At 34.9% G+C, this 139,492-nt stretch overlaps 15 protein-coding genes, 4 long non-coding RNA genes and 1 other non-coding gene across 43 annotated transcripts; 8 read left to right on the top strand and 12 right to left on the bottom strand.

Moving 5' to 3' along the window:
• Positions 1 to 5,905: 5,905 nt before the first annotated feature.
• LOC7469643 (magnesium transporter MRS2-3) lies at positions 5,906 to 9,883 on the bottom strand. The gene is given in 6 exon segments (XM_052455772.1): positions 5,906 to 6,368; positions 7,577 to 7,811; positions 7,913 to 8,076; positions 8,255 to 8,383; positions 8,524 to 8,672; positions 9,398 to 9,883. Coding segments are annotated over 6 exon segments (1,350 nt in total). The 5' UTR covers positions 9,780 to 9,883; the 3' UTR covers positions 5,906 to 6,077.
• A 3,392-nt stretch (positions 9,884 to 13,275) lies between these two features.
• Positions 13,276 to 13,378, top strand: LOC112328704 (U6 spliceosomal RNA). Its single transcript, XR_002983893.2, has one exon. It is a non-coding gene; the product is annotated as a U6 spliceosomal RNA (small nuclear RNA).
• A 549-nt stretch (positions 13,379 to 13,927) lies between these two features.
• Positions 13,928 to 18,014, bottom strand: LOC7469644 (senescence-associated carboxylesterase 101). 6 transcript variants are annotated; one of them, XM_024608179.2, is made up of 5 exons: positions 17,815 to 18,014; positions 17,640 to 17,736; positions 16,276 to 16,645; positions 15,138 to 15,704; positions 13,928 to 14,875 (listed from the first exon to the last, which is right to left on the bottom strand). In XM_024608179.2, exons 2-5 carry the CDS (start codon positions 17,669 to 17,671, stop codon positions 14,054 to 14,056), a joined length of 1,791 nt encoding a protein of 596 aa, XP_024463947.2. In that variant the 5' UTR covers positions 17,672 to 17,736; positions 17,815 to 18,014; the 3' UTR covers positions 13,928 to 14,053. The 6 variants fall into 6 exon arrangements, with proteins under 6 accessions (XP_024463947.2, XP_052311539.1, XP_052311538.1 ...); XM_052455579.1 differs by having other exon boundaries at positions 16,276 to 16,636; XM_052455578.1 differs by having other exon boundaries at positions 16,276 to 16,636; positions 17,640 to 17,710.
• Positions 18,015 to 24,432: 6,418 nt separating this feature from the next.
• Positions 24,433 to 25,418, top strand: LOC127905748 (uncharacterized). Its single transcript, XM_052455630.1, has 2 exons — positions 24,433 to 24,935; positions 24,969 to 25,418. Exons 1-2 carry the CDS (start codon positions 24,647 to 24,649, stop codon positions 25,241 to 25,243), a joined length of 564 nt encoding a protein of 187 aa, XP_052311590.1. The 5' UTR covers positions 24,433 to 24,646; the 3' UTR covers positions 25,244 to 25,418.
• A 228-nt stretch (positions 25,419 to 25,646) lies between these two features.
• On the bottom strand, positions 25,647 to 27,402 carry LOC112328629 (uncharacterized). The gene is made up of 2 exons (XR_002983676.2): positions 26,726 to 27,402; positions 25,647 to 25,998 (listed from the first exon to the last, which is right to left on the bottom strand). It is a non-coding gene; the product is annotated as an uncharacterized LOC112328629 (long non-coding RNA).
• A 1,638-nt stretch (positions 27,403 to 29,040) lies between these two features.
• LOC7478753 (uncharacterized) lies at positions 29,041 to 29,670 on the bottom strand. The gene has a single exon (XM_002313884.4). It carries the CDS (start codon positions 29,475 to 29,477, stop codon positions 29,280 to 29,282), a length of 198 nt encoding a protein of 65 aa, XP_002313920.1. The 5' UTR covers positions 29,478 to 29,670; the 3' UTR covers positions 29,041 to 29,279.
• Positions 29,671 to 34,091: 4,421 nt separating this feature from the next.
• Positions 34,092 to 36,307, bottom strand: LOC112328662 (uncharacterized). Its single transcript, XR_002983752.2, has 4 exons — positions 35,876 to 36,307; positions 35,738 to 35,784; positions 35,522 to 35,633; positions 34,092 to 35,392 (listed from the first exon to the last, which is right to left on the bottom strand). It is a non-coding gene; the product is annotated as an uncharacterized LOC112328662 (long non-coding RNA).
• Positions 36,308 to 37,170: 863 nt separating this feature from the next.
• LOC127905745 (uncharacterized) lies at positions 37,171 to 40,704 on the top strand. Its single transcript, XR_008060054.1, has 2 exons — positions 37,171 to 37,379; positions 39,760 to 40,704. It is a non-coding gene; the product is annotated as an uncharacterized LOC127905745 (long non-coding RNA).
• On the bottom strand, positions 37,523 to 38,390 carry LOC7469646 (uncharacterized). Its single transcript, XM_002313885.4, has one exon. The coding sequence runs from the start codon at positions 38,241 to 38,243 to the stop codon at positions 37,788 to 37,790; it is 456 nt and encodes a 151-aa protein (XP_002313921.1). The 5' UTR covers positions 38,244 to 38,390; the 3' UTR covers positions 37,523 to 37,787.
• A 4,926-nt stretch (positions 40,705 to 45,630) lies between the features above and the next one.
• LOC7478754 (pre-mRNA-processing protein 40A) lies at positions 45,631 to 61,427 on the bottom strand. 11 transcript variants are annotated; one of them, XM_052455734.1, is made up of 33 exons: positions 59,701 to 61,427; positions 59,469 to 59,600; positions 58,763 to 58,824; positions 57,415 to 57,489; positions 56,980 to 57,321; positions 56,694 to 56,891; positions 56,492 to 56,568; positions 56,189 to 56,258; positions 54,179 to 54,231; positions 53,985 to 54,042; positions 53,525 to 53,877; positions 53,384 to 53,450; positions 53,199 to 53,297; positions 53,043 to 53,111; positions 52,890 to 52,967; positions 52,663 to 52,749; positions 52,516 to 52,550; positions 52,296 to 52,401; positions 52,051 to 52,131; positions 51,872 to 51,964; positions 51,749 to 51,802; positions 51,549 to 51,665; positions 51,273 to 51,371; positions 50,655 to 50,702; positions 50,492 to 50,584; positions 49,818 to 49,925; positions 49,675 to 49,739; positions 49,221 to 49,323; positions 48,731 to 49,030; positions 48,509 to 48,623; positions 46,844 to 46,926; positions 46,724 to 46,743; positions 45,631 to 46,279 (listed from the first exon to the last, which is right to left on the bottom strand). In XM_052455734.1, the coding sequence occupies exons 3-31, from the start codon at positions 58,793 to 58,795 to the stop codon at positions 46,847 to 46,849; spliced, it is 3,156 nt and encodes a 1,051-aa protein (XP_052311694.1). In that variant the 5' UTR covers positions 58,796 to 58,824; positions 59,469 to 59,600; positions 59,701 to 61,427; the 3' UTR covers positions 45,631 to 46,279; positions 46,724 to 46,743; positions 46,844 to 46,846. The 11 variants fall into 11 exon arrangements, 7 of the variants coding, with proteins under 7 accessions (XP_052311694.1, XP_052311693.1, XP_024464325.2 ...); XR_008060085.1 differs by lacking the exon at positions 45,631 to 46,279 and adding an exon at positions 47,990 to 48,150 and having other exon boundaries at positions 46,630 to 46,743; XR_008060084.1 differs by lacking the exon at positions 45,631 to 46,279 and adding an exon at positions 47,990 to 48,150 and having other exon boundaries at positions 46,630 to 46,926.
• Positions 45,976 to 47,229, top strand: LOC7469648 (uncharacterized). Of its 2 annotated transcripts, none has more exons than XM_024608562.2 (2): positions 45,976 to 46,413; positions 46,542 to 47,229. In XM_024608562.2, exons 1-2 carry the CDS (start codon positions 45,976 to 45,978, stop codon positions 46,665 to 46,667), a joined length of 564 nt encoding a protein of 187 aa, XP_024464330.1. In that variant the 3' UTR covers positions 46,668 to 47,229. The 2 variants fall into 2 exon arrangements, with proteins under 2 accessions (XP_024464330.1, XP_052311698.1); XM_052455738.1 differs by having other exon boundaries at positions 46,519 to 47,229.
• A 2,711-nt stretch (positions 61,428 to 64,138) lies between the features above and the next one.
• LOC7469650 (putative UPF0481 protein At3g02645) lies at positions 64,139 to 66,177 on the bottom strand. Its single transcript, XM_002313889.4, has one exon. The coding sequence runs from the start codon at positions 66,121 to 66,123 to the stop codon at positions 64,444 to 64,446; it is 1,680 nt and encodes a 559-aa protein (XP_002313925.2). The 5' UTR covers positions 66,124 to 66,177; the 3' UTR covers positions 64,139 to 64,443.
• Positions 66,178 to 67,126: 949 nt separating this feature from the next.
• Positions 67,127 to 68,708, top strand: LOC7469651 (protein SHORT HYPOCOTYL IN WHITE LIGHT 1; the record flags this gene model as incomplete). Its single annotated transcript, XM_052455674.1, has 3 exons — positions 67,127 to 67,261; positions 67,345 to 67,424; positions 68,125 to 68,708. Coding segments are annotated over 3 exons (369 nt in total), but the record flags the coding sequence as incomplete, so codon positions are not given.
• A 607-nt stretch (positions 68,709 to 69,315) lies between these two features.
• LOC7478755 (tubulin alpha chain) lies at positions 69,316 to 71,820 on the top strand. Its single transcript, XM_002313158.4, has 4 exons — positions 69,316 to 69,596; positions 70,126 to 70,360; positions 70,447 to 70,817; positions 70,964 to 71,820. Exons 1-4 carry the CDS (start codon positions 69,504 to 69,506, stop codon positions 71,618 to 71,620), a joined length of 1,356 nt encoding a protein of 451 aa, XP_002313194.1. The 5' UTR covers positions 69,316 to 69,503; the 3' UTR covers positions 71,621 to 71,820.
• Positions 71,821 to 74,846: 3,026 nt separating this feature from the next.
• On the bottom strand, positions 74,847 to 80,173 carry LOC7478756 (amino acid permease 6). 2 transcript variants are annotated; one of them, XM_002313890.4, is made up of 8 exons: positions 79,983 to 80,173; positions 77,485 to 77,595; positions 77,109 to 77,342; positions 76,776 to 76,869; positions 76,329 to 76,543; positions 76,046 to 76,188; positions 75,648 to 75,875; positions 74,847 to 75,460 (listed from the first exon to the last, which is right to left on the bottom strand). In XM_002313890.4, exons 2-8 carry the CDS (start codon positions 77,564 to 77,566, stop codon positions 75,035 to 75,037), a joined length of 1,422 nt encoding a protein of 473 aa, XP_002313926.2. In that variant the 5' UTR covers positions 77,567 to 77,595; positions 79,983 to 80,173; the 3' UTR covers positions 74,847 to 75,034. The 2 variants fall into 2 exon arrangements, with proteins under 2 accessions (XP_002313926.2, XP_024464323.1); XM_024608555.2 differs by having other exon boundaries at positions 77,485 to 77,658; positions 79,983 to 80,172.
• A 1,706-nt stretch (positions 80,174 to 81,879) lies between these two features.
• LOC7469652 (uncharacterized) lies at positions 81,880 to 84,560 on the bottom strand. Its single transcript, XM_006379097.3, has 4 exons — positions 84,072 to 84,560; positions 83,696 to 83,925; positions 83,137 to 83,244; positions 81,880 to 82,220 (listed from the first exon to the last, which is right to left on the bottom strand). Exons 1-4 carry the CDS (start codon positions 84,271 to 84,273, stop codon positions 82,098 to 82,100), a joined length of 663 nt encoding a protein of 220 aa, XP_006379159.1. The 5' UTR covers positions 84,274 to 84,560; the 3' UTR covers positions 81,880 to 82,097.
• Positions 84,561 to 86,152: 1,592 nt separating this feature from the next.
• Positions 86,153 to 90,974, bottom strand: LOC7469653 (pyruvate kinase isozyme A, chloroplastic). The gene is made up of 7 exons (XM_052455981.1): positions 90,165 to 90,974; positions 89,810 to 89,897; positions 89,507 to 89,691; positions 88,830 to 88,948; positions 88,240 to 88,483; positions 87,434 to 87,668; positions 86,153 to 86,777 (listed from the first exon to the last, which is right to left on the bottom strand). The coding sequence occupies exons 1-7, from the start codon at positions 90,687 to 90,689 to the stop codon at positions 86,449 to 86,451; spliced, it is 1,725 nt and encodes a 574-aa protein (XP_052311941.1). The 5' UTR covers positions 90,690 to 90,974; the 3' UTR covers positions 86,153 to 86,448.
• A 3,817-nt stretch (positions 90,975 to 94,791) lies between these two features.
• On the top strand, positions 94,792 to 99,542 carry LOC112328651 (uncharacterized). The gene is made up of 4 exons (XR_002983733.2): positions 94,792 to 95,536; positions 95,943 to 98,622; positions 98,723 to 98,781; positions 98,878 to 99,542. It is a non-coding gene; the product is annotated as an uncharacterized LOC112328651 (long non-coding RNA).
• A 1,933-nt stretch (positions 99,543 to 101,475) lies between these two features.
• Positions 101,476 to 107,806, top strand: LOC7469654 (inositol-tetrakisphosphate 1-kinase 3). Of its 6 annotated transcripts, XR_002983775.2 has the most exons (11): positions 101,588 to 102,252; positions 104,076 to 104,157; positions 104,393 to 104,425; positions 105,475 to 105,595; positions 105,723 to 105,815; positions 106,039 to 106,158; positions 106,252 to 106,428; positions 106,782 to 106,837; positions 106,941 to 107,025; positions 107,255 to 107,451; positions 107,548 to 107,806. XR_002983775.2 is itself a non-coding variant. In XM_052455896.1 (10 exons), the coding sequence occupies exons 1-10, from the start codon at positions 102,089 to 102,091 to the stop codon at positions 107,344 to 107,346; spliced, it is 1,023 nt and encodes a 340-aa protein (XP_052311856.1). In that variant the 5' UTR covers positions 101,589 to 102,088; the 3' UTR covers positions 107,347 to 107,806. The 6 variants fall into 6 exon arrangements, 4 of the variants coding, with proteins under 4 accessions (XP_052311857.1, XP_024464466.1, XP_052311858.1 ...); XR_008060130.1 differs by having other exon boundaries at positions 101,496 to 102,252; positions 106,739 to 106,837; positions 107,255 to 107,806; XM_052455896.1 differs by having other exon boundaries at positions 101,589 to 102,252; positions 107,255 to 107,806.
• Positions 107,807 to 109,441: 1,635 nt separating this feature from the next.
• On the bottom strand, positions 109,442 to 138,570 carry LOC7478757 (serine/threonine-protein kinase TOR). Of its 2 annotated transcripts, none has more exons than XM_024608695.2 (57): positions 138,253 to 138,570; positions 137,412 to 137,750; positions 137,267 to 137,341; positions 136,876 to 137,048; positions 135,815 to 135,913; positions 132,238 to 132,397; positions 131,972 to 132,115; positions 131,677 to 131,846; positions 131,368 to 131,572; positions 131,100 to 131,294; positions 130,587 to 130,739; positions 129,327 to 129,448; positions 129,083 to 129,185; positions 128,904 to 128,999; positions 128,136 to 128,266; positions 127,253 to 127,355; positions 126,994 to 127,176; positions 126,830 to 126,922; positions 126,672 to 126,707; positions 126,119 to 126,217; positions 125,925 to 126,023; positions 125,642 to 125,804; positions 125,070 to 125,194; positions 124,728 to 124,780; positions 123,599 to 123,722; positions 123,277 to 123,462; positions 122,472 to 122,624; positions 122,252 to 122,404; positions 120,765 to 120,836; positions 120,516 to 120,650; positions 120,331 to 120,392; positions 120,117 to 120,214; positions 118,711 to 118,820; positions 118,460 to 118,633; positions 118,296 to 118,361; positions 118,090 to 118,158; positions 117,872 to 117,982; positions 117,449 to 117,589; positions 117,221 to 117,349; positions 116,940 to 117,105; positions 116,639 to 116,853; positions 115,972 to 116,178; positions 115,233 to 115,346; positions 114,946 to 115,149; positions 114,632 to 114,712; positions 113,327 to 113,401; positions 113,180 to 113,246; positions 112,934 to 113,094; positions 112,649 to 112,822; positions 112,368 to 112,496; positions 112,197 to 112,280; positions 111,614 to 111,675; positions 111,463 to 111,535; positions 111,224 to 111,358; positions 110,630 to 110,803; positions 110,285 to 110,547; positions 109,442 to 109,901 (listed from the first exon to the last, which is right to left on the bottom strand). In XM_024608695.2, the coding sequence occupies exons 1-57, from the start codon at positions 138,373 to 138,375 to the stop codon at positions 109,883 to 109,885; spliced, it is 7,428 nt and encodes a 2,475-aa protein (XP_024464463.1). In that variant the 5' UTR covers positions 138,376 to 138,570; the 3' UTR covers positions 109,442 to 109,882. The 2 variants fall into 2 exon arrangements, with proteins under 2 accessions (XP_024464463.1, XP_024464464.1); XM_024608696.2 differs by having other exon boundaries at positions 129,083 to 129,182.
• Positions 138,571 to 139,492: the final 922 nt, after the last annotated feature.

Here is a 139,492-nt window from a genome sequence, read left to right as displayed (position 1 = left end):
TGGGTAATCAATCACATACATAGCAGTGCTAGAATATTTTGTAATTTTTCCTGCCTTTGAAATTTAGTTTATGATAAATAAACTTGCTGAAAGGTATAAAAACTTTAATTAGAAATGAATGCTTTTTATTTAAAGATAAAGGATCTCTCACCTCTTCCTCTCGGTTTTGATGTTTAGGAGTAGTATTTTATTTTGGCCATCCTTGTTGGTTGGTTCCAAATTCAATTCGTGTTTCATGCTTGTCGGACTTAATTAATGATGCCAATTAGCGGTCAATTTTAATTTCCCTTTCGTCTTCCCTATCATGCACGCTCCCCATATCTGTAGCACTCAATTCATGGAAAATGAGCTTCATGAAGGACACACATACATAAAGTCTCAAATTCTCCAACTACTCCCAATAAATTCAAGAATTGAGGTCCTTACATGCCAAGAAGAAAGCAAGAATGAAGAAACCTAGAACGATATCATAGAGAGAGGTAAAAAAAAAAGGATCATTGACTGACTGAATCATTCACATGTAATTAATCATCTACTACACGAAATAATTCTATAATTGAGACACCCAGATTGTTTTTATAATATTTTAGCATACCTATACTCTGTTTCAACAAACAGTACAAGAAAGTACCACAACCTAACTTTGGTGGCCGCTATCTAGATATGATCCAAATAAAGATCAAATAATCAGATTTGTTTAGGTGGGATTCCTCCAAATCGACCAGAGAAAAAACTTGAGCAGAAGAAAGGACAAAGCCTCCACTATGTCCCCTAAGTGTTCAGACAAGGCTCCATTCATCGTAGCAGTGCTTCTGGCTAGTTTTCAGACCAACACAAAATCTTGGTTTAATGTGGACATGAAAGGATGATGGAAGGAGTATGGGGTGATGGGTGGTCAGATAAGTTCGAAGATGACAGGGGAAATGTCAAAGTTGATGTCGGTATATTTCATATGCGTCTCCGTGACCCTTTTTGAAGCCCTGGAGATCCTGCCTCAGATCTTCCTGACCCAATGGAACATGCCTCACTTTGTTTATTATGTGTTTTTTATCTCATTTGTAAGGATCTTATTTTAAAAGCAATTTATAAAAAAGAAAAAAAGTGTTCATGTTTTATGGCAAATTTTGCTCTCTCCTTCACCCTGTCTGCTTTGCAGCTGTCATTGGACTTGATGTCATGAACAATTATATGCCCCCTTGCATTTCTTTATTCATTCAACTATACCCAGTCAGTTCCTAATTTTGACACACATGCTCATTTCCCACATGTATAACCATCGATCTTAGCTAGGTTCTGTAATGGGAGTCTTCTATGTAGTAAAATAAAAATAAAAATAGTACAAAACCCTAAACAAAGAGGAAAGAGAAGCTAAAGATCAGCTAAACAAAATTAATGAATGCATATATACTAGATAATAACATAATTAATTAGGAGTGGTCAGTGCTGTCCATCGTTTTGGATAAGGATCTAAGTGAGTATGGGAAGAACATCCGTTGCCCTTCCAACCACTACCAAAACAAAACCTTCAATCCCCCGTAACATACAGCGGGGAAACGGGGTTGCTTTGTCGTTTTATATACATGTAGCTAATTTCTATTACCGTCTCCATTTCCGTTTTAACTACAAGCTAGTGTTCCCATTTCTCGTGACAGTGGTCTCCTCTTGTTCCTTATCTTTGCCGCCACCCCTATAGCTGCATGTGTTACGAATCAGAAACCATGCATGATTGATCTAGATTTCTAAAATAAAAGATCGACCCATCATACCAGCACTCTCTCCCTTTCTTCATAGTTGATGGAGGCCATGTTTATTATTGAATATTTTATATCAAATCCCAATTGGCACCATGTTAAAAGATCTAGTCACAAACTAAATACATAAAGAGGTGATTAATTAAGCAAGATTTTCGACCTGAAACTCGATGAAAAATTTATTTCTGCTTTTATGAAAAACATGTTTCTTCTTTTAGGAGGTATGTAATTCCTGGTAGAGCTTAATTTAGACTACAATCACTAGTAATGGTGTGACGAGCCACATGTATAATTAATGCAACGCGTTCATGATTAGCTAGATACAAATTAATAATTATGTGTTTAAAAGACTCACGTATTAATTAATGTTGCAATCAATTGAGAAACACCTACTAATGAAATGGTGAATTGCTAGCACCTGATCCTCTGTGAGATCCTTAGATGAATTCACACCTCCCTAGTCCCTATATATAGATACGCGGCAGAAATGCAAGCAAAACACAAGCTAGCGGCATCAAATATGCAAGGCTATCGGCATTTTCTACACCAGCATCTCATCTCCCTCTAGTAATCGAATGATTTCATCATTAACCAAAAAAAAAAAAAAAAAAAACATTGACGATGATTCTGTTGCTATCCTTACATGGAAAATATGAGTTTAAATGACATTTCTATTTCCATATCGTAAAACAAACCTGACCTGAAAGGTCTCGAGAAAAAGGTGGTCGTGCTCTAAAGGCCCGTACTTCGACAATGTCGACGACATTGATTTTGTGGAATGGAAAGCTAGAGATATGCAGGCCGAGTTAAAGGCTTAACATGTGACACGACAATGCCTAGCTTTAAAAATTATGTCGTGTTCAACATTTTTATGGACATAAACGAGACACAATTTTCTTCGGCTAAACAGAACAGCCTATGATCCAGACCATTGCTTTATTTTGTGTTCGAGCCCCAAAATTTCGACATCATATCATGATATCATGGCAAGACATTTCATATATCACATGCATGTTCTTCCTGAATTCAACTTCCTTGTATACTTTACATTTCAAATAAAAAATCGGAGAAGTTATCACGTCTATTCCTTTGTTAAGAATAATACTGATATATTCAAACAAATAAAATGGATTCAAAAAATATTTTTAAAATAGACCCAACAAATGTCGTATAACATGTGGCCTAAAGGATTTTTTAATAAATGTTGTTTAACATGTGGATGACTCGAGAAATTACTATACATAAATGTTTTAAACAACATTTATTATTTTCATTAATACTATTTGATAAATCCAAATTTCTGGCCAAAGGATGTTTATTCTTCGTTTGTTAAAGATAATAATAATGAGGAGGAGGAGGAGGAGAAAGGGCTGCGTTCGGCAGGGTGCAAATTGGGCCATTAAAAGAGAGGAACTACTCAGTCCATTCACGAGCCCATCTTACTATGTTCTTTCAAAAAGGCCATTACATTTCTTGTGCTGAAAGTATAAAAAACTCTCCCAGATGTCGTTCTGGACCGGTCAGACTAGGGGGGACCCAAAAGATAATTGGATAAAAACATGCGCAGTCCCTCGAGTTCTATATCTTTTTCAAATTGATCACTCGAAGTTTTGGTCAATTGAATCGCCTACATCCAATTTACAAATAATTGAGTCCCTTCATTCAGTTTATGTTCCTCTATAGGATTTCCATGAGCTTCTACGGGCACACACTTAAGTGGGAAAAAGGGATTTGATCACTGATATTGATAAACCCCAGCATAGGATTCGAGTTGGAGAAAAATAAACTAAAAGATTTGATTTTAATACTTGAGGGACCACATGTGATTTTAGCCACCAGATATTTGTCCAAAGCAATGTAGTACGGAAATAAATGTGAAAAATCCACTAGATCCATGCATTTGATACACGAAGATTTCATATCGTAGTTTTCCAATACGAATAATTTAGATTTAAATCTTAAAACTTGAGGCTCGAATTTCAGCAAATTGAAAGGGTATTTCTTTTTATATATATATATTTGGCCAATCAAGAATACCCTTCCCTCCATTCATTTCTTCAAATATAAGTCATTGTAATTCAATTCGACAAGAACCACCCACCCATAAAAAAGAAAGAGAGGAGAATTTAGCAGTAGGAGGTAGTACCGTGGCAACTAATGCTATACCTCCTTGTCATTTTTTGGCCTTGTTTTCCTCTGATCTCTTCAAATATCCTGTCATCCAAACATTAATGGTTCAGTCAGCTAAGGCTCCATAGAAGCACAAAAAAGAAAGGAAATAAAAAACAAGAAGCTCAGTGATGGGTATTGAGTACTTTTAAGAAGCTCAGTGCTAATTGAGTCATTGACTGAAAACACATCAACCATGGTAGATAAAAGGACTCCTCTTCTTCCAATGTCAGCTGCCCTTGTTGCTGCTTTGGGTGGTCTCTTACCTTCTTTTTTATTCACTGCATGAACATTTGATGAAGCAAACTTGTTGACTGTAACTGTCAGTGCCATCAACACGCTTTGGGATATTGAAGTCATCTGTTGAAAACCATTCGATAAACACCCGAACACAGCCACTCTCTCTGTAGCAGCTGTAGCGCAGCAGCCACCAGTTTTTGCTTCTCTGTTTCTTTCTTTTGGGGGGGGGGCTTATAGATGATGATGAGGTTTCACGGGTCTTATCTTCTTCCAACTCCAGTCCAAATACTTTGTTTTCTATCATCATAATATACAGAATTATCGCATTCAAAAGCTGTAAAAAAAACACACGCAAGGTGTTGGCACGTGCGAATCAGTCCTTTCTTTCTAATAACCGACATGTCAATCCTTCTCTAGAGAAATAACATGTCGGGGTTTTCTTTTTGTAAAAATTACTTTCCTTTCCATAGCTAGGAGTTTTTTTTTTATTTTCTAAAAAATTATTGTTTGCATTTTAAATCAAAATAATTTGAGAGCAGTTTTCAGCCTTGAAATGATGAAGCTTCTTATTGTCTCCCACAATAATCTCTCGGTTCTCAATTTTGGAGAGGATCTCCACCCTGCTATCTACTTTTCTTACAACTCTGATAATTCATCAAAGTTGGCTGCCACTCATAAATATCAGCGCACACACTGTCTACTTCTCTTCTAACCAAAGAAATCCCATTTGGATCTCCACCTAATTCTTCAAACACAACCAGCATGTTCCCTGTTGGCTTCAACCATGATCGAGGGACATGATACCTAAAAAATTACAAATCATTTGTCAGTTACATGAATGACTCTGAGAATCCAACAAGAAAAGTCTCTTTTCTTTTCTTTTCCTTCTCACCATCTCTAGGAAGCCTCGCCACAACCCAGCTTTGGAAAAGTAATACCTCATCTGACATGAAAAAGATTGCAATTTGGAACGTAAAGCTGATTTTACACTATGCAGCAAGTTCTAGTACAATACATCCTTACTATTTAAGAGGCATGGAGCTTGATTGTGCCACCTGAGAGAGTCTATTATTATAAGGCCTGAAGCAAGATTCTAAGAACACAAGTACATGCAAGAATGGGAAGATCGCAGGGAAGCAGAGGGCTCATGTCTGAAGAGAGAATCTAGTTGCAGAATGTCTACCACATATATGATAAAAATCCTAAACAAAAGGCAATCTTATATAGTTATGGCAGTTTTGTAATTTGAACTCTAAAAATAATAAAAAGGTAATTTTCAACCATATAACAATTTTATCATTTCACATCATTAATTGAAGTATAATAAAAATCTTATAAATAATTTTATTTTTTTATTGATTTATAAACTATAATTTTAAAAAAAATTAAAAACAAAGTAATTTTTTTTAAAAAAATAAAAGAGTAATTTTTCTTTTTCTTTTTTAATTGCCTTTTAATTTTAAACGTTGGAACACCTAATGCAGTAATCAAAACCAACAAATGGCGCCAAAGAGGAGCCAAAATCAAGCTACAAAAAGTGTTAATCAAGAGAAACCCACAAACCAGCGACATGGTGACAATGAAGGGTTATTAGCCTACCTCACCACGAAGGTAGAGGGAGTGAAATACTCAACCGCTTAGGGAGGAGCAGCAGCACGGAAAACTCCGGAAAGTGAAATTGTGCGAAGACAGTCTTGCATACTTTTTTCCGGGAGGAAAGATGGAGATGGAAAAAGGCACGAGCATTGCCGAGAGAAGTAAAGTGATATGTCGTATCATTCAACCTTTAAATTTCCATGAAGAGCTAGGCCAACCTTGACAAGCAAAGTGGTTTGACAACTGCGTGGTAAAAATACTACATTAACGTATTCAGAGTAAATAACTATATATTATACAACAGCCGCTCGTAGTTTTGCTTTATTCTAACAGCCGCTTGTGCTTGCACCAGGCAATGGCAATCACGTACAAAAATATGACCCCACTAGTGCCACCAGCAAGAGTCCATAGAAACTTTGGCATTCCTGTTTGTACGTCTTCTTTGAAAAGTGCGATTTTGATATTCATGCCGAAGATACCAACGACGACAACAAAGCAGCTCACCACTAAGGTTGCTGTTGTCAACATAACCCCCATTTGCAGGAGATGATTCTGTTTGTCATCCAGCATAATGTTGATGTAGTCCTCTGTGTCATCAACATACTCCCTCAGCTTCATGACCATCAAATGACATGGAAAAGAAGAGGTTAAATAGCACCCACAGAGAAAATTAATTATAACCTTAGAAACCATACAAAGCTCAATATTACAAGTTTCTATCATACTTTTGCTAATGACATGTAATGGGAAAGGATGTAAAGCATTTTTGATGGTTTAGTCATGTGCAACATTGCTTCGTTATGGAAACATCACAGGCAAGGACGTGCATCAATGCACGGCAACACAAATAGAATGCACATACTCTACTCTGTCAATGGCCCTGACTTTTCAAATCAAAGTTGGGGCTGTTTGACATGTCCCAGCAACCCAGCCGTTATACCTTAATGAAGGTCATGCACAATACCCCTCAGCAAAATACACTGTTCAATTCACTCTTGAGAGTGGCATCATACGAATTATATTGAGAGTGGTATAGCAAACCTAAACTGGCAACTCACACTCAAGATCCATAAGGACAGACTTCATAAGAATCTTTCAATTTACTGGACATCTAGGAAATCTAGTTCGTTAAGATCTTGCATCAACCTTCATCAAGAAGGTATAAGTGGTTGTATGCATATCTTGCACTCATCAAATTCTGCTCTGGTCATTCTGAGATATGGATTCTTGCTAAGGCAAGCTGCTGATAGAAAAAAGTTAAGAGCATTCAAGCCATCAGCCTCAAGATCTCTTAACAATCTTTGTTCCATTTCCTCTTGTGCCCTAAGTCAGGTAAACACTTCACTTCTACTATGCTATATGTAACAACTGAAGATAGTTCTACATTTAATGTGTCCTCTCTACAGTGTGGGCCCTACCGGTTCAGTTTCAAAACTGTGGGAAATAGTTAAACTTGTAGCATCACATCTAGTAGCATCATTTGCTTTTGTGTTTCATTGGATGGGAGACCTAGACACAGATTGGCACAGTGAGCACTAACAAGTTACAATGACAGCAAATGAGTAAAGAGCTTCATGTACTGGAAGCATCAAAGGTATTTGGGGTGCTTTATGCTTGTTTACAAAAGAATACACTGCAGTTACACCATTAAAATTTCAACTAGGAGGACTCAACATAATCATTTGAGCTCATAAACATCTGGATATGAGAGCACGTCATATGGAGTGTGGACCTTGTCCACAAAAAAATTCAGAAAGATAAGAACAAATGGTGCCAATGGACTGTGTAGAAGAATCAAGTGGAAAAATTAAGTGGCATACCGTGGATAATTTGTTCAATGTGCCATCAATTTGTACAAAGTACGCCTCCAGGAGCATTTCTAGCTCCTCTACATTGAGATGCTTGCTTATAGCACTTCGAGTTGTACTAGTATGGGTATGGCTGTATCTGCCAAGTCCATTAGGTGCAGTAAACAGATGATCATGTTCATTATCAATGTTGTTAAAATCATCCTTGTGGCTAGCAAGGGCTCCCAATGACACCTCAGCAGGGATGCTGATGCAAAATAATGAGAAATTTTCAACAAAAAGATAGCTTAGCAAACAAGAGGGAAAAAATTGAGAACGTTTATGATGAGTGATTAAATTATTAGGTACCTGTCATCTGAGTCTGCTTGAAGCTCATCATCATCCATGTCATTTCCCTCATTTAAAGAGGAAGTTGAAGAATCTTCAAGCTGTTGCTGAACCAGCTTTTCTGTCAGATACAACTCCACCATGTCTTCGTCATCATCCAGCAAGTGTTCTAATTCATCCCTAACCTGGACATTACATGCCTGGTCAATTACAGTAACATAAGAGAGCTTTATGTAAATCTTTTGGAGCACAGAACTTTTAAAACTTCTTAAACTTGCAAACCAGGTAGCAATTCATATCAGCCTATTACCCCATGCTATAATAAAATAAATGTATTGACAAAAAACTTAAGCATCATCAAACCTTTTGAACTCGGCCAGTTATTGCAACCAAACGACTTTTAATCTGGCGGACACGTTCTAAATTGAGAGTACTGATCTTTGAAGTCAGCTTATCCAACGCTGGATGCGCCTCTTGCTCCAGTGTTTTTGCCTGCATATGAAATGGAAAGGGGGAAGGAAATAATTAGAGCGGGGATTTTAATGCTACCAGAAAGTTATCAGCCTTGAGATTAAGGTTATTAGCTTCATTTTGTAAGAAAACCTATCCAACAAGTAGTTGCGTATGCTCACTTCACTTTCTAAGCAACTGCACGCTGCCTCAAGGCATGCTTCCAATGCAACAAACTCAAATGGAAGAACCTTTGATCCATCTCGATTCTCGAAACCCTGTTTCCCTTCGTCCTTAATTCCCTCATTGCAATCCTCAAAATGTGAAAAGCCTACTGGACTTTTTTCAGGACTTGAACCCTGGAAATCAGGCTCTTCCACACGACAAGGAGTTGCCTTTGAATGATCACCATTTCCCTCCTAAACAAGAGCCGAAAAAATTTATGAAAAAGAAAGAATATGACAGTTCAAAATATATTCAAAAGAAAGTACACAATAGGAAACCATAGGAACATATGATTTTAATACTAGTAATAAAGAAACAAATCAAATATATCTCTTGAATTGAAGCTCCAAAAATCTTATTTACTATCGAATCATGCTTCAATTTTAGATCTTTGATTGGCAAAAAGAAATTTATCAACTAAATTTTTACTTGTAGATACTCGACCTGTTCCAAATTGTTTTGCAAGGAATTTAATTGAAAAACAAACAGTTACTCGACACATCACACTTCCAATGTATTTCATGCAGAAGTCAAAATAACTCCAGGATAAGACTCTCCAGTTAATTGCCTCATTCTCACTCACCACTCAATATTAACCCATCTTTCAAATTCAATTACCTACAAATCTTACTTGCAATGTCAGTTTTATTCAGCTATGCTGACATTTCCAAATCCAACTTTAAGTGTGACCATTCTAAATGCCCTCATTATTTCCTAATTAAGAGGGGAAAATCCCTGTAAATTTGCACATCAACTTAATAAACACAAGCAAAATAGCATGGCATTCCTTTTATGCTCTTGTTTGAAATCCAATGAAACTAGCAGCAACACAAACTCACATAAGAAATCCAACAAATGGAGTAACAGAAGGGTCTCTAGAATTCAACAACAAAACCTCTTGTGCTGTAATAATCGCCTTAATATGCTCCAAATTAATAACAATCGCTCTCTCTCGACCCAAAACAGTAGATGGGTAAGAAAGTAACGGGTCAAGGATCCGAAGGTCACGAGCAGGAAGGCCAGTTCGGCGCATGATGGCGTGCTTACCAACTTCCACTACCTGGGCCTGGCCTGTTGAGTCTAATAAGAGCCAGGGTCGGACCCCTGTTCCTTTTTTGCGAGAGGATGGGAGAGGGACGGTGAGAGAGGTTGTGGTTGGTGCGGGACGGGCCATCGGGTCCTGGTGTGGTGGTGTTTGTGGGCGAGATGTCATGGTTGTGGTGAACTGGTGGGTGGAAGGTAGTGGAGGGGGGGGGTGTGTTATACTTTGAGTTTAACTGGTCTGAGACAAGATGGATGGTTTGGGGAGAGGAGTATCCCTCCTTACTTTAATGTCACCTTATTATTAATAAATAATTAGTCAACCAATTTTACATTATCTTTTTTTCTCTGTTGGAGTATTATCATTATTTTTTTAATGGATTGGTATTTTGGACAAGGTTGGAGAATGATCTCTCTTGTCTTTAAATAAGAAAATCAATAATTAAACCTGCTGCAATCTAGTTAAATCTTAAATTTTTTTTTTAATAATTAATCACATATTTTAGCTAGCAGAATTGCTTAATTATATATTATATTTAAGTCTAAAAAATTAAAAGAGTTGGTGTGTGTTCTTGCCTTTACTGTTGCAAATGTCAGATCGTATGTTATGTAATCTTGCGTATTGTATGCGTACAGCATGGTGTATCTGAAGAGGAAGGGGGTCTTGTGGGATAATGGTGAATTTGAAATAAAATAGAACTCGAAATGTGAAAAGGAGAATTAAAGGGTTTAATGGTATGTTTGGTATCATGTTTTTAAAAATTTTAAATTTTTTTTTATTTAAAATAATTTTTTTATATTTTCAGATTATTTTAATATGCTGATGTTAAAAAAATAAAAAAATTATTTTAATACATTTTTAAACGAAAAACATTTTAAACTATAACCGCTGCCACAATCCTAAACAACCTTTAAAAAAAAAAGATACTAACCCAGAGACTTGACCATAAACAAAACCATAGTTCAATCATAAATGTTTGAAAATATTATAGTGTTAGTTTTTTAAAGTATTTTTATTTAAAAATATATTAAAATAATATTTTTTATTTTTAAAAAATTATTTTTAAAATCAACACATTAAAATAAAAAATATTAATTTGAAATAAAAATAATTTTTCAAAAACTACCTATACCCCGTTTAAATTACAATACCAAACGAAAGCTACTAATCGTCAAATTCAGAGATTCTATCCAATCATGATTACCGACATATGGGATAAGCATGTCATGATCGCCATTGATTTTCATGTTGAAATAATGGTCTAGACTCCAACAAAATGGGAAACTTCAAAATAATTTGGGTTTGGGCTTAGCATTCATTACCTGTAAACTAGAGCGCGATACGCTTTCTTGGTCAAGTTCCGATGGCCGTCAACAGTACTTTTGACGTTTTCCGAATAGGCTGAGGTCTTGTTGCATCTTTTCCAATCCTTTTTAGTCCCCTGGTTATGATTTTCATTTTTTTTTTGTTTTTTGAGCAGAATTATTTTTGGAGTCTGGCTGCTAATATATACTTTATAGAGCTAGCGTACCTTATGAAGAACATCTTGAACAGTTCTATCATTAGCCCACGTATAGATGTATACATAATCATAATTCTACAAATCCAATAAGCTGGTTGGTGACCAACCTCTGAATAGCTTGCAATGGTTTTTATGCGTAAGAGAGCAAAAACAGGAGGAAAAAAAAGACATCGAGAAAGAGTTCAATTTACCCGGCACCATGATCCAGGATTAGGGTGGCTTGATAGCAGAGTATCAGTGTCATCGTCTCTGAGAAGCTTACAGCTAGGTTCCAGTATTTGTGCAGTCCAAACTTTTCCAATGCACGATAAATTCAAAAGAGAGGTCATTTTCCATGCTGACAAACTTTATGCATGATGCAGAATATTTATGTCAAGCTTTGATTTTATGAATTAATTACCCACCTCCTTGATGCATTGCTTCGGTCTGGATTCAAGTACCCACCCTTGCAATTTTTCTTGAAGGACTAGAGCAGGCGTAAGAGTACTCATCCTTGCTTCGGGACTGTTTGTTTATGCATTTTAAAAATGTTTTTAAATAAATTTAATTTTTTTTTATTTTTCTATTAACTTCAAATTAATATGTTTTTAGTGCTTTTAAATTATTTTGATGTGCAGATGTCCAAAATAATTTTTAAAAAATAAAAAAAACATCATTGACATGCATTTTGACACGAAAAATTATTTAAAAAGCAATCACCACAATAATTATTTATCATATAGAAGTGCTTTTAGGGGAACAAATGGAACTACTGAATCGGTGTCGATCTCATCATCTGCAACTGGGTTTCCGAGCACATATCCCTGAGTCCCAACATTTCTTGTCAAATAAATAAGTAAAATAAAACAAATTAAGGCAATTGTGGACTTAATTATTATTTTTGGCTTGGGGCAATTCTCAGTCGTAGGTTAAATAATTTTTTCTTGTTCTAACAAGGATGGATAGGTAAGTTGCAGATGTATAATTATCCCATTTTCGACATAACGAGGCCCAAAACACCTAATTGAGGTTATGCCCCTGAAGCCAATTATGGTGTTGCAAAATGGATACTAAAGTTATATTGTTTTTGCGGTTTAACAAGAATTTTAAAGTTTTTTTTATTTGAAAAAATATTAAATTAATATTTTATAAGTTTTTTTTATAAGTTTTGATATTTTATAAAAAAAATATCATGTATTGTATTACAAAATACACTAAAAACATAAAACATACATGTTTTGTGTTGAATGCATAGCTCAAGTGATAAGTGATCTTTTTGATATTTGCTAACAATAGATAAATGGTAATTAAATGGGATGTGTGAGATTGTAATAATGATTGTTTTTTAAAGAGTTTTTTATTTGAAAATGTATTAAAATAATATAAAAAAAAATCAATTTTGATATAGAACATCAAAAAATTAATTTGAAAATATAAAAAAATAATTTTAAACAAAAAACACTTAAAAAAATCATGAAACACAAGTTGCACCGCAACTCCAAGTAACCTCTATCTATATATTTCAATGTGCAAATTATATAATATTAAATGCTTGTGAGTTGCAAAATTTATGTTAACAAACTATCAGTGAGTGAGTGAGTAAGATAGTAAAGTGAAAGGAGGCCAGGATTTATGCTCTTTATGTAGTTTTCAGTTTGACTTTCTTTGTCCACTAATATTGATGGTTATAGACCGCAGAGTGGAAGTTTTATTTTATAGATATGAGGTATAAAGATCTAATTCAGCATGTATAAGCTAGCTTGAGATAAACTATATATAAAATAAAATTAAAAAATTTCTGTTTGCATTTCAGGTTATTACTCATAGGTTATTACTCTTGATGAGTATTGAATCATCTTTAACATGAACAATTAATCCATCTTATTCAACCTTTTGGTTACATGACTGTTTACAAGTTTTTTTAAAAAATAAAAATAAAAAAGCGCGTGGATTCCAAATTTGGGCGAGTACAAAGCCCATCTAATATAAAAATAGCGCACACGAATTGATTTTGTATCACGTGAAAGAGACGGCACCACAAGTGAGGAGGATGACGTGTGTAAGCCAAAGGAATGACGTTTATTAGTTGGGATCGAACTACATCCCACATCGACTAGCTACACGGAAACACGAGTTGTTATGAACACAGAGAAGCGATGGCAGTCTGTCTCTTCGGAGACATCTGATAAAATTGGAACGATACAGAGAAGATTAGCATGGCCCCTGCGCAAGGATGACACGCACAAATCGAGAAATGGTCCAAATTTTTTTATCATTTTTTCCCTTCCTCCTCCTTCCATGTTTAGGAATTCGCAATCAACAGGTCAGCTGGCATCTTCCTTTGTTTCTGTTCTGTTGCGAAACATTCACCATTTCTTGCTATGAATTAGACTGTGTGTTTGTGGATCTGTATTTCTCGCATATATCTGTTTCTGTTGAATTCATCCAATTATTCACGTATGGGACCGCTATCAACGATGGATGACAACAATACATGATTTTAATTGTTTAATTCTGTGACTTCCACTCCCTCTGTGTGTGTGAATAGATTAGTATTCTGGATTGCAGACATTTCGGAGCGCTTCCTGTTTCATCTAATAATCTAAAGGTTAGAAGAACATACAGTCTTTTTCGATGCTACCCTTACCTTTTTTGGTGAATGGTAAAAACTAATCACCTTTTTGCACTTTCTCTAGAACTTAAATCGTCTTGTGTTTGTTGTTTGAGCTCTGCACCAACTCAATAATCCTGTCCTTCCCTCGTTCTTACCAGTAATGTCATGGAGTAGAACATTAATGAATTGTTTGAACACAAAAGATTAAAATAAAGAAACAAGTACGATTGTACCATTTGTTATTTGGCCTAATAGCGATTACAAATTCTTGTGGAGTAATACAATGCATAAGAACGTAAAACAATTTATTCAATCTTGAATACTGAAAGTCTAAAACTGCCCCCTTTCATATTGGCGATATGTGCGATTCTTCATGAAGTCAGTGAGAGGAGAATTATGGGATGTTTCAATGATTTCCTGAAAATCTTTCCACCATTTCGTAAAACTGCTTTTTTCCAAGAAAATCTCAGGAGACACCGCATAGTTATTAATTTGGTCCATCACATATTGCTCGAAAGTATTCAGAGACTCTCTCGCTGACTGTTTCTCTGAAGTACTGGAGGTTTCATCCTTCAACAATTTGCATGAAATGAGAGCCTCCTCCACGTTCATCCAAAAGCAAGAATCCTCTGTAAGAATACCAGCCACACTTTGTTTCTTCTTATCATTTGGTGGGCCTGCAAGTTTTTCTGTTTGCTCCTTTTGCCATTGCTCCAGCAGAATATAATGTCTGGATCTTCCATAAGTTAGATAGTCTCGTTTCCCAGTCTGTCTATAGTATTGAGCAATGTCAAGTGGTTCAACCATTCTTCTATAATTTGTTCCAGCGAAAAGCCATGTCTCCCGCATAAATGCTCCTTCTTTTTGGGGTTTTCGCTCAAGGTCCTCCACGAATTTTTTCCAGTAATCGAAGAGAACTTTCTTGTGCTTGGTAACCTCTCCATCTCTTGTGAAGTACAGGTTCTTGTAACTATCATAGTAGCCTACCCCCTTAGCCTTGCAGTCTTTCTTGTACCATTCTAAGTTGGCCATTCTTATCTTAACTATGTTTAGTTTTTCGTTCGGGTCAATAGCCTTCATTTGTTGTGCCTTTCGATTTTCGTGTCTTTCCCATTCTGAAATAAGATCATTGATGATGTTGTTCTGCTGCTGCTGAATTTAAAACGGAATTGCCATTAGTTATTTGAAAAACTAGAAGAAGGTAGCTAAAAAACTAACTGAACCTGGGTTATTAAAGGGAAAAAATAATTGCCAATTTATATAATGATCACTCTAGTTATGCCTTGGCCTGAAGTTTTGAAGGACCATAGCATCATCAAAATAGTGAGATTGAGTTGTTTATGAAGATCATCAATCAATGCTGTGAAGAAACTTTGTGCAATTATATTTTACTGGGAAAAACGGTGCTAGTTACCTGAGCAGTTATTTCAAATCCAATGGCTTTCAGTTGTAAAATCATCTCCGGCCGAAGTGAAGGCGTAACTGGTTGGCCAAGTTGTGAATTATCCTTCATGATAAGCCTCGACTTCAGATGCTTCACTATTCCACTATAATCATCAATCCCCATTTCTTCAGCGGAAACTGGAGTTATTGTGCTTTTCAATAACCATGAAACCACTTCAGGGTCTTCAACACAGTTGCATCCCAGCTCAGAACAGAAGAAATATGTACCAAAAGGCATGTACTGAGGATTAGGCTGTGAAGTTATGAAAATTCCTGGGGATAGGTCCTTGAAGGCAGCAACGTGTAGAAAACAAGAATTCCGTTGTGAATGTTCTGAGATGGCTCGTTGGAAGCCTTGGTCGCCTATAAGGGGTGAACCAAAAGTGATGCAGAAGGGGAGTTGATTTCTTCTGGTTGTCTTTTTTATGTTGTCTAACAACCATAGAGTAAAGAGAGAAGCAATTGTTCCTCCAAGAGAATGTCCAGTAACAATCAACCGAGAGTTCACTAGTAATTCTTCAGTCGTCGAATCATGGATCTGACATGATACAGTACGTTATTGAATCGAAGTCTTAGTTATAAATACTTGAAAAAATTACTGCATTTCTTCAGATTAATTATTTAAAGATACTTAAGTGCACTGTGATATAAAAGTTGGATTGTGTTATATTTTACCCTCGGTGTTTCTCAATTAAGTTTTTTTTTTTTTTTTTTTAGGAATGCTAATTTGCCTATACCCATTAAGTAACTGATATGTAATAGATGAAATGTTTTTAAATAATTGATCTATTTGTAAATTATCATTTCATTATTCATAAACTATTTGCAAATTATAAAAAAATATATACAATGGTGAGATCACACGAGAAGAGAGTTGTTGTGAGATGGGCGTACTAAATATTAACTCGTTACTAAAAGCAAGGAGCTGGTATTCTTGGCTTCCACCAACTTAAAATGCGATCATGCTACAAAGAAGCAAGAATAAATTATCCCACATCTCTAAAAAAGAGATCTGATGGCTAGATATTCTTCATTAATGATAAAAAAAAAAAGACCCAGATAAAGGCAGGTGGAAAAAAAATTCAAAAGATAGCAGGGAAGAAGAGTACTTGATCTTTGAGTTGAGAGAGCTCCTGAAAGTAGGCCTCAAAAAGGTTTATTGCAACTCTAAGAATGGAGAAGGACGGATTGCCTTTGGAGCGTAGGAAGTCAAAGAGAGGAAACTTCTGCTCCTCGAGAGTTGATGATGAAACCAAATCTCCTCCTTGTAAAATATGGTCTTTTGTACAGAGAGGTGAAGTGGCAAAAGCTATGATGGTACAATTCGATTGTTGAACAAGTTTGTGTCTTACAGACAGAGTGCTGGACAGTTGTTGATGTGGATTGGTTTCTGCGTGCAGGTCCTCTATGGCATCACATGAAAGCTGGAGCAGGTCGGCGTTGACCACCAAGTCTGCCAAATCTAGCCCACTGATAAATCTGCAAACAAGAACAAAACCACACAGGAACAAGATGATAGCATAAGCTGTTAGAAATGAGGATGTAAATTTTGCAGAATTAAACGTTATTGGGCAAGAAGAATTCTTTTGCTCACGGAGGAAATTGACTCATTCTTGGTCACGCTAGAAACGAAGCTGGAAGAGTATAATTTTCACAAATGAAGAGATGGAAATAATTTATAGGACAGTGGGAATCTAGAGAAGTCGCCAAAGGTGCATAAAGAAATTCTTCTGATGCTGCTTGATTTATGCGATTTTTACATACAAAATAAATTTAATTTCTTTCATAAATTCCTTTTAATCAGAAAAATATTCTCTTTTTTTGTTGCGATTTTATGTAATCTCAATTACTAATTTGAGTTTGAAACAGTCCATCGCATTCAAATTATATGCTAAAATCTTTTTTTTATAGTTTAATATGGGTGTCCGGGCCAGCTTGCGCGTACCTCGACTAATCCTACGAGCCCTGAAGTTAACGACCATGTAAGCCTCCAGTGGCCATCATATGAGCAATCACAGGGCTCGAACATGAGACCACAGAGAGAACAAACCTCTTAATTCCAAACTTTTATCACTGGATCACCATCTAAATGGTTATATACTAAAATCTTGATATATCACACGAATCCCCTTAATTTAGTAAAGAATATATTAATAAATAAGAAATATGTCCTTACAGAGGGAATGAATAATGTTTTTTAAAGGTTTTTGCTGAAAAACAAACTTACTTTTAAAAAGTGAATGATTAGTTGATTGTTTTAATGCTGTTATAGGAACATAGAGGATTCAATCAATCAAGTCATCCGTGTTAACTTGATTGAAAAAGTCTTCTTCTTCTTCTTCTTCTTTTTTACCAGTTAAACTTCCTTCAAAAACAGTTAATGGAGTTCCTCTGCGGCCTATTCCGTTAACAATTCGGACCCTACAACCAATAAGCTGTTCAAGAAAATCCTTAAATCATGAAGATTCCTTACCTGGAAAAGGTGTCACAAACAGAGATGGACATGGTTTGGGGATTTTTCCTACAAGAAGTAACTGGATACCCCTGAAATTCTCAGAACAAACACACGACTAAGGAAGCTTTGTACAATGGTCAGTCCGAATAAATAAAGCATTGAACACCTTGTAAGCAAGGAACACAATTCTCACCTTCAGAAAAATGTTAACTATGTGAACCGTGCTTCTTGCAAAAGGCAAAAGGCAGCTTCTAATCTATACCTTGTCCCTGTCCCTAGAATTCCTCGCTTACAAAATCTGTATAAACTGGTGCTGCTAAATTCACCATTCTGGGAAATTAATGAGCATATCGTAATATAAGGGATGTTGCAAGTTGCCACCGGTTTCCATCCAGCTTCCTAGAAAGAAACAGAGGCATTGGTTTTGTTTTCTTGGTGTCCTATCATCATGAACAAGAAGGTTCCAAGAAATGGACGAGCAACTCCAGTCAACTTAATTTCCCATTTACGAAGACTCGACAACGGTCTAATAAAGTCTTCCCTGGATAGGGAGTAAATAAATTCCCAGGATAAAGAAATATGACCCATGTTCTTTCATGCATGGTTATAGGGCCAGGTTCAAGATCAAGTTGTGTGGGTTGGTGAAGCTAATTCTGCATCCATGTTCTTTCATGCTTGTTTGATAAATTAACTTAAATTGATTTATTAATAAAATAATATTAATTATATTATATTGAACAAAAAAAATTAAAATTAATTTTTTTAAGTTTAACAATTTAGATTTTATTTGAGTTTAATCAGGTTAATTTTTAATTTAATTTCAAAATAAACCTGGCTCAAATCTAAACCTGCATTATTGGATATCGAATCAATCTGGTTATTTTTTAAAGTGTTTTTAATTTGGAAATATATCATAATATTAATTTTTTATTTTTTAAAATTTATTTTTGATATCAATACATCAAAACAATCCAATAGCACAAAAAAATTAATTTTAAATAAAAAATTTTAAAATTTAAAAAAACTCCATTTGAAACACCTCAAACACCCTTGAAATAAGAAATTCGGGTGTGCACATACCTGTTGACTTTGTTCACCGATAAAAAATTATGTTTTGCTGCGAGTTTATTTTAGTGTTATTATCATCTCGATGTTTTTGTCATACTTTTTTTTAATTATAGATATATTAAAATAATATATTTTTTATTTTTTAATATCAGTAAATTAAAAAATAATTTGAAGAATAATTTTAAAAATCCAGATTATAACACAAAAACAATAACTCATTTTTTTCACTCACTTCACAGGGTTTTACTTTTTATATTGAGCGCGTGTACGTGTACGTGTACAGGCATTGTACTAGTTTTATTTATAGTTCAATTGACTGCATTGGGATTTACAAAACTGAGTCACCATTGATGTTGTTTTTGAGGATCTATCTTTAATTTTATTCCCCCTGTGTTCCTTGCTTTTTTATGTTTTGTCCCCCCCCCCCCCCCCCCCCCCTCTTCGGACAAATGTGCCTAAACTGGCATGAATGTAATTAATCAAATATAAATGTCACTGCTTTAAAATGTTAATGACAGAAAGTTAAAAAGAGAGGTTTTACTCCTAATAATATTTTTTGAATTGAATAATAAAGTTGTGTGGAAGAATCCTCCCAATGTTAAGCTTTCCTTCAATCCCATCGGGGCCATGTTAGATATCGGGTAGAGTAGGAATAGTTTCCATTTTCTGTGCCAAGCTATTTGATGTTTTGATTCATCGAGGAAAAAAGAGACGATGAACGTTGATGGGATTAAAGTTTTTTTTTTTTTTATCATCTTTGTAAGAAGTACGTTTGATTTTAACTAATGAAACTCATATTTCCAGCCTAAAGAACACAGTCTTCATCAAAAAAACAAGGCCCATCTTCCTCAATCATCCATATCTTTCCTCCCCCAACATCAAAATTCCTTCGCATCTCATAATTACATATTTTACTAGCTCGCCTTCTTAGTGGCATATTTGACTCCTCATAACTCGCACTTGTTCCTGTTCCCTTAGACACTGGAATCAAACGTTCTCTAGCTTCCTCTTCATCTACTGCCCTGAAAAAACTGACACCGAAGCTCATCGGGATGCTTTAACATGTGGAATATGACTGTATCCCACCCTGCCGTTACAGTTAATTTTTTGTTATGATTTTTATTTATAATTTTTTTATAAATAAAATAGGTAATAATTTGAATATTATCATATACTAAGATCCTGAATGATTTTTAACCATATAAATATTAAAAACATGATAAATTATCATGTTTTTTCATTTATAATAATTACTCGTATTAAAGTAATAATTTTTTTATAATTACACATGTATACAAAGTTTCTTAAAAAACCTATTATATTTATTATTTTAATAATATATTAAAAAAATTTATTTTTTATTAATATCTCCGAAAGCAAACCACTCACCATGAAATGTAATTGATTTACTAAAGACAGCAGCCCTATAAAATTTCAGGGAATAGTATGAGTTCTCTTCAAAAGCAATCCCCGAAGCAGTTTCCTCAAGGATAATAATCTCAATTCTCAACTACCTCCTTATGTATAACGCTCCCAACTACAACGAATATCTCGTTATCTAATGTCTTGGGTTACCTATTTTGAATTTTAAAACATCATCACCTACCCTACCAGAGCAATCCCCAATGCAAGTCATGTAATAATCATTAATCTTGTTTGGAATCCTTATAGGTGCTACCATAGTCTTCCAAAATTTGCTTTTCTTCTTTGCTTTCCGTCTTATGTTAAGAGTTGTCCATAATAATAATCGATGAAAATTAGAAACTAATGGCATTGTATAATAACTGGGAAGAAAAGGATGAGATGTTATATAAAGGTGGTGTGGTCACGGGATCTTGACGTGGGTTGGAATTGTTTTTTGGAAGCATACAGAGCAAAGATGCGTGCACAAGGATTTAGCTCTAGGGTCTAATGCGAAGAGAGTGAAAATTCTTGGAGCTAGTTTGTTCAACGTACTGGAATTGACCCACTGCTTGTCCCATGCTCAGATTTCCATTCCTGAAAACCAAAATATCACTTAGTTTTTGACGTTTTGTTGGTTAATATGCCAGAGTATTATTTCTTGAAGAAACAAAATACGGGCTCCTTAATCCAGTGAGATGAAGGCGAGAATATCGAGATTCTTATTTCTTGGTTTCATGTATGCACAAATTGAAAGCCTTAAACGTTAATACTACAGAGATCATTCTACTACATACGAAATTGTGCAATAAACTAAGCAGAGGTCTAATTCATTAAAAAACAGAGAGAGAGGGAAGAGAAAAAGTTTTAGTCACTGATGTTGTTCATTATGATGTCTTTTCTGGGCATATAGTGCATTCGAACCGAACCTAACAAAACAAAGACGCAACAAAACCAAGTTGTGTAGGAATCGAATTTAATTTGGTTCCTGAGATTCCCACAAGATAGCTATGATACTCTCTCTGAGTGCACCAAGTCTTCCAATGGGATTCGATGCACTTTACTCTCTTATCAATATGGTTCCTGCTTCATTTCTATACATATGCTTCTACAACTCTGCTTACACTTGCTAATTTCAAAGCCAGTTCTTTTCCTTGTGACATGAATTCTAGGGAAATAACCGTAAGGACTACAGGCATGAAGATTCAATGGCGAGTTACAGGCATAAGCAGAGTCCATAGATCACAATTATTTTGGTAGAACGTCTTATAGTTTTCAGAGTAAATGGGTGATTGATATGAATCTTCATGTATTAAATTTACCCCAAAACAAGAGTGATTCATAACCTTTTCATTTCAATCGATTCAGTGTATCCCTCTGGATATGAATTAGACAAAATAATGGCAACTACTTGACCACGACAATAGGGTCAGCATCAGGTTAAAAGGGCTCCAAATACAGTCCAATAATTAACCTTCCTGTTTGTTTTAGTCCTATTTTATTCCTTTTCACATTGTTAAAAATGATGACCTTACCATATTAATTTTTACAGATTATGTCGTTTTTTTGTTTTGACAATATTCCACACTCTTTGCAACTCTTGCCGATCCTTCAAATTAACCCTGCCTGATGTTACCTCCAAGGAACAAGTCTAACATAATTTTAAAATCTCAAAATTATTACCCTGGATATACACACACACTCACACTTCTGTTCATCTCAAGATTCTAAGTTCTTCTTGATTACAATCTACCTAGGCGTTCCATTTCCTTGTTGGAGCAAAAATGAGGAGCACAGCAAACAAGCAAAGCAACAAGCTCGTCCGAATTTTATTTGCACCTTTCAGAATCATTAGCAAGGCTAGGTACTTCTACATGAAGAGCATGTGGAATTGTGCTGGAAAAGTTGGCAGTGGAAGTTTTGTAGGTGGCCCAACTCCTCAAGCTGTGACCTTGCCTAAGAGTTTCAGTGTTAAACCTGATCCGAACACGTACAGAGATGAGGTGCTCAAGGGGATTTTAGAGTCTTTGGCTAAGAAGAGAGATGATGATCACCAGATCATAGATTCAAATATGGATGGGAATGGAGAGGTGAAACAAACTACTTTGGGGTCTAGTGGCCGTGTGGGGAGGAGTTACAGCGTTGGGGTAGGCAAGATCGGGAGAATTGATGAGGATAAGCCTTGTTCATTCAGGGAGGATAATAATCTGAAGGCAGATTCGTATACTAGGAGTAAAAGCCATGCTGTTAGTAGGAAGAGTATTGAGTATCGGCACTCCTAGGGAAAGATTTTCCCAAAACCTGCAAGAACTCAATGGGGGCACGGCCAAATCAATGGGCTAACGAGTGGGAGAGTCTTGAAACTTAGCTTTTTCTTCTATGATTGTTACCAGACATTTGCAATTTTAATATAAATGATGAGCAATTATGCTTTTTATAATAGTTGGTTGTTTTACTCTTTCTTAGCCCTTTGAAAATTATCTTGTGGATGTCTTGATGCACGGGTTCATAACTTTCTTTGTCATGAGTTCATAACCAGTGAACATTATCTGTCTGTTTAGGGCTTCATCGTTGCTTCAGGGTAGGATAGACCACACCCTATCTAACGTACACCCGTGTCTTCCTCAGCTCCCATATGACTAATTCAAACAAAATATCGATTTGGGACCCCACAATTACAAAACATTAATTATTTAACCAAGAAAACTCATATACCGTTTTTATGTTTTTTATTTATTTATTTTTAAAACTGGATTAATTTGAAATCTAGTTTTATAATTTATTTTTTATTAAATTATTCTGGATTCATAATCCAGATAGCAGATTTAACATATTAACCTGGGTTGACTCATGTTATTTTTTTAATCTTTTTTATTTAATTTATTTTTAAATTTCACAATTCAACATTAAATTTATTAGAAATTGAGCTTTATAATTTATTTTAATATACTTTCTGTGTAGCTATTATGGTCTCATGACCTGACATGTGAATTAATAGGTTAACCCAAGTTGATCCAAATCAATCAAATATATTTTCGTCAAAAATATTTATATAAAAAAGATCTCATCTTAAATATTTATTTTGAGTAAAATTATGTTTTTACTGATCATCCAAGTTGTTTTTGAATCTATCAAATTAAATAAATCATATCAAATCAATTATAACATAAATATTTCTTTTTACATTGAAAAAAATCATAGCATACCCAAGGATAAAAATCGACTAGTGCTAGCTAGTATTATTTCAACCGTATTGACTTCAACTATGGCAATAAACAACTTGATCCAGGGCATATTAATAATGACGTGGACTTTAGTGAGGCGGCTATTAATCAAGGTTTTGTTGATTATTTCTTTGGAACTGAGTGAGAAGCTTACCACGGGTATTTAGGCATTCACTACTTTTAAAATAAGGTTCACATTATTTTATCACATCAGCTGGCGTGGCAGGTAGATTATCAAATCTTTTCTCACCTTATAAAACAAATTTAATATGTGATCTTGAAAAAAGAAAAAATTGATCTATCAGTTTTATCCCTGTTTATTTTTACTTTTTTAAAAGCGCTTTTGAAAAAATTTAAATTTTTTTTATTTGTTTTAAATTAATATTTTTTTGTGTTTTTAGATCATTTTGATCTATTAATTTAAAAAATTATTTTAAAAAAATTATTTTAATATATTTTTAAGTAAAAAATACTTTAAAAAGCAACCGCAACCGCGCTTTTCTCCCATTTCTCATTATTTGTAACTCGGGGATCAAATTGCTGCAACTGAGAAACTTTATGGGTAGCATTGAAACTAATTTTGTGAAATTAGTTGTAAGACGTATGGATAAAGTTGTCCAAATAATGTTTACGGCTGCGATGACCTCATCAACGGCTTAGCATTCTGCATTCGGGACCCCGTCAAATGGAGAACATTTATCTTGACTTTTTTCGAGCTGCTTGACTTCTTTAAAAAAAAAAAAAAAAGAAGCTTACGACAGCACTGTCGTATTTTCATATTTCCTTTCTATAATTTCCTTGCAAACGAGAATTTCAAAAATCTCACAAAAAAATCTTGGTGCTGAGATTATAATAAAAAGGCCAGCACAAATATAATCACATTAAAAATATATATATAAATCACATTCTCATTCTTTATAATGTATATGAGTATAATAAATATATGATTTATTAGCAGTAATCTTTGTATTCTTATTGAAAACAATGAGTGGTCAAATTTGAAATATGATCATTCATGAGGTGGGATTGTGAGCCCATTGAGCATTTTCCATCTTGGCCTACTCGATGAACTGCTATAATACTCCTATTCACTCCTGAAACCTTCAGATGCCTGCCCTTTATGGTTGGAAAGCGTCCACACGTTTTTCCTTCTCCATTCAACAAACTCAACGTAGAAAAGTCATCAAAATCCAAATTCAACCATCACGCACCTATATATTCACTCTTTCTCCATGATGGCCATAAAAGTTCCAAGATTTCAATTGCAACAAGATATCCCACCTGCTTAATTCTCAATAGTTGCACTTCATTTTTTCGCAAATTAGTAATAACATGGGTGGGACAGGTACGAGAAGCGAAGCAAAAAAGCGAAGCAAGCTCGTGGTAATTTTGTTAGCGCCCTTCACAGTTCTTAGGAAGGCTGGGAACTTTTACATGAAGTTCGTGGCAGATTGCTCTGATATGGTTGGGAATGATTATAATGGTATGGTAGGTGGACCGACAGCTCAAATGTCAACCTTGCCTAAGAGTTTCAGCAGTAATTCCATGAGAGAAAGCAGTATAGGATACTCAGCTTCAGGGAGGAGAAGTGGGCCGTTACAATCAGCTTCAGGGAGGAGAAGTGGACCGTTGCAATCAGCTTCAGGGAGAAGAGGTGGTGTGATTTCAGAATCGGCTTCAGGGAGGAGAAGTCACGAGATGCAGCCAGATATGCATTACAGGGAAGCAGGAGTCATGAGAAGGGAGAGCACCATGAGATATTCTAATGGAATGGCAATGAGGAGCTATAGTGTTGGGATAGGAAAGATTGGCAAAATCGAAGAGGAGAAACCTTGTTCATTTAGAGAGGATGATGAAGATGACAAGGTAGATGTGTTTCCTAGAAGTAGAAGCCATGCGGTTACAAGGAATAAAGGTGCCTATTACTAGTGAAATTAAGAGCGTTGGAGGGTATTCACTCAGGTTTAATTACATGAACTTGATTAATCATTGTGGTTAATTAATTTCTTCTTCTTTTTTGCTTCCTTGTTTCCACTTGTAAAATATGTAATACGATGCGACCACAAGAAAATGGTCAAGGTGTGAGAGATACTTCTTCGTACAATTGATTGCTTCATTTTTCCCTTTTCCTTTTCAAATTGATCAGAAAGTAGCACAGAAATCTACGATCAGCTTCAAAAGTCAAATAATAAAATGCCATCTTAAATCTTTTGTGCCGGCACCGTTCACGGAAAACGACGCGTGGATAAGCAACTTGTACTTGCAGGTTAAGACTCAGTAGCAGTTCGCTAGCTATATTTGACTCCTTGCAGCTAAGATCAATTGCTAATAATTCGAGAAATTATGATGCAAACCCAATTCATATAAACCAAACCAGTCGTTTTACAGGAATTCAAGAATATTCAGTAAAGAAGCATTGCTTCGTGATTTGTTGAGCTTGCGCATCTGTCCCCGTTGTTTTTGTTGCATTCCAAGACGTCAAACTCGGCTTCGATTCCATTTCTTTCATTAAGTAATAACCAGTCATTCATCTGCATTCTAATAGCTGCATCAATGCTTTTGCGTTGTCTATGATAGACAAATGTCCAGCAGAATAGCACCAGAAGAAGTAGATGCCAATTTTTCTGCCGCTACTTATGCCTCGTCTCAACAACCATTAACTTGGGCAAGTTCTCTTAATTTTGCTGCACAAAACTTTAACCATCAACTTCAAATATAATGGAATTGCAAACCAGAATGAAATCAATGATCAACTTCGTATATTATCTTTGTGCCTGCGTTTCGCAAGGAAATTGGTTGACATGGCAAAGTAGCAATACCCAGCAGATAAAGCATTCACTACTCATAAATAATGATAAAATAATTGTAATCCACCTCTTTCTCAAAATAATTGTAATAATACCCAGCACATAAAATATACAAAACAATTGTAGAGATACAAAATATACCCAGCACATAGTGGAAAATAATTGTAATAATTGTAAGCCACCTTTTCAATTTTCACCGAGCAAAATATACAGAAGAAGAAGAAGAAGAAGAGGAAGAAGGGAAAAAAATGATATTGCGATTCATGTCATTCGTGAATTAATCAAAACAACCCATTACAAATCATGCCCATCTTGCAAAATTATTTGAGAAATCAAATACCATTTCAAGGCAAACTTGATCTTCAATAATCTTTCACGGGCAAACCCCAGTCTATCTTTCATGCCCATTTCAATTATCCAAAAAACAAGTTATAAGACAGATAGTATTACTAAAAAAAAAAACAGAGAGAGTAAAAAGAACGATAGAGATTGAGATCTAGAAATGAAGGGAACAAAAGGAATGGTGAAGCACTACGTATTGCTGGCAAAGTTTAAAGAAGGTCCCATCTGATGAAACTGAGAAACTGATCAAACTGTTTAATACCTTGAATCTTGCTATTTGTATTTAAGGGTCAGGATTGCAATATACAAGAAAGAGGACATGGACGCTTTACACCAAATATGTTGTGATGTTCATTGACAACATATTGTCAACCGATCTTTTCCTTGCACTACATGATTGACGATTTAAGCCGCCAACTTTCTTGGGTCTCTCGTTTTCAGTTCGCGCTTCTTGAATCGGGATGGGTCCAATTAAAAACAGCTGAACCCTTAATCCCTTATTTCGTGCGCGTCTTGTTTCTTATGGTCAAGTGGGTTTGTGAAACCTGAGGATGGCAATGGCTGGGCCAAGTCAGGTTTATCCCTTCCTCCTCTACTCCGTCGAGTTTCGGATCGAGTGATCGGTTTTTTATGGCTTTATTCCTGTTGATGATTTTTATTTATTTATTTTTTAAGTTTTGCTTTAATATCTAGTGTTTCTCATTACATGACTCCTTACTAAGATAAAATAAATAAATAAACCAAAACAAACATAAAATTGCTAAAAGAAGCTATAAACTAAATTTATCAGGTCTTCATAGATGACCAAAATCATACCCTTTAAAAAAAGAAGAATCTAGGTTCAGTTTTCTGGAAGAGAGATGCAAATAATATCTTCAGTTATTACGATATTATGAAGTGATAATAATACTATAGATAATGTATTGTACATGGTTATCAGTATAAACTATAAACAGTGAAAAATATATATTATTGAAGCAGCTAAGTCATTTGGAATCAATAAGGTATAACATTTCTCGTTAGCATTTTAATTCCTGAGTTTGTCCTGTGTTTCAAGTGTCACCCAGACGACCAGTTTAAGTTGTCATTCTAAATTGGTCGACTGGTTCATCATTTTTAATAATACTAGAATTTAATTAATATTACAATTGTGAACTAAGATATCAATTAAAAATTTATTATGATTATAAACTGTAATATTTAATTGATATCATAAATAAATATCATAATTTTAAACCGTTACATCTGAAAATATACTATTTCATTTTCACAATTTCTTTTTAATTTGTATGTTAGTAGCCCAATTTGTCCTAAATTTAACCAAGATTTTCTTATTTGTTCCAACTACACGCAAATATTCAACTCAATAGCCGAAATTACAAGCAAAAGTGTAATTAAGGTTCAATTAGAATTTAATTCAACACCGATATTTTCATTGAATTTATTTCAATTATTGATATTTCTGCTTGCTGAAGTATAATCTTAGCTCATCCGCGGTAGTGAAGTCAACTATAAAGGTCCCTTATTACGCATTGGAAAACAAATTAATAAATACCCTCTGAACGAAGCATATACAAGTCATTGACAGAAATGTATTGCTTGCTTTACATGAGTTTCTTGTCAAAATCACAAAAATCATATACCAAGTGAATTATAATAAGCCAGAAGAAAATGCATGATGGTCAACAAACCAATAAAATAAACGCCAGAAGAAAATGTTAAAGCATTTACTGCATATGAAATGGAAGTCTTGAATATTGATCAAAAGCCAGAGTAGACTTTTGTTAAAATATAATCCCGTAATCTGAATCATGAACTGAAGAATTGGACCTTGATTTCACGCCACCTTTTTAATATAATTAGAAGAGGTTCTAATTCTGCTTGTAATTCTGATAAAATGCCCAAGCTTTTAGACCAATTCCAATTAGGAAATGAATTTAATTCTTGAAAACAAAGAAAAAGAAAAACCCTATAAAATTGTTTTAAAGAAAGAAGAAGAAAGATGGTGTTTGAGAGTGAGCTTTGGTGCAATTTCCACTGTGATCCGGTTTCAACATAATCAAACAAAGCTTCTCCCTCTCCTTTGCAAAAGCACAGGGAAGACATGATCCTTTAGATCCATGCAATGGGAGGAGTCTCCTACACTAAAAACGCCCTTTTTATTGCTGATGCTGATGAGCCAAATGGCCCAAAATCCCAACTTTCCATTTCCCATGAAACTCTCTAATTTGACCTTTTCAAAGGCAAACTCGGCTACTCAAATTAACAGAAATATCCTTCTTCCTCTTCTCACTCGCATACTAATCGCTTTAACTTTATTCAGTCCTTGACAATTGCAAGAAACAATTGCTCGTGGCAAACAGGTAGCATCGGAGAACTGACCCATTAATGTTATATGGGCAGATAACATTGAAAAATGCTGTTATTGTATATCAGATAACATTGATTGTCAATATATATATGAACTATTGTTTCGTGTAGATTATAGATGAACTATTCATCAAGTTTCTTCTTTGTTGATTCATATCCCGAACAACCATTGGAATCTCATTCGAATCCATACCAAAAGGAAGTAAATAGCAACAAATTAAATATGTAAGCTTTTCATTGATCCTTACATAGAAAAAAACATTCTGACGTCAGGCCAAACCCGAAACGGTTCCCCGCCTTAAAAGTTCTTAACTTCTGGAGAAACACAGAATCGGAAGGCACACAGAAGAAACAACCCCTCCCCCCCCCAAAAAAAAAAAGTCTAAAATTTACCTATACAATGATTAGAGAACATTTATTGGAGACGAGAAAATTGCTAAAGAGAATCAAGAAATGGTGCGCTTCCCAGGACGATCAGCAACTTGAAGAGTCTTGTCAATAAGTTTTCTTGCTTTTCTGCTACGGATCTCAACCTTAACACTTGCACTCTTGTCCATCTTGATGTATGGTTTCTTGGACTTCTTCTTCAAGGCTCTAACTTTTGATTTGATTGACTGCACCAGATTCTCTAGCTGAATTGCCATCTGGGTTAACTCTCAAAAACAAACCAAGAAAAATCACTGAGTTTAATTTGTATGAAAAAAACGAAAGACGAAATTTGGGTTCTCTTCTCTAAAAATCCAGTGCCTTTGACATTTGCTTCTCTGGCTTTCCTAAGTTTTTTTTTTTTTTTAATGTGGTTTGTGACAAAGTGACTTTGTGTTCAGGTTTGGTTTCGCTTCATGTTTATATTGACAGGTTGGCCAGATATGGGGCATGGTTTTGTACATTATTACGGGTTTACAACATGCTCTGTTTTTTATTTTTTGTTTCCTAACTTTTGTGCTGAAGTGGAGATGAGAACAGTAAAATTGAAAATATTTTTTTAAAATTTTATTTTGGGTTAAAAAATATATTAAAATAATTTATTATTTTTTAAAATTAATTTTTAATATTAATACATTAAAATAATTTAAAAACATTAAAAATATAATTTAAAATAAAAAAATCAAAATATTTCAGAAAAATATATCCATGATAATGACGTGTCTTTTGATTTTGTTACCATCAGAGCATTGAAAAATATAATGGTGAGGTGCAAGACCTAGAAGATTTTTCAAATATGAAAAACATAATGGATACATCAGTACTTTATATTTAAAAAGTTTTGCATGATTTGTTTGTTTTCATAGGATTTTTAATAAATACATGAAAAATTCTCTAAATATCTACTTGCATGAAAAATGTTGATTTAATTAGTGAAAAATTCAAGCTGGAACTTTTCATTCCTCGTCAAGACGAAGATAAGCAAGTCGAAACGCAATTCTGAGTAGTCTCACCGTATCAGAATGAACAAGGCAGTAGTGTTTTCATTGGACATTTTGGTAAACAGCAAAATATTTGTTATTATCTATGGTCTACGTTTAATTTCTCACCAAAATACTCTTCTTCTTTTTTGCTGGAAATAAATCAATAACCAGAAGAAGAACCTCCTCGGAAGCTGCTAAAAAAAACAAAAATCACAGCATCAGCACGCAGCAAAGACCTGAAGTAGGAGCCAAAAACAAAACAGTTGAAATCGATTTTGTTGCCCCCTTTTCCAGTGAAAAATACTTGATGATACGCCATGTTTGTTTTCTGAAGAAAATTATTTTTTAAATTTTTTTATGTTTATTTTTTATTGGAAAAATTAGTCAACGAAAAACACTTTTTAGTCAAAGAAAAATTTGGCTTGATTTTCAGGAAAGTGTTTTCCTGAAAAATTTGGGCGGAAAACACTTTCCAGAAGTTGTGAAAAATTTAGAAATGTCATATTATTTGCTGATTATATCAAATTTGGTCCTCAAACTTTTGATTGCTATATATATTTTGTTTTGAATATTTATTTTTCAATTTCATCTCTTAAAATTTAATTTTTATATTAACTTTGGTCCTCATTTTTATAATTGTTATTTGTTTTTCCCCTATCATTTTCTTATTGAAATTTTTTATCTATCAAATTTGCTCCTCATTCTTTTGATTGTTACTTATTTTATTTGAAATAATTTATGAAATGTTAATTATTATTATTTTAATTTCTTCATCTTTCATTTTTATTTTATTTTTTAGATTTGATTTCTATTATTTTGATTATTATTTATTTTATTTGAGATAATTTATGAAATTATATATATTTTTTAATTTCATCCTCATTCAACTTTTTAATTTGTAAGATTTGTTCCTCATTATTTTAATAAACTTGAGAAAATAAAATATTAATAAGTTATTTTCCAGCTCATTTTTCATGACATAACCAAATACTAGAAAATGTTTTCCAACTTATTTCTAAAAATAATTTACTTTTCTAAAATTTACTTTTCTAGAATATATTTTTTTAAAAAAAAATATTTTTCAGTAAACAAACTGTGAGATAAGTTGATTTTCATCACATACTCTGTAGTCTGCCGCTCTTTGCCACATAAATTGTCTCTGGGACGTAACATAACCGGAAAAACTAATAATTCAATATCAAAATAGGTTTTTTAGTTTTTTTTATATTAATAAATTAAAATTATCAAAAAATATTAAAAAAATATTTTTCAACAAACAAACTGTGAGATAAGCTGATTTCCATCACATACTCTGTAGTCTGCCGCTCTTTGCCACATAAATTGTCTCTAGGCCGTAACATAACCGGAAAAACTAATAATTCAATATCAAAATAGTTTTTTTAGTTTTTTTTATATTAATAAATTAAAATTATCAAAAAATATTTTTAAAAAATATTAAAAAACAGTTTCAAATGCATTACCGAAACACGCCATAGCATCACTTCTCGTTGTATCTGTTTTACTACTATTATATAAATAAATCAATGAATATATTTTACTCAATTCAAATTTAATGGAAATCAATATTTGCAAATATTACAGCAATTCATATCAGATGTATTCATGAAAGGCACAACATGATAAGAAAAAAGAAAAACAAAAGAAAGAAGGAGAAAGAGAGACATAAAGATTGATAATCAATTTGTTTTCTCGTTTCAAGTTATTTTTAACAGTATTTTTATTTTAAAATATATTAAATTAATATTTTCAGGTGTTTTTTTTTATAATTTTATCGTGTATTGAGAACAGAAATAAAAATAAAAAATATTATTTAATATACTTTTAATAAAAAAATATTTTTACACAAATACCTCGCACCTATTATCAAATACACAGTAAGGCTGAAGAGAAGAATTACAAGCGAACCAACGAAAAAGAGAACCTCAAAAAAGTCCGCCCGTCAGAGCCTGGAAAAACCTATCAGCCAACACATTCATTAATTGTGATGCAAATACCAATAAATTATAGGTCTTCTCCATAACAACCAGGACCTGAACAATTAATGTGGCACATTTTCTTAGGAATGTTAAAAAACCGATATATATATATATATATATTAATAATATTATGATGCAATTCAATAAATTTCAAATAATATAAATATTATAGATAATAATAAATTAAAAAAATTTAAATTTAAATATCTTAGATATGATTAAAAGTTAGAGTTTTTAAAACTTAATTAACTCTACTCAACTCATATACTCGGACTTATTTTATTTTTATATTTAAAAATTATTTTTATTTTATTTAAAAATATTTTGATTTTAATTTTTTGTTAGAAAGCTGTATATTAAATTCTTTTAAGCCTCTTAGCTAGAGGGTAGGTGGAAGATAATTAAAATTTAATGATGATGAAAAATATAAAAGGTACTGTCATGCAAGTTTATACTGTAGATCCATCTATAAATTCAGTCCTATAAAAATTAGAGATATAAATTTACATGTAGATATTTATAATATCTATAAAAAATAAGCTCAATCTATATATCTACCCAATTTTAATTAAAATAATAAATTATATTTGCAATTTATAAAATATAAAAAAATAAATTGAATACAATTAGAAACTCATTATCAAACCCAACTTTTATCTTATATTATTTTTCATGACTCCCAGTTGGCTGCAAAAAAAATAAATTGTTGAGGGGTAGTACTGTTTAATTATGGGTTTAGCTAACTGTAGCTAAAAATTACTTGTTTAGAATGTTTTTATTTTTATTTTGGAATGGACAAGTAATTATTTGTAGTGTAATTCTCGTGATGTATTAATTATTATAAGCCTAATATTATAATAGGATTCAAATCCATTTGTTAAATGTACCCATCAAACTCAAGATAAACCTAGAACATAAGTAGAAGAAGAAATAATTGCGCGCTCCAGGAAGCCAGAACTCTAGTAGCATTCTTGCCTCCAACCAGACTAATTGGGCTCAACTCTCCTTGGGAACCCAGAAAAAAAGTTGGCTTTGTTGATTGAATATAATGGAGAATTCATAATTCAATACAGCTAATATTGTTTGACAAGAGAATTTAATAAGGTAGCTGAAATGCATTTTCCCAGCAAGAATACCTCGTATGATCATCAAACTGCCATCTCTTTTCTTTTTTTATTCAATCAAACTGCCATCTATTCATTTATTTAGAAGAAACACACGTGCAAGGGATGCAAAACCACGTAAGAGTCAGGTGCTTATCTGCCCAAAAGAGTCATAAATGGAGGTACAGGAGACCATCCTTAATAGTTCATCAGCTCACAGGATACTAGCAACAGAATCGAGAACAGAATGCAGCAGAATAGATGTAGTAACTCGGGTAAGATAGTAAGAATTCACTCTATTCAATACCCAGAATGAGAAACTAGAGCAAGAACGGAAAATGGAACATGAGAAACAAGCATATTTATGCTCAGATTTTTGAGTTTGCAAGGAGAAATCCAATTTGAAGATAGTTTTCAAATTTTAATAAATTGTAGCATGCCTCCCAAATTGAGGGGCTTAAATTTCAAGCCCTAATTAAAAGAGAATTCAAAGCAGTTTGCAAAATTAAAAGAAGAACCTCAATCAGATGGCAAGCAACTTCTTGCTTTTTTTGGTACCAGATGCCACTATCAGGGCAAGCATGTCTAAACTTTCTTCAAGTTAAAAATGCTCTCAGCGGTCAGAGTCCAACTCACGACATCCCATGGCGTGCAAAAATTATGAAAAAAAAAAAACAATAGACTTTGGAAAGCATGTGCAACATATAAATGCTTTATATTGCCAAAATTATTCATAAAATCATAGCAGCTGCCGACCATAATTATGCATTTTACAAAATGTACCTCCAAGTCATGCCCAAGCGCTGAACACTAAAATAAAGCATTTATAATCTAACTTAACTTGCCTCTGGATAAAACAACAAAGAAGCTTCCTTCGAAGAAAAAAAAAAAAAAACAGGGAAACTGCCACTTTCCCACATGACACTAAACGATGTAAGATTATATAGCAATGGCCACAGACATATATATATATATATATATATATATCACACGCCATGGGAATTTGAGCGAATAGAAATGCCCTTTAACTGGTGTGGGCTGTGACAGTATGAAGTTGAATATCGGCCTAGATGACACCCAAAGATTGAAAAATCCTTCACTGCTAGTAAAAAAATTCCATCATTGGCCTGCTTGAGAAGAAATAATACACATATTGTAGTTTTAAAATGCAAACACCACCAAGCATGCTGATTGCAAAAGATACCAGTCTACTTAAAAAGTTAGCCTAGTTTTACTAAGATTTGAGATAATTACATAGTGGCAAGTGTAGATTATTATAAGGTCTGACTTTAAACTGGATCAAACAGGATGAGATCACTTTCTAGTGTGAATCAGATTTGTCAAAGACACGTCAAATCTGAGAGATTCTAAGAGTAGCAGGGTGTGAGATTCACGTTGTGAAAAGCTTACTTGCAAATGTAATTAACAGGAGTAGCTTCTGCTGTTGCCAGAAAACATAGCTTTGACCGGGCAAGCTATATAACCCAAAAAAAAAAAAAAGGTCAAGCTCAGCATAGTAGGGATAGATGAAGAGAAGAATGTCCACGTGTTTTCAAAAATTCGTTTTCCCATGGTCAGTGTAGGAGATGGTCAACTCCTGACCAATAAACAATGCATTTTCTTCAAAGAGAGAGTGTTCTTGATTGTTGTCCAGGATTTGATTTATGGCTGATTTGGTCTAGTTACTCTTTTATGATTTACTATATCCTGGGTATTTATGGGACATATGACAGGTTGTGTTATGTTATCAGGCCTTGATCATGGTCTTCGCCAATGTCATTAGGATTTTGATAAAAAAAAAGGAGGAAAAAAAAACATCAAACTCATGGAATGAGTGGCAAGGGATCTGACTTGGATGGTTCCCTTTCCCTTCAGTTATAGCACTGGAATGTCTTAACCCACCAAAAAAGCTCCACAAACACTGCTAAATCTATCCTCCTTGAGCCAAGATGCTGGTCAACTTTTTAAGCATGAGGGAAGAAGAACTCAATAGAGGCAAAAGGCCAACAACTTTGGTTGGAGGATTTTGAATCATCACTCAACTGCTGACCTAGTATAGTGGTAAGGTTAAAAGAAAATTAACAAATAACTTTTTATCAGAGTCAAAATTAAATTGATAAGAACCTCCACACCCCAAGGAAAATTTATCAGAAAAAATATTGCAGGAGCAATTATTTACTCTGTTTTGTACTTGCTGCCAAAATGACATGTCACCGCCTGTCTACTCGATTTTCTGAGATTGATAGAGAACGTTCTGTCAGCAGAGGGGTCACACTGTGAGCTCCAAGTTCCTAAGGAGAGAAAATTAGAGGACTCAACAGTTACAAAAGAAAGGGGAATAAAATGGCTATAATTTTAAGCAGAAATGTTTTTCATTTGTGCATTTAAGACATACCGCGCATTTCTCAAAAAGCCATTCAGCTCGATCACCCTTTAGAGTACCTAAAGGAGAAAGATGTGAAAATGTGATGACAGAGATGAGTTTAAAAGACCGTGTCTAATTGCTCTGTGCACAAATTCTACTCAAACTCACCAGATGCTGCAAATACCTGCCACTTTGTGTGCTCTGAGGAGGAACTAATTTTGGATCTTCCAAAGCCACAAAATCAAGTCCAGTACGATCAATTCTCTCTATGCACCCTTCTAAAGAGATCTACCCTTGCATTGAATTGTTTGGAAAATCACAAGTTTTTTAGAGGCAGAAAACCGTAAATGTTTGAGATTAAAAGCAAGCATGCTTGTGTTCCACTTAAATTTTTTTGCCAGCGCAGAGCTCCATCCATTTGGATTATCTGAAACGTAATGATACGAACAAAACTAGCATTAGAATGATTTAAACGCATTTACAAAACAAATTTGAGAAAACCCTGCTGTCTATAATGATAAAGAATACAGCAGCAGCAGCAGCAGCAATGAGTTACTTAAACGACCTCCCAACCCTAGCACAACTACAAACATTAAAACTTCAAAAGTGACCTTGATGTACTGATGAGAAACCTCAAATCATCTTAATAAGCACTAATAATGTCAATAAATGCAAGTGTCTAGCAAGTAATAATGATTAAAGGGGTACCTCTCATTCGTGTGCTCAAGCTCAAAGCTTTATCATCTTATACACGAATGACACCACTAGCTTGTCAATGAAGACAACTTTGATGGCATCATCCCTATCATCACTGTCATTATTTATGCCATATTTACTATCATAATCATCATCGAAATAAAATAATACAATTCTTATCAATCTCACCATAAACAACATCACTAAAACCAATCAATGAATCCCCTGACCCGTAGAGTATCAGCCAACTCGAAGAGTTCTATCCAAAAACTCTAGTCTATGTAGTATTCAGCCCAATCACAAGGTTACCTTCTCCGCTTTTGTCTATGATATGGGTTCTTAGAACTAGTTATGAAAATGCCATCACTCCTCTCATGATCTTTCAGATCCCAATCCACTAAATAACAGGTCGAATCCTCAACTTGCTTTGAAAATTCTCAATCACCAAGATCTGAACATTCTTTAGTGTAACAAGTATAAGTGACTATTTGGAAGTATGTTTCAAACTGTATTTTGATATATTTTAAAAATATATTTGTCTTGGAAAAATAATGAATGGGGATAGTTGTATTGGCCAGTGCACACAAATTATGTAGCAATCGCCTTAACTGAAGTTCCTTTTTCTCTTAATTCGCTTTAATTGAACGGGGTTTTTTTTTTTTTTTTAAAAAAAAAAAAGATTTGACTCTAGAAGTAGTATAGTAATTTGACATAGATTATACACCATGAAATCATCGGCTGGTTCATGGACTAGGATTTAAGGGTAGGCCATAGGTTTAGGAGCTTGAAGTCCAGGGCGACCCAAAAGGCCCAACCCAAATGAGCTCTGTTATTGTTAATAATAATAAATGTGGTCTCTATTCTCGTTCAATCAGCTGGTCAAGTGTTTTTGGCATGCTTGCAAGGTGTTTGTCAAAATGGCAGAACCATTATCTGTTGTCTAATCCAAGCGCCTTGGCCAAATGATTTTGCCCTGGTAAGAAATATACACCTGAATACTCAACTTTGGATAATTATCTAATATTTGATTGCAAGTTAATGGCTTGTTATTCTGAATTGGAGCTTGTTGGCCCATATTTTAGGGCGTGCATCGTATCAATTCCCCTGCAAAGCAAGCAATTACCAAACATTAAAACAAAAGTACCTTTATATTCTGCACTTACATATACAATGCCAAAAGTCAAGAGAATGGCAACGAACAGGCACTGCTTGCTTTTCTTTCTTTCTTTTTCCCCCAAAAAGAGCCTTAAACATCTAAGACTAATTAGATGATACTGATATCTAGGAACAAGCAGTTTAACATTAGCGCCATACTTGAACAAAAACTAAACATAGCACACATCTAAGACTTAATTACATAACCAAAATCCACCATCTGCCGCCCCTACTCATCAACATCATCACCACCGTCATCCTTTCCATCCCCTTCAAACCCACCTCCCAGCTCACAAACTCTCTCCCAAACCTCCTTTGAAACCGGCACAACTGATAACCTAGGTTGCCTAAACAATTGAAAACCCTTTAACCCTTCATCACCCTTCAATTCCTTCAAATCCAATGGCCTTCTCATCTCCCCCACTGCTTTGACATCCACCACTCCTTCGCCACCTTCATCATACCATTCTCTCACCACAGTAACCACACCAACAACACGTCGCGCGTTGGACCCAGAGTGGTAGAAGAAGCAAAGATCATTGAGTTTCATGGCCTTGAGGTTCTTCTGGGCTTGCTTATTTTTTACCCCATCCCAATTGGATATGCCTCCATTGGAGGCTTGATCATCCCATGACCACTCTCCTGGCTCGGTTTTGAGAAGCCAATATCGCTTTTCTTTCCCCATTTTTATGGTTTTCTTTTTGAGGGTTTGGGGAAGGATTTTCTTTTGTAGGGATTTGAGGGGGTTGTTTTGGAGGGAAGATGGACAGATTAGTTAATTTGTGGCGGGAAATATACTGTTTTGGCGCCAGTAAATGTATATGTAATCTTTCGACATGTAGCAAAGTAGTCTAGACTTATTAATTTATTATAGGATTAAGCCTTGCCTTTTTTGCTCTGGGGGCATGCATATTTGTGGACCTTAAACTGGACTGATGCCCATACATTCTGTTAGGCCCATTAAATCAATGAAATTTCTAGTCCTGCTACTTGTTTTGTTAAAAATAAATGGTGTCTGACTGTTTATGATTATGGCAGGCACTAGGCAGCAGGAGTTTTTTTTTTTTTTTTTTCCTGGGAGATAGCAATGGCCAATGGCAAAAAAAAATAAAAAATTAGAAAGACCAATGGTATTATCGTTACCATTGCTTAATGTTCAATTTCTTGATGCAACTTCAGCTAATATTTCTGAGTTATAAACTCATGGTATTAATACACAAGAATGTAGCATGAAAGCATCCTAAAATTAATCTCATTTTTAAATGGGATGGAACCAAATTCTGATAGAATGCTGAACGCGTACCCATAATTGCATAAATGCTGGCATTGTTTCTTCTTCTTCTTATTTTTTGCTTTTAGGCATAAATGATAATTAATACCTTGACATTACTAGACAAAGTGCTAGGAAACTTTTATGTGATAAGGTGACATCGACACCCACCATTTGCCAGACTTGCTCAAGCATCGTGGCATCACAATCATGCCTCCAGGGCAAGCCATATATCATGCTTGCGAAATCTATGACAATTCATCATATGGCTGCTCAGAGGACATTAATAAGTGCGAAGACTTTATATTAGGGTCAAAAACTGCATACCACAGTACCTATCGCCCGTGTAGATGCATTGGCCATTTCACATTTGCTTCTTCTTTTCTTTTTTTAATAAATTATGATTTTTGTTTCATTTCATACTTTTGCATGTGTCACCTGTAATGCTATTGACACAGATTGTTAGTATTATTATTTTTCCCTTAGTTATAATAGTATTTAGATTTGTGCTTTTGTGAAGTGAGATTAAACGTATTTTCAAGTTGAATTGGGGGTGAAAATGCGACAAACAAGCCCATATGTCATCATGCATGGTTAATTCTCCAGGATTCAAGTTGTAAATTGAACAATGATGTGTTGTCGTTGTCATGCTTACCTTAAAAGGAGAATTGCAATACGTTCTTTATTTCTAGAATATTCTACCAAACTTGTATGGTAACAACTCTAATCGTGAATTAATAAAAGTTTAATCCAATGATACTCGCGGTTGACCTGTTGAAGTCTTGGGTTTTCATACTTTAATTGCTTATAAATCTCAATCTTCTATTATTGATCACCGAGTCTTTGTTTGTAAATAGTACAATATGGTTTCATTCAACCGTGAGGCACATGAAATCCTCTTAATTAGTCGAAGTTCTAAATTTTAATATAGGTTTAATTACTCAAGCTTCCTGAGACCAGAGCGGCCCTCACCGGATGACTCACAAGGGAGAAAAGAGGATGGTTTCTACTAGAAGATACAAGTTAAGCCACGATCAAGATCTTCACAATCGATCAACATGTACCTTCTGATTGCTAGATTACTTGTCTCGTAATCTCCATTGATGGATTCAACCCATGTTGTAAATTTGTAATCAAGCAGCAGTCGTGATTAACATAACAAAACTAGTTGATCACAAAATTCAGGCTCCAGCCAGAAACAAAAAGTCTGGAAATTAGACCAGTATTGACTGGTAATCAGCTCTGTTGTGTGCACAGAGCAATTGGTTTGGTCTTGCCCTGCAGAAAGTAGCAAGACTGAACAGCGTTCAATAGAAACTCAAGAAGCCAGAAGTAAATTAACAACCCACTACAACATCTGCGGCCGCTTTTATTAAGACAACATTCAAACCAAGTACATATACAATATTGACTACGAGAGATTTGGGGAAATGATACAAGGAAGTCTCCCATTTAAAGATGCAATGCTAACCAAGAAAACGTAAGATTTCATGGCTTGTGTTTCTGAGTGTATATATAATCAATTTGAGCTGCAAGTGTTCTTCTCGTCAAACACTCGTCTTCTCCAACTCCTTCACAACTCTTCTCCATCTCTACAGTCTCTGCTTCGGCATTATCCTTCAATAAATCAAGAACAAAAAGGATTAAGAAAAAGCCAATAAACCACAAGCAAGTTGATGAAAAACTAACATATATACCCCGTATAGAGTCTCCATCGGAGTTACATCAGCGAAGGCTGGCTCCGGCCGGGCAGCAGAGGTCAAAGTAAAGGAAAAGAGAAGAATGGCCATGATGCAAACGGTGCTGGTCCTGTAAGCCATTCCTCTGCTTCTCCTTTGATTTCTTGCTTTCTATAAAACATCAAAGAAGCGTGAAATATGGAGAGAAGAGATTTTTTAGGGTTAATTTATAGACGTCATGGAAGGGTAAATATGGAATTATGTTTTTTGAAGATAAATTCGTTATTTCCCTACTGATTTCAAGGGGATAAAAAAACAATTAGAGAAAAATGTACGGGTATGAGTTAGATGATTTGGTGATTAGCATCATCGTTGAAAAGTAAATGAGTTCTAGAACCATGACCAGACTTGCACGTAGTTTCCTTGCAGAAAAAAATAATTATTTTTTTTGACAAGATTATAAATACTGGAAATCAAGACTTTTTAAGTTCTAGAACCATGATCGATAAATATTTGTTTGGAAAATATTTTTTTAAGAAGAATGGCAGAGAATGAGAGGGTTTGCGAGGGAATTGGGGTGTTGAGGAGGCAATTGTTAAGTTTTATAATTGTTGGCCTCATTTTTTCTTTGTTGAATTATTATTTTTAATCTAATCTCAAATCTATCCTTTCTACTAGAAATATACATAAAAAATATGAGTAATATTTATTATTAAATACATTTAATCATGATAAAATCAAACCTTACTTTACTTGCTTTGACTAGATAAAAGAGGGGTTCGTAGCCTTGTTTATGTAAAGAAAGCTGTGAATCTGAGTTTAACACGCATTTAAATCTTAAGATCAGATATAAACAAAACTAAAATTGTAAGAATATGTAGTTTTATATAGTTAAAATCTGATAAAACCTGACAGGATCAGTTTAAATACCTTAAATATTCATATTCGTAAATAACTAAAAAACAACTAATTAGAAAAAAAATTAATAAAGCTAAAATCTAAAATTTTTAACAATATAATTCATAAAATGCAGATTAGATGACAGATAATTTAGTCGTCAGATAAACCTCATTAAAGCGTTTGACCGCTGAGGAAGCTGCCTGGAAATTACGTGTTGTTGGCTTTGTGAATGGTAACTGAACAGCTTTGTGACCAAACACCAGCCGTACTTATCAGTATTCATGCGCAGAGAAAAACGGAAATGCTTTCGGTCAAACCAAGGTACTATCAAGATTTTAAGGCACGAAAACCCCCCAGATAAAAAAACTGCGTTAATTTCGACAGTTCTGACAAATTTAATATACCATGGTATTTATGAGATTGTATTAGCAAAGCAAGCAATACTTCCAATATTGATATGTACCCAAAAAACTTCATTACAAGAGACTCATGATGAGGTGCATCAAATTGAAGGAACAGACTCATAGTGCAAATGTTATGATGAATTTGGAATGCTCATTTGGCCGTCCAAATGTTTTTGCGTTAGTGGGTCAGAAGCATGGTTGTGTTCTAGGATTCTGAATGATGAAAACTCCCACTAATAATTCCATAATTCCATCACCATTATTAAGATTCAAGAGCAGCTTCAAGCAATGAAAGGGAACAGAGAGAGGACCATTCTGTTTTTCTCGAGTTAATAAATGTTTTGTTGGTGGGGTTGGGTTGCTGAAAGTTGGGAGAGAAAAGCATGAATATGGTAATGAAAGAAGCTTCTTTAATTTGGTCAGCTCTACAGATACTATCTTATTCATTCACGAGATTTTTATACAGAGAACAACTGTCTGTGCTCATGTCAATTTGCAGTCGCAAATGCAGTTGGGGAGGGGAGTTGTTCACAAGACTGGTGGTTTGCCTTTTCGTTCCTGCCTAGGGTTCTTGGGGTTTGTATCTTGAACTCTCTGCTGATAAATATCCGTAAAGCAGAACCATACGATACAAGGATTTTATATGATCCAACTACACTTGTATCCACAAAAGAAGAAGAGAATCTCGCCATAGTTAAAATCCTCACAACACGCGCTAGAAAAATAAGTCATATTTGTAAGGAATAAATCCTAGTTTTAACTAGATAGAGCACCAGTCATGATCTTGATCCTATAAAGTTTTCAATGACAGTCAAAACTAATTATAAAAATTCCAAGAAGGATTATAATTCATGTCACATCACAATAAATTATCAACAAGTTTTATGTGTTTGAGAAGATCCATGAGCCTTCGTGTCCGTGTTTGAGGAGATGCATGAGCTTGGCATTTGTGTTTACCTTAGGCAAACAAGAGATTATATACAAAGATGAACATCACCTTCAGTCTAAAAATGAGATTATAATTTTATTTTTATAAAAGTTGATCACTAATTCCAAAATCTAAACATTTTAAAACGCAGGCCGGCCATGAATACCAACTACCAAGTCATGAAAATCTTGATAAAAAAAAAAGACATGGGAGAGAAGGTTACTCCATGACAAATATTGGACCATAATCAAGGACTAGTACATATATATATAACGTCTAACGACTAACGAGCACTAAATTTTTGCTAGCAAGTTGTCATTTACAATAACTCAAAGTGGGATAGCCCCAGAGTTGATTCCAAGACTCAAATTCTGGTAGACCAGAAAAGATGAATAGGTTGGACCATCAGGCCGTCTTTTTCTTCTTTTCATTTAGGTCCTTCTCCATTTTGTGATCTTACCTTACAAGCACTGTTAGTTTTAGCTACAAATTAACCAAAAGTTCTGACCAAGTGGAGGCCAAAAGTTCAGAATGACCACAGAAAAGACCATTACAATATCAAAGATAGCCTTCTCGTGTAAGGCCAGGCCATTGCTTGCTAGCTTTAACTTCAGGAATGTTATTGGCTTTCTTTAGCGAATTACTGCAGAAGAAACTGCAGAAAATGCTTGAGGTAAAATTGACTTTTAAGGAACAAAACGCTAATTATGCATCAAATCCTGCTATGTTAAACCATTAAAGACAGACATAAGACACCTTTTTTTACTCACCCTCTATTTCACTGTCACCAGAGCTTGGTGTTACGATCAATAGACATATTTAATTCAGGCCCACTAGCAATAAGATTCAAAAGTGGTCTTACGGCAAGTTGCAAATTTGCAATTGCTGGAGCTGACGCCTTTTAAGTTTTGATTCGTGGCTAGAATCACCATCTAAAGTTTCAATATATTAAGGATGGTGCTTTTCTTTCTTCTTCTTCTTTTTTCTTTGACTGAGGGACTCGAGGATAATTTCTTGGAGCCACGTTTCTTCCCACTAGAGCCTTCAATGATGCTATGACAGGTTTGACAAAAAGAGATCTTCCTTTATCATCCACCAACCACTGAAAGCTACAATCAAAGCATGTATGGCCTTCGGCGGCCACCAAGCTGAGCATTTTCACCTCGTTTATACATACGTTTGACAAATTCGCCACCTTTTTTTTAAAAAAAAAATCCTTAATGCATTATTTTCGAGGATGTCAATTTAACCCGAAACTGATTGTTCTCAGCCTATCTGATAGAAGTTGATTTTTTTTTTTGACAAAATCAAATTCAGATTATTGAGTAAAATTCAAAAATAAAAGTTGAGTTTTGGACCGGGTAGTGCTAAATCAGTGAAGTTTATACATATAATTTATAATTATAGCTTAAAGTCACCTTTCTTGTAGTTCGGAAGAGTAGAACCCGACATTTCTCATTGGCATTGCAGCACTGCAGAAGCATCTCCAACAGCGCAGCAGCTGCAGCAGCTCCAACAGCGCAGTTTGGATTGAGTATAAATAATAATTTTAAATTCAGATTCAGGTATAAGTCATGAATACCCATTGCCATCGCTCTTTAACTCGCCATTATAGCAGTTCTTCTGCTGACTTTCTATTGGGCTTTTCATATATGCATGGATGTGGTCTTAGACACAGGCTTAAGACGTCCAGTTGGATTGCCTAATGCATTGAACAAAATGCATTTTTTGTTTTGAGTTGTTTTTTCTTTAGGCTCAACTTTGTCCCTGAGTTAAATATATGTTTTTTTTTATAAATCTAAATTTAAGAGTCTGAAAAACCTTGAGGGCCATCCTCCCCTGAGCTAAGCCAAATAACAGACCATCATTCTTTAGACTCAACTAAAAAAATGAGCATCCTCTCTTGAACTCAGTTAAGGAAATAAATCTCTCTTTTCGGGAACACCAAAATGAATGACACGTTCTCCTTTGAATATGCTCGGGAAAATGACATTTTTTCTTTGAGCAAGCTGGACCGATTTATCTGTTTTTTGAACTTGGCTAAAATAAATAACCCACCTCTTCCTGAGTCTAGTCTAGAAGAAAATTTTAATTTTTATGGCTCAACTACGTTTAATATTTGAATTCTAATTTTTTTATACTTTTTAGATGTATAAAAATTCTTTGAAGACCCATCATGTTTCCATTATATATATATATATATATATATATATATATATATATATCATTAAATACAACTTATTTTTATATGACACAAGAGTCTACTAGAGATGTTGTATGATTGGAACAACAAACAGTCTTTCGTACGTAGATATGGATGACATGACACAATCATTTCCCTCGTTGTCCAGACCATCTTGCTAAAGAGGTACTAAAATGCCCATAAAGGGCCCTACCCACATGATGAATTTATGATCAACCAAACACTTAAACATCAGGTGGTCAATTGTCTTTCGTACGTTGATACGGAATATATATTGTTGTTTTTTAAAATATTTTTTAAAAAATATTAAAATAATATATATTTAAAAATATATATATTTTGAACATTAATTTATTAAAATTATCTAAAAACACTTAAAAATTAAAAAATTAATTTGAAGTGGAACACTTTGTTTTATCAAAAGCAACTTTTAAACAGTTTTTAGTCAGGAAAAGAAGGGACATGTAAGAGTGATTTGGGGTTTAAATGAATGATGGTGTGATAATATTAAATCATCTAAAGAATTATTTGCTTACATAAACAATACAAAGAGAAGTAGAATTTTGTCTGAATGGAAGCCAAACTGCCACCATGCAACATGTACAACATCCGATTTGCCTCTGATTCATCAAGTGTTGTCATGGATGTTTCTCTATAAAAGACAAAACTTGAGGAGACCATACAAAAGTTTAGATATCATCCTGCAGGCGTATCTTATTATAGTCCCAAGCAATCTAGCCACAGATTGCGGACAGCCAAAAGTAAAAACTAGGCAGTCTTGTAATTGATTGATGATGCCAAAATTTTCAGACAACAGAGCATGAAGAAGAAGAAAGATGTCAAAATTCTGTCTTCCACATATTTAAATCTACACCCTTTTATCGTCTTTTCTTTATATTTTTTTATCCTTCAATGTGACATACATGCTCCTTTTCAGTTCCAACTACAAATACGCCTGCTGCACTTCATACCTCATCACCCCTTCTCTCTGATCACACTTGCAAAATCAAACACACAAGTCTGCAGGACTTGAATGGCTTCTTCTTCATCAAAACAGCTATGGGAGTATCTCCAAGAGCAACAGAAGCCTTTTGTGCTAGACGCTTACCTTTCAGAACGAAAGATCATGTTGAACAAGAAGCAAAAGGGACCACGCAGTTATGATTTGAACAAAAGAAGGATTGAGCAGACTAGGAAGATCCTGAAGTTGTTGCTGCTTAAGTTCACTCGCACTAGTCAAAACCAGCCAGTTTCAAGCTGCCATAAAGCTCAGAAACACGAACCTGTTTCGAAAACAATTGAAAAGCCCCGGCAGTTTGGAGAAATAGAGTGGCTTCCTACAGGGAGCAGTTCAGTTGCAGTTCGTGAATCTTTCAGATGCAACGTTAAAGATTCACATTTTTATGAAAATCATGCCCCTCATCGTCCAAAAACTTCTCAACCCTTGACACATAGCAGTTTGAAACAAAAGGTGCATATATAGATATTATCAAGAAAACATTATCTAAACTTTATTCCCTTCATATAATGTGGTCACGAGAGAATTTTACTTCTTGATGTTTCTTGTTTCAAACAGATTTACTGACAAAAGTTAAGCAGGCTGCTGCAGATATAAATTTTCAGTGGGAATGCATGGAAGAGAATGAGCAACTCAGCCCAGTGTCAGTGCTAAATGAACTACCATCAATAAACAAAGGTACAAAGAATCATTTATTTCATTTATGAATAACATGGCAACTTTCTTGATTTATAATTTTAGATTAGTAGTAACCCATCCTTACAATGAACAGTGTCTCGCTTCCTGCCAAAACAAGAAGGAAAAGCTGCATCAGCTTCAAGCACCGTTTTGAGTAGAAATGCTGAGGAAGACAACATGCTCTCAGCTTTCTTGTGCGACTTACTAGTTAAATCATTGATTGAAAAGCATAGCCTTGCTGGTTTCGCAGATTTACAGGAGGTTGTTGGGCCTGCTTTTTCTCAGCACCTGAAAAACAATAGGGTCTTACGGCAAAACATGCAGCTACTTTTTGATTGTGTAAACGAAGCCATAGAAGTACATAGAAGGATGCACAGAAGAAAGCAGCACGCTCAAGAATTCAAAAGTCTACAAGAGCTTGGGAAAATCATCTGCGAGCAAATTTGCTCATGGGGAAAACAAGAAGCAACCGAACAAATAAATATTAATGTATCTAGCACAGTAGAATATGGCCGTTATTCGCAGCAGAGGATAGGGACTGAGATAGGAGACGCTATATTGAATGAAATAATTCAGGAAGTGCTTGATTTATTTTTGCAGTAAACAATCGTGTTAATTACTTGGCAAAACAGAGACCAAAAAATAGCAACAGAACCTCCTGTAAAAAATTACGACGAAATCAGTGTTGGCTTGCTCAACAGGCAGGGCCTCAGGAGTTCCCATGGCATCATAAACTTTAAATTTGGTTTCACAACATCAATAACTAATGGAAAACTTTTATGTATTCTTCCTCATTTGTGTTAACGCGGACTTTTAAGAGTACGGTGACCATTAAGAAAATAAAGCAATACCGTCATGATTATCAAGCAATGTACAGTGGAAAACAACGTGAGAGTACTTGAGCTACAAAAACAAGTAGTTTATATATCGAGCATGCAGAACCAGGCAGCCGGATAAAGCACAAAGTATCATGATCCATGAACGATGAGCAAGCACTAATGATAGAAACAATACACAGATCATAAAGATTCATGGAAATTCATCACTTTCTATTGGTGGGCGTGTTATTCAAAGGGTCAACTTTTTGGATTATCAGCCAGACTGCAACATCACAATTTCCATGTAAAAATATGCCCACTGTGGCACCATTATAGCTGGTTTCTTTGTTAGCGTCTTATGGATAATTCTCCAATTTCCATAAACTCCTTTTCTCCTTTTAATTCATCATTTATTTACCAAAATCACCTCTATTTTACCTATGGCTGAAGGAGAACGAGTTTGAAAGCAGGAATGGTAGTTCTTACAGCATAATACAATACAGTATCTCATTCATATAAAAGCAGAAAAGTACCAGTTCACCGCAGCAACCACTGGCATCATAAAGTTATTGGAACAAGTTTGGCCAATGTGTATTTGACGAGGCCGCACAAATAAACAGAGACTAGTAAACCAGCCTATCATCCAACCAAAGACAGGAACAGTAATCTAACAGGTCAAAAGTGATTGGACTACCTGCAATATCAAACAAATTCCACTTTGGCTATTAACTCTAGTTCATAATTTAATTTTGAATTCTTTGGTATATTTTAGATTTTTCATTTTCTTGATTTTGTTTTGCAATGTTATAACAGTGTCCATGCAATGTGACTTCTCTCAAAATATTATCCATGGATGTATGGCTGATTAAACGAAAAACCAATGCACATACAGATCACAGAAAGATGTAAGAAATACTGCTTAAACTCTATTCTATTAAGGTAATGCTTTAGAAAACAGTTCATGTTTGTAATACAGATAAAACATTGAAGAAAATTTGGAAAAAATAAACAATTTGTAGGAAGAGATAACTACCGAGTTTCCCTATCCTCACCAAATTCCCCATCTTCGAGATCCTCATTACCACCAGCCCTACGAGAACCATTACGGTGGTCTCTCTTGTGTCTCTTGTGCCTGCTTTCACTGTCTGACTCAGGGGTGGAACCATGCTGCACCAATTATTGGGGCAAAAAACAGAGAGGAAAGCATGTTCCATTAATGCTTTATTACACGTGAAGCCAAGTATTACATGCATGAGAAAGAAAAAATTGCATACCCTTCTTGATTTTTTGTGGTCATTGCTGCCATGTCTATGGGAACTCTTGGACCGATCCTTCTCACTTTCATCCAGATCATCCACAGCATTTTGATGCCTCTTCCTCTGTTTCCTGCTGCTATTGTCACTCCCAGATCTTTTCTTATCACTACAAACTTGAGTTTCTGTTGTATCAGAGATTTCAACATCAGCTTCTTCCTTCCTTGTGTGCTCCTTGTCTCTTTCATGTCCCCTCTCCTTTTCGCTTCTATGCTTAGCTTTCCTCCAATCTCTTTCCTCTCTCTCTTTTTCCTTTTTTGCCTGCAGAATATCAAAACCAGAAATTTAAGTTTAACTATCCAAGTTTATTTGTTTTGCAAGTACCTGATGGGAAGTGACCAAAGCTCACATATGTAATAATCATGGTTCAAATATTATTTCATAAATAACAGACAGGACCATGGTTTTGAGTTTTGAACGTTGTTTAAATTTACACGAAACCAGTTCATACCTTTTCCTCCTTTCGTTTCCGCTCATTCTCCTTCTCCTGTTCTTTCAGTTGGGATATATATTCCTCAAACATCTCCCTGCAGAAGGCTTCTTCACCAATGGAACTACAACAAAACATCAAGCAAAATGATATTACAAATAAAGTACAGCTCAGATAATGGATATGGTTATTCATGAAAGTTCCACAAATAAGACAATTACAGGACAAATGATAAAATATAGCATTTAGCATGGAAATCAATTTGTGACTCGTAAAACACAATTAATTTGAAGTGGAAAGAAAACTGCATGTCCTTCTAGCAAATACCAAAAAAAAAAAAAACAAAGAAAGAAAATTGCATTTTCATAAATAAAAAGAGATATCTTGACATGATTGGAAGTGTCCAAAACTTTTTGCAGATGAATATATCATAGATCTATGAATAAACACAGTTTCAAACATTGGCAAGTAATACCTGTACTCTTGGCTTCCTTCGAAGATTTCCTTGAAGCTCTCCCACTTTGAAGATGCAGTTATATCCTGCAACAAAGCAGAGACTCAGATGGATGATTGAAAGAAAATGCCCTTAATTATCCATCCAATAAAAGGACATTATACCTTGATAGACTGTAGTAGATTGAGAAAATCATCTGCAAGACGTTTACGCTTCTTGGCTTCTTTCTCCTCCTTTTCCCTTGCTCTTTCCAGCAACTCATCAAATACCATCTGCAGAGAGGTAAAGCACCACATCAGATCACTGTGGCACATATGTTTAAAAAAAAAAACAATCAAGGGAAAAAAAATCCTTTGAAAATAAAACCATGTATACAATAGTGTAGTTGCCTATTTCCAATTCTAGATACCATTTACCTTCAAATTAGGGCAGTGCTAGCTTTTGAGCTATTTCTGTGCAAGCTCAGGCTTCCAAGATTTGAATTAGGTTATCCACAATCAAGTCAACATTTTTTAGGAAAGGACACTTATTGTTGGTCCAAGAGATCATATTCAAACAATTGCCAAGCAAAGGTGAGTATATTCTAGTGCAATGTGAACATGCAACCCAGGGAAATTCCAATTACAATCAATATCTTTCTTCTTCTTTTTTTTAATCTTTTCAATCAGATGCCAAGAATTCCAACTATACATAATAGAAAAAACTCAAAAGGAACATGTAACCCAATGAAATGTGGAGAAAATGACATTGTAAAGACAAGATCGCCAATTAACCTTAAGAATGAAGAACTTGACAATTTAAAGAAGGAAGAATCAACTAAAATTTGAGCTTACAACACCTTTAGGTTCACATCTGATATAGGTGGAGAGTTAACATCCTCGATAATAGCAACCTTCATATCCTGAAGTGTCCAGTTTGATGCCAAAGGAACCTGAAAGTTCAAGCATATTAGACATCTAAGAGAACAGGATATGTGAAAAGAAAACATTTTCAGATTATACCTTTTTCAACTTTACAACATCTTTTATCCAAGTTTTGTCCTCATGATACTGTAAAAACAAGCAGACACATTGCAAACGTGTAAGTGCCAGAATATCAGGTCAAAGAAAGCACACTTTCAAACCAACAAATGTAAAGAAAATTAAATCAATCTGTAACATTCCCATAAACAAATTATTAATCATGAAGAAAAGGTAGCTAGACAATCTGGATTTTCACTGCAGAGAAGTTGCTGCTTGTGTCTTGCATTTAAGCCCAAATTCTTTGGGCCCAACTTCATCAAAGGAAAAATATTTCAATATTACATCTTTAATTAGTATCAAAAAAATAATTGGCTATTTAAACTAATTAACTACCATTGCAATGACCAGAGTTTGCAGGCAAATGCTGCTCAGAATTTTGAAGGTGTAATTAAATGCCACAAGTTTGTCACAGCTTGTATAAAGGGAAAAAAACTGAAAAACTAATATAGTGGGTATAAAAAGAAAATGCTGAAACATCAAGAATAAAACATGTCCCTACAAACTCTAAAGTTCATAATAGCCTATTTTTCTCAACTCCACATGCTTTTCTTGATGAAAATGTCAATTATCATGAAACTAAACACACAGTATAATTACTTGTTTCTGTAGCTCCTCAGAGACATCTTCAAACAAATCTTTTGGAGTTGAACCTGAGGCATTTGAAGCGACAGCCACATATGCATGCAAATCTTTAACCTGAATAACAAATTAAAGTAAGAATCTATGAGAAAATGCATCCCATAATATGAGACAACAGCTCTTCTTTACAGAAACCAATTAACAATGCTCAGTCACAAAATCAAAGTTGCTTGTGAGACAGACACACATACACAAAGATGCTTATCAAAACAAAACCAAGGTGGTTTTATTAACCTTTAGGTGATAATCACGCCAGTTAGTTTTGGCTGTAAGAGTTCCTGAAGCAACATGTTCTTCAAGCAGCTTGCGGAACTCGTCACGATTTTTACGCTCTGCCTTTCTTTGTTCTTCCTATTTTCATCAACAACGGAATAAGAACATAGTTTAAAAAAAACAAAATACATCGTTTCACGAAGGCTAACTAATAATGTCACCTTCTGTATCTTCCTTTGCTCCTCTTCTTCCTTCACCAAATCATGTAAATAATCCTGAGACATCATTGTGAAATTAGATCCAAATACTTGTACAAATGTTACTAGCTAAATGAAGATGATTACCTGAAAAATTTCTAAGCGATCAATTTTTTCAAGGCGTGAACATCTTTCATCAGCTTCTAACCGATCCTGTACTTTTCGCCACTGGGTGCTTGCCTACAGAGGGAAAATGATAGATAAGTGGTAAGTTGCACTGCTTAAGGAAACCTGAAAATGTGAAATCAGCTTTGCCAAAAGATTGCCTTTATAAATTCGCACGATTCCAAAAACTGCCTGTATTCCATGATGTTCCTCTTGCGCTCCTCATGTGCCTTCGCTCGTTCCTAGTAAAAATCCCAATTTAAGATTCAAATAACAACTTCATATATTGCTACCATCAGTTATTAGACTTCAGAAAATAAACAAAAATACAGTAAAACACACAGGCTAAATTATCTGGATGGATGTTAGGAATAGATGATAAAACAATGGAGCTAGCAAAGTATACCTTTTCTTCAAGTTCCTGCAAGTAGGTTTCAATCAGATCTCTACGGTCTCTTTCTCGTTCAACAGCTTTAAACCGCTCATCGTTTTCAAACAGAGTCGCTACTTTACTGAACAATATTTTGAGCATTCAAGTACAAAAAAGAACTTATTAAGAAAACAGCCATTTTACAAGGAGCAAGAGGAAAAGAATTGCAATGAAAAATTACATCAGAAATACAAACCTCCATCTCATGGATGCTGTCAGCTCTTTGGACCCCTGAAAGGATTTCATGTTAGAACCAAAAAGAAAATCAGACTCTTATAGAAAAATCACACGCGCACACGTATCTTCATACACAAAACAGAAGAATGAAACTCAAAAAACTTACTTCTAGCATTTTCTTGAATTCTTCCCGTGTTTTTTTCTGTTTAATCCTCCTTTCCTCAGCTTCCTGTTTTCTCTTCTGACCCAAGAACTGAAACAAAAAGTTAGTGTCATGATAAATGACATTTTGAATGCACAGGAAATTCTACAAAGTGCGATTTTTTTTTTATTTTTTGGCAAGAGAGAACAGAGAGGTTAAAACTTAAGAGAACACCAACTGTGAATATTTACCTCATTAAATGCTTGCTTCCGCTCTCCAAGTGTTTTTAATGCACCATATCTTTTATCATTAATTATTACTCTCATGGCCTGATATAATCAGCAGCAAAGTCAGGAACTTCCAAATGCGGGAGACAGAATTACACATACAATGTGTTAAATTACCTGGTCCCAGGTCCACTCAGACCCAACATTTGCAGACTCCAAAAGTGCTTTAAATGCATTTTTTGCCTCCTCAAAAGGGGGAAGGAAAAATGTACAGTCAAAATGTCAATACCAGAAAGGCATGCTATGAGAAACTTCAATCTGTAAAATACATACCAGCTTATCAGCATAAAGTAAGGGATCCTGATTAATTGATTTCTCTTCCAATGTAACATTGTTAACCTTTTCATCTATGACAACATCTTTTTCAGCTTCCTGGAAGGCATAAACCACATCAAGTTGCTAGAAAAGCAAGTCCAGTATGTTTCCAGACTGAGAGAAATTCTAATGTTGACAACTACCTGTTTATCTTGTGCAGGAGCATCATCTTCTGAACTAGGTTTATCATGAGCAGAAAAGCTGTCGCTCCTAAAAAATTAAAAAAATAAGTGAACCAAAGATACATGCTTTGTTTCTTATGAAATAGGTAAAGAATACTATACATTGGTGCAGTTATTGTGTTAACTGCTGTAGCATTGATTTCAGCATTTTTTGGAACACCAGCAACAGGACTCTCGGTTGTCTGAACTTCATCTGCATTGGTCGTCATGGAAGAGGGCATAACACGTAGGGCTGATGATTCAGAAGCTAACTGAGATTGCGAGTTACCAGCAACAGCAACAGGTTTAACAGGAACTGGACTTGATGGTGCCCCTTGAGCTGTAGAAGACAAAGCATCGGCACTAGATGGTGCCTTACCCATAGATGGAAGAACAGAAGTAGGGGCATGAGAATTAGCAGAGACTTCCGATTGTGTTTCCATGATAGATGGCTTTTCTACTCGTGCACGGGCCAACTTGAAGCAAGCATTTTAAAACAATAGTGAGATAAACAAGTTTGTCTTTTTAACAAAAAGATGAAAATATGTTTAACAAAAAGGAAATATGTCAGTTCAGGAGAAACCTTCAATTCTTCTGGGATTTCCCATTTTGACTGCTTTGTAACTTTGTTGAAGTAATATCTAGAGGATTCATAGACAGAACAGCACCCAAAACATCACAAATATATTCGCTTTGCTAGAAAGAGGGAGAGAAAAGGAATCTTCGAATAAACAAAATGAATAAATAGCTCCAGGGAAAGTAGACTGAATTACACACTTTCGTCCATCAGGACTTGTGAATTCCTTCCAGTCAGTTGATGCATCTGCCCTCTATGTTGGCAAAATAAATGAATCAATGAATAAAGAGAAGCATTATCTGATAACAGCAACTTTGCAAAGATAAATAGATGAAAAACTTGAAGAAAACTTTTAAAAAAAAAAAAAAAAACAGCTTAGTCCTAGAGAAAATTTAAATTTGCTTTAATTTAGTCAGAAAACATGAATGACAGAATTTGACAATTCTTATATATAAAAACAAAAATTGACAACTTTCAACAAAAGCAAAAAAAAATTCTGAAAGTTAGTGGCTTCTTATGCATCAATTCCAAACAATTGAATAGTTTAACTGGACAAGAATAGTTTAACTGGACAAGGACATTGCAAACAGATTACGAGATCAACTCCCATTTCCCAAAAAGGGAGAAACAGCATGGAGGATAAGTACTTTCAGTGGTACCCAAGCTTCAAGCTCGCTTTCAATTAGTCATTTTTCAACAAAATGCATTATTTTCACTAAGCTATATCCAACTTCACCAACATGCTTTTTTTTATGAACAACGAACATAAACACAAAAACTAATAAGGAATTAAAAAAACTGGGAACCAACAGTATCATAACACTCCAGAAAGTGTAAAACCCATCATATAAAGTAGCCATGTGCAAGTAATCCAAGAAAAAACAATCAGGATTTCCTTCTTTAGCATTCAATTTCGTGAAATTAAAGTGATACTGAATTTGTTCTGGGGGCTCAGGATATCAGACAGACATTTAAGCCTAGTATGGAGCTCAGGATATTGGCCAGACATTTAAGGCCTAGTAAGGATGTTTGTTTTGTGGTTGGTCATACTAACCAAGTAAAACAACAATTTTACACATAAATCCATAACGATCTGTAAATAACACAAATGACAGGAATTACTAACATTCAAGCTATAAAGTAGGTAGTGCAAGCAGCTAGGACCCACATCATATCCTACCCCTCATAGAGTAGCACAGCTTGTACCTGTCAGCAGCTTTAAATCTACGGGAGTCATAACAAGGTATTTTTTTAATATTACAAGAAATCAAAAGGGAGTTCATATAGCATTCAACCCTATTGAGAACAGATGTCAACAAGGGACAAATTTCACGATACCTTACTTATCACAAAAGTACCTTGAGAGTATGTAAGTGGTAATTTAATAAGAATTAAATGGTAAATAAGCATCTTAGAATAAATCATAAACACAAAACTTACAATTTTTGCAAAGGATATTTATTGAGCTATACAAAAATGAAAGATTGAGATATTCGTCACACTCTAGCATGTGCTATACTGATAGCCTGAGTACCAGGCATAGCCGATCAGTACCAGAAAAGCATTCAAAAAGTAGTCATTTTGCAAGCATAATCCAAATGATCAAAAAGAGAAACTGGGCAAGCAGGCAAGGCGCAAGAAAGAGAGAGAGACATTTACTTGAAAAAACATTTCCAGACAAAAGATTAAGGTAGTATCTTTCCTTTTACTTTCAAATGTTAGACATAATTAAGTTAAGCAAAAGAAGTTCAAAAAGCAAAGTTGAAGATGTAAGAAGAAAAGCAGCATGAGAAGAAAAGTTAATTACAAAGAAGAATTGGCTGGGTGATGGTAAGAATGGTTAAAACACCCCTAGCAATTTGTCAATCGTGGGGCCATATCTTTCTACGCCAGTTTACTGATTTTATACAACAAAACAACAGATACAAAAAGTCAAAAGTACATGGTTGCCTGCTTGAGAAAAAAATCCAACCTTAATGGCGAGCTAGCGTGGCAGGTTTCATTTACCAATCTTGTATAAAATGTACCAAGTGATCAGCTTGCAATTGGAGAAGATCCATATAACAAGAAACTGTCATATTAAATCCCAACAAAATTGTACTAAAACATGGAGGTATGCATATACAAACAGTTCCACAGAGTTTTTAAGCCATAAAGCTACAGATTGTTAATAATTCAAGAGGCTAACAGCACCAGTAACATGAACTCACCTCAATTGGTGTCATTAACTCGAAAGGCTTCTCCCAACTAGATTGCTTTGTCCTCTTGTTGTAATAAAACCTGGATATCAGGCAAAGAGATACATCAAACAAATATGTAAATACAACATCAATTGAACATTGAGAAGAACTGATAACAGCAATGCATTATCACAAGAACTGATTCTTAATCAAATGAAGTTGGGGTTGAGTGCTCACTGCCCACATATAAAAAATAAATAAACACAACCAAAACTAATCTGGCAGTGTTGTATTGTGCACCAACAATCACCTGCCCCACTAGGAACCACATACCTCCTTCCATTACCAGATGTATGTTCTTTCCACTCTGTCAAGGCTTCTTCAGTCGGCCTAGGTTGGATACCAGTTGCCTGAAAATTTATGCAATGCCGACACCAGAAAAAAGACATATAAAGATATGTTCAGATTGATAAGGAGAAAAGGTAATGAAGAGAAACGACATAAGAAGACAAGAATATGAGAGGGATCTTCCAACCAGAACATTGGCAGCGGTAATTGAAGACTGTTCACCATTGTGCTGTATAGGCAAAACAAGTGCAGTGTTCTGGTTCATGGATGGTAATGCTGGCTGTCCTCCAGAGGGAATAGACGGTGCATGCATTTGAGGCATAGGCTGATATTGAGATACAGCGTTAAAGGTTACGGGTGGTTGACCATGTGAAGATGGTGCAAACTGCAAAAATCAGATTCTATAAATTAAACACTTGAGATACCAATCAAACTCGTAAAAATCAACTATGGGGGAACTCCCAATATCTTACAGTATACGATGAAGATAGAGGCACTCCCAAGCCACCTAAACCAGGCATATAGTTGTTTGGAGTTTGAACACTATGTGGAGGCAGTGGAGATCCAGACATGACATGCCTGTTTGGCTGAGCATTTGGCAATAGAATTGCCTGTGGTGGTGGTGGTGGAGGAGGACCATGGCTTGGCTGGTTAGGTATAGCTGGTAACTGCTGCATTGGATGAGGAAATTGAGGTTGTGGGGGTTGAGGAGGCAATCCCGCATTCATCACAGTGACACCCCGGCCAACAGGCTGAAAGTGTGGAGAACTCACAGGAATGAATTGTTGTGGCTGCACTGGAACAATGGGTCGGAACTGCAGCAACAATTGATTGAAAAAGATTTCTCCAGATCTATTTGAAGTAATTGGAATGGTGATCTAAAAATTTTAACAGGTGAGAAACGTTACTTGAACAGGCATCGGTGGTGGTGGAAACAAATTTCGAGGAGGATCCATTGGGCCCACCAGAGGAGGCTGAAGAGGCTTTTGAATCAAAAAAGAGCACAATAAGCAAAAGATAAAGGAAAATTGCCAGCATAACCAGTTTGGGAAACAAGTGGCAAATTCACGAGTATTTTTTGTCTTCTAATGAAAATAGCCATAAGCTTCAAGGCAAACGGCATGAACTACAAGATAGAGAACCTTGAAGACAACTGAATAATTGATGTAGTTGAGAAAAAAAGGAATAAGGAAATTATCATTTATCTAATATCCACCAACTCTCTTCTTTTTTTTTCCTTTTAGAAAAGAAAATTTTTCACTAGATGAGAACAAAATCGCTAACATTTAATTTTCTACCATAACATATAATTTTGTTACACTTCTTTTCATCATAACATAGATTTCTATGGTGTTTTAGCATGCTGATGATAAATGCAGCAAGGAATTTATTGCGTGACAACTCGATGATTCTGATGCTAGGTAGGTGGCGGGTTGCTTTCAAGTTACTCGGTCCATTTTATGTGATGATATGTCAAATAAAAAAATTAAGTGCCGTGTCTAAACACACAAAGTGCATTGTGGCTCTTCAATACTATCTTTCAAACATAAATACGTAAAAACACTTTGTATGACAGCATTAATCATGACAAAAAAAATATCAAATATTCTCCATCAGGAATTTTACAAGAACATATCGACAAAGTGAAGAAAGCCTCCATGCATACGATAAACAAACCCTTAAATTGGCATGACCATTAAACATATCAACCTTAAGATGCCTTGCAAAAAAAACAAAAAAACACCTCTTCTACACTTGTTGAATAATTATTCCTTCAACAATGGGTCTAGGAAAAAGAAATTCAAACAAAGAAAAATTATGGGCATTTACTGCACCTTCTCAAACAAGAGAGTGGTTGCTGTTATGTATATTTTGAAACATGCAAATTTAACCATTACTGTCATTGCAATCATCTGTCTTCAATTTGTATTTTGGCCATCAGCAGGATACTTACATTTCTTTTCTCTTTTTTATCTAGATGCAAGATGGATTGATATGCAATGAAAAGGTTGAATTATGGCACAGCATATGTTATTTTCCAAAATAACTTGTTAATTAAGAGCACAATTTTGGTGTCCAAATCATGGGATTGGAAAACCATGGCAAATATGCCACAAAAAAAAATCAAATAAAAAAAGTCATATTAAGAAATTCAAGGTCTGTTGCTGTATGAATACCCAGTAGTAAGTAGGCTAGATTTGAGTACACATAAGAAATGAAATTGCATACAACAAAGATTTTTTTGTAGAAAATTACCTGTATTCCAGAGAATTGAGGGTTATTGGCCATTTATGGATGCAGTGTGCGTCAGACAACAACTAAACCAGCAAAAATTACCAAAACGTTAGTATTTTCCAATATGGCAATAACGGAAACCACAGTATGTTTATTTATCAGAAGCACACATGAAAAGATCAAATAACTTCAATTACATTGATAGAAAGACGATGATTTTTAGAACGCAAAATAATTCTTTTCAAACAGATGAACTAATGCTACATATCAGCAAGCCAAAAAACATCTAGTCACAAAAAGGAAGACAGCAGATATTGAACTTATGATTGTGGCCAACAATGTAGGCAATCAAAAAAATACAAAATAATAGCCCATCCATATAAGTGTGTCCATTTATGTCAACCATCGTCCGCTTCTGGAAACAATCTTTGGCATATTTTCAGGAAACTAAATATGATGAAATCAAGGGATTGCGGAAAAAAGCCGAGCCTTCCGCTAATATCTTAATAATAGAATTTTGCCAGTTTCAATGAGCCAAGCACCACATTCCATTATGCCTACTGAAAAAATAAAACTACCAAGGTTCATTCAGATGAAAAAACATTCTCATTTAAACCTTTGAGATGAACTACATCATTAAACTTTGCATCCTTTGCCTTCTATTTCTTCCTAGAGCTTTATTGCTTAAGTTGATATATTAACGAGGAAAGGCTACAAGCAAACGTACATTCAGATCATGGAAGATCGCCTCTACATGCTCACGGAATATAGCCCATCTAAGTAGGAAATTAAAGGCAAGGAGAGCATCTGTGTGTGATATCCATGGAATGGCAAGATAGTTATCATCCAATGGTTTTGCCTGCAGGATACAATAGATAAGTTGAGGAGCTCTGATGTGTCGTTTATGACGGACTCTTCTAACTATGTTGGTTCCCTATACACCTCTGGAAATTATCTACCTTGCTGTCTTTCTTTAGGGCACATGTGGAATTGGCAGCGGTGCATCGGTGAATGACATTCTAAGCTTCACTTTACTGGTATTACATTATTGGGAAATTCATCGTATTTGCTCAAAACAACTCACCTCTTGACGGAAGAACCAAAGATCTACACCATTAGATAAGAGGTAAAAAATGTAACTTGGAGGCAACTGACATCATAATTAAGAGATTCTTTGAAAGGTAAACAAAAAGTACCACAAATGAAGTTACAACTATAGAAGTAATCAAATCATTGTTAGGAAAAACATTGTTTCAAATCAAGTTTCCAGCCATCTCATGTGTTTTCAGAAACCAAACACATTGTTACTTGACTGATACAAAAACAAATAAAGCAATGCACGAAACCATTATCTGTAATAGGAGACACAAACATGTGTAATTAAAAATGAATACTGCTCAGAAGACAATAAAGGCATGAAATTCCAATCCTGAGATTCCTTGGAATTTAAAACAGATACCCAAATGTTGCAAACAGATATATATATAAAACAAACTCATGTGAGCATGTAAAATGCAGTAACCAACAGCTTTATGCTGCATTCGTTAATTGAAGCATTAACAAATTAAACTAATACAGCAACAGTACTTCCAAGAACATGAAAGCAGGCACGTGTAATTAAACCTAAAGAACAACCTCAATACCATTTTAATTTAATCCCGACATTTTTCGAATATGCAAACTTGGGAACTTAAATACCATCGATCAACTGACCAATAATATCCTTTATATCTGCATTTTAAAATGACTGCCTCAAATAGCAATGCAATTATCACATTCTTAAAAAAAGGTCACAATTCAATATCTTTGCCCTTGAAATCTCAAACAAGAGCAGCAGATCTTAACCTACAAACTCCATTGAGGTGCATCAAAAAAGTCTTAACTCCTCACAACATTCTTTTCTCTCTTTCTCGAGTCAAAACTACCATCCCCTTGTTGCCCTTTTCTCGAGTTCTATTGCTGCTTATCAAAATTCATAACCAAAACAGATAAAAAAAATCCCCCCAAAAAAACTACTAAACCAGCGCCACAAAACCACAATTAAACAAACTGGGTTTCCATCAAATCTTCCAAAAGATAAATTTAAAACCTCCAAATTTTTTTTAAAAAAAAGGAAAAAAAAAAACTCCAAATCTTCGATTCACCAACCCTCAACATTCATATAACCTAAGAACCCCACAAAAACCCAAAAACAAAAAAAGTTTCTACTAGAATCACATGAACCCACAACCTGTAACCCCAGTTCTAATTAAACACGTAGTAATACAGCTCCAAAACAACAAAGAATCATAAAGAACCATAGTTTTATTGTTCTTTCAGGAATGCAAGAGTAGCAGTTAATTCGAGTTTAAGCAGTCAGGAGTGAACCATACCAACAAAATAAGGACTAGATTTTGGAGTCGTTAAAATCAAGAAAGGAGATTTTAAGTGCATGTAACGTAAAGGGAAATAAGTTTTGCACTTTCAATTTAAAGAGATGATTCTGTGTTTGTCTGAGAGCGAGAGAGAAGGGTCACGGTGGTTTTGTTTGGGAGGTAAAGAGGTAGAAAGCAGGAAATTAAGGCACTGTCAGTATTTTTAAAAACAATTTGAAATTTTTTTAATTTAATACTAGTTACTTTTCAAATAAAAACTCATAAAATAATTTTATTTTTATTTTTTAAAATTTATTTATAATATTAACATATTAAAATAAAAAAACAAACACCCTCCTGCTTAAATACCAAACGGAGGTTAAAACGCACACAAATTTGGGCACCAGCCCGTCGTTTATTCACTGGCACAGCTGAAACTGGAAAAAAAAAAAAAAAAAAAAAAGGGTGGGGTGTCACGCCTGTGTCTATCTATCTTTTGTTTGTTTTGTTTAGGGATAACTTTAAAATTTTAAATTAATTTCCAGCCTCTAACCCTTTTCTCAAATGGATCATGTTCGGTTCCTGACATTATCTACGGAGGTCCAATTCATCCCTGTGATAATTAAAAAAAAAATTATTATTTTTTATTTTTAAATAGTTTAATATGTTAGTATCAAAAATAATTTTTAAAAATATATATATTTTTAAAAATATTTTCAAGTAAAAAATATTTTAAAAACAAGTAAACAGGGGTTAGTCAAATCTGTTCTCAGAAGGATTCCTGTGTCTGTAATAAACGTTTGGAGACTCAGCTGATAAAAACATATAGAGAGAATAATTGAGAAGCAAGAAATATATCAATGGAGGTTATATACCTCTAGTTGTGTTTTTGTAGGTTATACCTGCGTGTACACTTGTATTAGTTAAGGCAGTGAAAAAGAATATTTATTCTTCGTATTATAATTTTGGGTTTGTATTCAATCAAGGCAGTGGAAAATAATTTTTTTTTTCGTTGATATAATTTGATTCGGACAAACTACCTCTTTAACCATAGGCCGTTTTGACCAGCACCACTTGAATTTATTTTTTTCTAGATTAAAAACTATGCGGTGTTTTAATTGACGTTCCATCCATTGCATTTAACCTATTTTTTACTTGAATATATATATATATGATTAAAATTTGGTAAAAAACATTAAAAAAATAATAATTTTAAATAAAAAAATAAATTTTAAAAAATACTTTGCATATTGAGACAATCAGTTGGTCTGGTGAAAAAAAAGAAAGAAAAAAAACCCAGCTGGTCACCACCATAACTGTCAAGTGTGCCATTACCATCATCCAGCTCTGAATCTGTCACCGGTGTTGCTGTCATTTCCTGTTTCCTTCAATGGTTTTGCATGGAACCTATCAGCAGTGACCCAAAATCAACCTTGGGCCTTGGCGGAAAAAATTTCCCGGCAAAGAGATCCAAGCCCTTGATTATTTCTACAGGGCACCAACTAGGCTCCCTTTTGGGCTATATAACTGCTTAGTCTTTCCATGGGCCTTGTGCTTAAATACCCATTATACTGAGACTTTTTCGTTGATATTTTATAAAAAAAATGTCATTTTAATAATTTTAACAATTAACAATGAATGAATAAAAAAAAAGAATTGAATATATGGTGGCAAATAAGCCACGTATGAATAATTATAAAAAAGACAGTTGTATTTTAGTTTTTTAATTAACCATTAAAAAATTAAAACAATAACATTTTAACAGTGAAAAAGCTACTGTAAAAATAAAAATTTATATTCAAATAAAAGGAAGATTTATTCTTCGTATTATAATTTTGAGTTTATATTCAATTAAAACAGTAGAACATAAAACTTTTTTGTTGATATAATTTGATTCGTACGAACTACCTTTGTTTTTACCACCACTTGAATTTATTTTTTTCTAGATTAAAAACCATGTAGTGTTGTAATTGACACTTCTTCCACTGCATTACATCTATTTTTTACTTAAAAATATATTAATATCTTCAAATTTAATAAAAAAAACATAAAAAAAACATTCACTGGTATTTTAGTAGAAACATCATTTAAATTAACCAGATAAGATTATTATCTTAAAAAAATAACCCTAGATGTTTTTTTAATGATTTTTTTTACTAATTTTGTAAGAACATATTTTTTTTTTTCGAAATGTCATCTAGTTCCCCTTTAAACAATCTTTTGTGAGCTACGATTGCTACTCCAAACAAAACTTGGACCATGCCCTAATTTAGAATTCAAGAAGTCCTGGGAAATATTTTTCTTTGAGAATCTTGCTCGCTAAACTGTTTGGTTCAACCATTAATTTCCATCCCAGCTTGCCAAGTAATGCCAGATAAAAACAATACATATTGCAAAAGCTCAATTCATCATTATCCTTTGATCTGCATAACCTACCCCATATTTTGCCAATTAATCCATGTCTAATTTGAAGATTATTGCCCCTCTAGAATCTATTCATCATTCTCTCCAACTCCTCACATAATGTAAGCGGCAATAAAATACGTATGTAAAACAGAAGGAGCTGTTAAACAAACCTTGCTTCTATGAATTTCTCTATTTTCTTCTAATTATATTAAAAAAATTGATTCGACTCACGATACAACAACGCAGGTAAATAATCTACTCATAGCTTGATTATGTAAGCTTGTAAGTAAGGCTACAACTCTACACTTTCAGGAATTTATAATTCCTGCAACTTCTATAGGTCTTGGATCGTGATTGATTATCATGGACGGGACCGGGCAATATTTCCATGTTAAGTTTTGTAAAAAGCATTACCGGGGGCCAGTCTCCGATGAAAAGGAAGAAAAAGGAAAAGGCCAAGAAAAGTATGGCTATGGTGGTGTCTCTGAGTTGGAGTCCATAATTAATACTTTGTATATTATACCGTATAGCTTTAGATGGTTAATCTTGTTTTAAAGCATAGGATTATAGTGATCAACATGTCTAATAGCAATAGTAGGATCCGATGTCAGATCAAAACAAGAAACACTAATCATCATCATCATTATCCAAATACATATTATTAATTATTAATTATCTAATTTGAAGAAAAGAGCTGCAAAGTGATTGAGCACCCACAATCCTTATCAGTGAATTAATTAAGAACTATCAATACAACTTGTTATCATTACACTCCCATATTCTCTCCAAAAGTGAAGATACACAAAATCCAACCTTCTCCTTTACAAGCACACAGGGTATGGCGGAAATCATCACCCGAAAGATCTCACACACTCCCAAGAAAAGAAAAACAAACATCATTCGGTAGAGTTGATTACACTTGAAGCATACGGGCCAACCTGTCTAAGTGGTACTGTTAATGTGAAGCACGCGACTGCATCTGTAGACAGAACAAAAGGCTTGTAATGTCATCAAGAGCAAGAGGAAAACTGCAGCCAGCAATGTGAGAAATTGCCAAGAACCAAACACATATCGCTTCATAAATTTCCCAACTTTTACCGTCCATCGCTGGTTATAATACTTGTTAACATCTTCAATCACTTTATCTAAGAAAGGGACTTTGGTAAGTCTAATGGATTTACTCATCCCATTCCACAAGTTGGCAACCTCTCCATCGCTCTTTAACCGGTTCAAAATGATACCTTTTTCTCTAAGAAACTTCACATCCTCCTCGGTATCAATTATCCCATTCATTAATTCGGTGTAACGTGTAAAAACTAACGGTCCCGATGCATTTGATGCCTCGAATGCTACTAAGTTTCTTAAGACCACCTCTGTGTTCACATCTAAACTGATGACGGGAAGGTAAAGAGTAACTGCCTTGATATCAAAAGTAATGCTCAGGATGTTACCAGTAGTGGGTGCGAAACAAACCCCGGATTTGGACAGCTCGGTGACGCAAGGAATTGTGATCTCCTCAACCAATGGAGGCCTGTTAACTTCATTATCCGAGTTCTCATTCTCCGGTTTGATTTCTTCTTGATCTTGCGAGAAGAACAAGTGTTGAAGAGGTTGTTTTAAGATTGAAAAGCCAGGAAGATTAGAGAGGATTGTCCAAGGCAGTTTAAGTATGACTTTACAAGGCCGGGAAAATAACAATCTTTTGAGAAGGCGTACCGGACCTTTGTTGAGCCTTGTGATTATCTTCCAAATCTCACTGAAAAGATCTCTTATGTGACTTGAATTACCGGATGAATTGTATCTGCCTTCCATTGCTTCAGGCTGATCATCAGCCTCACTTATGATCTCTGGCGGTGCTTCAACTTTTGGCACAATCATGTCATACAAATAGTCTAGCAAGTGTGCACATTGAGGTATATGAATCTTGGGAATGTCCTGCATCAACTTGAATGGAGAAAGCTCTTTGCAAAATCCTAACAACATTGAGCATAGCATATCATCGGCCAACTCCAAAGATGATAATTGAACTTCAAGAATTTTTCTCAGCACAAACAATGGGATTTGATTCTCGAGCATCGCCACATCTCTAAGAATCGCATTATGAGCCGATTTTCTCCCAGCATAATCAACCAAATGCGACATTGATCTTGAAGAAACTCTTGTTATTGCGATCCCTTCTTTGATGGCATAGATTTCCAGGAACTCTAGCAAGAATGATGCATCGATTGCCATCATCCAAGTCAAAGTTTCATTACTAAAATCTAGGAACTTATGGTAACAGGCTCGAATCTTTAACTCGAGCTTGGACAAGTGATCAACAATATGTTGAAATTTAAGGCTCTGAATTTTCTTTTGAGTTCTTTTTGCTGCAGCGAGCTTGTATCTCTCCATCTCATAGAGCTCCGGACGCCAATGATGGTAAGGACCAATTGCCACTTCCTGTGGAGTGTAGCTATCCGGATCACTAGTCATTAGAGCTTTCGGGACGTTGAAAATGCAGACAGGAATCTCAGCATCATTTTCGAGCTCTTCCTCAAGTGTTCGACGGATGTTAATTATCCATCGATGCTCATCGAAGCTTAGATTTGAATTGGAGGACATGTTGGAATTGAGAGAAGACATGTTTGTGCTCTCGGGATAAATTTTTTCGGTCTTCGAAGTTTAATAAAGTGCATTTAGTGGCATGGGAATGGGGCTTTAATAGTCAGTCATAAAACAATAAATTAAACATTCTTTTATTTTTATTTTTTCTTACTTCCATTCAAAGCATTCACGGGAGGTTGATTTTGTTGAACATTGAGAAAAACGTTTTTATTAATTGTTTCATCTGTCATTGACAATGGATTCTTTATTTATTTTATTTAACACATGATGAAATTAATGAGAAGGCTCACAAAGGATCCTAGACCCAGCCAATTTGTAGTTTCAATAGAATATAATAGATATTTTATTTTTGTTTGGTTTTAATGGTTAAGGGCTTAATTACGACCTAAGTAATTACCAACATTCCACGGAGATATCTGAAATCGTTCTCTTTATAGTTTTTGATGTCCGCCATGGCGTTGACAGGAATCGGCATCGCTTCCTCCGCCAATTTCTACATCATTGGCTAAGGACAAAGACCGCAAATTCCATTCTTGCAGTGCCTGTGCTGTGCTGCAAAGCAACCCCAAAACCCTCAACCTCAACTCTCCTGGGAGGCGTGCGAAGCATGGTGGAAGAGTCACAAAGAAGATCTGTCAACAACGGCAAAACTAGTCCATCCTTCAATATCTTAAAAACTCGACGACTTCTTTTTCAGAGCGTGATCTGCATGCACTATCATTCTCAATATCTTGCTTCTCAGGATACATACAGAATCCTGATCAAATGCACAGGCACAGCCATGTCAATCACTGTCACCCACACCTGAAAAAAGAGACCTTCTGATAATTCACTCCCAGGCACAGCCATGTCAATCACTGAAACTCACACCAAAAACGCATCCTGAAACTCATTCTGCATTTTCACTCTTCTAATTACCTAATTCTCTTCTCCTTCCTCTATCTTCTAGAAGCTTGTCCGATAAAGATTATGATCCTCGAAATTGGAGCCGTTCGATCAACTCTGAATTCGATGACGATAACGACGACGAACAGGGGGGGGGGATAGGAGTTTGGATCTGTTGCTTAAGTTTGTTTCAAATGTGTTCAAGAAGGTATCGAAACGTGCTACAAAGGCCGTCCGATCGGTTTTGGCCGTTCCTTTATCCACTAAACTGGTAATTATTGTGAATTGGTTCTCATTGAATTAATTTGATGAAAATGATGGCGAATTGTTTTTCTTTTCGGATTAATTTCGTAGGTGGAGTTTTCGGTGAATGGAGTTTTATTGCTGGCGTTTTTGTGGGTTCTGAAAGCTTTTCTCGAGGCAATACTTGGTATGTTATACTTGATTTTCTTTTTTACTTTATACATTTCATTCAAAGCTCTGAGTAGAATGATTCAATTGTTTGTTATGCTACTTCAGTGTGCATGTCTTTTGCAGTTCTGTAAGTCCTGGGTCTGTTCGTTCCCAAAATCATCGAAAATGTAGAAAAATGTCCATTTATCTTTTATACAGTGCACAGTGTCTGTGCACTTGTACATCCAGAGGAGGGGATTTCTCTCACTCTATGGCATTGGATGTTAGCTGTTCTATGCCCTTCTGGCATAGTAGTTGCTCATGCTGGTGGAACTTCTTGAACCAAGCTTGGGTTTCTACACTTTGAAATGTGAAGGACTCAACAGTTGTAACCACTGTTGTTGAACCATGCTTTAAAATTAGGTCATTAATGCTTAGCAAGTCCGGCCTTGAGTTCATGTGCATGAAAATATTGCTGTAAGCCAACTGTGTCATAATATACTTTACTAGATACAGCCGTAGTGATTTGTGAGCCTTACGGACATTTATTTCTATGTCCTCGTAGTGTATGATTGCTGCTCCCTTGCTTTCCTCACAAAACACTCGGTAGTCTCTGAAAACATGACCATACTTGTTGGAATCAACGGCTTGAGATTTGTAAAATTCGAGATGGATTATTGCCTGGATATATAGTTGTGATATTATGCCGCTCATCTCTCTGTGTTGGTGTTTGAAATGCAGGTGGTTTTGCACCCTTGGAAGTGTGGTGCTTGCAAGCATCTTACTTATACGTGGGATGTGGTCTGAGGTAATCTCAGGAAGGATGAACTCGATGACCCCCGTGTATGGACTGGCACGCAGCCTGCAGCTTGATTTTTCATTCTTAGAGCTGTAAATGTACTTGTATTTATGACATTCTTCAAGAATAAAAGCATCCTCGTAATCGAACTTCCCAAATCAAGGATGATGAAAAGATTTCATCTGAAGGTTTCACACGTCAAAATTGCTGCATTGGAAATAATCTGCTCATGTGAGAAAGGGTTCCCCGCATAAAGATCCAGATCAGTGAATCCTTGTAGAAACTGGAGGAGATCAAATTGAACGTACGGGGGCAATTTCCCCTTGTATATCTTCAATAGATAGACACTAGCCATGTACTCATTAATATGAATGATAAAAGATTGTAGTTATAGAGCTTTTATCCTTCAACAATTTAGGCGCAACCGTTGAGCTCGTTGGGTATTTTAGGTGCTTCTTCAGGGTTGCGGTGTAACTTGTTTTAGGATTTTTTTAAAAAAATTTATATATATTTTAGATTATTTTGATGTAATGATGTTATAAATAATTTTTAAAAATAAAAAAAATAATTTTTAAAAAATATTTATTAAAATAATATTTTAATATATTTATAAACAAAAATATTTTAAAAAATAACTGAATATAGACTCGCAAACCCTGTGCACAATGAAGTAAAAGCTCAATGTTTTTATTTTTATTTACTATTTTTTTAGCATACAAATCCAATGGTTAGAACCTATAATGTCAGGATTCAATTGAACATTTAAGAAAATAGTTTCCCGAGATGATGCCAGTATAGGATTCGCTGCATCTGTTTGGCAATATTGTTTGTCAGACAGCTAAATTTGGGCATAAATGGTAACATGATTGTTTTTCCTTTATTTTATTTTTTTTAAATGCACCTAAAATTAAAAAGACAGCCATTGGGAAAGGCCACCACTAACTACCAAACAGGCCCAGGTAAGGTTCACGTGTCCAGGTCCACCCTATCCACCTTCCTTCCAATTGAATCGAAGGACTTATTAGCTGGCCACGAGCGGCAAAAATTTTAAAAACAATTGAAAAGACAGAAAACCTAACTTTGGTTAATAAGACTCAATAACAACCGACCACGTCATCGCTGATGGCCGTTTGTTGCCCTATCTTAACCAACCCCGGTTAAAAATCCCCAAATATCTCTGATATAAATCACCACCCAAATCCCCCTGTCATTTCCATCTCTTACAGAGTGATCTCTAGAAGGCGTCTTCATAAACGTCTTCGTTCCTAATCTCCTTCTTCAACAATCAGATCTATCTTTGTTGTTTCTTTAATCAGCGAAAATGAGAGAGTGCATTTCGATCCACATTGGTCAAGCCGGTATTCAAGTCGGAAATGCCTGCTGGGAACTCTACTGCCTCGAGCATGGCATCCAGGTACCTCTCTCCCCTTCTCTCTCACCAGATCTGTGGATTCGGTTTCATTTCGTGTAGATCTGATGCTTTATGATCGTATGCATTTCCGCTTGTGTTTAAATCTTAAGATTTGTGTGTGTTTTATTTGGATCTGTGGATTGTTTTTTGAGATTGTTCGGTTTTTAGTTAGATCTGTGCTTTACCGGTGTCGTTTTGATAATCTCAAATTGGATTTTCGATTTTTTGTTGAGTTTTCCTTTGCTTATAACAGATCTGTGAGTTTTTATTGTCGTTTTGATCTTATCTGTTAATTATTGTTTTCAAATGTGTTTATATCTTTAGATTCAGGTATACTTCTTAATATTTATTGATTTTTTTAGATTTTGCTTAGATCCATTAATGATGTTCATTTCAGAATCTTAGTTGTTTTTTCTTATCAAGGAAAAATAATTTACTTATTATTTTGTATATTCAAGTTTTATGGTTATTTTGTTTTTTAATTTTGTATATGAATTACTAATAAATGTTCTTGTGTTTTTTTTTTCTGTAGCCTGATGGTCAGATGCCAAGTGACAAGACTGTTGGTGGAGGGGATGATGCCTTTAACACCTTTTTCAGTGAAACTGGTGCCGGGAAGCACGTCCCTCGTGCTGTCTTTGTAGATCTTGAGCCCACTGTCATTGATGAAGTCAGGACTGGAACTTACCGCCAACTTTTCCACCCTGAACAACTTATTAGCGGCAAGGAGGATGCTGCCAACAACTTTGCCCGTGGACACTATACCAGTAAGTGTCTCTCTGGTTTTTTTTTCCTTTCCTTATTTTTTATATTACTGATTTGGTGATTCTAATGATTTTCTTTGTTGTTACAGTTGGCAAGGAAATTGTTGACCTGTGCTTGGACCGTATCCGAAAGCTCGCTGACAACTGTACTGGTCTGCAAGGCTTCCTAGTATTCAATGCTGTTGGTGGTGGTACTGGATCTGGTCTTGGGTCCCTTCTCTTGGAGCGTTTGTCTGTTGACTATGGAAAGAAATCCAAGTTGGGTTTCACTGTGTATCCATCTCCTCAGGTGTCCACATCTGTTGTTGAGCCCTACAACAGTGTTCTCTCAACTCACTCCCTTTTGGAACACACAGATGTGGCTGTGCTTCTTGACAATGAAGCTATCTATGATATCTGCAAGCGTTCTCTTGACATTGAGCGACCCACCTACACCAACCTCAACAGGCTTATCTCTCAGGTACATTATCTGTCATGTATTGGGATGCCTTTGTGGAATTATTGACGCTCAGAATGTTATTGTACGTGTCAATAATTTTCTTCTGTAGCTTTCTCAAATTTAAAGATAGTACAGATCTGACATGACTTTTTGTATTGTAATTCCAGGTCATTTCCTCCTTGACCGCCTCTCTGAGGTTTGATGGTGCTTTGAATGTGGATGTTACTGAATTCCAGACTAACTTGGTCCCTTACCCAAGAATCCACTTCATGCTTTCCTCCTATGCACCAGTCATCTCTGCTGAGAAAGCCTACCATGAACAACTCTCTGTTGCTGAGATCACTAACAGTGCTTTTGAGCCTTCATCAATGATGGCTAAATGTGATCCTCGCCATGGAAAGTACATGGCCTGTTGTCTGATGTACCGTGGTGATGTTGTGCCCAAGGATGTTAATGCTGCTGTTGCCACGATCAAGACCAAGCGTACTATTCAGTTTGTTGACTGGTGCCCCACTGGATTCAAGTGTGGTATCAATTACCAGCCACCCACTGTTGTTCCTGGTGGTGATCTTGCCAAGGTGCAGAGGGCTGTTTGCATGATCTCCAATTCTACCAGTGTTGCTGAGGTGTTCTCTCGCATTGACTCCAAATTTGACCTCATGTATGCCAAGCGTGCCTTCGTGCACTGGTATGTTGGTGAGGGCATGGAGGAAGGCGAGTTCTCTGAGGCTCGTGAGGATCTTGCCGCCCTTGAGAAGGATTATGAGGAGGTTGGTGCTGAATCAGCTGAGGGTGATGATGATGATGGTGACGAGTACATGTGAAATGCTTCGTAGTGGGTGTAGCCTAATATGATGTGTTTCTGTATGGCATTGCCATATGTTGTATTTTTATTTTTAATGAATATCTACATGTAATTGCACCATTTGAAGCTTTTATTGTTTCAAAGGTGTTTAAAATCTACCTGCGTATGCTAAAGCCATGTCTACTCTACATGGAATGTGATGGACGACTGTTATTGAAAGTTTTTTTTTTTTTTTGGTTCCATTGCCATTAGTTGATCTGAAACTCTGAATTGACTCTTGAAAGAGTGACAACTTCCAGGAAAGAAATGGGTCTGTTCCAGATTTTGAAAATAACTTTAAATAGCTGAAGCTATTAACTAAATATTCTTGAACAAGACCATGTTTCCACGGGATGTTGCCGCTGCTAGCCTTCTTGAACAAGTGTCCTTCTACCTAGATGAAAACAATATAAGAAAAAAGAAAGAATGTTACCGAAAAGGGTCTGAACAACAAGAACATTAATTCTTGTTTTTTTGGATAATATTTTTTTTCCAATCAAAACTAAATATTAGAGCTATTACGACAGTTTATATTACAAGGAAAAATGTCATAAAAAAACTGAAAAAATAATTAAAGAGTTATAAACTAATTAGAAAAAAAAATTCTAAATTAACTATTTTGAATTCTATAGAAAACAATGCTTTTAAATTTTTATTACAATAGCTAGATCAAAAGGACAAATAAAAAGTTGTACATGTTAACATTTGCACGTTTAAGAAAAATTTCTATCATCAATCTTTTTGTATTTGAGATAACTCGGTTTCGAGTTAAATTTGCTCTCGTCTTGATTTTGTTGATGTCCAATAGAAGTTTTTCAATCCTTTACGTGCTTAGTCTTTCTATTAAAACCCTACGCCACACAAAAACCATCTTTCTCATTTTTCAATACACATGTCGGACAAAAATATGTTAATCCAACATGAAGCTATTATAATTGACATCAAATCATATATTATGTTTTGGCAATACATCTCTGTTGAGCACACCAAAACCTTCTTGAAATTCTTTAAGCATCAATTTTAAATACTTAATTGTTCACAATAAATAGTAGGTCGGTCCACTACTTCTTTGTGATTGAGAATTTCTATTACTTTGATGCTCCAGATAATTATTTTGGGGTATAAAAAAAAATCCTTCACTTTATGAAATAACCCCAATAAATCTTATATTATAGAAATTTTGGGATTTTTGCAATCCTTAATCTGAATGATATCTTGAGCTTCTTTTTAATCAAAAGACTATTTTTTTATACTCGTGCCTTCGAAAGAGTTCTCAAAGTTAGTCATATATATATATATATATATATGATTACTCTCCTCCTGATTTCTTAGGTTCCTCACTCCTATCAACTAACTCATTAATCCTGCAATTTATCTTTACATGTTTTCATCACCAATTTCTAAATATCTTTTTTGGGATAGAACCCCCTCATCTCATCCTACACAAGCTTCTGTTTATAATTATTCAATAACATACAACAATTACCAATCATGAATTATTGAGTTCTAATAATAATTGATGCATACAAAAACAATGCAAGAAAATAACAAGCACAAAGAAAGACATGGTCTAAACAATAAGAACTTTAATTCGTGTTTTATTAGGGAAAATTTCTCTCTAATTTGAACTCAACATTATATTTTTTAAAAGTTGTTTATATACTAGAAAAATATCTTAAATAAATTCTGAACAATAATTAAAAAGTTCTAAATTAAATAGAAAAATATTTAAACTAACCAGGAAAAATATGGCAAATTCAAAATAATAAATTCTAAGCTTTATTTGAAAGCCTTCACGTTGAGAACGACTACCAAATTTTAAAATCACAGAAAACATGATTTTTAAAATCTTTTAATCTTTTTAGTAAAATACAATGGTAAATCAAAAGTTACTAATATATTCGTCCGCGTTTAGTTGTGGATCAAATTATTCTTTTTTTTTAACTTAAAAAAAATGTTAAGAATATGGATATTTTTTGGAAGTATTATTAAATTTAATCAAGCAGTTTGATCTTAAAACCTGCCGACCAATCTCCTTGCTTAACTCAAGTTTTGAATTAAACTGTGTGGAAGCTGACCCAAAATGAATCATTCAATTTAATAGGTTTCAAGACAACTTAGATGACCAGTAAAAATATAACATATCTTTTAAACAAAATTTAAGACGATAATTTTTTTTTAATATTAAGACGATGCCAAATTAGATCGACTTTGGTTACCCTATGACCTAGGTTATACTTGCAAAATCGAGCACCAACCCTAAAAATGAAGTTTATTTAATATCATGATAACTCTATAGAAAGTAAAAAAAAATAAAACATGAATTTTATTTTCCAATCAATTCAATATTGAAGAAGAGTGAAATAAAAAAAACAATTAAAAAATTAAAGGACAAAAAACTAAAAAAAAAAACATATCAAGTTTAATGGTTAAACCCGTGAATCGAGTAACTCGGATCAACACGTTAAACCCACCAACCAGATAATGGACTCCATTGGGAATAATAATTTTTTTTATATAAATTATTATTTATTTAACTATATGATAATAATAATAAAAATGACGATCACAAAATTGAGCGTCAAACCAATACTATGACTTTATTTTTTAAACTATTATAACCTTATAAAAAGCACAATGAAACAAATTATGAAACTCGATTCTCAATAAGCCTAATATCGAGGGATAAAATAAAAAAAAATAAAAAAAGAAAAGTTAAACTCACCAAACCCGTCAACAAGCTCATGGACTTTCTAAAATTTAATAGCATGTTTTTTTTCTCTAAAACTATTTTTTAACTATATGATAAAATAAAAAAATAAATAATCATATAATTAAGTTTAATTAAAAAATATTTTAAAAAATGCCCTCACTAAACCTGTGAACCGGGGCAATAAGAGTTATTTCGTCAAACCGAGACATTGACTCCTCAAATTTTAATAACCTAGTGTTTTAAAAAAATTATTTTTTATTAAACTAAACTTTTTAAAAAATAGACCATATCGTAATATAAATCCTATGTGTAGATATTTTTTTGATATCATGATAACCATATAAAAAATAAATTATAATAAATTATAAACCTATAAATCTCTTGAAACACATTAAATAAAAACTAAATTAAAAAATCAATAATTAAAAGAAAAAAAAGTGAAAAAAAAAAAAAACACAAGGGAATTACTATTGTAATCCACTTATAATAGGTATGGGAAGAAAAGTGCCCCCCTGGTGAGCTTTATACTTAAAAGAGAGATACCGGCGGAGGCCAATAATATAGGCCCTTAATTAAGCGTTATTGTGATGAATAGTTCAACATCACAGTCAATTACATAATTATTTCGCATAAGATAATGTTTAAACCTGCAGCTACCAAAGGATAGTAGGAAAAGGAAACCTAAGAAACAGATTTGAAAGGCTCGAAGTTGCGGAGTTGCATGATAAGGCCTTGAACGCATGCGGCAGCAGCAGCAAGTGATACAATCAGGCAGGCCACAGTCAAAATCGTTAGCCATGTCCAGGTGAAGGTAAATCGTCTAATTCTCGCTTGTGATATGTACATCTGTACTGGGAAATACAAAGTCAATGGCCAAAATGATATCGCACCAATGAAACCCAGAACACTGTTGAAGAACGGAAATGTCATTGCAATCACAGATGATGCTATCACATAGGCTGTTCTCCACAATAACCTGAAGGAATTCACATGAAAAACACCACAAAATGGAATGTCAACAGGGTGTTCGTTTGTTATGAATCCACTCTCTGGCCATTTCTTGCGGCATGAATCTTCCACGAGCTTGAATATCGGTTGGCCATATACCTACACGCAACACAGCGTTAGTACAATTTATTTGTTCCTGTAAAAACTAACGACTTTTCAGGTTTTGTTCCTGTGATCTGAGCTCATTTTTTGGATTTTTGGAGGTGTTAAAATGTACAGGAATAACCAAATAGGGCTCAGAGAAGAAAATGAAATAGGCATCCTGACTGTAACTTTAGACATTTACCTGGTAAGCACCAACAAGGTGAATAACAATGCATAAGTTAGCAAAGTCAACGAGCCAGTAGGGCTCATAAAAACCGAATCCTGTTAAGAAGTTGCCTGGTGCCACGTTGCCGAATGCTGCATAACCCAGCGTTCCACACAGCATGTAGAATACAGTGGTTGTTGCGACTCCAACTAGGGAAGCCTTCTTCATCACCTGGTTCTCTGGTGGGCTTGATTTTAGTGTATCCTGTGATCCATGGAAATAGTCATTTGAGGTCATTCTTTTGGATGGAGAATCTGTTTCATGCAAAGGGTTGCTCGTGGTAAAAGAAAACTAGTTAACTTCCTTGTCTCTTGAACTTGTCTTTCCTGAGTGTATGTGTGCTGAATCTGCTGATATCTAATAAATTGAGTTACCTGTATCTCAACAAGGATTGAGGAATAAGTATAGGCAAATGCAATGTTTCCAATGGCTTGAAAGCAATTCCAAGCCTTTTCTGTGCTTGTCACGTCCACCCCTACCACTGTTCCTGTTAGGCTTGTTTTAACATCGTTCCCTCCTTTAAAAACAAAGAAAACAATATCACATCAAACTTATCCATAGTTTTTTTTTTCACTATCAATATTTTGAGCAAACACGAAAAATTTATAGCTAATCCTGTGAATTAGAATTGATGGTTTATTTTTGTCAATTACTGACCTGCAATCGCAGCTATGGAGAGACCGATACCGATCAGTGAGTATGCAAAAGACATGATAGCAGCGAGGGTGGAAAGCCCGACAAGCTCATGAAAATTAGGTAGTTGGCTCATCATGACTTGTACAATCCCAAATATGATCATGAACATATTCGTTGATGCATGGCACTCTGCGTCATGGCCTTCCCTGTGAAAGCAGTTTGATCTTTTAATGGCCCTGTTTATTGAAGGGAGGGGAGAGGGAAAAAAAAACACTTCAGTATAGTAAAAATAAATTATTATTGTATATTCGTACTAGTTATTACTCATCAGCCTTCCTCCATTGGAATCATAATGCTCGTGTTGCTTTAGAATCTCCAGATTTTTGGCGTTAACAACTTGTATTCTTGAATTTCTTTTTAATAGCTACAGATATGAAATCAAAAAATTGAAAATTTGTGGGAGCTTACGCCATGCTTATAGATGCGGTGATTGTGTATCCTATTGATGTTCCTACAAGATTTGTATATTGAGATATCCCACAGAGTGTGTACTTGATTCCTCCTACAGGGAGAAAGGGATTGAAAGATTAGTATCTGTAGCTTGGAGGTTCTAACAACCATAGAATGGCCAATAAAGAGCGAAATGGGAGCGCGCAAGACAGATTAATGAGTCAGAATTCCTGATTATGAACCAACAAATAAAGAAAAACAGATCAATGATGATGATGAGTTCAAATACTTTTTGAAGCAAGTATACTGACATTTTTCAAGGGTATTGAATATGTTGTGGATGTTGCCTACCTAAATGAGCTTTTACAGCACCCATGTAAGTGTAGGTTCTTGTCCCTCCAAGGGGACCTGGGAACCTATAACAGTCAGCTAGTAGACAGGAATTAAACCAAGTGATGAAAGAGAAGATTAGAAGAGAAATAGGTCCTGCAATCCAACCCAACTGAGCCATGGCCCATGCAAGAGATAGAACTCCAGACCCAATAACAGCTGTAATGATGTGTGCACTCGCAGACATCAAATTTCCTGCAAAGGGGAAAACAAAACATGCAAAAAACTGAAGAAGGGTGCCACAATGAAGTGAAAGAAACCCTGAATCAACAAGGAGAAAGAAACAGAAAATGAGGAAATTGTTCATGGATCTAAAGAAAGAGAAAAAAACTGATACCGTCTCTCTTTAAGCGACCATCGTCATCAGTTTTTACAATGTCTAGAGCGAAGCTTTGCCCGTTTACTGGCATTGTAGCCATGTCTGCCTTTCTGTATCTCAGAGGTGTATCTGAAAAGATAAATGGAGCGTTGGAGACTGCTCTCTTCACTCTTGAGAGTATAAATGGTCAAACTGAAAATAAGCACCAGCATTAATACAGCGAGAATCAAGAGGGGGGCATAAAATCAGAATCAGCTGTAAGTTGCTACAAGTGTTCCTTGTCCAAGTGGACAACAGATTACTTTGGCAGGCATATCAAGGATCATAATGTAAAATTGATAAATAAGCACTCCACTACTCTCTCTCTCTCTCTCTCTCTCTCTCTCTCTCTCTCTCTCTCTTTATTTCCTTTCCTTTCTCCTCACATCACCTAACATCATGTGGGATATATATGGAAAAATATCAAGAACATATACAAGCAATGCCAGAACAGATTGCAAGAAATATGTTTCAAGGGGAAAGCCAACAAGACTTTCTTTTTTTCTTCAAAAAATGGTTCCTGCACATCATGAGGAATGCATTGACGGGTGCTCTCTTTTCAAAGTTTTTCGGTGTCTGTTAGACTGCTTTTTCTAATTTCAGAATAAGTAAATACCACTTCTAGTAGAGTGCGGAAGCAAACATTAATCAGCACCCTTGTTTAGGCTAACTTGTTTTTAAAAAGTCTTTTAAAAAAATTAGTTTTAAATTGATTTTTTTTTATTTTTTTTAATAATAATAATGATAATGATAATGATATGGATAAATTGAGATAAGATTTCTTTTTTTCAGTTTTAAAGATATATCTTCAATAATAGTGGTTAGATAACGATGGTTAGATTTATATCTAAAAAATAGGTTAAAAAAAACTGAGAGAACAAATCTCTTTAATCATTATATCTCTTGAAGTTTTATTTTTAATTATTATTATAAATTTTAAAAAGAGAGAGGGATGCTTATCAAAACTATTTTGATTTTGTTTTTTTTTAAGTAAGATTTTGTTTTTTGTTTAAGTAAATATTGATTAAAATGCTTATCAAAATATTTTTTTTGTATTTATTATGTAATCATTTCTTTTTTTCTAATTATTTTATTTTAAAAACCAACACAGATATTAGGAAGGAAATAAATTTCATGTAAAAAAAAGAAAAAATCGAACATGAAAAATAAAAGAATTCTTCAGAATATAAATCGAAAAATAATGCGTCTTTAACACAATCATAACCTTATCTTTCATTAAATATTATTAGCCCATGTTTCGATTTGGAGGAACCAAATGATTTTTTCAGCCTCTTATTATTCTTAAGATTTTAAAAAAAAAAATTTAAAATTAAAACTAATAGAAGTTTGACATGTGTCTCTCCCTAATTCTAAGTATTGAAATCAATTTAAATTAGTTTAATCATAAACAGAAAGACTAATATTGTCAAATGAACCAAAAATGGACATCATATTATAATACCTCTCCATTGGATGAGCGATGACCATTTGAAAGCAGTAGTACAGTACTATTAAGATAACAGAATATTTTTGCCCTACCACATTAAAAAATAATATTATTATTTTTCATTGTATTCTATACATAATTATTTTTTAAACATTAATTAAACTTGTTTCTTAAACTTGTTTTTTTAAAAACTTAACTAAAATAATTTTTAAAAATATATTTTTTAAAATTATATCCGCAATTACAAATAAATGCATTAAATAGGATGTAATTGATGAATAGAATATGTTATTCATCAAGAAAAGGTAAAAGCTTTGATTTCTTTTTATAACATAATCCAATTGAGGCCTTAAATAAAACCTTTTTTATAGGTAAGATAATTAACAGCAACTTCTCCATTTATGCTAAAAGACAAGACTCACAAATACTCTTCTGTGCTGGAACGGTCCATGATATTCATTTTCATTTTATTTAGAGACACAATACTCTTTGCTTTTCTCATAAACTGGGTATCGGCGCCAACAATCCAACAACATTTTATTTAATTTAAATGTTTGTTTTATTTAAAAAAGAATTACAAGAAAATAAAAATAAAGACTCTTTAACAAATCCTCTAATTCAGGATAATTGAAAATTGCTGTGATCCTAATACTTTTCATGACTTGTGTAACACCCGAATATCACGGTGGTTTATTGATGAAAAATAAATATGTATTACCCTTAATAAAAGCAGTTTGAATTGGATGGGCCTGGAAACCAAACCTTGTCCACTCTTTCTATTAAGCTGGATTTAACCCAGTTATACGAGCTGGGCTAGACCAGCCGGCCCGGCCCGGTTCCCAGTTCAGACCATTAACCAGCCAGGCAGCAGGTGCAACTCACGCTGCACTGCACAGTGCGAAGGTAATTATAACTGGGCAGTGATAAGGGAACAAGAGAGAACCATTGCACTGCACTGCACTGCACTGCACCTTCGCACTGTTTTGAGAAGTTTAAAAATGCAAGACTGGGGAGGAAAACGAAGGCTTACCTGGGCGAAGAGACGAAGGTAATGGTCCTAGCACTGGCCGGAGAATGTCCTTCTCTTCCCCCTCCTTTCAGTCTCTCTTCCCTCCGTCTCTTGTTTCGTTTTTGTTCAATGGTTCTCTCTTGTTCCCTCGGTCTCTCTTCTGGTCTTCTCCCCTTTGTTTTCTACTCTCCCTTTTTCCTCTGTTTTTTTTCGTTCTGTCCTTGCCTTTTATAGGCATTCCCTCTTGCTGCTTATCTTCCCCTGATAAGGATAGGATCTAGGACTTCGTATTTTGGCCGGATTGGGACACCAACAGTCCCGCCATTGCTGGACTGTTGGTGGTGGTTTCTTCCACGACTCAATGACTTGTTAACGGTGGCGAAGGAAACGGGAACGATCTGAGAAACCGGTGATGGATGATGGAAGTCGTGGGAATTGCCGTGTGCCTGTGGGTTGTCTGGTGGCGGTCGGTGTTTCCTTTGCAGGGGGTCTCCTCTGTTTCCAGCATAGTATTCAGAAACAACCGGAGTTTACCGGGCTAACGAGCCGGGTCATGGATTATACGAGTTGACTTGGGTGAGACTGAAAATTCTTTTAAAAAAAATTAAAATTTTAATAATTTATATAAAAAAAATTAAGAAAAAGTTTTTGATATCATATAGAAAAATAATATTATGTTAGTGTATTATTTTTTAAAATTGAAGTATTTAAATAAAAAAAATTATTCAACATTGAAAAAATATAATTTTTTTCTTGTGAATATAGATAATGTATACTAAAGAGTTTCAAATCTTACATTGAAAAAATAATTTTTCTCTTATAAACATAAAATATATATTATGAAGGGTTTCAAATCTCACATTGAAAAAATAAAATATTCTTTTAGTATTTATATATTGAACTTTGAAAATGATTAATGATCAACTAAAAAAACAAAAAAAAAGAGTCTTTGACTAAGAGAAAAAATACATTTAGAAAAAAAAATCGGGTCTCAACAGGGTTTTGCCGGGTTTCCCGGGTCACGGGTCAACCTAACAAGTCAATCGGGTTTTGTCGGGTTTTTGCTCATCCCGGTCTTTTAACTTACCCGGATCGGTCAAGCCACCAAATCGATCGGGTCCCAGGTCGACCTGCGCAGGCTGGTCCGAGTTTAATAACTATGATTTCCAGAGGAAGAAGACAATGAATGGAAATGAAAAACGGCACCATTTCTGGACTGGAGCGGTTGTTTTTCAATTTGATCCTCGAAATGTTAATATTTTGTTGAACGAACCCCGAGAAAAATTGTAATTAGACCCCTGTATTTTAGCGATTTTTACACAACAATCCTTGACTTCTAATTTAATCAATTGAGTCCTTATTTGACTCCAAACTTTGATTTTTCTTCAATTAAACCCCTGATTTCATTACTTAAACTAATTTTAAACTCAATTAAGTCTCCAAACTTATCAATTCTTCAATTAAACACTCAATATCATTCATTAAAGTTTAATTAAATCTCCAGACCTATCAATTCTTTCGATTTATACCAAAATTAGCTCTTAAATTTATTAATCCACCTAAGTAACCCTCAAAACTTTTTATTTGTGTTATCTTAACCTAAATCTCAATTTTTCTTTGTTCATTCCATTCCATTCATCCTTTCATTTTCTTTTTATTTATATAAAATTAAAAACTAAAAATTAGATTATGATAACTTCGAGGGGGGGGGGGGGGGGGGGGGGGGGGGGGGAACTTTTCAACTAAAGAATTTCCGTATACTCTGGAAGATTCATAAAAAGGAGACGTGTTATCGATAAATTTTAACTCGGCAAGAATTAGAATAATTGAAGCTCTGCGGCACTTGGATTGATTACTCTGTGGAGGAATTGCATGCTGCATGCACAAGGAAATGGATTCTAAAATAGCACATAAACAATGAGACCACAAACACCTTTCTTGGCGTTCCAGCAAGAACTGGAAATTGAAAATATTGGGAAAGATGCTGAACATAGAACAGTTGAGAGTACATGGTAATTGGTATGATAGTATTTACAAAGAAAAAGAATCAACTAGGCCAGACAAAATATGCTACAGAGATATCCAATCTATAATTGAAGTTTAAAGATGCTGGTTTACGTAGAATTGTTTTGTGCTTCATTTTAAACTAGGAGCTATTTGAGATATTCTTTCGTCTTCCAGCAGTTCATATGGATCAATATATTGTGGTGGGGAGAATGATGCATTGCTTCCGTCGTGGACGAAGCTTGGCCCAAAGTACTGCCCAAAGAAAAGAGGAAACATGTCAGTAACTAGTTTCTTTTTTCCTTTTTTTTTTTGAATCATCAGTAGCTAATTTCCATGGGACAAATAAGTTATGCGCAACCAATATGATGACAAGGACTATTTGACTCTCCCTAGAGCATTGACAACCAACAGCAGATTCACTAAAAGCATAAGCGGACACGAAACAAAGAGTTTAAGTATGTGACATCATAAGTAACAAGTAGACTCACAACTCAATAGAGAGAAAACATCCACTCAAAGACAATGCCTTCTCCACAATTTCTGTTTTTTTCCACCTAGAAGTAGAATGTTCCAAAATTGAAGGAAGTAGAGGGCTTAGCTAGCATGCAACCAACTCAAAAAATAAGGTCAAATTACTGTGGTATAAGATGCCTCATAGTTAACCAAAGATCCCCTTAAGCTTGCCAATCCTATTCTTGGCGGTAGAACAAACTACAAGATTGTTTAAAATTTGATCTTATGCCCCTTGTTTGATGGATCCTCATCAACAAACTATCATGATCAACATTTGAAGAAATGCTTTATGTTATCCTACCTTTCTCGTTTGTGTATATGAACTAAGTCTGACCTCATGGCCAAACCATTCCAATTTATAATCATGGTAACGTGAACACTTACACAGTGCCCCAACAGAAACACACTATATATGACAGTAGCCACTTTCAGATCTCAAATTTCAATACACCACATCATTGATCACCTTCCAACAAAAAACATATTTCAAATAGCTGAATAAGATGTCAGAGTAGAACTAATGATAGCAATTAGAAAATAAAAAAACCTTGACCTAACGCAGCACAAGGTTTGGACAAAGAAACACCAAACAAAACTGGCAACGATCCATAGTAACATGTTAAATAGACATGAGTGTAACAGGAAAATAACTTACAAAGTAGAGACTGGAAAAAAATGCAACAGTTATGAGAATCAATGGCCAAAATCCCAGGAAGAAAGTTCCTCCAAGAGTAAGCAAAAGCTTGGCCCTAGGAATTAACCCCTGAAACAGAGAAAAAAATATAAGCCCGTCATAGCATACCTGCACTTAGATCTGCAAAAGAAAAAAAAAATCTATCTCCAATTAAAACAAGGACTAAATAAACAATCACATCTGAATTGGTGGAAAGAAACAAATGAAACAGCCAAGTGTCGATAGCCATTTAGGAAGACCATTAAAAAAATAACCTCATTAGATCTACTTTAGATTACAAACAGCACCGGGAGCTTCAACATGAATGAGATAATAATGATTCATTTAGGATTAGTGCCGGTAGAAATCACCTTTAGATCTAGGTAAGAAAGTATACACAACAAAAGATTCTCCCATGATTAGAGCTCAAGTTTTGGCACGGCTTAATTAATAGAAAATTCAAGCAATACTTCGACAAATAAACAAAGAGCAAAACAAACTTTGAGAAATAGTAAACAAAGAGTAAAGAAACAAAACTAACCTCAATTCCTTCACTATTAAGAGCCATTGACTTCTCCCTTTGATTAGACAAACTTTTATCAAGTTCAGTTGATACTGGATTTCTTTTGGAGAAACCCCTATCTTCCTCTCCTATTTTCATTTCATCTTCCACTCCATAATTGCCTCTATTAGTCTCTTCAAGCAATGAAGTTGGAGTCATACCCCTCCTCTTCAGTTCCTTCATGAACAAAGACTCTGTTGGCTCTTCCCCTGTATATAAGAAAAAAAAACACAAAACCCTCTTCACTAAGCAAACCCACAAGCGCATAACATAAATATTAACAGAAAGCTACTATCTTTCTAATATAGGATCACAAAAAACCAATAAAGTTCGAAACTTTGATATGAAAACTTGCCATTTCTTTGATTATTATCTTCTTCTTGGACCGAACAAAAAACCTTAACCTTTTGCTGTCTCCCAGAATATCTTCTTGAGCTGCCATAAAAAGTTCTCAACTTGGGAATTGTTTTCCTGTAATTTGATTTCCCGATGAAGTCTTTTGACGGTGAAGTGGAGAGGGTGGAGAGAGTTGATTTCAGTATGTGTAGAGAAGCCATGTTGAGGTGGTGTTTGGCATGAAGTGAAGTGAACGAGTCTGAGTAATGAAGAATACTTCAAATCGTTTTTTCAAGAAGAGAAAATAAAATATTATTAGAAGAAGTGGAGTTGTGCGCTTGTTTCTAGAGAAAGGAAGGAAGTGGTGAAGACAAGAGGTGGGTTCTGGTTGCCTGTAGCCCTGTATCGCCAAATGGGTGTATTTTAGTAAGCAGAGGCTATATGGAACTAACGTACGCATAAATGATGTGACTGTTGGATGGCTTCTGTGGCTACGAAGTCGGGTGATGTCCGTTTTTGTGGGGATAGGAATTGCCACACAATTTACTCTCCACGAAATCAATGAAGCAAGCCCAAAAAAAGAAAAGGAAAAAAGATAATAAAAAGGTGACCTTTGATTTTAGAAAATAGGAGGTATTAAAATGAAGGAACTGCTTAGAAACTTGAAAAACAAAGAGAAGGCATGAGCTATGAAAATAGTAACGATTTGTGTCTTCGTAAGAAAATCATCAAGTCAATTGTAAGTAAGTAAGAAAGATGGGAAAGATTCACTGAACTCTTTCCATTTAGCTTTGTGAAAGTAGTCAAAGCTAGTGGTTATATGGTTGTTGAGAAGGTATACTCTAAGATTCAATACAAAAGGAAATTACCATCCAAGAATTGTTTTGTATATATATGACTTTTCTATTGCCACCCCTGCATTTCCCTGCAAACATAAACTCAAGGGTGCAGGTGGGCGTAGCATTTGACATATGGTTGTTTTATTTTTATTCTCATTTGAGGAGGTGAAAGACGGTAAACATTCAAGAAATCAGCATTATCTAAATCTAAACAAAGTTTGAATCATATTGAAGCTCAATTGCTTATGTGATTGGTTCTTGACAGGGAAAGAGAGGAAGTCATGTTACTTTCACGGCACCTTTAAAATTGATAGAAAGACATAAATTCTCAATTCACGTCTCTTAAGCATATGATTACACACAATCTTTGTTTTGTAGCATAATTATTGGGGAATATGATTCATGGATACGCTGATGAGGAGCTGGTTACCATCAGAAATCCCAACGAGGAGTTTCTTGTAGGACCGTAGTCTGAAACCTAAATAAAACTTGCAAGTTTCAGTTGCTGCCCATTGAAAAAGTAATTCCAAAAACTATAGCCAACCTGAATGGATAGAAACATTGTGTAATAATAGCCTATTACGACCCGGCAACATCGTCTTTATTGCAGATAGCCTGCAAATTAGCAGTGAATGGTGGGGCTAAACATGAAATGCATCCAGTTCTGACCTCCATTATAATCACATGTACACAAAAATAGACTCCGGATAGAGTTTCGATGATATGGACAGTACATATATTGTTCACACCATTTCGTGGATTTCTTGTACTGTCTGTTTTCAGTTCTCAAACTCGGTCCCGAGAGCAGCAAATTTTTCTTGAAGAAAAAGATCAAAATAAAGCCGTGCTCGTACTCTTTGTATCATCTTGAGGTTTGAACATTTCAAGGGCTAGGTGATACAGGGTGAATTTATTAAAAGAAGCATGTCCCGTCACTAGAAGCCCTTTCTAGGTGTGTGGCAAGCAATGCCATGCTTTAAAGCCAGTACAAACGGATTTTACTTGGTGCAAGGAGCTAGATTAGTTAAAAAAAAACCTGTTTCAAGAAGGAAACTAAAACCCCACTAGACAGCGCTGTTAAGGGCAGGAATGATGACCTTCATTCTGTTACAAGTTTCCCTGACATTTTTATGCAGGCAATATGTTGCCATGTGGCCAACCTTATTTCTGATTGCAAATATTCTTAAATAGCAGAACCATGTGTAAGCCCCAAATGGAAGCTCTGGAATTTGGTATCTAATCAGATAACGGTCACGCATAATTTAATAAACCAAATTCATTTGATTGAATGGACCATTACACATCTTCTATTGTAGTTCTATGCATTCTCTTCAAGAACAGATGGATCCAACATCCAAGTTTTAATCACAAACTTTCCTTCAAACATTGAGGATTAGTCCACTCACAATCATCATATAATGGAATAAGAACAAAACCACGCAAATAAAAAGGGTATGTGCACCCTTCTGCCTCGGACTCGAAGTTTCCTCTTTTACTTTACCTTTCACTGATACCTAACGTACATAAGTGAACAGAATTCAGAAGGGAGAAATTCTGCTAAACAATGATCTTCACCTGGATTGATTGGAATGTCGTTGAAGTTGCATGTGCTGCAGTTAAATCTGAGACCACCAGGACAGCCTCTCCCTCTTTTACCATTCCATTTGCTCTCATCAGATCAATGGTTTTTGAGATGTTGGCTTCCATATCATCTGCCAAGTCAACAAGAAGTGGGATAACTCCCCACTGCAAATTCAAAGCCATCCGAGCATCACTGTCACTCGTGAAAGCAAATATGGGAGGGTAAGGCCTATTGCGAGATAGAAGTGATGCCATTTCACCATGCTTTGTGTACACAAAGATAGCATCTACACCAAGGTTGTTGGCTGCAGAAAAAGAAAACCGGCATAAATTTCAAGTCATTGGCCTGGATATTTTGGGTGATACTCCAAAAGTTAATATCCCGTGTGTGCTTATAAGTTCAAAAGAGAAGGGAAGACCATGCATTGATGATATATCAAGTACATTGTTAGCATATTTCACTGGACTTCTACTAAAACCCAATGGGATTCAATGGTTATTTGATATCATTAGGGATGGCAGCATGTCAAGGACAACCAAAATCACACATTTGTTCATCGATGAAACTATAACTACAAATCCCATATCATTTCCCCTTCAACATCTTATGCACAGAGAATATGCAGTTCAAAATTTTCAAGACATTGTTCCAAATTACAATTTAACTGAATGCAGGATGGTGAACTAAGCCAGTCAAGGTACTACACAAAAGCCTGCTCAATACAAGCATCATCAATTGACTTTTGGCTCATTATTGTCTAAGGTTGGAATAATATGCAATATTTTAAGGAAAGCTATTGTTTTTGTCAATAAATTTCCTCAGTTTATAGAGAATGTTGAGAAGACATTTTTTGTTTAAAAAAGTTGAAAAGATACGATTAACATCTGTCATACCACCTATCCACTTAATAGTTCACAACAAAAGTGTGAAATGTATAGGGATGTTAAAAGAAAATTATACCCATTTGAACAGCACAACTGCATATTTCTTCAGCGATGCAATCAGACAATGAACCTCCCAGCTGACAGTTATGAAGAGTACTCTGTCGGTTTTCCTCGCGACTCCATAGTTCCATTCGACTGCTGGCCACCTGCAAGACAGAAAGAGCCTTCTGCCCATGTAACCCAATAGCTGATTCACCAGACAACATCAGTGCATCTGCATACTGTCGAACAGCTTCAGAAACATCTGCCACCTTATCAAATAAAAGAAGGTAATCAGTCAAACAAAATCTCAACAACACTATATATATTGTTTTCCTTTACAGAAAGAAATGCATGGGCCCTCTAGAACAAAACAGCTCCTTAGACAAGACTTAATAATCTCATGAATTGAAGTCTCAATCTGAATAGCTCTATTGTTTCTCTCAATCCATTTCCACAGGACACTGATCCATATTCATGCCATGTCTAAAAAAGCAGCTGCCATCATTCCATTAGATGTGATACTTGAAAGTGACACCTGTTTAATTCCAAAATTAGTTGAATGGATTTCAAAGATCTCTCACGACCAAGCAGTGAAATAAGGTGTTCCTTTTCCACTTCTTTATCTGATTTTGTAGAATCATATATAAATTTTCAATCTGTCATTTAATGTGGAGCTTTTAAACTGCCTGTGTAAGGTTTGATTCTTTTGGTTTTCTACTCTCAAGAACACATCCTGTCCAAAAAAAAATGTTTAGATGTTTCTCTCCCTTCAGAAAAATAGTGTCCCCCAACCAAAATATTAAATTGCAATTACAATAGATGTTGTCATATAATAAATACCTCAGCACGTGTTGGAGTTGGATATTCAACCATGGATTCAAGAAGTTGAGAAGCAATAATTACTGGCTTGTTCATCTGCCTACATAAGCGAGTTATGTCCTCCTGGACTGTTGGAATCTGTTCAAGTGGAACTTCAACTCCTAGGTCACCACGAGCCACCATGATTCCATCAGATGCCTCTACAATTTCTTCCAGCTTCTGAAGAGACTCCAAGGTCTCAATTTTTGCCAGTACTCTTATTGATCTGTAAATGACATCAATCTTTAAGTTTTTTCTCTTTGTTTTCCAGAAGATACTAAGTCGCAGGAAGGAAAAAAAACAATTATATCTATGTGGTTAGCTAACTCAGTAACATGTAGGACATAGATTAACACTCTTTCAAAAATATGGCAACGTAATATTAGCTACATATCTGCCAAGACAAGGTTGTTCAGGTATGGTTTCAGCATCTACTTGTTGGTCTGTAAAAGAGAATCTAAATAACTAGCCAAGTAAAATACATAATATTATGGGAGACAAATCGAAAGAGGAAGGGAAATTATTATGTGGGTAAATTACGTGATATCTCAACTTGATGAATGTGTTCTTACTTGGACGTTTTGGCAAAGAGATAATTCTTCAGATCCTTGACAGAATCAGCATCATTTACAAATGACATGGCAATAAAATCAACACCTTCAGAAATTCCAAAATCAACATCTTCCCAATCCTGTAGATCATTTAATGAGTATAACTGATAAATTTATCAGAGCATAAAACCAAGGATTTCTCACTATCAACAGCTACCATGCTCATCTATGTAAGTCCGATTGAGTTTGAAATCTAATGAATTATGCAATGTTGGGCATGCAAAATTCTGTCAAAGATAAAGTATGCAATGTTGGACAACAACGATTATGACATGGAGAGCCTATCCTTATATGTTCCTACCAGTGAATCCATGAACTTCAAGACATTATGACATAGATCCCTGGAAATTGACAGAAGTGCTGCTAGGATGTCTGCGGTACCAAGCATGCAAGTTGCGGAGACACAATTTTAATTTAGTGTTTTGGACTCAAACAACCTAAAAAGTACTGGGTTTTCTTAATCGTATTTTGAGAAAAGCTAGCGAAACAGAAAGCAGACTGCAAAAGCTGTGATATCTGATGCAATTACAACTAGCTTAAGAACAAAATTATAGTGTAATTAATGTAACCCAACTAAGATGAATTGACCACCATAGAATGTGATAACCGTTGAGAGAAGAGATTAATCATAAATAAACCTTTGGGGATAGAGTTGGAAGACCGTGATAGGAAAGCTTCCCATCTCTCCAGAAGCTTAATTTGGCTCGAGGTAGGAATAGACCAGGATCTGTGCACTTGCAATGCAAATCATTCCCCATCTTTTCGACAACTTCAAACCTTGCCATTCCACCATCAATAACCAGTTCATCACCCACCATGATGCCTGCCGATGATTCAATTTTATTGAGATAAATTAAAATAAAGCATTTTTTTATTATTTCTTCTAAGATTTAAAAACTAAAGGATAAGTGACCCAATGAGCAATAAAATAAATTCATTACCTTCAGAGAAGCCTTGATAATTGGCTTGCACAGTAAATGGACGAGAACCTTCAAACTTTTGAGCTGTAAATACCCAAACTGAACCTTCCTGGTGCCCAGTGAAAACAAAAATCCACCGATCACAACAAATTATTATTAGAATCCAAAATTAAGAAATAGACTATAGACATATTTTCCCCTAATTAAAGGGAAACTTAATGCTGAGTTCCAGTTATGCTGCATTCTGCTCGTAATTCTCCTAAATTAACAGCTACTAAAAAAATGTTCATACTACTCCAATAGAGAGAGAGAGAGAGAGAAGTATCTTAAAGCACTGATTTAAGCCCAACAATACAATGGGATTCTAGTACGATACCTCTGCTTTGAGAGAGGAAGGAACTCCATGATCCACAACATGAATCAGACTACCTTCAGTGTCAATCATAACCGAAACAGAAAACCCTTTCTCTTCATTCAACTTCTTGATTTTCCTAATGACATCACGGTGCCACTCTCTTGTATTATGACACATATTAAGTCTAGCCACATTCATCCCTCTCATTGCCAATCTCTCCAAATCCTCCAGAGAGCAACAAGCAGGCCCTATAGTGCACACTAGCTTTGTCTTCCTCATCCCCAAGAACCCTTTTTCTCTCAACTCTCTCTCAGCCACCACATCAAACCCCAGATCCAGATTCACCTCATGATTCTTCAAACCCATAACATCTGCTGCTGCTGCTGCTTTTACTGCAATCCTGCCTTTACTCTTCAGATTCCTTTCATTGCAAGAAATTGCCCCACCAGAAATACTCACTGGTTTTCCAAAGACCCTTTTGTTTGAATCAAAAGCCGGGCTCTTTGCAAAGATCTTTTGAAGCATCGAATCACTAGAAAATGCCATGGCTCAATTCGAGTAAAAATAGTGCAGGCCTTTTTTTCTTCTTCTTCTTCTTCTTAACAAGATTCAGTTTTGAAAAGTAAAAGGTTAAAACCTCTGGACAGGCACACTAACAGAATCGATAATTTTGATGATAGATTTTCGGGTCTTGTTTTAGACCGAAATCCCCGTCGCATGTTTGGAGCTTTGTACGGTGAGAGCGGAGATTACAAAGGGTTTAGTGATTGGTATTTTATAATTAACTAATAGTCTAATGCTATTTTAATATTATGTTTAGGAGACAATAAATTATTTGAAACTGGAGGGCAATTTATTGGCGGTAGTGCCACTAATTTAACGGTCAACAACCCTTTGCAAGGAAAAGTAATGACAAGGGGTTGGACCGCAGGACTTATGGGCCATTTGATTGGAAAGAAAGGCAGCTCAGGGAGCCAGAAGATGCAGGCTGTTCAGTGCTTACGGTGACACAAACCTGTACGGACGGCAGTTTGCGGACAGTAGTGGTCAGGGTGAGTGTAATATGGTCCCGGTGGACCCAAGACTACGTGCCGTTGCAAAGTTTATTTCAACGAGATCTTGAATTTTGGCATAGATTTTTTTTGTGGTCGTTTTCTAAACGGACCTTTTTTAGAAGGTTTCTAACCAAAATTTACTCGAGCAATTGTAATAGAAATGATTCGATCCTGTTTAGTTTCTAGGGACACGCTACGCTAAGGGTCGAAGCATGTATTTTTTCAACTTAAAAATATATATTGAGTGGAACTCGTAAATTACAGAACTCTATTTGTTGCAAAAAAATCAATAAAAACGCTTTCAAACACTAAAATCGATTCCTTTTCCTAGAATCAATGATTAACTCAGTTAGGATTTTTTGTATACTATAATAAATTTATAAAAAATAAATAAAATATAAAGTTAAATTTCAAATTATTGCAATATTAAATTATATAAAAAAAAATTCAAAGGACCTAAAAACATTTAAAAACAATAAAATTAAAAACAAATTCACAAAATCAAGCATCAATCAAATACCATGATTTTTTTTTTAAATCATGATAACCCCAGATAAAGCAAATTAAAATAAATTATAAAGTTTAATTCCTAGTTAATTTTTTTTTTTTTGCAAAATTAAGCATCAAACCAATGTCAATGTATTTTTTTTAGATCACGATAATTCTATATAAAACAAACTAGAATGGATCATGAAACTCAATTTTCAAATTAAATAGTGTGGGGGTTGACTTGGTGTGACCCGATCGACTTGGCAAATCCAATAACAACCTGAACAATCAATAAGAATGTGACTTGACAAGAGAAATTCAAGACAATATATTTTTAAAAAAAATTAACAACATATTAGACGATATCTTTTAAAAATATTAAGTTGTGACATGTTGTATCAACTCTTGTTAATATGTTAAACATGTAAATCGGGTAATTATATTTAGATAACCCAGTAAAATACAAACTAAAAATAACAAAAAAAACAACTTAGAACAACTTGAGCTAACTCACAACCCATTTTATGAGACCAGGTTAGCCCATATAAAACAAATATGATAGATTGGGAAGTTTAATTCATAACAAAAACAGTAATAAATAATTAAATCAAAAATAAAAATAATTAAAAAAATAACTCGAGTCAATATGAATTGACTTGATAAACTCGTGACTTAGATAATAAAACTAAAATAATCTAATAAAAAATAAATCAAAAAATTATATAAATTTCAATTTTCAACAATCCCAGCATTTATCGATGACAACGAAAAAAATAACAAAGTAAAAAAACAAAACAAGGCATAACATTGTTGCATCGTCATCCAAGAACTATGAAAACTTTGTAAAAAACAAATTAAAGAAAACTACAAAGCTCGGTCTCCCAATCCCGGTATTAAATAATGAGATTGAAAAAAGAAAAAACGAAATACAAAAAGAAAGAAAAAAAGCATAGCATTGTTATGGTGAAAAGTGCTCCAACGCTATGCGAGGAGGTCAGCCATGAATTCGCCTCCTCTTCTGGCTACGTTAAAATTAAGCTCGTTAAAAAAATTGAAACCAAAGAGGCCGTCTTTCCAGCAGATGACATATTTGTTTCTGAGAATCACTTAATTTGTCGTTTGGCTTCCTAAATAATAATATTCAAAGAAAATCACTTCACATATGCTTATATTTTTAAAGGTGTTTCCATTCAATTTTTTTATATATTTAATTATATTTAATATATTCTTGAAAAATTATTATATCTTGAATTTATCTTTCCTATAAATATTTATTATTAAAATAAAAGCTAAAAAACATGGGAGTTTCATTGTAGTTCTACACGCAGTTTTACCCTGAATTGCTATAAAAAAATTATTCTTTTACTCTCGAGGAAGAAAAACTTAAGTCTTGAAGCTTAGAGGTTTGTTGGTCTTTTTCACCAGCTCATTAGTCGTTAAGAACATATTTTACCTCATGAAACAACAAAATTTATATCTATTAATCAACAACTTTCCTGACATTTCATATGCTTTTTAATAGTAAAAATATTTATTTGTACTCGAGATAAAAAAAAATGATTTAGCTGTTGGGTAAGGGTGTTTATGGTTTTTTATTATTCATGTGTATTGAAAGCATGTTTTTTACATTAAAAAAAACAAAAAATAAGTTTTGTCTTTAAGGTTATTTCGGTATTTTCACACTGATATTCTGTGTAATTAATAGGTTTATAAGGTTTTTTTTTATTTTTCACATTTTCTTTCTAATTTTTTATTTAAAAATTTGTTGGCGTATATTTCAAACGAGCCAGCTAGTGGGTGGTATTTACGTTATTCAGGTGGCACGCATGACATCACTTGATGGCTAAATCTAGTTATTCGTTGTCTCGCTGCATGCGGAACTGTCTCTTCTTCCACATGACGTGACGCGTGCAGGCGTGTGATGGTCGTATTGTCGCCGATAGTCATTTGTTTTTCTTTTTTTTTCTTTTTTTTCTCTTCTAACATGTAAAGTATATCATTATCCTCTTTGTTGTTCAATTTTTAATTTTAGTTCTTATTCTTTTAATTTCTTGTTTTTATTGCTTTGATGTGAGTTTTTTTTTCAATTTAGAAATTCAATTATAATTTCTCATGTATTTTGTTTTTCATTTCAGAGATCATTCTTTTAATTTTTATTTTTTTCAATTTAATTATTAATTATGATTTGTACATATGATATTTTTTTATTCGGTTCTTATGCTTTTGATTTGTTATTATTTTTATTGGCTATTTTGTCAAGGGTTTTATAGTTTATAATTTTATCTTTTATATCAAATTTATGATTTTTTTTCAATAGTAATAATATTTATTTCAATTTGATCATTTTTCTTTTTCCCTTTACTTGTTTCCTTTGCTTTTTGTCAAGAGTTTTTATGATTTTTAATTTTTTCATTCAAAACAAGTTTATGATATTTGTTATAATAATAATAACAATGTAATGATAATTGTAGTGGCTATAATAATAATAAGAATGATATTAACAATATTATTAATAATACTATCAATAATAAAAATGATAATAATAATAGTAATAATAATAATAATTTTTGTCAAGAGTTTTTATGATTTTTAATTTTGTCATTCAAAACAAATTTATGATCTTTGTTATAATAATAATAACAATGTAATGATAGTTGTAGTGGTTATAATAATAATAAGAATGATATTAACAATACTATTAATAATAAAAATGATAATAATAATAGTAATAATAATAATAATTTATTATAATAGCAACAATAATGATGGTGATGATAATTGTAATAATAATATTTATAATAATAATAATAATAATGATAATATCAACAACAATAATAGTAATAGTAGTAATGATGATGATGAAATTAGCAGCAATAGTAATAATAATAATAATAATAGAAATGATATTAATGATAATAATAGTAATATTAATAGTTTATTATAATAGTTATGATATTAATAATAATAATTGTAATAATTATAGTTATAATATTAGTGGTAACAACATTATAATTAATGTTTTAATAATAATAGTAATAATAATATTTATAATAACATAATCAATAATAATAAAAAATTATTACTACTACTACAAGAAATCTAAATCGCGTGGGAAAAGAATTGTGTTGGCACAGCGGATCCAAACTCTCTGCACTGTGGACATGCTTGATTTGCCTTTGCGCCTATTCGTCTCCCAGGCTCAGGGGTGATTTGGTCTTGGCTGCAACATGGTTTCGGGCTCTCGGATGGGGTTGCCATTGCCTTCTTTTGGCTTTGGTTTGTTCTCCCAGCTCTCGCAGTGCCTGGGTCCAGCTGGCTTGCGGGAGGCGTTGGCGGCTCTTTCTCTTGCTTTTCATTTGGGAGCTGGGTGAGCTGCGTTTTCTTTGCCCTTGGTTTCTTTTTGCTTGCAGAGGCTCCAGTTGCAGGCTTGGGAATCCAGGAGGCCAATTTTTTTTACCTGTCTGTCTTTGTTTTGGCTATAGCTGGGTTTAATTTTGGTTGGTTGTGAGTCTTGGCTCAGACTCGCGGGGGCGTTGGCGGCTTTTTTAGTCTGCAGAGGCTCCAGTTGCAGGCTTGGAATTCCAGAGGAGGTTTTTTTTTTTGCTCCGTCTGCCTTTGTTCTGGCTGTGGCTGGGTTTGGTTTGATTGGTTGTGAGTCTTGGCTCAGAAAAAGATGGCGCGCGACGATGACTTTGCATTTAATGTACACTGGACTGGGTACTTGGTCCTTAGGGGTGTTGCTGCTTATTGTATCGGATTGGACGTTTTCTAGAGGTGTAGACATTTAGTTAGGGGATTTTAGTTCATCTAGCCTCTCTTTGGGTCTCTAATGCTGTTGAATTGTATAAGGTTTGTTCTTTCCCTACTGTTTTGGTTTGTTTAACTTGCTTCAGTTGCTCTTTTCGTTGAACTCTGCTTGCTGTGTTGTCACTTCATGTACTACTTATGTGATTTTCTTTTTCTGTAATGCAACTGTTGTTCTTAGACTTGCCATGCCTATACGTCCTTTATTTTGTGTTAGGCAGGATTTTCATGCCTATCAATTGAATTTCGCCTTGTCTTTTTCCCCTAGTGTGCTTCTCTCTAAGGTGTAGTAGTGGCTTTGGTTTTTATCAACTCAGTTTCTGACATTGTTTGTGCTCGGCTGGTGTCTTTTTTTTCCCCACCTTTTATTCCTTTAATCGGTGCTCATTTCTTTTTGTTTATCTTCCTGGTTGTTTTGGATCCTTTTATTTGATTTGTTGTCTTTTATCAGGAATATTTGGGTTTGTTGGGGCTGTTTGGCTACTCTGTTGAGAAGCTACTTTTCCAGGTACTTTTGTTCTTCATTTCCCCCTGAAATTAACCTTGGATTTAATGATTAACATTATTCTGTTGTTAGGCCTTGAGTTGTCTGTTGTCTTTAGAGTGTTGACATATGCTTTTATTTGTGGATTGCTTGCTGCATTAGGAGTGATGGATTGATGAACAAATTTTTACAGGGTCCTTTTGCTTTAAAAAAAAACAGGCTCTAGGCTTCTCAGGGTTTTTTCGTTGCTGTTCTTATCATGGGGTTATGCATGCCTGTCGTGGCCCTGTGGTGAGAGCAGGCGCCAGTTTTGAGCAGGTTCTTTGTTGAAAAAAAAAAAATGGCCCATTGTGGCCCTCCATGCTTGTTTGTGTTCTCAACAAAGCCATACTCTACTGCAATTACTCAATATAACTGATTCCTTCTTTAATTTGCTGATTGACTCAGACTGGCCTCCTCTTTTATTGATTTTTATGTTGTTCACACATTTCTTCTTGCCTTCAAATATACTTGCATTTGATATGCTGCTTCTGACTAATTCATGAGCCTTACTGACTGCTCTCTGGATGCCTCATTTCCCGCCTCTCACCCTCACTACAATGTTAGTTTGCAATCACCACATTCCAATATACATTGTGCTGAACCCAATGATGTTCAGCTTGCAAGGCCAATAGCTTTTGCAGTGTATCACTTGACAGATCACTTCACCATTTCTGAGCTTCACAACTGCTTGGAAAAAATAGATTTAGCTTGCAGTATCTAGCAATTCACTTGCAACACTTTTACTTTTCAAATGACTTCCTGCATCCGCCACATGCTCAATTTAACAGTGATCGACTTGCTCTTTCTTTCCTCTTAATAATTTACGTTGTTGGGATTGGGAAGGACCACTTGAAATTCTATAAGGTGCATGCAGCCATTTTCTGTTTGCACGTTCTTTTGTTTATTACTGCCCATCTCATCTATTTTGTTGTTTTGACCCTTCATGTATATCGTCAATCATATGATACCTACCACTTTGTCTGCTTCCTTTACTATGTGCTGAACACAATTTTCAATAATCTCTTGCATCAAGAAGAAAAATTATGAAATTCAAAATCTTAGGTCGAATGGAGGTCCTTATTGTGTGTGGCTATGAAGAGCAAGATATTTCTCGTAAAAAAAAAACTGTCTTTAAAGATATTTCTTGTTGCTTCTAAAATTATTGTTAGTTGGGGTTTTGAAATGGTAGGTTTTATAAAATACGTGTGTGCGGTTAATATTATTGAGATAGATTTTTTAATGTAAAATAAATAAATAAAAATATTATTTTAATTTCTATGTAATCAAAGTTCAAAATACAATTATATATAGGATATAATGCTAAGAACAGAAATTAAGTGGTTGACTAAATAATTTTTTATTTGGTTTTAAAACAAAAGCCACAGCAAGATCTCTAATATACGAGTATGAATAGTGCAATATGTTTTTTCTCACATATAGTGCGGTGAATTTCTTTGTATATAAAAGAAATTTGATTACTTTAATTTATTATAATCATAACGTGGCACTCATTCTTTAAAAACTAGAAACTAATTTCTTGCAGTAATTATAATTTAGAAGTAAAAAGGAAAAGTTTACATTTTAAATTTGAAATTTGTGGCCAAAGTCAGTGGAACGGTTGCCAGCTGACCAGAGGTAAATCTGAACTTGAAGATGGTCGTAGTTGTAAACCAGCACAAAAATCTTTTAATTCTGACCACTTCCAGTCGCCCATACCTGGCAGGCCGTTACTTCGCCCTTAATAGGCCACATCAGCCAAATGGCCCAAATCCAAATCGTTCCCCTCCTCTCCCCGAGCAAAATCTATTATGGGATTTGCTTTGTAGCGGCCAGTCGTATTTTAAAGTATTTTTTTAAAATTATTTTAATATTAACATATAAAAATAATTCAAAAACACCATAAAAAATAATAATTTTAAGAAAAAAAAAATCAAAATTTGAAACCCTGTGATACAAACCTCTCCTTCCTTTTTTAACTTTTCAGTTCTGGACACCAGCAAGTTCAATGAACGAAAACTCCAAGGTTGAAAGGATTTCCTGTCTCTCTATTAAAATAAAATCTCCCAAATTGTCTCCACACTACAGTTCGAACACTTTCAAAAAAAGATAGTGCTGCCATGACTTTGAGCTATCAAATGATTACTATGTTGTCACAAGAGTCAATGCATCTCCGCCCAAACACTTGTTGTGTTTCATGTGCATCACATTATTATTTTGTTGTGGCCGTGATTTAATTGTCTCCGATCAATCCACATAAAGTCATGTTCTTTGGAGCATGATTTGCCATGTAAGAGATTAAAGCAGGAAACAAAAAAATAATAATCCAAAACATGAATTGATATAGTTGACCCGAGCAACTTTGTCAGAGAGTCTTGTTTTTTTTTTTCTTTTCAAAACAACATTGTTTGAAGTTGGCTCATGTCGACCTGATTAATCCAACTAACCTATTAACTTTTCATTGCTTGTAACTCACACAACTAATGTCCAAAATGGAGGTGTGAGCCAGTGAATACTCAGGCAATTCCAGATCGACATGATCTCTTAGGAAACCAACTTCAGCACTTAATTAAATCATTTCAGGAAACGCGCGACGCCTAATTTGTTGGTACATTTCGTTAGCATCAACTGCGATTCAATCCTTTTTAATTTTTTCCATTAAGTTTGGTGTTCTGTGCTAAGTGCTAACTATTTCATATCTTTTGTAGAGCAAATGAATTGTTGAGCTAGAGTCCAATTTCGGATAACTGGAGACATCTCTGCGCAGGTTAGGCATGTGACCAAACATTACAAGCTCTTTCTTTTCAATCTGCTGTAGCTATTACAATTCACGTGGAAGTTAAGACAAATCCTGGTCCTGCAGGCATTGCAACCCTATAGCTAGCTAGCATGGGAGGATCATGCAATTTACAACTTACAAGTATTTTTCATAGGAAACATTTGCATGCAGCTACAACAAGAGATCCAAGAGGATATTTCAGTTCCAAATTAACGCGTATACTTCCAAGAAAAACACAACTCACAGGATCCGCTGTTGCTCATACCAAACCATCAATCATGAATCAGCCAACCAAACCCGTTTCATATGAACTCGTTTGAGCGTTCGGGGCTAGCTCTTGTTACTGTACAAATAGATTGATTATCTCCACCACATATATTTTAAAATATTTTCGGACCTAATTATGCTATATCTTGAACTGGCGTTGACAGGAACAACTCCAATAGCATGCTGGCTGTTCTCGAAGTGGGATATGAAACTCAAACGTGTGGCACGTGTATAATGCGAAACATGAAGCATAGTAGCAAAATAAACAAGAGCTAGAAATCTTCCCCTCTCCAACAACAAGAGATACTTGCAGAGGCATGCTTCCTCTCCCTCTCTTATATTTTTTTTTTTTCTTGTTTTTGAGCAGATAAGGTGCTCCTGCACCTAACCAATTGTTAATTAGCACAAGTGTATGGTGTGATCAAAGATGAGAATATTGTTCTCTTCTTCTTATATCCAATTCTTAATTAATTCCCTGTATAGTTTGAAACCGAGACCCACTAATCCTAATTAAATTAGTAGATCATCCAGGGGACATCTACAATTTCAACTTCCATGTGCTGTTAAAATATTATCCAATTATTGATTCGCAATATCATTATGATCTCAAATACCTTTTTGTTGTTTTAGATGATTAGGAATCCAATACTCTCTTGCATGGATATGGTTCTTAGTGGACACTACTGAAAAGTATAAGATCGAATCTCATTAGCACATATATAAATACAAATTAATATAACGCATATTTAAAATATTGTACAGTTTGTCTTTCGGATTAGGTCTAATCGGAGGAGTTGTATTTAATTTATCATACTATTATATAGACACACACACTTTTTTTAGGGTTTGAAGTCCATTAATATTTTTGTAAAGGTACAGTAGACGGAGCAATCATAACAAAAAAATAAAAATAAAAATTCCAGTCAGGTAAACAAGAGGAGGGATGGCATGCGGTTGGAACTGTTTTAGTAAGAATGGTTCACGAGGCTCAATAACCAGACCTCATAAATATTTTCAAAATTCTGCAGCGTCAAGAATTTATCCTTTTCTAAAATAAATAATGGAAATACCATTTTAAGTGTATTATTTTGTTTTTTTCTAGCATACTAGCGTGAATAAATATTGACTTGTAAATAGAATAATATTGACTTGTAAATCAACGACTCAAACTTGCATAATGAGGACAACGTCAGAACAAATTTATTTAAATAAAAAGGAAGGAAGGAAGAAAGAACTATGGAGTAGTTTATTGATTAGAGATACTTTGGTCGATGATTTTAAGATTAAGGAAATTATTTATCTATAAATTAAATTTCATTAAAAAGCATCCTTCCTTCCCCCCCTCTGTTGGTCGAGCGATGACACATTTGATTTGGCCTGCCCAAGCATATTCTCTGCATGTTTCTGCAAGTATATTCCTAGCACGAAAAAGCATTTTTTATTGGATATCAAGAGACTCCAATAATCTATTCTCTAAGCAAAAAATAATAATAAAAAATAGAGGAGAATAAATTTGTAGGCCCCATTCTTTTGTTTAACTTTAGTGGATTCTTAATTAAGAAAATCCGTCAAGAAGTGAATAATCCTAACTAGGTAATCTTCTAATATATGTTATTGCCAAATTGGCTATTCTGTTTATATGGGATAAAAAACATATTATTATTATTATTATTATTATTTATTATTATTATGTGCAGGATATAAAGAATAAGAATCAGTAGTATATTGCAAATTTTTTATTAATCTTCTACATTTGCCTGTTAGCATATTGCATTGAAGATCCAATTTAGAGCTAACTGTTCTGGCAACTAAAATGATGTCAGGTTAAAGTATATTTTTTTTAAAAAAAACCCTTGATTTAATGTGAACTAGCTTTTTTTATGTTGAATTTAATAATTAAAAAAAGTTTAATCTATTTTTTAAAGATAAAAAACTATATTTATTTAATTTAGAAATTAAATCTAAATTTTAGATCAAATAACAAAAAATAAAATAGATATACATACAAAACAATATATAAAAATTAAACTAACATCACACTTCGATTATATAGTGATTAATTTTTATGAGTCGTACCATTTGTCCTTGAAACAATTTTGCCTACACAGGAGTGTAAGAAGACAATGAAGAAATAATATTTTGTCTTCGTTGATCTTGCATCGTCCAAGACAGCGAGGAAGAGTTTGTTTTCTTTTTTCTGTTTTTTCAATGCCTGGACAGGAGAGTAAGAAGACGAAGACTATATATATACACTATTTTAGGAGACCAAACATGTTTTTGTTTTCTTATGTTGTCATACACACACTACTTTTTATCAATCTTTTTATTGTTCTATAATACAGAAATTCCATTAAAAATAATCCCAGGATATCTAAATGAAAATCTGAAGAAACCATACCACCAGATCACAAATAAACTTTCTATCATTTATTATTTTGGAGCTCGTTCTGGAGTTTGGTGGAGTAACAGCCAGTAGGGGGTAAAACGAGAATATAAGAAAAAGCAACCTTCCAAATCCAAGTCTTTCTTATATATATAACAAGAAGCAGCTTCGGGTAATCCACACTCCAAATTCCAAAATAAAGCAAAATCACCTCTCTCCAACTTCACTCTCTCCCTCTGCAAATTGAATTTAATATTCCTTACAAAAATCCATAATCTCTGCAACTTTTAATTCAAAAAGACACACCGAGGCACGCTTACACATGTTTATAGCAACAACCAATCTATACCCTGCAAGAAATACTCACTGAACCGACTCCCAGCGCCACCCCTCTCTCTGTATCCTGACCGTGATAAACAGAGAGAAACGCAAAACAAACAAACACACGAAGATACTCGAAAAGAAATATTGAAATCATTCAGGTTCTTATCTTTTCTTGTTTTCTAGGGATTACTAATCAACTTACACAATCTTTCTGCAAACAAAAAAGGTTCCATCTTTTAAGAAAACAAGAGTAAATAGAGAGAACCCACAAAGCAAAAATTTGATCTTGTTGTGATTAGAGGGTTTTGACTTTTGCGGGCTATGAGGATACACGGAGAAATGCCACCTGAAAAAGAAGAGGAGGAGAAAGTGAAGTCGTTGTCTTTATCTATACAACAGCCACAGAAACTGGTGGTGGTTGGGTATGCTTTAACATCAAAGAAAAAGAAGAGTTTTTTGCAGCCAAAGCTTGAAGTTTTAGCCAGGTAAAATCTCACTGTACATTATTCACTGTTTACATTTCGCTGTTTCTACATCTTGATATCAAGTTTTAGTTTTATTTACATATGTGTTTCTTTGTAACTCTTGATTGCGGGTGTGAAGGCTTGCTTGTTCTTTTATGGCGTTTCTGCTTGGTTTTACTATACCTGAAATGGGTTGTTTGGGAATTCTTGAAATTTTGCAAATTTTAATGTCTTTTTTGCCTTTAAGTTTTTGGGCTGTGAACTTTTTTTTGGTGACCTTGTTTTTTAGCTGGAATTTGGTTTTTATTGCATCTTGCAGGGTTTTGCAGTGGCGGAGGGATATGTTGTCTCTGTTATAATAATGACGAACTAAAGCATTAAGGCCGGTTTGATTTGAAAAATGTTTTTTATAAATTAAAAAAATTTATAAAAAATAAAATGATGGAGGGACATGTTGTTTACATTAAAAAATAATAATTAATTTTATAAATTATTTTTTATATTTATTTATGATTAAAAAAATTGATCATTAGAAAATATTTTCTAGTTAAATAAAAATTTAATTTGATTTTTTTTTAATATTTTTATTTTGAACGTAAAATATTATCTAAAAATTATAAAAAAATAAAAAAAATTATTATTTATTGATTATATTAAATTTATTTATCAATATTTTAATTATTATATATTTTATTTTAGTTTATTTTTAAATTTTATTTTTATATTAACTTTAATTTTCATTATTTTTTTTTGTTTTTTAATTAAAATTTTTTATCTATCAGATTTAATTTCTATCTTTATTGCTATCTTTTATTTAAAATAATTTATAATTTTTTTTTTATTTTCATCCTTATTTAATTTTATTATCTAAAAAATTTAGCCTCCATTTTTTATTATTATTTATTTTATTTAAAATAATTTATAAAATTAATTAATTTTTTATTTTTTAGATTTGATTTTTTATGATATAGTAAAACTAAAAGTAATTTTGAAATTATTTTTTTATGAGACTATTAAATATTAAAAAATAATTTATTTTTTAAAAATTTACTTTTTATAAAACCAATTTTAAAAAGAAAGATACTTTCCGGCGAATAAAAGTGCCTTAGCATCTAGGGGTTACTTTCTAGGACAGAAATTGGACATGTTTTTTGCTTGACTTATCATTTATGCTTTCATTCCTGGGTGTCTGGATTCATTAGAAAAGTTAAAGAAAAAAATTGTTGGGAATATTCCACAATATATACTCTTTGGACTGTTCTTCAATGAACATAAAGTCAATGCTTGGTACTTTATTATTTAGTTTAAAAATGTTAAGACTATACAAAATTTCTGTGAATTATATATTCCTATGCATTTTGTGTGAATAAACTAGTTTTAAGAAATAGCTACGTGATGTCATCTCTTGTTGCCAACTTTACAACTTTATTCTTGTTATCTATCCATTTCTATTTTTTTCCTGTGTTTGTGCCTATCATTATACTCTGATAAGCTGCATTTCTATAATTTTATGATATTCCTATCATGTAGCTGCAATTTCATACTTTACTCGGTTTTATTTTGTCTGTAGTTATTTGTGCTGAAAAAACTACTGTGAATTCAGGTGGTTTAGAATAGTTTCAGGGGTCCATTGCGCCCCCCCCCCCCCCCCCCCCCCTTTTCTGTCATTGTACTTGATGAAGTTAATTCCTGTTATGGTTGAAAGAAAGAAAAGATCTTTTGAAATGCCTGCATCGGTTGGATGAAGGAAATTCTTGATACTCTCATAACTCAAGTTTCCAAAATGTTGCCTCCTTATCTTAAGGCATTCCATAACTATAAACAACTTTCTGTGCCTGGTGCAGAAATAAGGGTATATTGTTCGTTGCTATTGATCTAAACAGGCCATTGCTGGATCAAGGTCCCTTCGATGTTGTTTTGCACAAGGTTAGAGTTGGGTTTTTTCTCTCCTTATCCTCGCATTATTACCTTTTTTGAAAATATTTTTTTATGATTGAATAGCGTTTTCATTTGCATTTCTTGGTTGCCTCGGGTTAATGGTTTTGAATTTCTGATCAGACTGTATGTAGGCGAGCTTCTTCTTATTTTATTTTTTCCAGATATGTTCTTCATGTCCTACCAAACCTAGTACAAGTATCTCATTAGTTTATTTTCCTTGTAGCTGTTGGGAAAGGATTGGTGCGGAGCTATTGAGGTTTGTCATCGAATTCTGATCTCTTAATGTTAATTTTGTATCTAATTTTAGTACTGTATAATGAACGAACCGGAGTTTTTCAATGCCCAACATATAAATTGATGTAAAATAATTCCATCCATATGCGCTGGGGATTAAGCATGAATTAGAGGAAAATCATTGAAAAAACAAATTTATCCTCTTGAACCTGTAACTCTTTTAGTCTGACATAATGTGCAGAGCTTTGCACTCCCATCTCATCCCAGCATGGATCATGATCAGATGTTTGATGTTAGTCTCTTGAGAACTCTAACAAGCAAGGATTTTACTTCTGTGATCAATCTGGATGACCTTTTAAGTTTGGCGAGCTTAATTGCAATGTTTCATTCATCTCTTTTCGAAGTTTCTGCACTTTTTGCTGCCGGGATTTATTGGCTTGTTAGACTTATTAAACATTGGTCTTTGCAAATTGATAATATAATGGAACAATACATTTGAACTTCACAGTGTCTTAACTATAGTAAGTGCCTCTAGCAGGTCTTGAAGTACACCTTTTATAATGCAAGATTGGCTCACTTTTACTGATCAATTAAAGGTGATGCTACAATGTGTGTATTTAAATAACTTGTCTCTTAACCTTTTCCTTGTCCCCATAGCGTGTGTAGTGTGCATATTTAAATATCTTTTCCCTATCAGATTTTCTCTATAAAAAAGATTTGAGTGGTTATTAAGGTAATCAGTGGTCTGTGCTCTTGCATAACTGGTCCTTGGCATAGATGATTTGGATTGCAATATAAGGGCTCTCACGCCTTAGTTTAATTTGTACAACTTATATCTGTTGTTTTTATTACAGCCAATGGATTAGCTATTTTGTAATGTTTTAAACCATTACAATTATGGTTTAATGGCTACCGGATGCCTCAATTCACTGATAGTTACTATTTGTCTCAGCCATTATATATTTGTCTAATTTCTGTATTTTATTTTCTTTCTTTAATTTTTTTCTGTTCCTGCCTTGGGAAAGGAGTTTATATTTGCCTTTTATATATATATATTATTTCCTCTTGAAGGATTACAGGAAAAAAAATCCTGAAGTAGCTGTCCTCGATCCTCCAGATGCTATAGAGCAGCTACTCAATCGCCAGTCCATGCTCAATGATGTGACTAATCTCAACTTATCTGACTGCTACGGTAATCTTCTGCTGTTTTTATCCTCATTGTGGGGCACCTTTCTCTTCCAGCTTCCTGAACTATAGGTCACATGGAAGAAGCAATTCAGTAATGCTGACCAGATTTGCATTTATTTTTGTTTCTGCAGGCAAGGTCCGTGTTCCAAGGCAGATGGTAATTAATAACGATCCATCATCCATCCCTCATGAAGTTACCAGCGCTGGATTAAAGTTGCCACTAGGTAGGGTTTCTTTTCTATTTGCAAACTAACAGATGTCTAGCACTAGTCTCTCCAAATTTCCAAGGCTATGAGTTTATCAGGTTCCTTTTCTTAAGTTGATCGATCATCAACCTCGGAATTATTTTAGTACCAGTTGGATGTTTCATGCAATTTAATAAATGTCTGCATGGTTTTTCCTTACCCAATGTTGTTTAATTAATTTTCCTTGTGTTAATATTTTCAGTCGCAAAACCACTAGTTGTGGATGGAACTGCCAAGTCACATCAAATGTTTCTTGCTTATGATCAATTCTCCCTTTCAGAACTTGAACCTCCCTTAGTGTTGCAAGAGTTTGTTAATCATGGTACCATGTTCCAACTAATGCATGAAAATAATTCTTGATGTGCCCATCAGTGTTCTTTCTTAATTTGATTTTTTTTTTATCTTCTCATACTAGGTGGTGTTCTCTTCAAGATTTATATTGTTGGTGAAGCCATAAAGGTTGTACGGCGATTCTCTCTACCTAACGTTACTAAGCAAGAGCTATCAAAAGTTGAAGGTGTTTTTCGATTTCCGAGGGTTTCATCTGCTGCAGCTTCTGCAGATGATGCAGACCTTGACCCTTCTGTTGCTGGTGAGATTCTTGGAAAATTTTGCTTTTCAGTTTCAGGTTCTAAACATTATGATTTTCTTTCTTATTTCTAAGGATTCATTTGGTATCAGTTTTGTAACCAATTTATTTATTCAAATCTTACTAAGATATGTCATTTCATGCTTTTGAGGAATAAATACTGAAGCACTGAGTTTTAGCATGGGCCTTTGACCGCTTGGTTTATTATTAGAGCTGTAGAATATGATTGAAAACGGATTCTTACTGATGTCATGTTTCAGTAAAAGTGATTGTTCTGGTTATGGAGAGAACTCGCTTGACTGTTTCTTTGTAGGCCTTAGCATCTCCCTTACAATAACTTTGTGCGGATCTTGCAGAACTTCCTCCCCTTCCTTTACTGGAGAAGCTTGCAAGGGAGCTTCGTCACCGACTGGTAGATCCATGTTTTCTGTCTTTTTCTCTTTTCTGTGGTTGGTGAGGCGTTATATATATCTGGTTTGCTGTTACTCTTATCTACCATATTCTGCATTTTCTAGGGACTCCGATTGTTTAATGTAGATATGATCCGAGAGCATGGAACAAAAGATGTATTTTACGTGATAGACATCAATTACTTTCCTGGCAAGTATATAACATTTACTCAAGTATTCTATCTTTCAAGTTTTTAATTTGGAATATGACTCTCGTCTCTATCTGACATGCCTCTTGATGTTCTCGCTTGAATCTTCCCCACATTATGGCGCTTGAAGCATTCTATTTCAATAAAGTTTGTTTTGCATGCTTGCCTCTGTTTTACAGTATTTTTTTAGGGCACACAGGTGATTAAACAAGTTTTTAAATCCATTTGCAGGGTATGGGAAAATGCCAGATTATGAGCACATTTTTACAGATTTCCTACTGAGCCTGATGCAGAGCAAGTATAAGAACAGACCTGCACAATAACCGCTGAGAAACATGTATCCAACTGTAAATGATGTTTCTTGCAGGTCTAGATCTCCCTTGGGAAACTGAAGAACAGTCAATTTAGTTTTTCTGTAATACTGAATGGTATGAAATGTCCCTTGCTCAAGCCACATCCCTGTCAACGAGGTTCTTAATGCAGTTTCAGCTTGTTTATTATCTGATACTTTGTAATGTTTCTAGGCAAAATAAGCACAATACCAGATGCCCATTTGTGCGCAAGAACTTCAATTTGAGACAAATAATCACTTCTCAACTTGTATGAGCCATTGTCTCTCTAGTCTTGTGAGCACTCAACCTGCTCATTACCTCTGCTGAAACTCGCAAGGAAGCAAATTCTAATAGCCCATGAACAAGTAGCCCCAATCTCATTTCCCTCCCCTTGTATTCGCATGATATAATTGGAGATGAATGTCTTTGGTTATAAAATTTTCTTATAGACTTCTTTACATTGTTATATGTATATGCCAGGCAAATCAAACATCTCTGAACTGGGCAGTTGCTGAAGATAGCAAGCATTATTAGATTGCGAGATAAAATTAGGATTACCTGCACGAACGAGGTTTTGCTGAAATCTTTTATCTAAATTCTGTTGAGTTGCATAACTATATATGGTACTTAAGAAATAAACTAGAACTAGAAAAAGAACTAGAGGAAAAAATGATTCTGTATTGGAAACACCAATAAATGCACGTAGCACCTCCCTAGCTTGTTAGGCAACTACCGAGTCACCAGTCCGAGTTTTTTTTTAATTTAAAAACGAGGCTGTATTTATTTTCGAATATGGCTCCTCCCATATTATTAAGAAAAATGATACTATTTCACTGGAGATCGTGGCTAGCAATCCTGACAGAGAATATTCTTTGTCTATACACTTAGGTTTAACCCTTATGTACATGTTTATTATCCCCGTGATGTCTTACCTGTTTACTTGACTTGTAAGATGTTTAGTGGGTTCGAGGACTAGTTGTGGTGCGCATAAACTGACCCGGATACCTCGGATTATCAAAAAAATAAAAAATAAAAAAATAAAAAAAAAATGATACTAACATTTGTATTGAATCAATTAATCTCTATATGAGGTGGAGGACAGACGTGCATGTGGTTCGTACCTTTTCTGAGCGTTCTAAGCAAGGTGCTTGAGATAAATATATTAATTAATCGGTATTGTATCAGTTATATAAATATAAATTTTGAGTAAAATATTAATGATTGACATTAAACCAATGGTTAGATTTCCATGTTTGCATAAAATATTTGAAGAAAATTGAGGGACTTTGAAGCAGAGGAGAAGCGTGACGCATGCAATGTCTAATATGTTGATAGCTGGTACATATATTAAAAATTGGAAGACATGCACACAAACAAAACATATTAGAACTTCATATAATCAGACAGACAAATGACATTCTAAGTGAATGATGGATCATAATAGTTAAGATCATGGACCAAATCAATAAAATTATTACAAACAATTAAATTTATCCATATCAACATTTTAGCATATCATATTTAAAATGCGAGACTTTTCACATTAAATAGCATAGTAGTAATTATGAAGTAAAATAATTAATAATACATATATCATAAAATGATGTGAACAAACACAGTCACGTGTAAAATTTCTATTGATTTAGTTTATAATCTTGGAAAGCGAAAAAAAAAAAGGATGCGTAAATGTAGCAAGCTTGCAAATTGGAACTCTTAAAGATTATGGATATGAACAAGAATAATCTCTTGAATCCACCCGTCATCATCATATTGCTACAATCGTTGTCAGTACAACAATAAATTCCATGACATTTAAAGGAACATGTTTTTTTTATTGGTGCAATTATCTGTTATTCATATTTAGATGAATATTTGATTCCTTCAGTGTCAATATCCGTAATTTTAAAATTTCAAGAAGCAAAATTCAAAGTTTTTGTTAAGTTCACCGCTTGAAAAGCTTCATATTTGTCAAATTATCTGGTTAAATGCATGTATCAGATTACGTGGTCATACAATTACATTAAAGACCCGTGGCTTCTGTGAAAATGTTATTAAATGCATTTACATACACCAAGACAATGATAACTGACCAAATCACTTGATAATTTTCCACATAAATGGAAATGGTTGTCACGTAAATCACTTGATGCAATTTGCTAATAGGTTTTGTCAAGTTATAATTCAAGAAGTCACAACAGAAGTACCTGGTGGGAGGGAACTTGCTGTGAAATTCCATTTCTTGTGGATTGACAAGGATGGAATACAGAGCTACGCGCCTGCGTTGGTTCAGGTTCGACTGTAAACTGATTACATGGGAGAATAAATAGCAGCGCCTATACTGTGGGGAAGACGAAGATCATTCCCATGCAAGCTGCATTTGAAATCCAATTCCACTATATACAATATTATTTCCAGCATTCGTTTCTTCAAACTGTATCTATATACAGACGTTACAACGGGAGACTACTTCTCTTGAGGTCTACAGGGCTTGAGCTATGCACAGTTTATACAACAGGGTTGCTTCACCTCACCAAAAGGGACACCACCTGAAAGGCAGAGCACAAATATTATTAGTTAACAAAACCTGCCCAAGGTGGAGAGCTGTTCTTTCATTCAGTGCAAGATTAGAAGATGAAAATGGCAGAGTACAGGGTTAATTAACTCGAGGATGAAATTAAAAGTGAAAGCAAGTGCTTAATGCCATCTCCGTTCAGCTGTCATTTCTGCTAACAATATTTACGTTCTACTATCACCGAACTGGAGTTGAGAAAAATGAAGAAATTTACAGGGAAATTTCTTAAATGAAACCATGCATGTTATACCAACAAGAAGCAACATGTCATCTTCAAATGCATTGGTATAGAGCACTTTGAGATGTGCATAAAACAAGAGGGAATAAAAAAGGTGGGAAGGCAGATTGGCATCATACCCAACATAATTTTGGCACAGATTTTCATGCGACATGGCTTGAATAATTAACTTCTGAACTTGCAATTTAACAGATAAGCCATGATCTACTTCACGAATATCTCCAGAAATTAAAGAGCTGTGATCTACTGCATGTTGGATAGAGCTTGCAGATAATGAGGGTGTGGAAAAATCACGTCCAGTCAGTTTATTACTCATCCGGGCCATGACAACCACAGCACGTACATTCAAGACCTCATTAGCATCACCAAGCTGATTAACAGCCTACATAAACCCAATTGAATATATAAGCATCATCAAAGAACGTTATTGCAAAGGTTCTAACAACTGAGATATAAAATGATACCTGAAGAAGTTCTCTCTCACGAGCACCGCGTTGCGGTTGAGGGAGCTCTCTACTAGGAGCAGATTCCTCGGTATTCACAACAGCAGGGACATGACTATTGGCAAACATTGACATTTGTGGGACTTCATTAAAGTTGAAAAGGCGCCAATTGATGAGAGGATCATGAACAAAAGCCTGAAAAATAGGGGAACCAGATTCACTTACCTCGTTGTCATATAAACAAGAATCTACATTTTATTTTTAGCGGCAGCACTGAAAACCAGATCAATCATATATTAACCAACAAAAAAACCTTTACCTTTTTTTCTCACTGAACAGGATATATTCAATTCAATACTTAAAATTCTTAAAAATTAACAAAATGACTAATATAACTGGTTGCCCTACAATAAATAGTCTTGCATCATCTGTACTATTGCAAATTTAAACTTCTTGTACACTCATTGGTTGCTGTTGCTTACACCAGCATCTGCTGTTCTATTTATGTGGATTTTCAGAAGATATTCAAAGCTTGCAATTAATTCAATCTTTGACTTTTCCTACGGAGTAGGCACACAGAAGTACAAAATAGAACAATCAATTCAGTGTTCATACCTCCATCATGGCCATAACACTATCCCTGTGTGTTCGGAGAACTTGCATCACATTTTCACAAGTAGAGCGGAAATTGCCCTCTATACCACTAACCTCCATAGCTTTCACAAGCATTCTTGTCAAACGGAAGGGAACCTACATTGGAGAAATCATTTTAAGCATGCTACTGCATTTTATATTCAAAGGGGACAGTTGTGCATTAGGAATCGTATGATAAAGCAGTTTTTTCTAGAATGTACCTTCTCAGGAAACTTTTCCCTGTTCATTGAAGCTTCAAAGCAATCTCCAAAGTCAATATGCAAGATCTTCCCACTGCAAAACATAATAAGCATGAGAAAATCCCAAATAGTAGCACTTTTCCATCGTTGCTTTGTTCTAATCATTATCTACCTGTAGCGATGCAGCATAAGGTTGCTAGGGTGTCGATCACCTAAGCCAAGAAGATAACCAACCTGAATAAAAGCAATTAAAGTTAAATCATTTCCATGCTCTCAAAAAACCAAACAATTAACTATAAAGAGACAGTGAATTAAGAAAACAGGAATGTAGGCGACCTGAAACAAAACAGCAGCTTTCATTTATTTATTTGCTAGAAACAAGCAAGGTTAAGAAGCCTAGTAGACAAAAGAATGTGAGATGACCAGCAACAACTTCATTGTTTAAGAGTTAAAACTTAGAAATCCAACAGCTAGATGCATCAAGAACTTATTTCCTTGATCATTGCGAAAAGTTCTTATCCTGGAAAAGTTCAAAGGCAAAAGAGAGCCGTTGATTTTTGGATTATCTGCATGATTCCATTTTTTTTACAAGTTTGTTTGTGAAAACATACAAGTCAGCTAGACTGATGAAATAATGACATTTGTTGGGAGTTTTATTATTAATGGAATGGACCTTTAAGAAAGCAGTTAGATGATACAACGAAACACATAACATACTCATGACTGCTAAACAATAATACAAGGTGAACACATACCATGCTCATGACTGCTAAACTCCTTGTGTAATTTGTTCTCCTCTCCAGCCATATCTCAGAAGTGCGACTTTTTAACCACAGAACCTAGCAGAAAACATAACTTGGTGCACTGAAATAGTGTCCACGGGAAAGAAGAAAAAAATATTGATAAGATGAATTTTCATTCCATACCCTGGCCAGGTCATTTCCTTCAGTATTTTGAAGAGCATAATCAAAGACTTCAACTTTAGCAATGAGTGGTAAATTGTCATAATCCGGGGCAAAACTGAGCATGTATTTGTGCTCTTGATTTAGGGTGATCTGAAATGATTAAGAAATACAGGAATCCATCAGTTGAAGCTGTCTCACCACAAAATACTAACATAACCACACACTGAACAAGCGCATTCAAAAACCTCAACACCCTATCCCCCTATCCCGCCCCCAATACCCACCAATAAACTTTAATATACCTTTCTAGCATCCCTGTATTCTCGAATGAGTTGGTTTAGTGTGTCACAATTAGGAACCCATTCAATTAACCCACTGTTTGAAGATAACGGAATTACAGCATATCGGTGAATAGACAGATCCTTCTCTTCAGTTTTTCTTGAATTCTCCAGCAGAGTATTCACCAATCCAAATAGCTGGCAACAGCCAACAGGTTTTTAGCAATAACCCAGCAATGGAACCAAATAGCATCATCTAGCACAACATAGTACAATAATAAATATCTCTACGTGCAAAAGATAGATAACCTGCATGACACGTTCGTCTTGGCGCAAATCTTCATGTCCCTTCAGCAAGAAGGCATGATCTTCCCCATCACTTCCATGAATAGTCAATTTCCGGGGTCGCTGTTTTGATGTTATGACAACAAGCTCAGGTGCAAATGACGCTATTGTTACCACTGGAAAATCTGAAGCATGAGAAACCAAGTCAAAGGATTAGCTAGGAAACTAGGGTTTGATAATGACTTGAGTCTTCTAAAAAGTCCATCATACCAGCACGATATGTCCCAGGAACAGCAAGCTCCAAATCACGGCATTCTACCAGCTCAGGAGAAACAGACTATTTTTGCACAATCAAAGAGTGGTTAGTTCCAATTCAATAATGGGCTAGAAATTAACGTAAAGATATATCATTCTCGCCTGCAGGTCAAGAGTTGTCATGACTTGAAGCTGCTTGTCTATTCGTCTGAAAACATGATAATATAGATCCCATGCCTGATCAAGACATAGTTCACATCATTAGCTTGTGGTTTTGATACAAGCACACCTTCCCAAGCATAGCTTCAACTAAGCCTGCCTAACATGTGATTAAATTACTTCAGCTATGGAAAAGATGTTTCTCCTCTTAGTATTTTAGGATTATTTCTCGTTCTTCTTCTGTGCATATTTTACCTCAAAAATTCCTTTTCCATCAAATAATAATAATAATTAAAAAAACCCCTCATATGTGAAAGGTAAGTTCCACATAAAATGGTGAGGCCAACAATACTTTATAGGAGTGAATCTTGCGCAAAAAACATCATTCTCATAAAATGTGTGTTGGCAACGTGCATGCTAAGATGAAGGCGTGGTAACACAAAAAAGAGATGAGATTAGAAATTAACACATTTTCCACTGTACGGCAAACTGGAGATAAAATGAGAGAAGAACGCCTTAGACGGCCTGGGTCTGTCTAGAATAGGCCATTAAAGGCTGAAATTCAGAGGAATGGAAAGTTGACAGTGGAGGGATGAAAGGAGGTCGAGGGAGACCAAACACAAAGTGATGGAAGTGGTATTGAATGGTTAACTATCTTAACACTGAGACAAATTCGGTTTATGATCACAAATAATGGCACAAAAGGATCCATATAGCTGGCCCTGACTAGTTAAGGATTAAGGCTTCGTTGTTGTTGTCAGAATTTAAAGTGAGAGAGGGAGGAGGGAGTGGGGAGAGAGGTAGAGGGGGAGGGGTAGAATACAACTTCATCTAAACTTTGTCCTTACTGGACCAGGCTTAAACTACAATCTACAGTGGGTGATTACATGGAACGACAGATACAGTGTATGGTTATTATTCAAACACCAAAAATTGAAAAAGAATGGAAAGAGAGTAAGTTGATAAAACAAAAGAAAAAAAAAAAACGGGCTCCTGAATCACGATAAATAAGTCAGTTCACAGGTTTTAGAACTCTAATGAAACTAAGTGGCGCTCTAGATATTTGTTGATGCTTTTGATGTTTTGAAGTGAAAACTATGTACATAAAGGTAGTAAGGAAAATATATGTGTTTACGTATCCGAAAATGGCAACCAGAAAGAGGATATACTCATATGTCATGATTTTCCAACCAATTCATCCACCCCCAGGCAGATTCATGCACACATAAGAAAAGTTTAACATTTCTTAACCAGCACTAAAAACCTACAAAAAAAAATCACATATTTCACTCCCTCAAACTACCATACCTGAGTAAGCTCAGCCTCTTTTAGAGTTCTCTTGTACTTCATACAACACTCCCATGCTTCTAACAATTCATGCCGGTATGCCTGCGGACCATTTTCAGGAATTACAAATGGGTTTCAAGACAAAGGGAGTCATCTGATTCAATATATTAGAATAGCAACATAGCACCATAGGATAAAAAAAAGTAAGATCCAGAATTCAACAATTGAATTATGCTCAAAATCCAGAACAGTTCTAAAATAAGATCAAATGCACTAATAGTGGATATCAAAGAGCAAAAATATGTAATGACAAATGCGATAATATTAATTGAAACCTCAATGAATGCTCTCTCCTTTATAGTAATATTCTCCTTCATAGCACCCTCCTCAAGCATTTTATGAAGAGGCTCCAATGCCTTTAGCATTCCCTCAATGTTATGTTCACCAAAATACAAACGACTTGCTTCTTCCAGTCCCTCGTGCCACTTTTCATGCCAAAGTATCGCGACTCTAACTAGTTCCGATGATACAAGTTGTGCCTACATGAGAACGGAGACCATTATTAAGATAAACCAAACTGCAACAAACAATTAATCGATTGTAAATTAACCACTTAATTAACCTGGTCCACAAGCACACCACTATGCTGCCGAACTTTGTTTACCACTTCCTCAGCAGCTGCTTTACGTAAATTGCTTATAGATTTACAAGCCACGAGAAGAGGATACATAAGAGCCTGCAAAAATATCAATTCCTTAAACACATGCAGAGGTCCAGATGCATTTGCGTGAAGAGACATCTATCTTAAGAACTTACATGCAATGCAAAACTTGTGCTACCAAAGTAGCCTTCATAAATATATTGGAAGAGACTACACTTGTGGAATAAAGGAAGATTCCTACCTTTTAGGTTGAGCAATCAACATCTAGTGTTTCTTCAATGACAATTTTTAGAACTAGTGTTTGTGACTTCAATTCAATTAGGATTCTCTTACTTTCAGAAATTTTATCCATGCTTAAAGAAATGAAAAACAATACAAAATCAACCCAAAGAAACAATAAAAAATACCATTTTACCATGCAAAATTGATTTGAAAATGTCCAAGATTATAAAATGAAATTCTAGAAAAATGTACTATTCATAAACTATTTTTTGCACTGCATGTGGCAATTGTATGGGTTTTCTATTTCCATGGAGGTCACGTTAAATACAACCTTCTCTAGCATAATCACTATCGCATTCATTTTGTTCTGCAGCTTAAGTGCAAACTCAACAATTTATATTTCAGTTCTTCCATCCAATAGCCCTGCCTAAAAAAGTGTAGCTATCAATTTGGAAAGCATCAAGCAAAAAATGCACACCTGTGGATGACTCTGTCCAATTCGCACCAAAAGTGATTGAATTAGTTCTCTTAGAGCATGGTTATTCAAATGTATCCTGGCAATTATTTGAGGTAAAACAGCAAGCCATGTGTTGATATTAACATGAGCAAATCCTTTCTGCAGTGCCATTTGAACTTCTGCAGTATCTCCATGGTTGAACCACAAGGTAAGAAGGCGGAGTATATCCTGAAACAAATAGCACAATTAAAAACAACACCCATCTGGAGTATTAATATATAGAAGGAAACAAACCAGGATGCAGGAAAATAAGACAGACGAATATCTAGTTATTGACTTAATACATGACATAAGAAACAACACTCTTTTCCTCAGGAAAAATGCAGGCATCACAAAATGAATTTATACCTATAGTATTAAAAATGATCATATACACGCTAACACATCTCCATATAAATTTGAAAGTACAAACTGCAGGTTCATTGAAATTGTGACCAGATTCACACTGTAATCTTCATCTTTTATAACAACCAACAAGGTGCCTATTTAACAGAAAGTGACTGCTACAATGTGGAAAGAAAGAAGAGCATAGTAAAAGCTGAAGGCAAAAGATGATGTCCACTTTTTTTTAGGTGCATGTCTAAGATTTTAAATGTGCAAGGCGACCTATACATGAGATATTATTTACCTGTAAACTACCATCAACACCTTTAGCATTTGCTGCATAGGCAATTGAATGAAAATAACCAGTGACCGCTGCAACAACAAACTGTGAGGCAACATTTGGAAACCCTCTTAAAGTATAGTGTGACATCACTCCTGTATTGAACAAAGCCCATGAGTGCCATGCTTTTCCCCATTTTGTTTCATACTGAGTGGCATTGCTGAATGATGAAAGGATCTCTGCACAAAAAAAAGGTGAATCAATAAAAAAACAAGACCAAAAAGACAACTTCTTACAGAATTTACTGTGGAAAGGAGGCAGCCACCTTGTATGGAATCATCATCCAAACCAGGAGAAAGCGCCCACTGCCAGATTCCAAGTATACGATATACACGTGCCAGGAGATGGACATTTTGACCCGTGCTACCCATTAAACCTGTTGGTATGATTGATTGCATATTTGGGGTACTTGAAAGCTCTATGGCCAAATCCTGTAAGAGTGATTTGGCATCCAAGAATGTAGCAAGAGAGAATCAGAATTAGCAAGTGAAGCTATATATGAAGGTAATTGTGCCTGATACAGTCAGCTAAATCAATTATGCACACCTGCAACCTAGAAAAAGCTTCTTTTCGCTTGTGATCCTCCCCAAGTGACCATTGATATTTCAAGTATGCCAACATTACTTGAGGAGGCCCATGGTATCGCATGTTTTCAGGAGATGTCTCAGGGTCATACTGTTTACAATTCAAAACAAAATTTTAACAGGCAAAGACAAATGAGAATCAACCCAAAATTAACTTCAATGTTGGTTTGGTGAGACATGTGCCACAGACCTGTAAAAGTTTAACCAAAGTGGACCTAGCATGACTAATCCGATTACTTTTTCGACATAGAGAAGCAAACTTGAGCCAGTTATCAATGTCTTCAATTGGAGGCAGTACAAGTGCTCTTACAGCCAAAAGCGCTTGCCAGACCTGAAAAATCAAGCATAAAAATGGTCAAACAGGTCAGAGAAAAAGCAATTGTCACTATCCATGAAAGCTTTTCACTGAAAGTGGGAAGCAATAGTCTATGAACCCTCGTCATAGCACTTGCTACATGTTTTAACCTAGCTTTCAATGCCATGATCTCAGCTGACTTCATTTTCACAATCATCCATGCTGAGATATTTACTATCAGGAAAATATCTCAACTTCAACAGGTTAGCAGAAAACATGAATGCACATGTGCGAGAGAGAGAATAAAGTCATCTCTACCTCAACATTACGCTTTGCTCCTTGTATCCTTTCTGTCCACATATTACGTATAAGGGCCCGCCGTCCTTCAGCAACAGGATTTCCCACAGGAAGTGTATAATAGTCAATGACCTGTCACAAAACAAATTACCACCCCATAATCCAGTTTAATTTCATGCTTGTATGCAGAAATAGAACAAAAACAAGGTAGATTTATTCTCAAAAACTATTGAGCAAACCTCCTCTAGTTCTGACAGCTGCTGAACACGGATCATATTGTCATAAGCACGCTCATAGCTCTCCAGAACCTGCAGAAGAAAATACCTCAAAATATCATAATAATCAATAAGAAATAATTTCTTCCAGAAAGAGAAGTCATATATGCAAAAGCCAACATAGAAACCCATGCTTAATTGGAAGTATCATAAGGAAATCAGAAACTGACCAATGCAGCAAGCTCAGTTGCCAGGCACTTCCTAGCTCTCTCAACATACTCGCCAGCTTCATCATACTTGCAGAAACAATGGTAATAATGAAATAATTAAGAGCGCAGAACAAAAAAGCAACACAAATAAATTGGAGTTAATATAGATCTAATTCAAAGAGTACCTTCCCTCTACGAACTAATAGCACAGCCCTGAAGAATGTGCCATTACTACTTCCATCACCACTGGCAGCAGTATTCCCCAAACCCCGAAGTTTAGTTTCATCACCATCATCTAATCGAGACACATATTCTGCCATCTGATCCCACTCACCCATGTTCCAAGCAGCACTAGCAGCCTGAAACAATCAAGTCACAAAAGTAAGCATGCACAGTGGATCAAGTTATGACAACTGCATAAAGTTCAGAAAACAACCATCGGAGCCATTTCTAATCGGGCAGAAGGCTCAGCTGGTGTCCAATATTCCTTGCATAGGTTGTTAAGCTCTTCCCACCGAGCTAACTGAGCAAGGCATCGCATCCTCCCTGCATAGAACACAAGGATGATTAATTTCAATATTCCAAGATCTTCAAACTCTTGAAATATGGAAGGATAAAAAAGTGATGTATCCCCATCCCTCAAGCAGGAAAAATACATGGGGAAGAAGCTGAGGATGAAATTTGATATCTAAATGGAAGGCTAAAGGGGGTATCATTGCATGAATAGGCCATCAAGGTAATGCAGGCCACTGGCCCAATGCTTCCAGGTGGCCTCCATCACCAATAAAAAAAAGCTTCATTCAAAGATAATCTTTCAACCAACAAAAAGGGCAATCCTAAATGGCTGCTCTAATAATGACCTACACTAAATACTATTACCAATCACAACCCTTGATAGGAATCATCTGACAAACTTTAACAAACTGGATGCAAGAAATGACTAAAAGCAACGCTATGCAGTTAATCAATACAAGCAGTTAGGTGCTAGTTAAGTAAGCTAATATTGTCACTTGTGATGCTTGAGGTTTCTAATACTTTCCTTATTAATTTTAATATTTAGCTATAAATCTCTATGTTATTTGGTTTCTCTAATTGTCACTTGTGATTAGCATTTGACTTTTCATAGAGATCTCTTTTCCTACAAGTATTAAGGCTAGGATTTTGACTGATATAATTGGCTACTAGGGATACTTTTACTAATCAGTGTTTTATTTTCTATCAATCAATTTCGGATTTTAGAGATTTCTCTCTGAACCCCCTTTTCTTGTTCCAACTTCAATTTTCTTTAATGTTTTAGTAAATTTTCTGCAGTGATTGTTGTTTGGTGTTGCTTTCCTCTTCCAAACCTACATCAACTTGGATCAAACAAACACTCGTTATGGAAGAGACAAAAAAAGACTAATCTAGTTACAACCAATGGGCCTCCTCATAAACCAAGAAAAAGAATGCAATAATAGAGTATCCTTATTGGACATTTGACTTTTGAGGCACGAGTAATCAAAATTCAACAATTACATGAGCTATCCCCACCCATGAACGACCCTAGGCAGCATCTAGGCAATCAGGTGTGTTTACACCACTGAAAAGACTTATTGGACATTTGATACAATCAGTAGATGCCTGGTCTAGCTTAAAGAAATCAGTGCTTCCTCAATATTGCATGATCAATTTATTCATATGATTTTATCAATTTCCTCTTCATTTTAGGTAAATTGCAAAAAAGAGCTCAAGATCAGATTTCTGATATAAAAAAGCAGGCTATTATGATGGAATGACTATAACTACATAGAAGAAAATAAGCCAAGCGGTAGTGACAGCCAACATGAGTAAATTCAAGCCAACCTAATGTAGCTTCCAATACAAGATGTGGACTTGAAACTTGAGAGGCTTTGACAGTGTATGCTTTGAGAGCGTCGTCCCACCGTTGCAGCTTCTCATACCTACACAAATGCAGGAAAATCAAAGTATAAAATATTTTCATCTGAAACAAACAAATCATCGATGATTTATTCAGATAATAGAAATATGTTCCTTCCATGCCAAAGTTTGTTAATACCATGACTCCTTAAGTTGAACATCCAGGTTTTGTTGGGCATAGGTCAATATTCCAACAGCAGCCTAAGAATCAACGGTGGAATGAAATGAGAATGATCAGAAACTAAGACAACCTGACAGAAAGTTTTTAAGAGGCAGCTGAAAAATCGTACAAAAAGTAGAGCATAGTTCTTCCTCAAAACAGACCTCATGCTGATGTAACTGATTATTTATATGAATGAGAGTTTCAACTACAGCAACGGGATTAGCATCCATCTTCTTGGAGAGTGAACCTTCAAATTCCATTTCTTTATAATGCAAAGCCTTGGCAAATGCATGACACTGGAATGTAGCATTCACCATAAGCAAATGAATGAAATATACAAGTACTACTTTTAATATAAATGCAAGCACGAGGGCCGTGCAGCTATAGAGTTGCTTGTTAGAAGGAAGAACCTTATCTGCAAGAGCACCAAGAAGGCGGATGTCTATAGGTAGAGGTTTCTCATCATGTTCCATGAACTCTGCCTGCAAAGGAACATCAATAGGATAAACAGCCACCCTTCATATAATAGCAGAACAGAGCAAGCATGCGAAGATTCAAAGGACTACTACATAAATTATGATGTTTAACTTACTTTTCGCATTTAAGGAGCCAAGATGAAACAATGCGATGCAGTAAATGAGAGAGAAAGGTTTAAAAAATTACAGTTGTTCTGAATATTTTTGATATTTCACATAAAACTACAGTATCTGGGAATTTGTTATAATAAAAAATATTAATACTATTTGGAATCTTAGTTTATTTAGGAACTAGAATATTAGTTGGAAGTTTTGTTATTATGTGCAATTTCCTTTTCCTACTTAGATTTCTATTTTCTATTTTTTGCATATAAAAGGAGCATTTTTCTATGTAATTGTCAGACTTCAAATAATGAAATTATGAGTATTTGATTTAGTTTGAGGGTTGCAGCTTTACATGTTCTTGCTTCTCTTCTCTGTTCTCTAAACACTCTTTCTTCTTCTTTCTTTTCTTGATATTGCTATTCTGAACCCAGATTGACACCAAATTCTCCCGAAACACATCCTTAATCAAATCCAATTCAACATGCATTACACCCTAACCATAATTCCCATCTAAAACAATAAAATTTTAATATCCAAGGCTGTTCTGCATTACAATGACCACCACCTCTTGAGAAATTTCGTAATGCTGGTACCAGAGAGTATGGATTGCTAGGGACAACTTCGGATGCCAATGGATTATATATCTAAATCTTGAATGTTCTATCCTTTCCTTTTATTTCAATGCATATTCCAAATTTTCAATTACATATCATGGGCAACCACAAAAGCATAAACAGTACCATAATATTATCTTCATTACAAAATTATGCATCTTGATGATTCAGGTAAATCCTTATGAAAGATACATGGTGGCCTAAAGTTTGGGAAATTTTGAACTTAAATTTTCATGTGTGGAAGAAATGGAACAGCATAAATAATTCGAGCTTTCCTTACTCTTGCAAGCTTTCCCCAAAATTTATTGTCCATTCCTATGCTGGTAAAAAAAGGTAAAATAAAAGAAAAGAGAACCAATTTCTCTTAAATTGTTTCTAAGCCACCTGTAACATCAGTATCAGGAAGAAGTATCATTGTTGAGCTGGAGTCAGGATGCCAAGGGGAAACAGAGAGTTGTTTATTCAGGCTGCAGAATTTTAAAAGCACATTTGTACAAACTCCAACAGTTTAAGCTGTCAGACAATGTCTAATTGCTTGCTTAAGAGCAAAATAATCTATTATAAACATATCACACTTCACAAAACAAGCAATAGTTTCCGGCATGCAAGGATGGCAAAAAAAAAGGTCTCCGTCTTAAACCACGATGTGATTTCTACATTATTTAATATTAGAACACTAGTCCATATGAAGAGAGGACATACCAAATTAAGAAGTGTTGCTAGAATCTCTGGAGGAATATTTTGAGATGAAAATGCCATCTCCAAACTCCGAACCAAATGTTTCTGACTAGCCTCATTCAGTTGTGCCCAGCAGCTAACAAAACCAGCAGCAAATAATTCCCGGCCAATGAAAGGCTGCAAAAGCTGTGGATCAGAATAGAAACAGCAAGAGTAGGTTCATAAATGGTGCTATTGTCCACACCTGTAACTGTGCAAGCCTTGCACAGGTTCGTAACGCTGGAGAAGGAGACTCCTTCAGAAGTTCGATGCTCAAATGCCTCATCCACTCTGCCCAATCTTCTTTAGTACTGCGCTGAGAAGCCTCTCCAGCAGTGCGTAATTGACTATCATTAACCTGCACAAACTTACATTAGTTAAACCACACAACAAGACAAAACAAAGAAATTTCAAATTGATATAGCGAAAAATGCTTGCATGGGTGAGATGAAATGCCATGCAACATAACAGTCAAACTTGAAAACTCAACATTTTGTGAAGACCAAAGATAACTTTTATATTTTTAACGTGCCCCACTAAAACAAGAACCTGTTGGGCTTAAAACATGGGCAGTTCATCTATCAAGTGTAGTCTACAATAGGCAACTTTAAAATAAGATCCATGATATTTTTAGATAAGCACAATGCAACAGTATTATGGCACATGTACAGCCTGCTTTTAACCTTGTATATGCCTGCATTTTTTCCAACAGTCAAGCTCAATGGGCTATCACTTGAGGGCATATGTGAGAGTGTAATAAAACCAATCTGGGTCTCACCTGATACCCTAAGCTTTTAAGTTGGGTGGTCTTTTGAAAATCAAAACCGTGCATATGAAATAATTAGCTGAGACCATTTAATATTTATAGCTTTTGACATGCATGCTAACAATTGATCCGGAGCTAGCAACCTAGACTTTTACTGTAGACTCAGCATAGCCTATATATCTACACAGCTAAATAAAAATCAGTAACAAAAACCATTGAGCAATTGTCCAAAAGAGAATGTTACCTGATGGCCACTAAGATGTCGTTGCATGTCAACCCCATCATCGTAAGGGTCATTCTCCATATCATTTAAAGGGTCACTGATAACCTCCACTGGAAGTCGTCTGCTCAATCTTTGTGCAGCTGTACTCCCCAAAATTAGAGGTTCACGTCTCCTCAAGCGTCCTTCAATTTCTTCAAATTCTTTATGCTGACAAGAGAAAGAACTTGTATTTAAAATTCAGGGGGAAGACTGTCATCTCAACTCTGAGATATAATGCAGCAAAACAAGAGAAGGTTTTTGTATAGGCAAGTCAAATAACAATAATGCAGGTAAAAGCATAGACCTGCAATCGATGCTTCAGTAAGAGTTTGTGGATTGATGGGATGAAAATGGTGAAATCCTCTCCTAAGGCATGAGCCAAACAACAAAGTGCATCAACAGCATCTTTCCTGAGCTCATCATTCTTCCTGCAAATTACAGGCTTACATGTTTGGAGCATCATGCAACAGAAAAATGCAACGCGTACAGAAATACAGAAATGGGGGGACATTTCATATTAATGTTACTATATTGTCTCCAAGGTGAAGTTAAGAGATTCTGAAAAAACCTCACCCACAAGTAAAACCAAATCAAGTATCTTTAAAATTTGCAAGAAATTAGGCAGAAGGGGTATCACAATTACAGAACTATACATACAGAGAACATGGATACATGACTTTGTCAATGCTCCATTGAATGAATTGCTCTGTGTTTAGTCGAAAACACTATGGGATCCCAATAACCATCAACACCTCAGGTTTTGGTTTACCCTTAAGAATCAGTACCCCCTGATTAAGGCTTCGTTAGTAAGTGCGGTTGGCGGCGCTACCAAACAGGCACTTTTCTGAGATGAAAATTTATCATGAAAGGGCCCAAGATTGTGCATGATGCTAAAAGGGAAAGAATGGTGTGCATTTTGCTGATGCAGTTATTGAATTCAGAATACAGGGGGGAAACCCAATAGTGAGTCAACCTCATGCCCAGGACATAAGCATAAATGAAAAGTTGCCCTTGCAAACCCCCCCCCCCCCAAAAAAAAAAAAAAGAGAGAGAGGAGGAAATATCTTTCACCAAGATTTCTGAGTCCAAGTTGATGGAGGATCACAATTCTCAAGCCAATTAACACCATTCATGACACCTTATTACCAGGAAAAACACAGAAGAGACTTCCATGCAACAGAAACCAATCAAATATGTTGGTTGTACAGGAGAATCAATAAAAGAAAGGTATGATAAGATAACAGTTATTCTTTATAAAGGTTAGTTCAAATAGTTAGGCAAACATTTCATGACAAACAGAAAATGAACAGGTAAGGAAAAATGGACTAAGAGGATCATGTTTGAATTTGACAGACATGTATGAATACATACACAGACACAATAGCAGGAACCAAAGAAGGTTTTCTATATAGAAAGTAGAAGTAGAAACCTACCCATCCAACACTAACTTCAGGTGATGCACAAGAGCAGAAATGTGACCAATAACCTGATGAAAATAAAATAAGAACATCTGTCAGTTAGCCATAGGAATCCACAATTACATGTGCATATACATTGGTGTCTGTACACATGCTAGCATGTGTTTGGTTACACAGCTTTACAATATATCAAGAGATCTGTTTTTCTTCCATTTATGGAAAAACATTTTAACTACTATGACAATATGATTAATATACAGTACATCTCTGGATTTATCATTATAGCATGACGCAATGACCATTAGCGGTCCATTTTAATGCAGGAAACAGAAGAGATTTTACAAGCCGAGAACTCACCTGTACACAGGGGATCAATCTCGTCAAAGTTTTGATAGCGGCCCGCCTTATATCCACAGAAGCATCCACTTTAAACAATCGAATAAGTGCAGGAAGAAGTAGATGCATATGCTCATCCAATGTCCCTACATTGTGCAAGCATGATGAGAAATTCTCTACAGGCTGGAACTCAAAAGATCTTTTAAAACAGAATGTTAAATATCCACTGCAACATCCACTCTAAAAGTATTCCACGTGGAATGAGAAACCAGTATGGAGTTCTTTGATGTATGCATCAAAAAATGCCAATCTCCTTCATAACACAACGGCACAATGAAACTAATGTTGTCCATAGTCCATGCCCAAAGATGACTTGCATTGCCTCAACATTTTACCATTAACACACAGAAGAGCACATTATCCAAGTGTTACCATATAACTTCCTAGTAGATTCTAGACTCCTAAATGGAAGAGAGAAGGTTCTGCATTCTTTATACACTTATACTTGATTAATACATTACAATGTTTCACAATAGTTGCTAGTAATATGTCAATGAATGAAACAAACAGGTGTTGAATAAGAGAGTACTAACCACCAAACACTTCAAGTGTGTGAAGTATATCGAGAGCATATGTATAGTCATTACACCTTTCTGCATCGCTTAGAACTTGAATACAGCTTGGCAAAATGACAGGAAGATGCCTTCTGAATTCATCATTGAGAGCCAAGCAAAGCTGTTCCACTAAATGCAAAACCTGAGTAGAAAAAAGAGGGCATGTTTGAAAGAGAGGAAGAGACCAAAATATACAAGAGCAGCCTCCAAAAATGACATGCAGGTTATTCCATCTACACCAAATAATGGAAACATAACTTACTGGAAACCCACGAGAAGGACGAATAGTAGCTGGCAAGCTGAAGGATGACCATAATTCAGATATTAAAGAGAGCAATTCAGGCAGATATTTACGTATGTGCTGCACAAGCAAATCAAGAACCCCATGTATCATTGAAAGACAAAAAACCAAGAGGCAGTATATCTGTGCAACCACTTCAGGAAATCATAACTCACCTGGCGCACAATAGATACCAGAGTTCCAAGCTTCCACATTATAAAATCTTTAAGATAATCATCACATGTACGAACAGTGTGAAAGAGATCCGGCAAAACCTACATAAAATAGGAAAGGGGAACGCATGTTAAACAAGTTTAAAACAATAAATGTTGTCCAGGATACCAAACAAAAATACAGCTTGCAAATACGAAATACCAAGCAAGCACTAAATCCTCCAACATATAACTATGTTATCTACCAACATTTGAGTTCCAAGCCAAACGTAGAAATTAACATGGAAAGATAACATCACCTTTAGAATAAAAATACTCTTTCTTAACCTCCTAATTTGAACTTGTGTAATTAAAAATTTTCCATTTTTGTATGTGAGTGGAAGAAAGCGGACTACAACTGGAGAAAATGAAACAATGCATCATAGTAACCGGGTGATCTTTGTAATTAGGAAGTAATTTTTCATTCATTCACAAATACTAAAATTTCCAGTGGAAAAATAATATTTTAAGGAAAAAAAGAAAAGGGATATATACAGCTGCAAATTGATTCACTAACCTTGGGTATATACGGTACACAGCCAAGGCCCATTGACTAACCTCGCAGATCATAAAAAATCCCAGCATTAATTGATGGTGTCAGGCATCAAGATAAATTAAGATTGTTTAGCCATTTTTTGTCAATGAACAGAACTGGAATATACTATGCTATTTTACCTTAAATATGAACATAAGAGATCCTACCACCTTTTGGTGGTAGCTAGCAAGTGAAGGATCTCTGAGAATTCGCATGAGGGAGTTGATCGCAACCTGAATTCATTAGAGAGGAATATTAACACCAAGAAGAGTGAAAACAACAACAAATGTAGTGTCAGTACTACCGTTGGGTAATAATCTTCTGATGTAGCAAAAGATGGCCAAAAGTCCATAGGTAGTTCATCCATTGATGGGATGTGTTGACCTGAATCACTGGCTGCACGAGCAACCTCACCATGTGAACCAGGCAGGCTTTGTTGGTTTCGTTTATGCACAAGAGGATCCAGAGCTCCCATGATGCCAAGAACCTGAGAGCTAAAAAGTTAACCTTGCATCAAACAGTTAGAACGATATATCCAAATATTTTAGTTGACGTGTAGCTACCTTCAATACTTCACGTCTGGTAGACCACACTAATTCGCCATTCAAAAATTTGAGGAGTAAGCCAAGTAACTGTGGATACTCATTATATGGAGTTATGACATACCTGTCAGCAAAAAGAAAAGGACCTACTCAAGCACTAATGATAAAAAATAAAATAAAATATAAACAAACAAACCTTGTAATAAATGACTACAGATACCTTAGAATTTATATTATCTACATCCCAAAAGTGAAAGTAAATTTATTTCAATGTGACCTTGTTGTCGATAGTAGGAAGGAAAAAGGAAAACCCATCAACACTGTTCACAATGGAATCCTACTTTGTTGAAGAAGACTGGCTAATCATAATTTATATGTTCAACTTTCCTCAAAAATATTATTCCCTTGAGGTTAAATAAAGAGAGAAATGGAAGAGAAGAGGAAGGACCATATGGGACCTTATGAACAGTTCTTGAGAATGTACTGCTAGTCCAACACTTGCCTACATTTCTAATCAAGAGTCAAAAATAGAAGAGTAAGTGCGTCATCTAAGATGGTCAAAATACCGCAACATTTTTCATGTAAAAGATGTTTTATTAAGAAAGAAAACTATTTATGATCTGTAGCATGCAAAGTACAGCAAGCTGAAAATGATCCCAAATAACAAACAGGTATTGTGATAGTTCTGTTGCCGCATTAGGCGGAAATCATGGAGTTTCAGAAAAAGTATAAATGAAGAAAAATCCCATACTCTATCCTGACCTAAAGAAGAAAAAAATGACATGATATTAACCATGGAAAAAAAATTAACATGCATCATTACTAATAAAGATTCACATAAAACCACCAAATAAAAAACAAAACAACAATCTTTATCAAAGTAACAAAATGGCAAGCCACATACCCAGTGCTTTGAACAACTTGCCCAAGAGTTGCAACAGCCACTTCACGCTTTGTAGCTGCTGCTCCATCTAGCAAAGCTTCAACTATCAGAGGCATAAGCTCCGAAATATATTGCCTCATAGCAAAACCACCCTAAACAAGTACCACAATCATAATTAACCATTTACACATCATAAAAAGAGAGAATATATTTTAGACAGTTGCATGTAGATCAGGCTAGGATGCAAAAAACAACGTGCATGGAAAAAAACAAATATAGAAATAGCTGATACAGCATGTCCCTTAGTCTATTGTTCTAGCAAAGAAATGCACCGCATAGATAGACTTCAAGCCTTATAAGGTTACGGGTATGAAATCAAATATCCTAGAATGCACATGCAAGAAGTTGATTCTTAGTCCAACTAAAACTTCAGTTTAACATCGAAGGAAAGCATGAGAAGCAATCAGATGCAGTCTTAAAAAGCAGGCTGAAGTTTCTTACTTATATCAGCAACAGGAAGTGCCAAAAGAAGAGTTCTAAGTATTTTAATGTTAACAAGCATCATGGAAATGAGAAAGCAAAAGAAAAACTTATTAGCGTAACTTAAGGTGCTTGAGGACAAGCCCAGTCAACAATTTATATTCTTCACAGCCAAAGATTTTCCAAATAAAGATGTAAAACCCAACACATTCCTCCCCACCAACCCCACACACAAAAATAAATAACATCTCTTTTTTCCTCATTGCCTCCCAGAGAACAAGACAATTTATAACATCAGAGTTCACCCACCACTCTAGCAAGATCTCCAACAGTTACGAGAACTCCACTGATGATACCATTATTGGCATTTACTCCTGTGCCTTCATTAAGTCTTGCCACAAGTGCCTGCACAATTGGAAATCCAATATCTCAAGAAGTATGATAACTAAAAGAACGAAACAAAATAAACACAAACATACATATCAAACCTTGTGTATTGGAGCAATGTATGGAAGCACAAGTCGTTCACAATTGCGTATCAAACAACCTAATAACTTTGCACTTTCTTCTCTGCATTTGTTATCTGCACTGCTGACATTACAAGAAAGTTCCGTATCAGACACCTTTACAGATTGGTTGAGAGGACCTCTTTCTCTTCCAACCCAAACTACCATATTTTTTGCAAGTAATACAAGTTCACACGATAGCACAATGGCTAATTGCTGACATCACCTTTGTTTTAGATAGGTCAACAGCTGTATGAGATGACGACGGAGGGCAGGAAGGACATATGCGGGATTCTTTTCTGATAGTCTTCCAGCCAAGGAGATTGCATATTCTCTAACGTCAAAATCCTGTGATAACAGCAATATCCTTGTTTTGACAAAAATTACAAGAATGGGACGCCAGAAAAATCCACATGCAGGCATACAACATTCAACAACAGAAACATGCACTTTATGAAACTGGGTAATACAAAGTAAAACCAAACAGAGACCTCAACCGAAGATTATCAAGATAAAAGGCCCAAATAATGGCCAACACGCTATTTTTAGGGGAAAGATAATAAGAGAAGTATCAGAACTAAAGCCTTACTCAAATAAGCAGAATCTACACTTACAGAAAAAAAAATAAAAGATGGAAATCAGAAGACTGTCTTGGCTATAAAATTACAACAAACACCATTGACAGAAAAAAGGTAAAAGAAATCTGTCCATTAGGTTTACTGAAACATATGTGTGCAAAGAAACAAGGTTAATATTGAAACCGAGAACAGAAAAGGGAGGGAAAAGGGAAACTTGGAGTAGGAGTGTACCTACATTTTTCCATATCTATGAGAAGATGCACCTTCTTAGGGATTTCTCCCTTACATTTTCTATTGACTGTAAAAAAACCCTATCGCTTAATTTCACAAACTAGCAGTATTATAAACAACAAACCATGATCAGAAGTAGAATTGTAGATTCCGAATTCTAAATCAAAATAAAAGCACCTCACAGTGAAATTCTTCAATGGAGAGATAGAGAAGAGTGGGTAATGCATTTACCAAGCTACTGGAACCAGAAATAGTAGTAAGACATCATGTACTTTCCAGAATAGACATTACAGGTGAGAAACAGGAAGCAACCAGTCTTGCCATGTAATCAAATAGATAGTAAACCAGAAGATTATCAGACAAGAACCCAAAATTAAATATGAAGATAAAATTATGTATGCAGATGTCAATGACAGGTGAAATCTTATTGAGTGGTGCAATTTAATCCTGAGTTTCCGATGCCAACAAATTAAATATTCAGTTAAAAGATGTACCATTGGATACAAAAATATAACTTCGAAAGAATAAAAAATTATATCATGGAAAATCTAGGGCAACTTTCAAATCAGATACACTTTCCACTACAGATTAACTGATGATAAAAATTTATCTGCCTCAATAATATTGCATAACCATGAAAGTCTTCCATCAGATGTAATAAATCCAAGAGTACACACCTCATCATTCAAAGCAGCAAAAACTGCAGTGAGACTATCAGCTTGTGCTAGAAAATTATCGAAACCTCTATTTCCATGAAGAGAGGAAAAGATAGATTGGCGAACAGTGATATCAGCATCTGCGACAGCAGCGATGAGAAGCTTTTCCACGAGCTGCAGATGCAAAATGTGAGATTACAAGCAAGAACAAAAAGCTCACACTGTCTATCACACTCAACTTTTTTTTGGTGGAACATGATAAATCAATCTTAATACAGATCTCAACTAGTTGACGAGCTTAAGCAAACTTGAGGTTGACACATTAAAATATGTATCCAATCTGTCGATTTGTGTTGTGTATAGCATACAATTGATGAACAGCTGTAGACATGGCATAAACTGAGGAGATGCAAACTGGAGGATACAGGCAGGAAAGAAATGACGGGAACAAACAAAAAGGTTTTGACATGGGGGCATAGAACGTCATTTAACAAAAATAGAGCATCAAAAGATAGGAAATGGAGGAAACTAAACCTCCTCGACAAGACGCCATCGCTTTCCCCCATTACGATTGGACCTGATAGAACCAAACTGTGTAGATGTCATGCCAGAAAAGGAATCTGCAACTAATTTACAACAACAAAGTGCAGCATCTTTCCGGGTAGCTCCATCTTCATCATCCAAATATACAAGCACTGATTCCCTAGCAAACTCGAGAAGCTCATGCCCCTGGAAAACAAAATAGCTTCAGAGCAGAATCATTGGTGCAATATGATTCCATTTAAACATAATGTTAACCAACCTTAAAATTAAATCGAGCTAGTGTCTGCAAAGTAAGTTGCACCAGGGCAGAACCACTGAGGTCTGATACTTGCTGAGGTGCAATACCCGCACCCCCTCGAACTGGAGGAACAGCTGTCCTTGGCTGAGAATAATGGGACTTTGAAAGAACTAATGAAATGCAGTCCAACAGCCGCTCTTGAATAGTCGGCAGCAATGATGGAATACTGAAACAGCAAGTGATAGCATGGAAGACTTTAAGCTCTTAAGCATTTTTTAAGGACAACATTATAAGAAAGAAAGAAAGGAGTAATTAAATGGCGCGCAATACCTTACACTTATCTGCTCCAGGGCATCAACAAGGGTGGAAGAGAGCCCCGCGGAGAACATAACATCCAAAAGGCTGCGAACAAAAGGTTCCATAGCAGGCCCCATGGCTTTTGCAATGTTTCCAACACAAACCAATGCCTCGAGTGAGGGTTTGGCCCTGCGTGGAGCAATCTAAAAGGAGGGTACAGAGAGAAAACAGAAAAATACAAATAAACCCCAAACTGCAAAACATGACATAGAAAGAAAACCAAAATCACTGGAGAAAAATAATGTCATCCACATAGAGGCTTGCTCACTGCATCACGTAAATGAGCTGTAATTGTCGGCAAATAATGGACAAGTTCCCCATCCAAAGCACCAGCCATCTCCCCTAGGGCAATGAACCCACTTCCACGCTCAGCTGGTATTCTCAGCACAGCAAGAATATGATTCATGCATATCTGCAAGACATCACAATTTGATGTTGTTCATAATGGTTTATGTTCTGGGATGCTTTATGTTCCAAAATGCTATTTTTCATGGCTGCTGCAGTATGATTTAGGAGACAGTGAAAACCACAAACCTCTAAATAATTTGTTACAAATCTATCCCGCAGAAAGTGGGCAATGCGAGGTAGCAATGAAGTTATGCTAAGGCGAACAAGTCGATCTCGATGCTCAAGGTATCTAAGAACAATCTCAGCAACTTCTCTGTACCTTGACATCATGAACTCACCAGTATTCCTACATAAATCATGTTCAATTACATGAAACATTAGGTGCTATAAGAAACCAAATCATGGTAGTCATTTCCATTCAACCTTTATCAAACTGCCAGCAGTTATAGAATCACAAAGAATCATGTGGAGCTTAAAAATACCATACAGGTTACACGATATCAAAGCCCTACAGTCCTGAGAAATAAATCAATCTATTCAACATTTTATCAAGTGCAGCTGGCACACACATATATCATATATAATCAGAAAGGTAGCATTGTACTTATAAATACTTTTGCATGGCATCTTATAATCATGACAGTAATTTTGCCAACAAAAAGAATGTCACGTCACTGCTACATGTCATTTTTCTTTGCATTTCTTCTTTACTAGCTTAAGAGTAACATACATTATAAATTAATCTAGGGCCATAAAATTTGGAACATGCCTTCTTGGATATAAGATGGACCTAAGAGTAAGATGAAGCCATGAATATTGATAAAATAACAAAACTGCCACCTAGAATATATCACAATATTATGGAAATTCGTCCATTCAGCAAAAGTTTCCAAAGTCTTTCTCAAAACTTTTCCATGATCCCATCATATCAATACTTCCTTGCCAAATGCCATGACACCCACCCTCCATAACTATTTTTGCAGTATAATTGATGCCAGACTAATTCAATGAGCAAATCAACCTCCAATTTTCTCGAATGCAAATGAAAGAAACTAACTCTAGTGTCAATTAAATAGTAATTAAACCACTTGGTCCCTACAGTCCCAAGAATCTCCTTGCAAATTTTTCAATTCTATTTCTATCAAAGCAAGAATATATAATAAAACCATAAAATTTATGAACGACTGGAAAGTTCTTAATCAGAACTAAAACTCAACAAATGAAGTTGGCGTTGCTCTTTCAACATAAGCAGCTACAAGTATTTACTCTTCGACGGCATAAGCCCCGAGGAAGGGCCAGATAGGATATAGAAGGAGACTAGCAAAGTACAATTTTTTTGTCAACATAAAAAAAAAATGCAGGCATCAGTAAAGTTTCACACCATCAAGAAAAATTATAGATTAATGTATCTTATTTCAATAAAAAAAATATATTAAACAAAAAAAAAATCATGATCAATAAACCTTACCTGGCTCGGGTTTCAAATTGAACCGAGCCAAAGCTGACATTATGTGACCCACTTAAAACTCGGTTTGATATGAAGAAAAACAAAATTTTCTAACCATACCCGAGCGGGTTTGATAGCTTAATTTTTTTATAACTTTTTTATCCAACTACACGACAATAAAAGCTAACATGCACATGAAAACCACCGAATAAAATTTATAAAATGAAAACCATAGTGAGGGGCTACAAAAAAAGAGTGTCCGCTAATATTATTAAAAAATAATGCTATGGACTTTTTCAAAAATAAACAAAAAATCAAAAGGTATATAATCCAACAACACCAAAAAAAAATTTAGCTAATATAATAATAAAAAAAAGGCTATGATCTCATAAAAAATTAAAAAAATCAATGCTATCTAATAAAAAAATTAAAATTACTTCTTAACCAATCTATTTGAACAGATCCAAGTGTAAAATATAGAAAACACCAAAAAAATAAAGAAGAACAAAACAGGCCAGGTGCATGGGACTACACACCTGACCCATTAGAAAGAGGCCTAGCCCGCTTTTTCTTATCATACAGTGGACGATGCGTCATCCACCGTTTATTTAAAAAAAAAAAAAACCACGTCGTCTACTGGTCTAGATTTCGATAACCGAAGGTCCCTAAAAAGTCTTGGTAAGGGTATTTCATACCCAAGAACTTGTTTTTCAACACAGTTTTTACCCAAAAACACCTTAAAGGCACCCTAAAGACCTTAATAAACCTATTTACAGCCTCAAATAACCAAAAAAATTGGTAAAAAAAAACCCAAAATCATCCAAAATTCAAAAAACTTCTTGATCCCAAATATGTCATCTCAGGTAAGGTTAGGTCAAATAACACACATTTGAAACTTCTCTTATTGAATGGAACCCGTGAACACCAAGATCGATTTTTTTCATAATTAGAATTCGTGCCAACAACAATTTTCTCTCTCTTCAACCAAAATACGACTACTCTATGTCTCCTCTCTCAAATCAAAGGACTAAAAAGCAAAGAAAATAAATTTTTTTACCAAAAGTTAATTCTCGAAAACCAAAGGAGTTGTAATTGTGTCAATTAGAAAGGAGGACCAAAGTTAACTTTTCACAACAAATTTGAAATTGTCACCTAGTTTCCCCATGTTTTTCACTTTGGTCCTCTGAGTTTGAATCTTTTCATTCATCAACAAATTAAAAGCAATTAATCATTAATTTAGCTACAAAAGGATCCAATCACAAAGAAAAAAAAAGTTTGGTGACCAAAATGAAAAAAAATATCCTTTTGAATCCATAGTGATTTGTGAGTGTGCATAGTGAATTTTGCTAAGTAAAAACGCTCCCTCTTTTAGTTTTTTCTATAATCATGCCCTAAAATAACCCTGACTACCAACCTCAAAATAATCAACATTTCTATTATGATTGTAGTAAGGATTGGTGTGAAGTTAAGTGTAATGTCTTAATAGTTTGGTATGTTGCTCGCAGGAATGGGATTTTATTTAGAAAGTTGGGCCCTTTGGTTTGCTGGCAGCCAAGTGTTGTCCAGTTTAAAAGGGAGGAAAACGCTGTACTTATAAGACTTAAAATGATATTCTACTTCATTATTCTTCCATAATACATGTTAAACATTTATTTACATGAATAAATTAATATCATATGCATGTGTGTTTGTATGCATGCATGCATGTATACAATCTATGTAATAGATCATATAAATTTTGTACAGAAAAATGGATAGCACAGAGGAAGAAAAAAAGTTGTTTTTCAGCAAACACCAAATGGGCTGAGAAAGTTTTCCATCACATTTTCTATGGCAAAGCTAAGAAAGCCTTGAACATTAAATCCCATAATTTATTATTTTTCATGATTCATGTCTGCTAAAACCTGTTATCAAAGTTACTGCATGAAACTGTTTTTTGAGCATGTTTGCATAATTGTTTACCTCTTTTATTTATCTTTTTTCGTGTAACTGATAAAGCATATGGAAAGGGATAAAGAGCTTCATTTGTTTGCTCATAGGCAACAGTTTGTGATATACTGCTGTTGACTAGACTTATATTGGCTAGCTTTGAATGTCACGTAGCATGGGAAAGGGCCTTGGTTTTTAAGCTCATAACAACACTTGATCCAAAAAAAAAAAAATTAGGGCAATAATCATAATACATATAACTTACAGCAACATGATAGCTAAAAAATAGGCAAACAAACTGACTGCAACAATTCATTCAAGCTAGAAAAATCAAAAGGTCCTGTCAGAAACATTTCCACAATAACAAACGCAGCCATTTATACCAACCTTAAGAGCTCTCCAACAGCAAGTAAAGAACCATGTATGCTGTGAACAGGAGCATTTTTACCCAATCCATCTTGTGTAGCCTCAAACATACGATAATACCTGCCAAATGCCCAACCAAATTGACTTGTTTACTCAATAAGCTTGATGAAAGATTGCTTGTAGAGAATAACGCAAACATACAGTTTGAAAGTCATATCATGCAGCCAAAATCAACAAACTAGTGAAAAAGCAATGTGAGATATTTAGTTATAACAATTATCCACCAAGTATCCTCCCTTATCTAAAACGAATAAAGATGCAGTAGGAATTAGTTCCTAGTGCCCCTTGCAACAAGAACTATTACTAGACGAACCCCAACAGCAAATGCCTGCTTTGTTGCTTCATTAGGCATTGGAGAAAACAAAACTTTATAGGAGTAATATTCAAACATTAAAGTAAGCCTCCTAGATCAAATTGTGTTAGGACTCTTTAGAGAGTCCCAATCAAATCTTTATGACACACAAGATACTCAAATGGAATGTTGAACTAATATAGCTTGTTTGTTTTAGTATAGTGCATTACAGCGAACATTTGATGGGAAGTCCTAATAAAATCTTTATGCTAGTCAGGTAAGTAGCAGAAAGAAAATCTCATTTTACACCTACAATAGCATATCTTGTGACAATCAGGTAAAATAGTAACCAATGCTGACATCCCGACAACATAAGTCTAGGTGAAATTTCAACAAGTGTTTTTTAAGCTTCCAAGTATTTTTCTTTCTTCTTATTCTTCCTATCATCACCGCTTCTTTAACATACCTGATAAACATTGGACACCTAAAGCTGGAAAACAACCCCACCTAATTACTATTACAAGCACCATTCAAGGCCCTAACCATTTTGCAAATTGAAAATGACACTACTCCATTTAACAAGTCAATATGGTACTAAAGGCCCAAAAACTTGAAAATCTTTTTAGACAAGTTTGGTCCTTTGAAGAGAGCCCCTTTTCCCCCACCATAAAAACCAACTTCGGGATGCAAAATGTATATACTTCTGTAAAATCAACATATTATAACTGACCACTGCACGCGCCAACGTGTCTCACGCTTCTCGATAACTCGAAGGCAAGCACGCAGTGCCTCCACGGCCTTCTCTCTAATTGCCAATGTCGGATGCCTCAGTGCAACCCAAATAGCTTCGACAAATTCAGTTACATGAACATTGAAAACTGTAGAAGCATTTTCTGCTATTTCCTACAATAATAAAGATTCAAGAATGTCCTTAAGATGTAGAAATTTTCAAAAAAAAAAAAAAAGTAAAGCAAACTAAAAGTCTTTAAGATGGCATGAGATGGTCTTTCCAACATCATCAGAAGGACAAAACAATACGCTATCAAATAGAATAACAAAAAACTGTGCAGCTAATTTGTCAACACAAAAAAAAAAGGAAAGGAAAAGTAAGTCACACTTACTTTTAAAATTAAGACGGCAGCAAAAAGGCGAAATTCTGCTTTATCTTTGCGAAGCCAACCTAGTGCCATTTTAACCTAACACAACCAAAAATATCAGACACCGCACAAACAACAACACGATCAAACCAAATAAGGCCTAACCAACCTGAAATTTCACTTCATCCGCAGTCATTGCTCCACCAGCCCTAGCCAGATGGCCAAGAACTCTACTAGCAAGTGTCAACACATCAAGATCCCGCTTTACCTCGAACACACTCCGCATATAAACAGCAAACTTAGACACTTTGGATGCATTCTCTCCAAGTTCTATGTCTATTAACTCATCAATTGCTCTTAATGCTCCCAAATTCTCAGCAACCTCATTGGTTTCTAATAAACTTGAAATTCTTTCGTATAAATGGTCCATAAAGCGTGGAAATGATTCTCCACTTAGATCGCGCGCTTCTTCCTCTAGATGTTTTCTCAATGCTAATGTTGCGCCCTCCTTTTACATAACAGCACGAGCATTTCACCATCAAAATCATACAAAAATTTAAATAAAAAAAAAGAGCAACACGTACAATAAAAAAGCCTAAAATTCTCATTCTCTGTTGTGGTCTTTCTATAACTTCAATACTGGTTAGTAATTAATACGAATGCCTAGTTAAAAATTCTTTGTACCAATTTCTACCAAGTATTAAATCAATCACGAATAACTAATTAAACAAAAAAACCTGACAAGAAACACACCCCTCCATTCAAGACCAGGAAAATTAATTTAGCAAAGAAAAAACAACAAAACGCATAACTCAACGCACTCACGTTTCCACTTTCACCTTTCTTGATTTCTAATATTTCTAGTAACTCAATTAGTAATTAGTACAAAAACCTAATTCAAATTAGCTTTGCTTATTTCTAGTAACTCTATCACTGATCACTAATTGAACAAAAAAAACTACACGACAATTAACTTCACTGAAATTAACGAGAGAGAGATTTAGCGAGACCTTAGGGTTGCCGCGTATGCAGAGGTCGGCAAGGATGCGATTAAGAGCGTCAAAACTGCCACCACCAGGGCCGGTGGTTGCAGGCCCAGCCAGAAAACGGAGGGACTGCGAGGTGGAGGCCATTTTTAACAAAAACCTAACAGCTATTAATCTCTCTGATTAAACTTAATTTAGTAGTAACTACTGTGTGGATCTTGTTTAAGACATCAATATTTCTCGTCGAGTGGAAATAGAGTTTTTGTCCCTCTCTGTTTTTTTTTTTTTTTTTTTTTTTTCTTTTTTTTTTTTTTTTTTTTTTTTTTTTGAGAGAGAGAGAGAGAGATATAGACGTTATAAGTAGGGCTTGGTGTTGTGTGAGTGAGCTTTTACAGAAAGGGGAGGGGGGAGGGGTATCCCTTTTCTTTCGTTCTTTCTTTCATTTTTGCGCTTTCTGTTCTTTGCGTCGGGGATTGGATGTTAAAAGTAAATATAAAAGAAAAAATGGAACTACGTTGAATCTGAAAAATTGCAAAATATATTTTAATTCGTTTTGGATTTTTTTAATAGTTAAGTCATTTTTAATTTTAATTATGAGGGATTTGTTCAAGAGCAAAAAAGTAGATGGGATTCGGGCTGGAATGGGAAATTAGACAAAGGAAAAGGTCGTTGGAGAGATAAATTTATTCAAAAAAATCAGGGAATATCACTCGACTAACTATAAAATAAAATAAAAATATATCCGTGTTAGCTCAAATCATATTTTGAAATATTTGTACTCAAAAAAGGAATTTGGCATGTGAAAATTTTAAATTGGAAGAATTGCTGATAAATTAAATTTAAGAAACAAAAGATTAATAAGTTATATAAATTTTTAATTAATCAATGTACTGTCTTTTATTATATTATACTAGTACTAAAAATACTGAATCATCACTAACCTTCTTCACTTATATATAATGGAGTTTTTTTTATTCCTTTTTTTATTTTAAGTTTGTATTTAATTTATTTATTTTAATTTCAGTCTTGATATTTAATTGTTTTTTTATGAAATTATTGTAATTTTAAATAAACATCATGATATTTTATTTGTATTTGATTTTACAATTATGCATTTTTATTATTATAAAATTAAATAAAAAATAGTTTTTAAAAAGTTATTAAGTTCAATGAAATTCATGACCCATATTTAATGAGTTAAGTCATGAAACCTAAATCAATTCAGTATATCATTGTTTTAATGTTTTAAAAAAACATATCTTTC

The sequence above is a fragment of the Populus trichocarpa genome, chromosome 9 (genome assembly GCF_000002775.5).
Source record: "Populus trichocarpa isolate Nisqually-1 chromosome 9, P.trichocarpa_v4.1, whole genome shotgun sequence".
NCBI lineage: Eukaryota > Viridiplantae > Streptophyta > Magnoliopsida > Malpighiales > Salicaceae > Populus > Populus trichocarpa.
Note: the sequence above shows the minus strand (reverse complement) of the source record. Positions and strands in the feature narration are given on the sequence as shown.

What these genes read in the sequence shown, in the direction of transcription:
- LOC7469652 (XM_006379097.3), bottom strand. Translation starts at nt 84,273, where the DNA reads ATGGCTTCTCTACACATACTGAAATCAACTCTCTCCACCCTCTCCACT. An exon ending in AGATAATAATCAAAGAAATG is followed by an intron (nt 83,926 to 84,071) that starts GCAAGTTTTCAT and finishes TCTTATATACAG; the next exon opens with GGGAAGAGCCAACAGAGTCT. An exon ending in TTTTTTCCAGTCTCTACTTT is followed by an intron (nt 82,221 to 83,136) that starts GTAAGTTATTTT and finishes TTCTTTGGGCAG; the next exon opens with TACTTTGGGCCAAGCTTCGT.
- LOC7469644 (XM_024608179.2), bottom strand. Translation starts at nt 17,671, where the DNA reads ATGTCCATCTCTGTTTGTGACACCTTTTCCAG. An exon ending in TCTCTCAACTCAAAGATCAA is followed by an intron (nt 15,705 to 16,275) that starts GTACTCTTCTTC and finishes GTATCATGTCAG; the next exon opens with ATCCATGATTCGACGACTGA. An exon ending in GATTTGAAATAACTGCTCAG is followed by an intron (nt 14,876 to 15,137) that starts GTAACTAGCACC and finishes TTTTAAATTCAG; the next exon opens with CAGCAGCAGAACAACATCAT.
- LOC7469646 (XM_002313885.4), bottom strand. Translation starts at nt 38,243, where the DNA reads ATGGGGAAAGAAAAGCGATATTGGCTTCTCAAAACCGAGCCAGGAGAG.
- LOC7478757 (XM_024608695.2), bottom strand. Translation starts at nt 138,375, where the DNA reads ATGGCCTCCACCTCGCAGTCCCTCCGTTTTCTGGCTGGGCCTGCAACC. An exon ending in TTGCTGCTTTGAATGATGAG is followed by an intron (nt 129,449 to 130,586) that starts GTGTGTACTCTT and finishes CTGTTATCACAG; the next exon opens with GATTTTGACGTTAGAGAATA. An exon ending in TTGACCTATCTAAAACAAAG is followed by an intron (nt 129,186 to 129,326) that starts GTGATGTCAGCA and finishes TTGTAATGTCAG; the next exon opens with CAGTGCAGATAACAAATGCA.
- LOC7469650 (XM_002313889.4), bottom strand. Translation starts at nt 66,123, where the DNA reads ATGTCTTCTCTCAATTCCAACATGTCCTCCAATTCAAATCTAAGCTTC.
- LOC7478753 (XM_002313884.4), bottom strand. Translation starts at nt 29,477, where the DNA reads ATGGCAATTCAGCTAGAGAATCTGGTGCAGTCAATCAAATCAAAAGTT.
- LOC7469654 (XM_052455896.1), top strand. Translation starts at nt 102,089, where the DNA reads ATGAGGATACACGGAGAAATGCCACCTGAAAAAGAAGAGGAGGAGAAA. An exon ending in TCGATGTTGTTTTGCACAAG is followed by an intron (nt 104,158 to 104,392) that starts GTTAGAGTTGGG and finishes TTTTCCTTGTAG; the next exon opens with CTGTTGGGAAAGGATTGGTG. An exon ending in AGACATCAATTACTTTCCTG is followed by an intron (nt 107,026 to 107,254) that starts GCAAGTATATAA and finishes ATCCATTTGCAG; the next exon opens with GGTATGGGAAAATGCCAGAT.
- LOC127905748 (XM_052455630.1), top strand. Translation starts at nt 24,647, where the DNA reads ATGGGTGGGACAGGTACGAGAAGCGAAGCAAAAAAGCGAAGCAAGCTC. An exon ending in ATCAGCTTCAGGGAGGAGAA is followed by an intron (nt 24,936 to 24,968) that starts GTGGACCGTTGC and finishes CAGGGAGAAGAG; the next exon opens with GTGGTGTGATTTCAGAATCG.
- LOC7469653 (XM_052455981.1), bottom strand. Translation starts at nt 90,689, where the DNA reads ATGGCATTTTCTAGTGATTCGATGCTTCAAAAGATCTTTGCAAAGAGC. An exon ending in CTCTTTGCCAAAACGTCCAA is followed by an intron (nt 88,484 to 88,829) that starts GTAAGAACACAT and finishes TGTCATTTACAG; the next exon opens with ATCAATAAGAGTACTGGCAA. An exon ending in CAGTTGTGCTGTTCAAATGG is followed by an intron (nt 86,778 to 87,433) that starts GTATAATTTTCT and finishes CTTTTTCTGCAG; the next exon opens with CCAACAACCTTGGTGTAGAT.
- LOC7478756 (XM_002313890.4), bottom strand. Translation starts at nt 77,566, where the DNA reads ATGGCTACAATGCCAGTAAACGGGCAAAGCTTCGCTCTAGACATTGTA. An exon ending in CTCCATAGCTGCGATTGCAG is followed by an intron (nt 76,189 to 76,328) that starts GTCAGTAATTGA and finishes TTGTTTTTAAAG; the next exon opens with GAGGGAACGATGTTAAAACA. An exon ending in CAATCCTTGTTGAGATACAG is followed by an intron (nt 75,876 to 76,045) that starts GTAACTCAATTT and finishes CATGGATCACAG; the next exon opens with GATACACTAAAATCAAGCCC.
- LOC7478755 (XM_002313158.4), top strand. Translation starts at nt 69,504, where the DNA reads ATGAGAGAGTGCATTTCGATCCACATTGGTCAAGCCGGTATTCAAGTC. An exon ending in GCCTCGAGCATGGCATCCAG is followed by an intron (nt 69,597 to 70,125) that starts GTACCTCTCTCC and finishes TTTTTTCTGTAG; the next exon opens with CCTGATGGTCAGATGCCAAG. An exon ending in TGCCCGTGGACACTATACCA is followed by an intron (nt 70,361 to 70,446) that starts GTAAGTGTCTCT and finishes TTGTTGTTACAG; the next exon opens with TTGGCAAGGAAATTGTTGAC.
- LOC7469648 (XM_024608562.2), top strand. Translation starts at nt 45,976, where the DNA reads ATGGCTTCTTCTTCATCAAAACAGCTATGGGAGTATCTCCAAGAGCAA. An exon ending in ATAGCAGTTTGAAACAAAAG is followed by an intron (nt 46,414 to 46,541) that starts GTGCATATATAG and finishes AAAGTTAAGCAG; the next exon opens with GCTGCTGCAGATATAAATTT.
- LOC7478754 (XM_052455734.1), bottom strand. Translation starts at nt 58,795, where the DNA reads ATGGCCAATAACCCTCAATTCTCTGGAATACAG. An exon ending in CTCAATTCTCTGGAATACAG is followed by an intron (nt 57,490 to 58,762) that starts GTAATTTTCTAC and finishes TTGATTCAAAAG; the next exon opens with CCTCTTCAGCCTCCTCTGGT. An exon ending in ACATCTGGTAATGGAAGGAG is followed by an intron (nt 56,259 to 56,491) that starts GTATGTGGTTCC and finishes CCTGATATCCAG; the next exon opens with GTTTTATTACAACAAGAGGA.